General features: G+C 49.2%; 3 protein-coding genes across 10 annotated transcripts in view; 1 reads left to right on the forward strand and 2 right to left on the reverse strand.

The window, feature by feature from the left end:
* The window catches only part of LOC133357751 (rho GTPase-activating protein 26-like), a 152,012-nt gene extending 139,271 nt beyond the window's left edge, over nucleotides 1-12,741 (reverse strand). For all 5 annotated transcript variants that reach the window (XM_061575859.1, XM_061575858.1, XM_061575857.1 and 2 more), the window contains exons 1-2: nucleotides 12,399-12,741; nucleotides 12,100-12,262 (exon numbers count right to left, since the gene is read on the reverse strand). In XM_061575859.1, coding sequence (XP_061431843.1) covers nucleotides 12,100-12,253 — 154 coding nt within the window. In that variant the 5' untranslated portion in view covers nucleotides 12,254-12,262; nucleotides 12,399-12,741. The remainder of the gene's footprint in view (nucleotides 1-12,099; nucleotides 12,263-12,398) is intronic.
* Nucleotides 12,742-21,171: 8,430 nt separating this feature from the next.
* On the reverse strand, nucleotides 21,172-83,813 carry LOC133357764 (ankyrin repeat domain-containing protein 10-like). Of its 2 annotated transcripts, XR_009756992.1 has the most exons (9): nucleotides 83,490-83,813; nucleotides 48,012-48,164; nucleotides 47,272-47,363; nucleotides 46,054-46,316; nucleotides 28,449-28,902; nucleotides 26,843-27,005; nucleotides 25,982-26,038; nucleotides 25,623-25,687; nucleotides 21,172-23,233 (listed from the first exon to the last, which is right to left on the reverse strand). XR_009756992.1 is itself a non-coding variant. In XM_061575880.1 (8 exons), the coding sequence occupies exons 1-7, from the start codon at nucleotides 83,664-83,666 to the stop codon at nucleotides 26,024-26,026; spliced, it is 1,317 nt and encodes a 438-aa protein (XP_061431864.1). In that variant the 5' UTR covers nucleotides 83,667-83,813; the 3' UTR covers nucleotides 21,172-23,233; nucleotides 25,982-26,023. The 2 variants fall into 2 exon arrangements, 1 of the variants encoding a protein (XP_061431864.1); XM_061575880.1 differs by lacking the exon at nucleotides 25,623-25,687.
* Nucleotides 83,814-102,160: 18,347 nt separating this feature from the next.
* On the forward strand, nucleotides 102,161-116,996 carry LOC133357761 (sodium/bile acid cotransporter 4-like). 3 transcript variants are annotated; one of them, XM_061575877.1, is made up of 5 exons: nucleotides 102,161-102,332; nucleotides 102,797-103,149; nucleotides 105,108-105,788; nucleotides 114,352-114,562; nucleotides 116,427-116,996. In XM_061575877.1, the coding sequence occupies exons 3-5, from the start codon at nucleotides 105,127-105,129 to the stop codon at nucleotides 116,994-116,996; spliced, it is 1,443 nt and encodes a 480-aa protein (XP_061431861.1). In that variant the 5' UTR covers nucleotides 102,161-102,332; nucleotides 102,797-103,149; nucleotides 105,108-105,126. The 3 variants fall into 3 exon arrangements, with proteins under 3 accessions (XP_061431861.1, XP_061431860.1, XP_061431862.1); XM_061575878.1 differs by lacking the exons at nucleotides 102,161-102,332; nucleotides 102,797-103,149 and adding an exon at nucleotides 104,858-104,883 and having other exon boundaries at nucleotides 105,052-105,788; XM_061575876.1 differs by lacking the exons at nucleotides 102,161-102,332; nucleotides 102,797-103,149 and having other exon boundaries at nucleotides 104,787-105,788.
* The last annotated feature ends 27,183 nt before the right edge of the window (nucleotides 116,997-144,179 follow it).

A 144,179-nucleotide genomic window follows, 5' to 3' on the forward strand; every position in this document is an offset into this window, starting at 1 on the left:
ATATTACTTATTTATCTCGTGTGGTTCCTCCGTCTTGTCTGTCTGATCTGTTGTCTGTATCTATAGTCTGTGTTGTCTGTCTGATCTGTTGTCTGTATCTATAGACTGTCATCTTATATGTGTTGTCTGTGTTATCTGTTGTCTGTATCTATAGTCTGTGTTGTCTGTCTGATCTGTTGTCTGTATCTATAGTCTGTGTTGTCTGTGTTATCTGTTGTCTGTATCTATAGTCTGTGTTGTCTGTCTGATCTGTTGTCTGTATCTATAGTCTGTGTTGTCTATCTGATCTGTTGTCTGTATCTATAGTCTGTGTTGTCTGTCTGATCTGTTGTCTGTATCTATAGTCTGTGTTGTCTGTCTGATCTGTTGTCTGTATCTATAGACTGTGTTGTCTGTCTTATCTGTTGTCTGTATCTATAGTCTGTGTTGTCTGTCTGATCTGTTGTCTGTATCTATAGTCTGTGTTGTCTGTCTGATCTGTTGTCTGTATCTATAGTCTGTGTTGTCTGTCTGATCTGTTGTCTGTATCTATAGACTGTCATCTTATATGTGTTGTCTGTCTGATCTGTTGTCTGTATCTATAGACTGTCATCTTATATGTGTTGTCTGTCTGATCTGTTGTCTGTATCTATAGTTTGTGTTGTCTGTCTGATCTGTTGTCTGTATCTATAGTCTGTGTTGTCTGTTTTATCTGTTGTCTGTATCTATAGTCTGTGTTGTCTGTCTGATCTGTTGTCTGTATCTATAGTCTGTGTTGTCTGTCTGATCTGTTGTCTGTATCTATAGACTGTCATCTTATATGTGTTGTCTGTCTGATCTGTTGTCTGTATCTATAGACTGTCATCTTATATGTGTTGTCTGTCTGATCTGTTGTCTGTATCTATAGTTTGTGTTGTCTGTCTGATCTGTTGTCTGTATCTATAGTCTGTGTTGTCTGTTTTATCTGTTGTCTGTATCTATAGTCTGTGTTGTCTGTTTTAGCTGTTGTCTGTATCTATAGTCTGTGTTGTCTGTCTGATCTGTTGTCTGTATCTATAGTCTGTGTTGTCTGTCTGATCTGTTGTCTGTATCTATAGACTGTGTTGTCTGTCTTATCTGTTGTCTGTATCTATAGTTTGTGTTGTCTGTTTTATCTGTTGTCTGTATCTATAGTCTGTGTTGTCTGTCTGATCTGTTGTCTGTATCTATAGTCTGTGTTGTCTGTCGTATCTGTTGTCTGTATCTATAGTCTGTGTTGTCTGTCTGATCTGTTGTCTGTATCTATAGTCTGTGTTGTCTGTGTTATCTGTTGTCTGTATCTATAGTCTGTGTTGTCTGTCTGATCTGTTGTCTGTATCTATAGTCTGTGTTGTCTGTCTGATCTGTTGTCTGTATCTATAGTCTGTGTTGTCTGTGTTATCTGTTGTCTGTATCTATAGTCTGTGTTGTCTGTCTGATCTGTTGTCTGTATCTATAGTCTGTGTTGTCTGTCTGATCTGTTGTCTGTATCTATAGTTTGTGTTGTCTGTCGTATCTGTTGTCTGTATCTATAGTTTGTGTTGTCTGTCTGATCTGTTGTCTGTATCTATAGTCTGTGTTGTCTGTGTTATCTGTTGTCTGTATCTATAGTCTGTGTTGTCTGTCTGATCTGTTGTCTGTATCTATAGACTGTCATCTTATATGTGTTGTCTGTCTGATCTGTTGTCTGTATCTATAGTTTGTGTTGTCTGTCTGATCTGTTGTCTGTATCTATAGTCTGTGTTGTCTGTTTTATCTGTTGTCTGTATCTATAGTCTGTGTTGTCTGTTTTAGCTGTTGTCTGTATCTATAGTCTGTGTTGTCTGTCTGATCTGTTGTCTGTATCTATAGACTGTCATCTTATATGTGTTGTCTGTCTGATCTGTTGTCTGTATCTATAGTCTGTGTTGTCTGTCTGATCTGTTGTCTGTATCTATAGACTGTCATCTTATATGTGTTGTCTGTCTGATCTGTTGTCTGTATCATCATATTCGTCGTCTGTGTAGACCATCTCGTCTTGTCTGTCATTTGTTGTCTCGTCCGCATCGTCTGATTTCGATGTCTTTTCCTCGATTTTATGTTTGCACGAAGTCACACAGTCACTTCAAGATGTTTTCTTGTTCAAGTTTTTGTTTTTAAATCCTTTACATTAAGTTCGCTTGCTTGCTTGCTTAGGACCGTGCGAATCTTTCGGTCGTTTTTTACCCCACTTCCCGTGATCCAATCGAGCTGACATTTTGCACACAGACTCGTTGTGCGTGACAATTAATGTTCGTGAAATTTTTTTCCCAAAATTTTACACTGTTTAGGACAAAAATATTATATTTAATTACCAATTGCTTAATGGTGCAATGGAATCATCTGACCCATAGGTGGCAGCCATCTCAAGCCAGAGGACGAGAGGACTCTAGCCGCCACGCATATAAAGGATTTATAGTGAAAAACTTTGTTTTTACGGGTTATACTTATTTGTTTGTTGCGGTTGCACCCGATTCAAGAGCCGAATGGCTCACAGGGATATCTTCTCCATATATATAAAAAATAAAAAGGCAAAGTAGTGAATATGTGCGTCTGTTCAAAATGTTTAGCTTACTTCCCGACATGCAACAAACTGGAAATTTTCCATGTGGGTACTTTCCCGACTGTACACAGGGACGAGGTGGAGCGGCTGACAGCATACTGCAGGGGCAACAACCTGCTCCTTAACACCGCAAAGACCAAGGAGCTCATAATAGACTACAGGAGAAAGAAAACGGACACTCCACCACTAATCATCAGCGGGGACTGTGTGGAGAGGGTGGCAGACTTCTGCTTCCTGGGAGTCCACATTGGGGAGGGCCTGACCTGGAGCGCCAACAGCACTGAGCTTCTGAAAAAGGCCCAGCAGAGACTTTATTTCCTGAGAATTCTCAGGAATAATAACATCACACAGAAACTGCTGGTGTCCTTCTACCGAGCCTCCATTGAGAGCATTCTTACATACTGCATCTGTGTATGGTACACCAGCTGCACAGTGGCTCAGAGGAAAGCGCTCTAGCGGGTCATCAACACAGCCCAAAAGATCGCCGGCTGCCATCTCCCCACACTGGAAGAACTACACAGGTCACGTTGCATCAAAAAAGCACAGAACATTATAAAGGACTCTTCTCACCCTGGACACTCACTGTTTGAGCTGTTGCCATCAGGCAGACGATTCAGATCAGTCAAAACAAGGACAAACAGATTCAAACAGAGCTTTTATCCTACAGCGATCACCACACTCAATAATGCTAATTAATTATTAAGTAATAGCGTTTACAATTGACTGTGAAATAGATATGTGCAATGACAAAATGTAACCTTATGTGGGTATGTGGGTATACTTGGGCTGTTTTTATATATAGTATAAATTGATTATCTTTCATTTAATTTTATTTTTATTTTCTTGTTTTATTTAATTTAAATTTATGAATGAGGCCCTGACTGGTGAGCATTTTAAATTTCGTTGTACTGGTGACAATGACAATAAACGATCTATCTATCTATCTAATTATAAAAATACACTTTTGTGGGGGTTTTTTTTGGGGTGGGGGGGGGCTCAATAATGCATTTTTTTTTGCACGGCAAGTGAGCTGTGATGTCACATCTGTCACGTGACCCGCGCGTGTGGAAGCGTCACGCATTGTAGTGTAGCGGGTAGCGCTACGCCGCGCTACGAACCCGGCGACCCGAGTTCGATTCCCGCTCACGGCCACCACCGGTGACGATTATTTTAACTGCTCCTGGGCCTCCCCTAGGTCGACTCAGCCTCAAACGAATTACTGCTGTGGTGTGTGAACATCGCCACTGGGGAGACAAAGGCGGCCGGGCGTGGTGAATCCAAGTCCCGGGCGAAGCCGGGTAGTAAAGCTCGTAGCTAATAAATTAAACTGAAAAAACTGAAAATGTCTTCTCCACTTAGTTTGTCCATGTGGGGTGCATGGTGTGTCATGTGTCCTCTTGTCTCTATTCTGTCTCGTCTGCTGTCTTCTCTATGTCTGCCTGTCTGTGTTGTTTCCCTACGGGGAGCGGTGGCGCAGTGGTTAGCGCCACGCTTGCGCTACGAACCCGGCAACCCGAGTTCGATTCCCGCTCACGGCCACCACCGGTGACGATTAATCTGAACCTGTCATGAGCCTCCCCGAGGTCGACTCAGCCTCAAATGAGTACCTGGTGCGGTGTGTACTAAACATCGCCGCTGGGGAGACAAAGGCGGCCGGGCGTGGTGCTGGCCACCCACTCCCTCGTGTGCCACCGTGCCGGCCTTCATAGGCGCCACCCGCTAACAGCACTTGCCCCAAAAGTCTGTGCAGGCTATACGGGGAACTTTTGTCTCATTTGTCCGTCCCATTACAGGAGTTCTAATTGCGTGTGGCCGTCTTGTATATTCCCTTTAACCATTATTCGGCAAATCTCATTTACACTTCGAGTTTTGCAGTCACACACGTTGCCGCGTTTCTTTCCATGCTCCATCTCCCGTGTGACGCTCTCTTGGGGCGGATCGTTGTAAGAATACAACTTGCACAAAGTGCGCGTGCAAATCTTAGTGGCTATTTTTATCCGGGGCCCGTTCTGGGCATCCCTTAGGTCCACTCAGCCATAAATGGTCACTGGCTATATGCGAGGTGGTGGGCAATGCATTTTGCACTTCAACTCAAGAGTTGGATTTTTTTTTGCTACTTTCGGTGTAGTGCCTACAATGATTTTGAGTCTCATTCGCGAGAGCGAGTACGCGAGTGAGTGGGCGAGTGAGTGGGCGAGTGAGTGGGCGAGTGAGTGGGCGAGCGAGTGGGCGGGCGAGTGGGCGAGCGAGTGGGCGAGTGAGTGGGCGAGTGAGTGGGCGGGGGAGTGAGTGGGCGAGTGAGTGGGCGAGCGAGTACGCGAGTTAGTGGGCGAGTGAGGGGGCGAGCGAGCGGGCGAGCGAGCGGGCGAGTGAGCGGGCGAACGAACGGGCGAGCGAGCGGGTGAGCGAGCGAGCGAGTGGGCGAGCGAGCGGGCGAGTGAGTCGGCTCGTGCCGATTATTATTTTCAGACTGATCACATACCTGTCAACCCCTTATCATTGCCAACCTCATTACAGACCAACTCAGACCTTACTGGTCACCCCCCGTGCCCCTTATACATCTCAGCGTTCATCCTACAATGTCGCATCACAAACACAGAGACACAAACACAGAGACAAAAATGTTGCCCGTATTGAAACGGCTGTACGCCGTATGAACTTGCAAACTCAATTCTCCCGTACAAGAATACGGATATAAAACCGTACGGGTTGACAGGTGTGTGATCATAGCACAGTACAATTACAAATGAAGTCTAAGCAATATAAAAACCAATAAATGGGAGGGGGGGGGGGTGAATATTGCACGAATGTGAACCAGACAAAGGATCCCCCCCTGCGTGTAGCCTCAATGGACTTTTGGGGCAAGTGCTGTTGGCGAGTAGCAGCAGCAGCGGCTGCTACGATGGCCGTCACTGTGGCACGCGAGTGGGTCGTGTGGCCAGCCCCACACGCCCGGCCGCCTTTGTCTCCCCAATTAGATGGACAACGATGCGCATACGAGGGGGATGACGGGTCCCCGCTGTGAACATGCATTCACAAACCTACTTGCTGTGCGATGAGCAAATACGAAGATCTTCTTGGTTCTTTCGGTAAAGTCATCACGTAAAAGGGAAGTAATAAAATAATAAAAATAAAACATAATAAGATACAATTCTCACGACGTTTCGGCCACAACGCAAGCAGCCGTCCTCAGGTGAAGAACAGGTCTGTCGGAAAGACAGCGTCTCATTCATGTCGGGAAGTACGCTAAACATTTTGAACAGACACACATAATCACAACTTTGCCGTTTATAGATACGGAGATAACCCTGTGAGCCATGCGGCTCTTGACTCAGAGTGCAACCGCGACAAGCAAAAACATGAACAAGAAACGTCTTCAAGTGACTACACGCAACAGAAAAAAAAATCGTGGAAAAAACACCAAAATCTTCCAGAAAAAAACACCGCATTTCAACGCCGCGTGCCAAAATCCCAGTGGGATGCAAGTCAAACAATAACAAGCATTAGACAATGTTGTTGATAGTGGCCAGGTCGCAGCTCAATGGGACCTTCCTTACTTGGTCAAATTTTAAATTGTAGGTGTAGTAGTGTATTGGTCATAGCTGCGGGAACTGTGGCCAATCGTCAGGAGTGGAATGATCACATTGCATTTGTAAAGTCTGAACGGATGAAAGTTCTATTTATCATGTGACCTTTTTGCCAGTATGCAAGTATGAAAAATAGACTTTACCCTTTCTGGCAATAAAACACGAGTTATGTTAAAATGTTCAAACATCATTATCTTTCCCACAGACCTGTTCTTCACCTGAGGACGGCTGCTTGCGTTGTGGCCGAAACGTCGTGAGAATTGTATTTTATTACGTTTTATTTTTATTATTTATTACTTCCCTTCTACGTGACTTTACCGACAGAACCAAGAAGACAAGTGGTGTATCATCGTCATCACGTGTAAATGTACAGCAGCAGCCCAATACTACAAACGCACGATGTAGAATCTAGATGTGGTGGGAAAAAAAAACCAGAGGACCCGGAAAAAAATCCACACGAACGCGGGAAGAACCCGGACAGAGAGGAAGACCTAACAGAGTCTGGGTTTGACGAGAGATTGGTGTCAGAAAGATGTGTGCCCTATCTTCTTGGTTCTTTCGGTAAAGTCACGTAGAAGGGAAGTAATAAAATAATAAAAATAAAACATAATAAAATAATTCTCACGACGTTTCGGCCACAACGCAAGCAGCCGTCCTCAGGTGAAGAATGAAACACCACCAAGCTTGGAGCGTATATTTAAGCTGGGTTGGAAGGGGGGAAGGGCACCTTGACAAAATAATTTGCATACCCCCTTCCAACCCAGCAGCTTAAATATACGCTCCAAGCGTGGTGCTGTTTCATTCAGACGCTGTCTCCCCGACAGACCTGGTCTTCACCTGAGGACGGCTACTTGCATTGTGGCCGAAACGTCGTGAGAATTGTATTTTATTGTGTTTTATTTTTATTATTTTATTACTTCCCTTCTACGTGATGACTTTACCGAAAGAACCAAGAAGATGAATCCCTGCAGTCACGAAAGAAGCTTTAAATCGAAATGTGTGCACTACTTGAGCATATTGCCACTACAGTACAGAGGAAAGTGTAAACCAATGACGGAATGTGTAGTGGACACCGATGGGATATCTGCCCTTGGATCGTGATGATGATGAACTATTAAACTATTTTTAAATCCTTTATATTAAGTTCACTTGCTTGCTTGCGCGCTTACGACCGTGCAAATCTTTCGGTCGTTTTTTAACCCACTTCCCGTGATCCAATCGAGCTGACATTTTGCACACAGACTCGTTGTGCGTGACAATTAATTTTCGTGAAATTTTTTCCAAAATTTTCCACTTTTTAGGAGAAAAATAAATTTTCATATTTTATTTAAAATACCAATGTGATAAAAATGAAACTCCTACTCAAGAAAAACAGAAATGAATAATAAAATAAAACCGATGCCACGCATATAAAGGATTTATAGTGAAAAACTTTGTTTTTACGGGTTAAATTTTTATTTGACCAGGTAAGACCCATTGAGCGACCTGGCCACAAATGATAGCCCAACGATGTGGCTTATCGCGTGCAAATGTACAGCAGCCAAATACTCTTAAACGCACGTTGATTCTAAATGCGGATGGAAAAACCGGGAGACGCGGGAAAAATCCACATGACCACAGAGAGAGACACGCAAACTCCAAATATACAGCAGCAGGCGTCAGGGTCGGGATCGAACCCACGAACCTCCTGTATACCAGGCGAGGTAGTTAACATCTCCTAACCACCGTGATGATGATGAGAGAGAGACACGCAAACTCCAAATATACAGCAGGCGTCAGGGTCGGGATCGAACCCACGACCTCCTGTAGACCAGGCGAGGTAGTTAACATCTCACCACGGAGAGATAGAGACACGCAAACTCAAAATATACAGCAGGCGTCAGGGTCGGGGTCAAACCCACGACCTACTGCATACCAGGCGAGCTAATTAACATCTCACCACGGAGAGAGACACGCAAACTCCAAATATACAGCAGGCGTCAGGGTCGGGATCGAACTCACGACCTCCTGCATACCAGACGAGCTAATTAACATCTCACCACGGAGAGACGCAAACTCAACATATACAGCAGGCGTCATCAGGGTCGGGATCCAACCCACGACCTCCTGTAGACCAGGCGAGGTAGTTAACATCTCACCACTGAGAGAGACACGCAAACTCAACATATACAGCAGCAGGCGTCAGGGTCGGGATCGAACCCATGATGATGTGGAATATTGCAAACTCCTCTGTTGGGTTTAAGCACCATGTGACTTGTAAATAAACCTTTCCAAGAATATCAATGTGTTACTGTTTTTGATGACTAGTTTGTTGCTTAGGGGAAAATCTACGAGTTATTAATGTAGGTCAAAGCCTCAGGTTGCGCGCGGTTAATTCACGAATCGGATCAACCGCACGCGGATAACCGAGATTCCATTGCGTTTACATTTTCAAGTGCAGCGATAATAATACGCTTGATATTATTCAGACGCTGAAACCAATATCCCCCACTCATCTTCTTGGTTCTTTCGGTAAAGTCACGTAGAAGGGAAATAATACAAGAATAAAAATAAAACATAATAAAATAATTCTCACGACGTTTCGGCCACAACGCAAGCAGCCGTCCTCTGGTGAAGAACAGGTCTGTCGGAAAGACAGCGTCTGAATGAACCCATTTATTTAATATTTTTCATTCATTCAGACGCTGTCTTTCCGACAGACCTGTTCTTCACCTGAGGACGGCTGCTTGCGTTGTGGCCGAAACGTCGTGAGAATAATTTTATTATGTTTCATTTTTATTATTTTATTATTTCCCTTCTACGTGACTTTACCGAAAGAACCAAGAAGATGAATCCCTGCAGTCACGAAAGCTTTAAATCGAAACTGATGATGATGATTATGAAGTTATGTTTGAAGCACTATTAATTGCAAATACCATACTTGAATCTATTCAGAAGTTTAAGCCACTATGTAATTCACTCCTCACAACTGATCAAAGTAGCACTGTGTACACAGCTACCACCCAATGCACATGTGAACTCAACTCAGTGATGAAGACTGATGATGATGATTATGAAGTTGTGTTTTAAGCACCATTAATTGCAAATACCATACTTGAATCTATTCAGAAGTTTAAGCCATTGTGTAATTCACTCCTCACAACTGATCACAGTAGCACTGTGTTCACAGCTACACCCAACGCACACACTAACTCAACTCAGTGATGAAGACTGATGATGATGATTATGAAGTTATGTTTTAAGAACCTATTAATTGCAAATACCATACTTGAATCCATTCAGAAGTTTAAGCCACTGATGTATCACTTCTCCTCACGACTAATCACCCAGACCCGCAGTATTCATAGCTACAACCCCAATGCACACAAGACACTCAACTGAGTGATGAAAAATGATGAGTTATGTTTAGTAAACAATAGTCAATGCAACGTTGTAACTAAATCCATTCACAAGTGAAAGCCACTGTCATTGACTCCTCGCGACTGACCACACAGACCCACAGTATTCACAGATACAACCCCAATGCACACAGACACGAACACTTAGTGCTGACGACTGATGATGATGATTATGAAGTTATGTTTTAAACACTATTCATTGATATTTAAGCCACTGATGTATCACTCCTCACCACCACTGACCACACAGACAGCCCCACTTTATACACAGGTACAACCCAATACAACACAGACACTCAACTGACTGATGATGATGATTATGAAGTTATGTTTTAAACACTATTCATTGATATTTAAGCCACTGATGTATCACTTCTCACCACGACTGACCACACAGACAGCCCCCACTTTGTACACAGATACAACCCAATGCAACACAGACACTCAACTCAGAGATTAAACATTATAGGCAAGTTATTTGTAAGTAAACATTAGACATTGCAACGTTATACTTGAATCTATTCACGAGTTTAAGGCGCTGCTCTATAAGAATGTACAACTCACTACTGACTTACACAAGACAGGATCACGGTGTCTGACAGCTACAACCCTCAATGCACACAGACACCCAACTGAGTGATGATGATGATGATTATGAAGTTATGTTTTAAACACTATCCATTGATGTGTAAGCCACTGATGTATCACTTCTCACCACTACTGACCACACAGACAGCCCCACTTTGTACACAGGTACAACCCAATACAACACAGACACTCAACTGACTGATGATGATGATTATGAAGTTATGTTTTAAACACTATTCATTGATATTTAAGCCACTGATGTATCACTTCTCACCACGACTGACCACACAGACAGCCCCCACTTTGTACACAGATACAACCCAATGCAACACAGACACTCAACTCAGAGATTAAACATGATAAGCAAGTTATGTTTAAGTAAACAATAGACATTGCAACGTTATACTTGAATCTATTCACGAGTTTAAGGCGCTGCTCTATAAGAATGTACAACTCACTACTGACTTACACAAGACAGGATCACGGTGTCTGACAGCTACAACCCTCAATGCACACAGACACCCAACTGAGTGATGATGATGATGATTATGAAGTTATGTTTTAAACACTATTCATTGATGTGTAAGCCACTGATGTATCACTTCTCACCACTACTGACCACACAGACAGCCCCACTTTGTACACAGCAAAGACCCAATACAACACAGATACTCAACTCAGTGATGATGATTATGAAGTTATGTTTTAAACACTATTCATTCATATTTTAGCCACTGATGTATCACTTCTCACCACTACTGACCACACAGACAGCAACACTTTGTACACAGCAAAGACCCAATGCAACACAGACACTCAACTCAGTGATGATGATGATTATGAAGTTATGTTTTAAACACTATTGATTGATGTGTAAGCCACTGATGTATCACTTCTCACCACTACTGACCACACAGACAGCAACACTTTGTACACAGATACAGCCCAATACAACACAGACACCCAACTGAGTGATGATGATTATGAAGTTATGTTTTAAACACTATTCATTGATGTGTAAGCCACTGATGTATCACTTCTCACCACTACTGACCACACAGACAGTCCCACCTTGTACACAGCAAAGACCCAATACACAAGACACTCAACTCAGTGATTAAACATGATAAGCAAGTTGTTTGTAAGTAAACAATAGACATTGCAACGTTATACTTGAATCTATTCACAAGATTTAAGGCGCTGCTGTATAAGAATGTGCTACTCACTACTGACTTACACAACAACTACAAGCCTCCATGCCCCGGTCAACCTATTCAGGGGCATCGTTGTTGTTGTGTTGTTGTTGTTATTGTGTTGTTGTTTTGTTGTTGTTGTGTGGTTGTTGTTGTGTTGTTTTTGTGGTTGTGTTGTTGTTGTGGTTGTTGTTGTGTTGTTGTTTTGTTGTTGTGTGGTTGTGTTGTGTTGTTGTTTTGTTGTTGTGTTGTTGTGTGGTTGTGTTGTGTGGTTGTTGTGTTGTTGTTGTGTTGTGGTTGTTGCTGTGTTGTTGTTGTGTTGTTGTTGTGTTGTGTTTGTGTGGTTGTTGTTGTGGTTGTGTTGTTGCTGTGTTGTTGTTGTTGTGTTGTGTTTGTGTGGTTGTTGTTGTGGTTGTGTTGTTGCTGTGTTGTTGTGTTGTTGTTGTTGTTGTGTTGTGTTTGTGTGGTTGTTGTTGTGGTTGTGTTGTTGCTGTGTTGTTGTTGGGTGTTGTTGTTGCTGTGTTGTTGTTGCTGTGTTGTTGTGGTTGTTGCTGTGCTGTCGTGTTGTTGTTTTCGTGTTGTCGTGTTGTTGTGTTGTCGTGTTGCTGTGTTGCTGTTGTGTTGTTGTTGTGTTGTTGTTGTTGCTGTGTTGTTGTTGTTGTTGCTGTTGTTGTCGTGTTGTTGTGTTGTTGTCGTGTTGTTGTCGTGTTGTTGTCGTGTTGTTGTTGTTGTTGTTGACGAAGTCTCCGACTCACTTTTGAAGGCGGCTACGAGGCCCCGTCCGTCCTTGATGAGCTCCTTGATGAACTTGTTGGTTTTGTCGAGGGCCACTTCGTGCGACTTGAGACGTTCCCTGAACTGAGGGCTGTCGATGTGACAATCTACAAACTCCAGCGGCGGTAGACCCATCTTCCTCCTCTACACAACAACAACAAACAACAACAAACAACAATAAACAACTCAGTAATTTAAAAAGTTATAGAACATTTTGTGTGTGGTGATCACCAGCAACAACGCGCAGTGTGATACGGGCACACGAGGTGAGATCACTTACCTATTGTGGTTGTTTGATAACTACAGCAGCAGCAGTAATAACTATTTATAATAATTTATAATTTAAACAAAAACTCTAAAAAATAAACTTTCCACGCCGCCGAAATCAACCCGCGCGGACACACGAACCTCAAGCTGAACGCTTTCACATTTTTCAGTGTTTTGGTGATATAAATGTACGTTTAAGTTTATAAAAAACACACTAAACTACACTTGCACTAACACGGCAACGTTGACGTCGTCGTCGTCGTTGATTATAATTCCGAGATCGTTTTTAAAAGTTCACAAAGTTAAATTCACAACACCCTCCGAGCGGAGTCTGCACAGAGAGCTCAGCCACCATTTTTTTCTGGGAGGAGGGGCGGGGCTAGTGGGGGGTGAGGGGCGGGGCTAGTGGGGGGTGAGGGGGCGGGGGGTAGTGGGGGATGAGGGGCGGGGCTAGTGGGGGTGAGGGGCGGGGGTAGTGGGGGATGAGGGGCGGGGCTAATGGGGGGTGAGGGGCGGGGCTAGTGGGGGGTGAGAGGGGCGGGGCTAGTGGGGGGTGAGGGGCGGGGCTAGTGGGGGTGAGGGGCGGGGCTAGTGGGGGTGAGGGGCGGGGCTAGTGGGGGATGAGGGGCGGGGATAGTGGGGGGTGAGGGGCGGGGCTAGTGGGGGGTGAGAGGGGCGGGGGTAGCGGGGGGTGAGAGGGGCGGGGGTAGCGGGGGGTGAGGGGGGCGGGGGAGCGGGGGATGAGGGGGGCGGAGGGTGAGAAGAGCGGGGGGTGAGGGGGGCGGGGGAGCGGGGGATGTGGTGGGGGCCACGTGACCCGCTCCACCCGTGGCCATGTTGGGTAAGGGGGCCTCGGGGTGGAGGGAGGGGCTGGGGATCCTCATTCAAATATTGAAGCGACGTTTCGGGGAATGGACCTTTCGAAGCGAGGCCAGTACAGAGAGAGAGAGTTGACGATAGGAAATGTGCGCTTGTATATACACCGCTGAGAATTCGATAATAAAAAAAACAATTTTATGACATTTTTTTTTAACGGGAATACTTTAACGAATAGTTACGCGAATGGCAGCTATTGGGTAGCAGACATAAACCCCCCCCCCCCCCTTGAGTTAATCACAAAATCTCAACGAAACTGATTTGTATTCTTAGGTTTTTTCGGTAAAGTCACGTAGGTAAAACATCAAAATTAATGAAAATAAAACGTCGTTATTTTATTTTATTTTCATTAATTTTGATGTTTTACCTACGTGACTTTACCGAAAAAAACCTAAGAATATGATTCCTTGCAGTCACGAAAGCTTCAAATCTAGAAGAAACTGATTTGTATTTAAAAATAAAAGTTGCCTTCACCCCTACCCAAGATGGCGACCAACGAACTCAAACTAATTAAATAAATAATTCGGGCGGGGGGCGGGGCGAGGGAGAGCTATTGACCAATCGCACGTCGCCCTGCGTCACCACGTGACACGGACGTGACCCATTCGCATGTGTTGTGTCATATCTAAGAGGTCAGAGGTGAGGTGTTTTTAAATCCCTACTGCTGTAGCGCCACCACGCGGGTGCCACTGAGAATTGCACCGGTGAAGTGCCGAGTCCTCGCCATAGCAATGGGGAATTTCCACCAGATGTCAAACTCCACGTTTGCCACGGGCAAGTTCCACTGTTGACTTTCAGCAAATCGTTACAGGGCACTCCCCCACTTACGAACACTCGACTTGCGGAATTGCAGAGATACGAACAAACCTTCTTGGTTCTTTCGGTAAAGTCACGTAGAATGGAAAAAATAAAAAAAATAAAACATAATAAAATAAATTATTATGGAAATAATAAAATAAGAAAAATTTCTTTTTTCATTATGTTTAATTTTTTTATTTTATTATTTCCATTCTACGTGACTTTACCGAAAGAACCAAGAAAATGAATCCCTGCAGTCACGAAAGCTTTAAATCGAAAACGAACAAACCTGTCCCACCCCCGTACGTCCAGATGCCTGTTCTGAACCGAGAGACGTAAGTTCAACCGCTACGCAATATACGGCGGTGGTGGCATCTACATCTGCAGAACGTGAAGAACTGGTGGCATCTACATCTACAGAACGTGGAGAACCAGTGGCATCTACATCTGCAGAACGTGAAGAACCAGTGGCATCTACATCTGCAGAGCGTGAAGAACCAGTGGCATCTACATCTGCAGAACGTGGAGAACCAGTGGCATCTACATCTACAGAACGTGGAGAACCAGTGGCATCTACATCTGCAGAACGTGAAGAACCAGTGGCATCTACATCTGCAGAGCGTGAAGAACCAGTGGCATCTACATCTGCAGAACGTGAAGAACCAGTGGCATCTACATCTGCAGAGCGTGAAGAACCAGTGGCATCTACATCTGCAGAACGTGAAGAACCAGTGGCATCTACATCTGCAGAACGTGGAGAACCAGTGACATCTACATCTGCAGAACGTGAAGAACTGGTGGCATCTACATCTACAGAACGTGGAGAACCAGTGGCATCTACATCTGCAGAGCGTGAAGAACCAGTGGCATCTACATCTGCAGAACGTGAAGAACCAGTGGCATCTACATCTGCAGAACGTGAAGAACCAGTGGCATCTACATCTGCAGAACGTGAAGAACCAGTGGCATCTACATCTACAGAGCGTGAAGAACCAGTGGCATCTACATCTGCAGAACGTGAAGAACCAGTGGCATCTACATCTGCAGAGCGTGAAGAACCAGTGGCATCTACATCTGCAGAGCGTGAAGAACCAGTGGCATCTACATCTGCAGAACGTGAAGAACTGGTGGCATCTACATCTACAGAACGTGAAGAACCAGTGCCATCTACATCTGCAGAACGGGAAGAACCAGTGGCATCTACATCTGCAGAGCGTGAAGAACCAGTGGCATCTACATCTGCAGAACGTGAAGAACTGGTGGCATCTACATCTGCAGAACATGAAGAACCAGTGGCATCTACATCTGCAGAGCGTGAAGAACCAGTGGCATCTACATCTGCAGAGCGTGAAGAACCAGTGGCATCTACATCTGCAGAAGCATGAAGAACCAGTGGCATCTACATCTGCAGAGCGTGAAGAACCAGTGGCATCTACATCTGCAGAGCGTGAAGAACCAGTGGCATCTACATCTGCAGAGCATGAAGAACCAGTGGCATCTACATCTGCAGAGCGTGAAGAACCAGTTGGCAACTACATCTGCAGAGCGATGAAGAACCAGTGGCATCTACATCTGCAGAGCGTGAGAACCAGTGGCAACTACATCTGCAGAGCGTAAGAACCAGTGGCATCTACATCTGCAGAGCGTGAAGAACCAGTGGCATCTACATCTGCAGAACATGAAGAACCAGTGGCATCTACATCTGCAGAAGCGTGAAGACCAGTGGCATCTACATCTGCAGACGTGAAGAACCAGTGGCATCTACATCTGCAAACGTGAAGAACAGTGGCATCTAATCTGCAGAACATGAAGAACCAGTGCATCTACATCTGCAGAAGTGAAGAACCAGTGCATCTACATCTGCAGACGTGAAGAACCAGTGGCATCTACATCTGCAGAACGTGAAGAACCAGTGGCATCTACATCTGCAGAAACGTGAAGAACCAGTGGCATCTACATCTGCAGAACGTGAAGAACAGTGCATCTACATCTGCAGAACGTGAAGAACCAGTGGCATCTACATCTGCAGAACGTGAAGAACCAGTGGCATCTACATCTGCAGAACGTGAAGAACCAGTGGCATCTACATCTGCAGAACGTGAAGAATCAGTGGCATCTACAGTCTGCAGAACGTGAAGAACCAGTGGCATCTACATCTGCAGAACGTGAAGAACCAGTGGCATCTACAGTCTGCAGAACGTGAAGAACCAGTGGCATCTACATCTGCAGAGCGTGAAGAATCCAGTGGCATCTACATCTGCAGAGCTGAAGAACCAGTGGCATCTACATCTGCAGAACGTGAAGAACCAGTGGCATCTACGATCTACAGAACAGTGAAGAACCAGTGGCATCTACATCTGCAGAGCGTGAAGAACCAGTGGCAATCTACATCTGCAAGCATGAAGAACCAGTGGCTCTCATCTGCAGAACGGAAGAACCAGTGGCATCTACATCTACAGAACATGAAGAACCAGTGGCATCTACATCTGCAGAACGTGAAGAACCAGTGGCATCTACATCTGCAGAACGGGAAGAACCAGGGGCATCTACATCTGCAGAACGGGAAGAACCAGTGGCATCTACATCTACAGAACATGAAGAACCAGTGGCATCTACATCTGCAGAACGTGAGAAACCAGTGGCATCTACATCTGCAGAACGTGAAGAACCAGTGGCATCTACATCTGCAGAACGTGTAGAACCAGTGGCATCTACATCTGCAGAACCTGAAGAACCAGTGGCATCTACATCTGCAGAACGTGTAGAACCAGTGGCATCTACATCTGCAGAACGTGTAGAACCAGTGGCATCTACATCTGCAGAGCGGGAAGAACCAGTGTCATCTACATCTGCAGAGCGTGAGAACCAGTGGCATCTACATCTGCAGAACTGTGAAGAACAGTGGCATCTACATCTGCAGAAGCGTGAAGAACCAGTGGCATCTACATCTGCAGAACTGTAAAACCAGTGGCATTACATCTTGCCGGAACCAGTGGCATCTAATCTGCAGAACGGTAGAACCAGTGGCATCTACATCTACAGAACCTGAAGAACCAGTGGCATCTCCATCTGCAGGAGCGTGAAGAACCAGTGGCATCTACATCTGCAGAATGTGAAGAACACCCACCACCCCCCCCCCCCCCCGTCCGTCATCTACATCTGCAGAACGTGTAGAACCAGGGCATCTACATCTGCAGAACCTGAAGAACCAGTGGGCATCTACATCTGCAGAACTTGTAGAACCAGTGGCATCTACGATCTACAGAACCTGAGAACCAGTGGCAATCTACATTCTGCAGAACGTGTAGAACCAGTTGGCAATCTACATCTGCAAGAACATGAACCTAGTGGCTCTACATCTGCAGAGCGTGTAAGAACCAGTGGCATCTACATCTGCAGAGCGTGAAGAACCAGTGGCATCAACATCTGCAGAATGTGAAGAACCAGTGGCATCTACATCTGCAGAGCGTGAAGAACCAGTGGCATCTACATCTGCAGAACATGAAGAACCAGTGGCAACTACATCTGCAGAACATGAAGAACCAGTGGTATCTACACCTGCTGGGATCTGTCCCGTGACCTCCTATCAGCAGAGAGCCTTCGACACTTCACGTGGCCTCAAAGTGCACCTAGCCTGGCACAGGCGCCGTGGTGAAGCCACCGGCGACGTCGTGGTGCATGGCGGGTATTGCTATGATCTTGAGTTATATCTTGATTTGAAGCTTTCGTGACTGCAGGAATCTATAATTTTTGGTTCGTTCGGTAACGTCACGTAGGTTCGAACCAAAGAGTCACGGAGGTGAAAAAGAATCAATTTTAATTTTAAATAAAATTAAAAATAGAAATAAATAAATCACGACGTTTCGATTGCAACACAAGCAATCATAATCCGATGTGCAATCGAAACGTGATTTATTTATATTTTTTAATATTTTTTATTTTTTATTGCAACACAAGCAACCATCATCAGTTGTGTGATGATTGCTTGTGTTGCAATCGAAACTTCGTGATTTTTTAGTTTCAAATTTTTTATTTTCATTTTTTATTTATTATTGCAACACAAGCAATCATCATCAGGTGTGTGATGGTTGCTTGTGTTGCAATCGAAACGTTGTGATTTATTTATATAGATTTTTTAATGTAATTTGTTATTTATTTTTTATTATTTTTCACCTACGTGACTTTACAGAAAGAACCAAAGAGTATGGATCCTTGCAGTCACGAAAACTTAAAATCTAGGTAGAACCAAAGAGCTTCTATTACACTAGTAGGAACCTCCTGGTTACACCAGCCCACAAGGGATTATTGTGTCCGTCGTGCAGGGAGGGGCTGGGTGGGGAGGGTCTGGGTGGGGAGGGTGGGGAGGGGCTGGGTGGGGAGGAGGGTGGGGGAGGGTGGGGAGGAGGGTGGGGCTGGGTGGGGGGTGGGATGGGTGGGGCTGGGTGGAGAGGGGAGGGGCTGGGTGGGGAGGGGCTGGGTGGGGTGGGGAGGGTGGGGCTGGGTGGGGAGGGTGGGGGCTGGGTGGGGGGTGGGAGGGGTGGGAGGGGAGGGGCTGGGTGGGGAGGGGCTGGTCACCCCGTGGTGCCCTTATAAAACTCAACGTTTAACCTACTCACGCCGGCTTGTGCCCGCCCTCACAGTCGGGCATATTTGCGGAATACACCACGCCGCGTTGACCCTGCAGGCCATTGACCGAGCAACCCAACGTTCCTACCAGCTCCCTCCGCAGCAGGACAACGTGTTTATTTGATAAGAGCTCTGTTGCCCGTCCAAGGACGGCTGTTTATTGCAGTAAATCTGAAATTTTGAATAGAAAAATTGTTCAGCTCATGATTATTAATTAGGGTTGCCCCATGTGGAGTGACGTCACCCCCTCATGGTTATTAATGAGGGGTGGGGCATGTGGAGTGACGTCACCTGCTCATGAATATTAATGAGGGGTGGGGCATGTGGCGTGACGTCACCCCTCATGCTTATTGTTGAGGGGTGGGGCATGTGGCGTGACGTCACCTACACATGAATATTAATGAGGGGTGGGGCATGTGGCGTGACGTCACCCCTCATGCTTGTTGTTGAGGGGTGGGGCATGTGGCGTGACGTCACCTACTCATGAATATTAATGAGGGGGGGTGGGCCTCATGTGGCGTGACGTCACGCGCAGGACGGACAGACATTTCTGGGTGAATATCGTCGATAATTATGTGGGGAGCGGTCGTGGAGCGGCCAACGATTATCTGAACCGGTCATGGGCCTCCCCTAGGTCGACTCAGCCTCAAGCGAGATACTTTGTGCGGTGTGTAAACATCGCCACTGGGGAGACAAAGGCGGCCGGGCGTGGTGCTGGCCACTCACTCCCCTCGTGTGCCGTGCCGGCCTTCATAGGCGCTCGCTAACAGCACTTGCCCTTACCGCCTGTTAAGGCTACACGGCGGATCTTTGTCTTTGTATTGTGAGGCCAGTGCTGAAGATATCCAGACACTGGACATGGATTCCCACAGACTTGGAGACCCATAGACTGATATAGAGCCATAGACTCACACAGGCTTACAGAGACGAATAGACTAACACAGACACACGTACAGACCCAAACTTACAGAGACCCACAGGCTCACATCGACTAATATACTAACACACATTGAGACGCACAGACTTAAGAGACCAATAGCACACACAGCTCATACATAGCTTACACACAGCACACACACAGCTCACACATTATTACAAGCTCACACACAGCACACACAGTTCACACACAGTTGATACACAGCACACACACAGCTCATACACACAGCACACACACAGCTTACACAGTTCATACACAGCTTGCACAGCACATACAGTATTACAAGCTCACACACAGCTCACACACACAGTAGTACAAGCTCACACACAGCTCACATACCACACACACAGTAGTACAAGCTCACACACAGCTCACACACAGTATTACAAGCTCACACACAGCACACACACAGCTCACACAGCTCATACATAGCACACACACAGCTCACACAGCTCATATATAGCACACACAGCTCGCACACAGCACACAGATCATACAGCACACACAGTATACAAGCTCATACACAGCACACACAGTATTACAAGCTCACACACAGCACACACAGTATTACAAGCTCACACACAGTATACACATCATACAACAAGCTCATACACAGCACACACACAGCACACACAGTATACAAGCTCACACACAGCACACACAGTATACAAGCTCATACACAGCACACACACAGCACACACAGTATTACAAGCTCACACACAGTATACACATCATACAACAAGCTCATACACAGCTCACCGCCGGTCAAGACTCAACGAGCAGAGATAATCTGTTTATGCATTTTTGAAAATTTTATTCCAAAGTTGAGAAACGAGAGCATTTCACTTTCAGAAAACCCACCAAACATTTTGTACACTTCGGAGTAAACCATCGCACGTCCGAACCATCTTTTTATTTTTTTTACAGTATCACAAACGAATAGAAAAGAAGAAAAAAAACACAGAACACTCATCTTGTGTTTAATAAATTATTATAAAAAAAACCTTGAACATATTTTCACTCTCTTTAGTCTTTTACATCTCGACCAAGAGACTTGGCCAAAGTATCCGCGAAGAGAAACGAAACAACAACAAATCTTCTTGGTTCTTTCGGTAAAGTCACGTAGAAGGGAAATAATAAAATAAAATAAAACATAAAATAAAATAATATTTTATGTTTTATTTTTATTATATTATTATTTCCATTCTACGTGACTTTACCGAAAGAACCAAGAAGATGATAATGATTGTCGATTTAAAGCTTTCGTGACTGCAGGGATTCATCTTCTTGGTTCTTTCGGTAAAGTCACGTAGAAGGGAAATAATAAAACAATTCTCACGACGTTTCGGCCACAACGCAAGCAGCCGTCCTCAGGTGAAGACCAGGTCTGTTGGAAAGACAGCGTCTGAATGAATGAAAAATATTAAATAAATGGGTTCATTCAGAAGCTGTCTTTCCGACAGACCTGTTCTTCACCTGAGGACGGCTGCTTTCGTTGTAGCCGAAACGTCGTGAGAATTATTTTATTATGTTTTATTATTTCCCTTCTACGTGACTTTACCGAAAGAACCAAGAAGACGAATCCCTGCAGTCACCAAAGCTTTAAATCGAAACGACAAAGTTTTAACCCTTTGCCTTTTAGTTTATCCACCCCCCCCTTAGATGTGGACGGAGTGGACGGGGGTTGAGAGACTTTACCCAATCGCAGGCCCCAGTCACGTGGTCCTGCTTTCCTCTGGGGGTGCACCCGAGGCTGAATGTTCATAGGACGGAGTGCCTGCAGCAGCAGCTCGCTCATCCGAACCATACATCACCACACCGGCTCAAGTACGGCTTTGGCGATGGCTGGCGGTAGTAGTTGCGGTCATTTCTGCAAGGCGCGGAAAACCGGCGCACGGTATCACGATGCCACCGAGGTTTGAATCGCATGGGAATCAAACTCGGTGGGGACCTCCGTTGAGGCCGTGTGAGCGCGTCGTACCCCCGGCCGCCGATTTGTTTGACGCGCCACGGCGAGTCGAGACCGACGGTGGCTGTGCGAGCGTGATTCGAACTCGGGTCGCCGGGCCTCGCAGTGCAAAGCGCTAACGACTACCGCGCTCCCCACACATACGGGGACACAGGCGCACGCACACACACTCTGTACGAAGATACACAGATGCCCCCAGCACGTAGCCCTGAGACGTGCTGTTAGCGAGCACCGACAAAGGCTGGTACGGCACACGATGGGGGCGGGTGGCCAGCACCACGCCCGACCGCCTTTGTCTCCCCAGTGGCGATGTTTACACACCGTATACTGTGTATATGCACGGACACGAACACATACCCAGAGACACAAATTTCCCCCCCGTATAGTCTCTAACAGATTCTAGGGGCAAGTGCTGTTAGCGAGCACCTATGAAGGCGAGCACGGCACACGAGGTGGTGTGGGTGGCCAGCACCACGCCCGACCGCCTTTGTCTCCCCAGTGGTGATGTTTACACACCGCACCAGGTACTCATTTGAGGCTGAGTCGACCTAGGGGAGGCCGGGGACCGGTTCAGATAATCGTCACTGGTGTTGGCCGTGGGCGGGAATCGAACTCGGGTCGCTGGGTTCATAGCGCAGCGTAGCGCTAACCGCTACCATTCCGCTCCCCACATAAACACACACACACGCACACACCTACACGCAACAACAACAACCGCCATTCACCACTAAGTGGCGGTGACGTCACCACGGCGCTTGTGCCAGGCCATGTGCACCTTGAGGCCACGTGAAGTGTCGAACGCCCGCTAGCAGGAGGTCACGGGGCAGACCCAGCAAGTGCCACAGGTTGACTGACCGAGATGACCGAGATGACTGGCTGATGCACAACCTGTGCCCCCTACTGTGCCAACAGCATATATACACACGCACCGACACTCATACACACATACATATCATCTGATTATACAATGACAATCACACAGGATTACCAGTCCCTAATCTTTGGTAATCTGATTACAATACCGCTGTTTGTGTGCGTGCGTGGCGTGCCGTGTGTGACGTGGGTGCCGTGGGTGTGCGTGGAGTGCCGTGTGTGTGCCGTGTGCGTGGTTTGTGTGTGTGTGGCGTGTGTGTGCGTGGCGCGTGTGTGCGTGGCGCGTGTGGTGCGTGTCTGTATTCGTGGCGTGTGTGTGCGTGGTGTGTGTGTGCGTGGCGTGCGTGGCATGTGTGTGTGCGTGGCGTGTCTGCGCGTAGCATGTATGCGTGTAGCGTGCGTGGCGTGTGTGTATGCGGGGAGCGGTGCAGCAGCGGTAAGCGCCACGCTGCACTACAAATCTGGCGACCCGAGTTCGATTATCGCTCACGGCAAACACCAGTGGCGAATATCTAAACTCGTTCTGGGCCTCCCCTGGTGCGGTGTGTGTAGCAGCACCACGGAGGCGTGGTGCTGGCCGCCCACCCGTTCGTGTGCCGTGCCGGTCTTCATAGGCGCTCGCCAACAGCACTTGCCCCAACAGTCTTGGTGGTAGAGGCTACACGGGGGATCTTTGTCTTTGCGTGGCGCGCGAGTGGTGAACACAATCGAAGGGGTTCCCAGGGCGAGACGTTCGCCGCCCCATCCAGGTACCCACAATGCCTTGGAGCTGCGGATCACAAAATCAACCGTGGCGTTACTGACAATCGACGATTAACAATTCCGATTTAAAGCTTCTTTCGTGACTGCAGGGATTCATCTTCTTGGTTCTTTCGGTAAAGTCACGGAGAAGGGAAATAATAAAATAATAAAAATGGAACATAATAAAATACAATTCTCACGACGTTTCGGCCACAACGCAAGCAGCCGTCCCTCAGGTGAAGAACAGGTCTGTCGGGAAGACAGCGTCTGAATGAACCCATTTATTTAATATTTTTCATTTATTCAGACGCTGTCTTTCCGACAGACCTGTTATTCACCTGAGGACGGCTGCTTGCGTTGTGGCCGAAACGTCGTGAGAATTGTATTTTATTATGTTCCATTTTTATTATTTTATTATTTCCCTTCTACGTGACTTTACCGAAAGAACCAAGAAGATTAACAATTCGTCATTTAATTACGGGCTAATGATACATTTTTACAAACATTTGAAAGTCGCAATCAAATCCAGGTAGACGAAATGGAAAGTCGGCCAGAAGCAACACCGAAGGTCATCCAAGCGAATCCCGTGCTCCTTCACGGAGATGTTGAACAACTCCACGAATGAGCGTCATTATACGTGCGGCAGGAAACCCCCCCGGGGTGCCCGGAGGAAAACCAAACGCATACAAGGCGGCGGCAGGGGTCAAGACCCAATCCCCGCACGGATGGAAATTATCCTCACTTATACCCTAAGTTTTTTCGGTAAAGTCACGTAGGTACAAAATTAAATTCAAATTAATAAAAATAAAATAATAAAAATCACGACGTTTCGGAGGCAACACAAGTCTCCGTCATCAGGTGGGACCGTCACAGCCAGATTTGCTGCATCAAGTGAGGCAGGGATTCAAAGATGCAAGCTCTTAAATACAAGTTAAGGGGGAGGAGGGGTGAGGAGCTTATCAGAATGTGGTAGCCAATGAATGGAACACCATGTGATCTTTTAACCCCGCCCCTCCCTCCCAATACGTTCCATTCATTGGCTACCACATTTTGATAAGCTCCCACCCCTCTCCTCCCCCTTAACTTGTATTTAAGAACTTGCATCTTGAATCCCTGCCTCACTTGATACAGCAAATTCAACTGTGACGGTCCCACCTGATGACGGAGACTTGTGTTGCCTCCGAAACGTCGTGATTTTTATTATTTTATTTTTATTAATTTTAATTTCATTTTTTACCTACGTGACTTTACCGAAAGAACTGAGAGTATGAATCCTTGCAGTCACGAAAGCTTCAAATCTAGAATTATCCCCCGCTTGCCATCCCGCCATCATTCCCTATAGAACTAAAAAAGCTGAACAATTACAGTCATTGGTTCTTTCGGTAAAGTCACGTATGTAGAAATAAAATACAATTTTAATAAGTCACAAATTAAATAAATCACGACGTTTCCAACGCAACACAAGCCGCTCATCATCAGGTGAAAATGGGGCAAAAGACACAGCGAGGGAACACACAGGGAAGGACATCAGACACGGAGCACACACAGAACGGCAAACTGCACGGAGGCAAATACAGCAAGAAACTTAATGCGATGCAAACCAGTCGGCCAACAACACAGTTAGACACTAACCTGGTTGACCACGTATTTAAAAAGACTGCTATTTTTACCAAGTTATGCTCACTGAGCTGTTTAAGCTCGTTTGTCAGAAGCAAGCTGGACACAAATGATAGCTGGGAAATATATAGCAGCAGCAGCAGCCGAATACTCGAAACACGCGACGTTGATTCTAAATGTGGAGGGGGAAAACCGGGGGACCCGGAGAAAAATATACGCGACCACGGAGAGAGAGAGACACGCAAACTCCAAATATACAGCAGGCGTCACAGGGTCGGGATCGAACCCACGACCTCCTGTAAACCAGGCGAGGTAGTTAACATCTCATCATGGAGAGAGACACGCAAACTACAAATTTACAACAGGCGTCAGGGTCGGGGTCGGGATCGAACTCACGACCTCCTGTAAACCAGGCGAGGTAGTTAACATCTCACCACCATGGAGAGAGACACGCAAACTCCAAATATACAACAGGCGTCACAGGGTCGGGATCGAACCCACGACCTCCTGTATACCAGGCGAGGTAGTTAAAATCTCACCATGGAAAGAGAGGGACACGCAAACTCCAAATTTACAACAGGCATCAGGGTCAGGATCGAACCCACGACCTCCTATAATATACCAGGCGAGGGAGTTCACATCTTACCACCGTGGCGGCCTGATCCACCCTCTACAGTGCTGCATTACAGGCCATGTGCAGTAGTGTAGCCACGAGCGACAGGGTACAGGAACAGATGAAACACGTGGAGCGGGCTCACGTGGATTGGACTCAGGAGGGAACTCACGTGCAGCAGACTTACCTGAAGTTGACCCCAGTGGAGCGGGTGTTGGTGGTAGGGGTCTGATTGATTCTCAGTGTGATTCACTGCACCACACACACACACGTGCCACACACACACACACACACGTGCCACACACACACACACACGCGTGCCACACACACACAAACACCCCACACATACACCGCACATCTCACACTCCATACACCCCTCACACACCATGCACATCTCACACACCATGCACATCTCACACACGTGGGATGACCCCACCAACAATAAAAAAGACACCACAAGCACATACGCACCACGCCACATGCACACCGCACACACCACACCTTCACACATAAACCCACGCACACTTCCACACAGTCGACACTCACTGTGCCTTCACGTCCACGAGTCTGCATCGGGACCCAGATCAGCTACATCCTGCTATTCTGGAAGACACACAAAATGAATTTGAGCAAGAGGTTAACATCTCGCGGAGGGTGACACACTCACGCTTTGTGACTGGCATTTTTGAACTCGTTCAAAGCATTTCACCTGGAAACATCGCACGAGATGGAACATGTTCATTGAACACATCGGCTTTCGCGACCAATATCATCCGTAAGAGTTTTTTGGGGTTAGTCACCTGGTCAATCACCTGATCAGTCACCTGGTCAGTCACCTGGTCAGACACCTGGTCAGTCACCTGGTCAGACACCTGGTCAGTCACCTGGTCAGACACCTGGTCAATCACCTGGTCAGACACCTGGTCAGTCACCTGGTCAGACACCTGGTCAATCACCTGATCAATCACCTGGTCAATCACCTGGTCAATCACCTGATCAATCACCTGATCAATCACCTGGTCAATCACCTGGTCAATCACCTGGTCAATCACCTGATCAATCACCTGATCAATCACCTGGTCAATCACCTGGTCAATCACCTGGTCAATCACCTGATCAATCACCTGATCAATCATCTGGTCAATCACCTGATCAATCACCTGATCAATCACCTGGTCAATCACCTGGTCAATCACCTGATCAATCACCTGATCAATCACCTGGTCAATCACCTGGTCAGTCACCTGGTCAGTCACCTGCTCGATCACCCAGTTCAATCGCCCGGTCGACCGGTCACCCACACACCCCACACACCCCACACACCCACCGCACCCTCCGCACACGCCCCTGTCAACCATCGACGAGTCAGCCGGCCAGTCGCCCCGTCGACACAACCCGGTTGCCCACCTGGTCGTGCACCTGGCTTGGCGCGAGGCCATTCCGCGATGCGGCCGCCGCCGCCGCCGCCGCCACCGCCCTGTCGTGCGAACTCCGGCAAACGTCTTCGAAATCCTCGGCGGAATCGCCGAAGCCGTGGTAGTGGCCGAAGGCGTAGAAGTCATCGTTATCCCTGTCGGTTGGGGGGGCGATCGGGGAAAAACGAGCACGCACGCACATTCGGTGAACGAGCTGCACGGTGCGTTCGTACTTGATATGCGACGGTCAACGGCGAGTTTCGAGCCTCGCAAGCGACGGCGTCGTCACTTATTGGCGCTTGTGTTTTTAAATCCTTTATATTAAGTTCACTTGCTTGCTTGCTTAGGACCGTGCAAATCTTTCGGTCGTTTTTTAACCCACTTCCCGTGATCCAATCGAGCTGACATTTTGCACACAGACTCGTTGTGCGTGACAATGCATTTTCTTGAAAAAATGTTTACACTGTTTAGGGAAATTTTTTTTTATTAATTACCAATTGTTTAATGCTGCCAGACAATCTTCTGACGCATAGGTGGCAGCCATCTCAAGCCAGAGGACGAGAGGACTCTAGCCGCCACGCATATAAAGGATTTAGAGTGAAAAACTTTGTTTTTACGGGTTATACTTGTTTTTTATTACCACCAACACAAAGACAAAGACCCCCCCCCCACCCCCCCGTATGGCCTGTAACAGATTGTTGGGGCAAGTGCTGTTAGCGAGTAGCACCTATGAAGGCCGGCACGGCACACGACGGGGGTGGGTGACCATCACCACGCCCGGCCGCCTTTGTCTCCCCAGTGACCATGTTTACTACACACCGCACCAGGTACTCATTTGAGGCCGAGTCGACCCAGGGAAGGCCCAGGGTCGGTTAAAATAATCGTCACTGGTGTTGGCCGTGAGCGGAAATCGCCAGTTTCGTAGCGCAGCGCGCTGACTGTTATACTACCACCACCATCAACGCTGACTGGCCATCAGAAACATCACAAACACCTTCACCAGCACCACCACAATCACCATCTTCATCAACACCACTACCATCACCACTACCATCAACACCATCATGAACACCTTCACCAACACCATCATCATCAACACCACGACCATCATCAACATCAAGAACATCTTCACCTTCATCAGCACCACCACCATCATCATCATCATCATAAACACCACCACCACCACCACCTTCACCATCAACACGGGAGCTTTTCTTATAGTATCAGAGTATGAATAAAACAAGTGTTGATATGTTCAAGCACCAAAAATAAACATTTTGCCAGGAATCAAGTTACCGCATTAAGCACACACGGCACCTGTACTGAACATGCCAACAAAAACATGCACTGATAATATATAGCATTCACTTTGAAATTGATTTGTCTACACCAGAGACAGCCTTCTTTAGGACCTCATCTCACCAGCGTCAGACCAGAACGCTAAAAGGCGAACCACCACCATCATCAACATCGCCGCGATCATCATCATCGCCGCAATCATCATCATCACGAACACCACACCACCTCACCACCTCACCATCTCCCCACCGCCACCACCACCACCACGACCACCACCACCACCCAAAATCAACAATCACCTCTCTCCGTTGTCCAGCCAACCCAGTCTCTTTGGCCACAGAGGTCTCTGTTCCACCATGCTGCTGGGACTACCGTTCTGATGGAGTTGTCCAAACAGCACGGGAGGGGGGCTACGCTCGCCCTCTCGCTCACCCTCCTCGCCCGCTCGCCCACACTCCATCCCGCACTCCGCCGCCCCTCCGTTGGAGAAATCCATTACGTTGGACGGGGAATGGGAACAGGAATCCGTCCCAGGATTTGCGGCGCCCGTTTCCCCACCACCAACACCGCCGCCGCCGCCACCACTGCCACCACCAACCCCGTTGCTGGGATCCGCCTGGGGCAGTCCGCGTTCCGCGGGGCAGAAACCCGTGCCGTGTCTTTCCGCGTCGGCACACCAGGCGCGCTCCGGTCCGTGGAGAATGTAGGGCCAGGCGTTCTCCACCAACTCCTCCTCCTCCTCCACATCGTCGTCTGAATGGGAGACACGAGGAGGGGGCCGGAGAGGGGGGGGGAGGGTGGAGGGCGTGGGGGTAGTGGGGAGTCGCGACCAGCGACCAAAATAAAAAACAACACAAACGAGCGATTAGAAAGGTAAAAGAGATGCGGCGAAAGCAAGAGCGCCGATCGCGCGTGTCAGGGTTTTGGGGTTTCTATTTTAGCTGCGGAAACACCCGTGGGGGCGCCCAGTGGACGGACCGCCAGGGCGCTAAGCGATTCGCTCGCGCCCGCATCGCTCGTCGCTGAATGGAATCCGCGGCGATTCTGGAGGAGCAGGGCGGCTCAATTCCAGATGCCGCGTTGTTTTGCTGCTGCGTCCTAGCCGCGCTGGTTCAGTCACCGTCTGTAAAATGCGTGCTCTTACCTGTAACGGCCTCGGTCAGTGTGTCGTGTGTGTACGTGAGTCAGTCTCCGTCCGTACGTGAGTCAGTCTCCGTCCGTACGTACGTCCGTCCGTACCATGGGCATCACGATCGCAAAGGCTGCACCTTAGCAGGACAAATCTCGTCAAATCATCTGCGAGCTCGGTACAGACAGAACCAATCGACTGCACGTCAGCGATTAGCGTTAACAACAAGGAGCCGATTATTTTATTTTGCCATCGACTTTTTTTTTCGCGATTGACTACTCCCGGAAGGGGGGCAACCCACCGCCCGACACACCGACAAACCCCACCCCCATAACTCCCGAAGGAGGGAAACCCCCGCCCAAGCTACAACGTGACACGCGCACCACATCACCTCCCGTCCAGCGGCACAACGTCGATAAAACAGACTTTTTTTTTCATTTTTCTGCCACAAACTTATCCCTCGCTTTGCCCGATCTCGGTCGAGGAAAGCAAATGGGAACTACGGGCTCAGGCCTACTCATACACACGCGTCTACAAGTCGCAGGAGGGGTGGGGGCTCCCCCCCGCCCCCCCCAGGTGGTGGAGCACTCCCAAGTACAAAGAACCACGGATTCATCTGTAAAATCAGACAAAAGCACAACGAGAAACCAGAGTTTTAAAGACGAGAGGGGGATAAAAGGACACGCGCACGCACACACACGCACGCACGCACACACGCGCACACACACGAGCACGCACGCACACACGCGCACGCACACACACACACGCGCACACACACGCACGCACACACGCGCACGCACACACACGCGCGCACACACGCGCGCACGCACACACGCGCACGCACACACACGCACGCACACACATACACACACGCACGCACACACACACGCGCACGCACACACGAGCACGCACACACGCGCACGCACACACACACACGCACGCACACACACGCGCACGCACACACACGCACGCACATGAACGTCGGCCAATAATTGTCAAACATCAAAAACAGCAAAAGAAGTTCCAAAAGGTGCGTGCGAGTGCGTGCGTGCGGGTGTGCGAAAGGTGCGTTAGTGTGTGCAGCGTGCGTACGTGATCATGTGCGCGTGCTTGCGAATGTGTGTGCGTGAGAATGGCGTGTCAGTGCGCGCGTGATTGCGTGGGCGTGTGCGTGCGTCCGTGCGAGTGTGTGTTAGTGCGCGCGTGTGTGTGTGTATGCGAGCTTGTACGCGTGTGGGTAGTGTGCGTGCTTATGAATGTGTGCGCGAGAATGGCGTGTCAGTGCGCGCGCGAGTATGTGGGAGTGTGCGTGCGTGCGTCCGCGTGCGTGCGCTTGTGAATGAGCGTGTGTGCGTGCGCGTGCGTGAGAAAGGTGCGTTAGTGTGTGTGCGAGTACGTGCGAGTGTGTACGAGAGCGTGTGCACAAAGTGTATTATTAGCACGTACGATGAGTCTTGCTGCGTGCGTGTTGGTTGGTGCGTGCACGATTGTGTGTGCGCGCGTGTGGGTTGGTGGGTACGTACGTACGTTCAAAACAGGCGCGTATGCTTGCGTGGGTGCGAGATGTTGGCGTGCGTGCGTGAGCAGTGCCCGCATTCAATAACGCTACGACTTTTAAAACGGCTCGTATTCCTTGCAACCGCTACAGACAAACCCCCGGTTCTCATCATCGATTTCAACGTCCTTTATTATTACTTTGTGCGTGTGGTGTATCTGTGTACACGGGCGAACTTCTGGCAACTGTTGTCAATGTTTAAAAATCATCGAGCCGGACACGCAGTGGTGGGGGTAAGGGGCGGGGGGGCAGGGCCCCCCCCGATCGTAGGGACAACGCAAGCAAAGTCGGGGGGCGCGGACACGGTGGTCAGCAAAACTTCCAGGCTTTATTTCGCGATTAAAGCGCCGAATGCAGGACTCTACCCCGCGCGACGCTACCGACGTAGACCGCCGCGTCGTAACAAAAGGGGGCCGGGGCGGGGGGAGGGGAGGGGGGCGCGCGCGCGTGTGCTCAGGACATCCGTCGCGTGAAGCAAAAAAGTACAAAAAAAAATGAAAAAGGTCGTAACAGCAGTAGCGTCGGCTCACGAGCGATCTCGGTGGAGACGCTGCCGCGTCGGGTTTAATCGGCGGCGACGGCGACGTCGGCTAGGAGGAGGTGTTGCCCCGTGAACTGGCCCGACCGACACCCGTGGGGGCACAACAACGGATTTGGCGCACGACGCAAACTGCACGGAGAGTGGGTCGAGACAAACAAGCGGAGCTCGCGTCGCGCCCGTCGCTCGAACCGTCCGGTCGTGGGCGATCGGATCAACCCGTCACACCATCGTAACAGATGAAAGACGTCCGATTTTTTTTGGGGTGGGGGGGGGTTGTGTTTTTAACTTTACACTGGGGAGGGGGCGGGGGTAACAATAGAATCACAAAAGCAGAGTAAACAATCCGTTTAGAAAAAAACAACGGCGAAGATCGTACGATCGAAAAGGTCATCATCATCATCACCACCACCGCCGCCACCTTGGAACGCGAGTGCAAAATATTTTATTTCTTTTTTTCAATCCGCGGAGAACGGAATTTCAAAAATCGGGGAGTAACAAACGAAAGTTGACACGGGTCGCGGCGGTTTCGTAGCACGGCGAGCAAATCGATGCGATGCCACACACGCACCCACACGCACGCACGCACGTGACACAGCCAACTTGTGTACTAACATTTGCCACACAAGCTGGTGTGGGGTCAAGTGTCTGTGTGCGAAATCCGGGCTGGATTTGGGTCGCGGGACATTAACAGACACACGTACACACACACGCGCATACACACGACCGCCAAAGAGAAAGAGTTTAATATTTGAAAGCGATAACAGCTGCTACCACGAACACGCTCACGTGCGCACACACACACACATATTGACAATCCGGTCGGTATACCTACACACTAAAGACGTTCAAAAGGGTGGGTGGGTGGGGAAAGTTATGCGCGCTGACGCAGAGAGGGCAGCGAGCGGACTCGATGAAGTGGCCGTGTGCGAGCTCTCACTACGTGGTCCCCTTGCAGTGAAGTGCACTGAATTTATCATCATCATCATCATCACCACCACCATCGTCATCATCATCACCATCGTCATCATCATCACCATCGTCATCATCATCATCACCATCGTCGTCATCATCATCATCACCATCGTCATCATCAACATCGTCATCATCAACATCGTCATCATCACCACCATCATCATCATCGTCATCGTCATCGTCATCACCGCCATCGTCATCATCATCACCATCGTCATCATCATCACCATCGTCATCATCATCACCGCCATCGTCATCATCATCACCACCATCGTCATCATCATCACCACCATCGTCATCATCATCACCGCCATCGTCATCATCAACACCATCATCACCACCATCATCGTCATCATCACCACCATCGTCATCATCATCATCATTACCATTATCATCACCATCATCATCATCACCACCATCGTCATCATCACCACCATCGTCATCATCATCACCATCGTCATCATCACCCACTGCCATCCATTGTCATCACCATCATCTTTGTCATGATCACCACCATCGAAATCACCACCACCATCATAATGGCCATCATCAGGATTTTTGTCATTGTCATCACACCACCATCATCACCACCACCACCACCATCATCATGTTTGTCGTTCTTCCACTGCACCTCTGATGAGCAGGGTTGGCTACGTACGGTGTGAAAGAAGTTCACCGTACGTACGCACATCACCGCCACCACCACCAACAACGTCATCATCACCACCACCATCATCACCACCACCATCATCACCGCCACCACCACCAACAACGTCATCATCACCACCACCATCATCACCACCACCATCATCACCGCCACCACCACCAACAACGTCATCATCACCACCACCATCATCACCACCACCAACATCACCACCACCATCATCACCGCCACCACCACCAACAACGTCATCATCACCACCACCATCATCACCGCCACCACCACCAACAACGTCATCATCACCACCACCATCATCACCGCCACCACCACCAACAACGTCATCATCACCACCACCATCATCACCGCCACCACCACCAACAACGTCATCATCACCACCACCATCATCACCGCCACCACCACCAACAACGTCATCATCACCACCACCATCATCACCACCACCAACATCACCACCACAATCGTCAACGTCCCAAGGCTGTAATCCTCGCAGGAGATCTGTGTCGCTGCTCGCTCCACACAGAGCACCCCAAGCTCACGTTGTCCAAATGAATTCCCCCCGGTATGTGGTGACGTCAGTCGATCGATCGCTCGACCGACCAAATCAACTGCAACCGCGGACACAAAGCGGCGTGAGTTAACAATCCGTTCCAAAACTACGACAAAGACTCATCTTCTTGGTTCTTTCGGTAAAGTCACGTAGAAGGGAAATAATTTCCCTTCTACGTGACCAAGAATTTCCCTTCTACGCGACTTTACCGAAAGAACCAAGAAGATGAATCCCTGCAGTCACGAAAGCTTTAAATCTAAATTTACGACAAAGACGATGATGTCCGTGAAGGGTCGAAGGTCATCACCATCATCACATCGGGACGATCGCCTCTGTCTCTCGCTCGCTGCGATGCATGCGGAAAGGCACTGGGCAGAGGGTTCTCGGGGGACAATAAACTAGAAAGTATTTTTATTTTGCCAGGTAAGGCCTACGAAGCTAATTAGGTCTTTTTCAGAAGCGACCTGGACACAGACGATAGCTCAACGAAGTGGTCTTATCGTCATCATCATCATCATCGCGTGGAAATGTACAGCAGGAGCCAAAACACTCTTAAACGCGGAGGATAAAAACTCGGAGGACTCAGAGAAAAATCAACGCGACCACGGGGAGAGAGACACCGCAAACTCCAAATATACAGCAGGTATCAGGGTCAGGATCAGACCCATGACCTCCTGTATACCAGGTGAGGTAGTTGACATCTCGCCACCGTGGCAGAAGGGGGTTACTCGAGATTTCACCGCATTTTTTTTGTTTCTTCGCTGACTCCATGCTCCCCTGACTGGACATCGGATTTTCTCCAGGATAAATAAAATTTTCCAAACATGCGCAAGGCACTGGGGGGGGGGAGCTGGCTCTTGGGACGATAAGTCGGAGTGGGCGCGGGGGGGGGGCAGGTTACTTAAGATTTCTCCGCAAATTGTAAAAAAATTCTATTTCAAAAAGTTTCCTTATATTTGTAGATTTGTTTTAGTGTTTTGATTACCTGTCCTATACTTCTAACGTTCGGTTAAGTTGATTGGCGCTGGTGAATTTTATATCCGTGCAAGAGAATCGCACGTCAACCACACAATCACCGTCATCATTGTCGTCGTCATGACTGCAATCACCATTCGCATCATCATTATCATAATTATTATTCGTATCGCTATCATCATAATCAGCATCATCATCATCACCGTCGTCACAATCACTCAGCCACGATATCGAAAATCACTGGACGCCACGATTGTCATCATCATCATCATCGCCACCAACGTTATCATCGTCATAATCAGTCATCACCGTGCCCATCCACATCATCAGAATCAGCGGCTTGCTCATCATCGGCATCAGCTCGTGATTTTTTTTGTGAAAAGCGACAATTCCCATTCGTTACACTTTCAAGTAAAATGGGGTCGCTCCTTACACAGCTCCATTTGAGCGGACCAGACATCGCCCCCCCCCCCACGCCCTCCCCATGTGATTGGGTTAAAACGAAACAGCCCCAGCGTTTGTGAGCAAGCCTCCCCAGTGGCTGGACGTACTCCCCCACCCCCCCAACCTCCTGGCCATGGGAACGTGGAATTTCCATCACCAGCACAGGGCAGGGCCAATAGAGATGAGCGCGCCGCTCAGAGTTCGATGAGAGTTTTATTTCATTCCTCGACGCTTTAAGAGGTGCAGCCCCTGCAAGTTCTGCTGCTGGCGGAAGGAGGCTTCCCCCAACCACCTCGCTGGAAGCTCTGGGGGGTAGGGTACACGGCGGCCTAACGCGTCCAACGCCGGCCAGACGTCTTCGAAGAAGCGGTGGGAGTTCCCACACTTTACACCGCCGTTGCTACGAGAATGCGCGCCGCAATCGATTGACTCAACTGCGGCGAACCGGCTCCAGTTTTTAAATCCTTTATATTAAGTTCACTTGCTTGCTTGCTTGCGCGCTTACGACCGTGCAAATCTTTCGGTCGTTTTTTAAACCACTTCCCGTTATCCAATCGAGCTGACATTTTGCACACAGACTCGTTGTGCGTGACAATTTATTTTCGTGAAATTTTTTTTTCTATATTTTCCACTTTTTAGGAAAAAAAAAATGTCATATTTAATTTAAAATACCAATGTGATAAAAATGAAACTCTTACTCAAGAAAAACAGAAATGAATAATAAAATAAAACCGATGCCACGCATATAAAGGATTTATAGTGAAAAGCTTAGTTTTTACGGGTTAATTTTTACACCACTGGACTTAGGCGCTTCCCTTTTGGTTGGGTTTGGTTGGTGGTGGGGGGGGGAGGTAATTCAAGAATTTGCGCCGTCGTTTTAACTGCCCGCTCCGGGAGATTGGAATAGCTGTCAATCCATAACGGTTTTCCCGTATTCTTGTACATGGGAAATTGAGTTTAGGTTCATACGGCGTACAGCCCGTTTCAAAACGGGCAAAAAAACAAGTCTATTTTTTTTGTGTGTTTCTCCCATGTGATGGGACTTTGTAAGATGAACGTTGAGATTCATACGGGCACGGGGTTACCAATAAGTTTTGGATTCGTCTGTAATAAGATACGCACTGATAAGGGGTTGACAGGTATGGATTGGATATAACCGGCAACCTCCGGATTTAGAAATAAAAATATGGTTACCAAAAGATATGCACCTGTGCAGACGACTCAAGAAGAGGTTTTTTTATCCATCCAGTCATCGCTTCCTTCCCTCTGCATCTACCGCTGCTTTTGACTGACACCCGGACCTCCAAGGTGTGCAGTGTGGAATTACTGCGTGATATGATAGGGGGCAACCAAGCACATTGGGTATGTTGGAGAGCCAAGCCACAACATTTACAATCAGAGCCAAGGTGGGCTCTCCGACACACCGGTTAGTGCTGTACTAGTAACGAATTGGCACGCTCTGTTTACGTGACAAACCTTAATAATTGGCCGTGTAGGGTTGTGGCGTCTTTAACGACACATTTATATATTTAAAACGTGAAGAACCAGTGACATCTACATTTACAGGAGATTAACACAACTTTTAAAGCCTTTCCCCGTGTTTAGTGTACACGCCGTACAACGTGTTTGGAATCGACAGGAGTAAAGTTTGACTTACGAACAAATTGACTTAGTACCTCTGAAACCTAACTTGTTCGTAAATAGAGGAGTCCCTGTACAGCTCTTTTGACGGAAGCAACCTGGCCATCACGAATGATAGCAGCTACACGAAGTGACTTACCATCATCATCGTGTGGAAATTTATATCAGCAGCCAAACACTATTAAACGCGTGACGTTGATTCTAAAATGTGGAGGGGAAAAACTGGAGGACCCGTATAAAAATCCACGTGACTACGGGGCGAGAGACACACAAACTCCAGATATACAGCAGGTGCTGCCAGGATCGGGATCGAACCCAAGACCTCCTGTATACCAGGCGAGGTAATAAACATATCGGCACTGCGACGCCGACCCCTGACCCTAGGCTGACCATGAGAAACACCGCATCAGCAGCAACCAGCAGGTCGCGTTTTTAAACGGACGGAAGATTTTTTTTTTGCTGCAACAATTGTTTTCTCAGGTCTGTGCTTTTCCAATGACTCCCCCCCCCCACGCACCCCTCTCCCTCCCTAAAGCGAAAAGAAAATAAACAATAAGAACCCGATAATCGAGCCGTTTTTTTTAGAGGGGGGGGGGTTAGATTGTGTAAATATAAACGTGACGTTAAACCGTTAAACCTGCCACAACACACGGGTTTAAATAACATTTATATTTACGCGATCTAACCCGAAAAAAACCCTCTATTGCGGATGACATTGGTCGTGAAAGCCCTACAGCTGCGTGTCAAAATACACATCTCGGCAAGCACCGCTTATTCTGGTGCTTGGGCACCACGGACATAAGAATATCACTAATTTATTTTGTATCCTTGCTTTGAATACTTCCACTACCACGATGACCGACGGGATAAATATAAACGTGTGTGGAGAAAGAAGAAGCCAGTTTGAATTCAACCGTGTGTAGGTTTCACTTCCAACATTCCGTCCAGGTGAGAGGTTATGCCCCAACAATGTTAATAACATCATTATGATTACACTTTGTTTGACTTACTGAGTCTCAAGTCTGTTGTTCAGGAGGGTCCTGCCAAATTTTCGAAGTAGCGGGTGCAGGAGGAGAAATATTGCTCCTGTGTGTGTGCGTGTGCGCGAGATCCCAATTGAGAGTGATTTGCAGTGTAATATTTCAGCGTTGGGACGTGGTTTTGGCACAATACCAGTTCCACTGGGTGTATAGTTAGTGTGTGTGTGGCGGTGGTGGTTTAGCTATGGGAAGGTAACCGGGAGAACCCGGAGAAAATCCATGCAGAACGATGGGAAGGAGGTGGGGGGGAGATGACAAACTCCACACGCGGAAATGTTTGAGTCGGGAATCGAACCCAGGCCCTCGCGGCTGCGAGGCGGGAGCATGAACACTGCGCCTCTCTGCTTAGCAAGAACTTATTCCAGCGTATCCGTCGCGTCCAGTCAACGACAAACCCTGTAAACGGCGAGTCTGTGGATTTCATTTATCGCCGACCGAAATCGCACGGTCATCGTTTCACCACCAAATCGTCAACACTGTCGTTTTTCAACTGTGTGTGTGTTTTTAAATCCTTTATATTAAGTTCACTTGCTTGCTTGCTTGCGCGTATACGACCGTGCAAATCTTTCGGTCGTTTTTTAACCCACTTCCCGTGATCCAATCGAGCTGACATTTTGCACACAGACTCGTTGTGCGTGACAATTTATTTTCGTGAAAATTTTTTTCCAAAATTTTACACTTTTTAGGAATTTTTTTTTTATATTTAATTACCAATTGCTTAATGGTGGCAGGCAATCATCTGACCCATAGGTGGCAGCCATCTCAAGCCAGAGGACGAGAGGACTCTAGCCGCCACGCATATAAAGGATTTATAGTGAAAAACTTTTTTTTTACGGGTTAATTTTTTACATATATAGTTATTTACTTTGAACCAAGTCAATCGGTTGACGGTGGCACGGACGCAAAGAAATCATCGCCGCGACCACCACCGTCATCACCACCACCACCTGTCACCATCAGCGCCACTGACGAATAAAAGACGCAGAACTCGCATCACTCAGCGACATGATTAGAGGCTGCAGTGCGAGCTGATGAAGACGGTCATTGGCCCGATACGTGCCGGTCCGTAAAGTGTGAGCGAGTTCACCGATTGACTGGCATCACACTAAGCCCAGCTGACCAGACACAGGCGGAACAACTAAATGACATCCAAAGACTCGGACGGAAGAAACTCCTGTAGCTTGTCGTCGACCAGACCACGACAAAAAAAAAACGCCGACCAAAATAACTCTCCTCGCAAAAGTTACAAAATGTAAATTCGCCCAGGCGGTGACGGTCTGCCACCGTCGGACGCTGAACTTATAGGAACACGGGAGCTGGGAAACCCGACGGTGATTCCTAGCATATTTTTATTTTTACTAGGCAAGGCGTCAATGAGCTACCGTATAGCTGTCAGAAGCGATCTGGGCCCATCACAAATGATAGCTGGAACCTATCGTGATTTTGCACCGTCTGTTGATTTAACGTTCCTACCCCGTGCCCCTACGGGACATCTGTGAAAAAGAACTTTACAAGCTCATCGGATTGATCCACTATAAATCTTTTTTTTTGTCAGAAATTGGTGAACAACGATGTGTGTGTATGAGTGTGTGTGAAGTCTTTGGTAATCAGGCTGAGACCATCAACTCACTGCACAGGAGGAACTCCCCGATGTGTAATCGCTGTGGCTGGAGGACCATGGTGGCCAGAGGTCGCAAACGGGTTTTGATTCCTTACCCGTACCCAGCCGCACCAGGGTCGCAAACGGGTACCCGTACCCGGCCGGGTACGGGTAGCCGGGTATCGGGTAGGGTACGGATATCGGGTACCCGGTTGCGACCTCTGATGGTGGCCGAAACCCGGTTTTGAAAGCCGCAAACCTCGGCAGGTGTCGCCGATTCGGCGGCCACGAAGGTGTGACGCTTCAACAAATTTCTTCCCGGCACACTTAAAAATGCGGTGCCGTTCTCAGAGTCGAACCGCGACTCCGGATCGCGAGGGGTCTGTCCGTCGAATCGCGCCGAGAGCGGGTGGGGGGGGGTCTAATGATGCGCATCTACCTCGGCAAAGCGGCGGGTGAAAAGTCGCCTTAAAGTGATTTTTCTCGCCTAATTTCAAGCCGCTCCGTGAACATGGAACTATTTTTCCTACCACTATCATGATCGCTTGGGATAATATTTATTACTTGTAACAGATAAAGGTAAACCCTACAGACTTACATGGCAACTCATAGACTTGCATAGAGACCCGGACTTACGTAGACCCATAGACTTACACGGACTTACATAGACCCAGACATGCATACTGCTTTTTTGTGTTTAGTTTGTTGTCCTTTCCCCGCAACTCTTGTTTAGTACGGTTGGCTACGTACGGTGTGAAAGAAGTTCAACAAAGATAGAGGTACAGAGACTCACATACTAAGAGACTTGCCGAGACTCACAGACAGACATTGACCCATATACTTACAAACCTATATGTGTAGAGAGACCCATAGACTTACATCGACACACAGACCCGCAGACGTATAGAGACCCACAGACGTACAGAGACCCACAGACGTACAGAGACCCACAGACGTACAGAGACCCACAGACGTACAGAGACCCACAGAAGTACAGAGACCCGCAGACGTACAGAGACCCACAGACGTACAAACCCGCAGACGTAGAGACCCACAGACGTACAAACCCGCAGACGTAGAGACCCGCAGACGTACAGAGACCCACAGACGTACAAACCCGCAGACGTACAGAGACCCACAGACGTACAGAGACCCACAGATGCACTATGATCCAAAACAAAACGTGTGTCCCCGAATACGTCTGAAAATTTCGTATCAAGGCGAGATTTTCGGATTATTTTTTTTGGGATTAACCCGAAAATCGGGAGCACATCCCCCCACATTAGTGCACCAGTGGACAGCGTGCCAGAGGCACCAGCAACCACCACCAAAACCACCACCAAAACCACCACCAAAACCATCACCAAAACCACCACTGCCCACAACACGGGGGGCAGTCGGGTGGGGAAACGACTCTGCGATCAGAAGTCATACGCGTAGCCGCCCACGCAGCGGTACGACGCCTGCAACGTGGCGCTGGGAGCCACGGCCACGGCAGCGACCTCCGCGTGGTGAGCGCCGCAACCATCCGACACGGCCATGGCCTCGTCGCCGCAATCATCGCCGTTACGATGATTGCCGCCGCCGCTGCCGTTGTTGTTGTTGTTGCCGTTGCCGCCGTTGTGGTTGAGCTGCTGCTGCTGCTGGTGGTGGTGGTGGAAGAAAGTATCTTCCTGCCACAGGCACTCCCTGCCGACGCCGATGGTGGCAGGGGTCGGCGTAGGCTGAGGCAGGAAGTCTGCGCGTAGAGTGGTGGGGAGGTAGGTGGTGAGCGGTTGTGTGCGGTTGGGTGCGGAGAGGGGGACCTCTTAGAAAAGAAAAGAGTACCTAGCCTGGTACAAACCGGAGCCGTGGAGATCGGAGGCAGCGCCGTCAGACTCACACCCGTGAGCGTCTCACGTCGGCAACAACAAAAATGTTCGGACCGCGGCCCTGACTTGTACGACGTTCCTTGGTGGGCCCCTAACGGCTTCGGTATCCCGGCTGACGGTTCAAATTGCCCCCTTTCGCCAAAACTCTAAACTTTACGTCTACGAACTATGCCAAGCAACACTCGTCGCCGACTGACGCTGGCTGCAAGAACCACACACGCTGCACACCGGCTGTTACGCAGAGACCCTGCTCGATTGCCGAGGGTGGTCCCGGGCAATTTTTTTTTTAACCGCAGCGGGTGGATTAACCCGGGGGGGGGGCTAACGTTGCGTAACGGGTTCGTGGCGGACAAAAATCACATTTTAACGAGAGCTGAGAGAGAATTGGAGGAGGCTGCAGGAGGAGTTGGGAAGGCGATCGAACGGAATTTAAGCAGGAGCACAACGCAAGCAATCGGCCACACGACGGACACATCGCAAACACGACACGAACACAGACCAAGCGATACGTGCACACAACACAGACACACGTACCACGCAGTACGTATAACGCATGCACCATGTAAAAACACACACAGCAGACAACACACCCACGTACCATTTACACACGAGTCACACCACGCCGGACAACACAACACACACAGAGCGAAATACACAGAGGCAACTTGCAACACCACATACGCACAAACACACACACACACACACGTACGCCGCACACACATGACGTGCCACAACACACACGCCACACGCACACGTTCAAACACATACCATGTACACGCACATACATAAAAGACAAAACACACGGTACATCGCGCACACACACACACACCACAGACACAGCAAACACCACAGACGCAGCACACACAAACAACACACGTGCAGGGCACATGGACACACCACACAACAGGCACACAAAGGAAGAGTCAGGTGAAAAGTGAAGGATCAACAACAGGGAAAGCATTGAGATTAAAACGCACGCATGAACATCACCGTCATTGAACTTACAAACAACACACGACACTTCACAACAACAGCAACGAGTGCATTTGGTGTTCCCGCCATCCTTGTTTAAACGCATGGTAATCACGAAGGCTCCGTTGTAACTTCATACCGTGTCAACCCATACGGTTTACGCCGTATCAGGGAAATTGAGTTCTCAGGTCCATATGGCGTACAGCCGTTTCTATACGGGCAAAAAAACAATATGATTTTGTCTCTGTGTTTGTGTTTCTCCCCTTGTGATGGGACTTTGTAGGATGAACGTGGGGCTTGATAAGGGGCACGGGGTGACCGGTAAGGTCTGAATTGGTCTGTAATAAGGTAGGTACACTGGATAAGGGGTTGACAGGTACGTAACTTGCACGTTAATTTTTTATTACTTTCGGAAAAACTCGTCATCGCGACGCCGGCAACACCCGTTGAGAAATTATGTCACGGGGACCTTAAACGTCCACCGTCGAGTGAAGTGGAGGGCGTGTAGTATATGTATTTGGTTTTCATTCCAGTTTAATTAGGCACACCGCCTGCAGCATTAACCAGGGTGGCCCCCTGTATGATTCGAACCCCGAAAACCTCCAGGGCAAGCGGCGAAAAGCACCGACCGCCGGACCGCGCGAGAGATTCACCGAGATTCAACGCGGGAATCCACCGCACGTTTTACACATCGCCCGTTCCGCACTGTTACGGTCAACCCAGGCTGGTCGGTATGACCACCCAAGTCCTGGAAGCCGCACCAGGTTTTGGAAGTTACCGAGCCTAGGTGCGGTCAATGAATGCTCGCCGCGTGTTCTTGACAAACCGCATAAAGTGGACTAACGACAACCACACAGACACCCAACATGTTTGCACATGCACGCGCGCGCACACACGCACGCACATTCACAACAGATGTGCACACGCACGATCGTACACGCACAGAAACACACGCGCGCACATTGGCAACACACACAATGACACCCTCACACACACATACACGCTCGCATACGCCCAGACGTGTACTCGCGCAGACACACATTCACACACACACAGAACACCCTCGCGCGCACACGCACGAGTTAAGACACAAACGCCCGCATTTAAACACGTACACAGGTGTCTCGTCCGTCACAATGTGGGTATGTTGCCAAATCTGATTTTTTTTTACACTTTTACCGCGTTGGGACAAAGCGCTGTCTGTAATGTCAAGTGATACTTCAGCTCACGCAAACACAACAACAACAACAACCGCCCTTCGCCACTAAGTGGCGGTGACGTCACCACGGCACTTGTGCCAGGCTGTGTGCACAAACACACACAGAACGATCGATATCGTTAACGCCACACCGATCAAGCACTCCTACGGTTCTCAAGTTTGAGAGATTGACTCACAAGTCAGAGAGACGCACGGGGGTTCGAATCCCAGTCAACATCTCGGCCGACCACACACCCCGTCGTCAATTCATGAGGGATTGTCGATCACCCGTTTGCGAAATTGTCGATTCGATTACCAAATCCGCTTAACTTATTTTCTTCTTTTCGTGGCAATCAAAGCGACCGTGAGCAAAGAGCGACCCCGTTCAAACCGCACGGCGCGTCCCAGTGCGATTTTGGTCACGCGACAAGCAACGAAATATAATATTCCGTGCATTAAAGAAACAAACTTACAGCGCCTTGTCAATCCGCTGCTGGATGAATGCCTCACCACGTCATATCGGTCATGGGGCATATTTCAAAGTACTTCACCAAAGCTGGATATTTGTGGGTTCCCAGAGAGATCGGTCATCCATTTATCTTGTTGCCGATTGTAATTTTTTACGTGTACGGTTTCGCATCGCACCTAGCCCACCGTGCTAACCGGAGGTGCGTCAACAAAAAACAAAAGACGTTAACAACCCTGGTCATCATCGCGGACTGGAACCCGGGATCTTGGCGGGTGACAGCTAGCTCCGACGCATTCTCCGAGACTCCCAGCCCCAATCTGTGTAGCTGAACTCAATACACCTGGCATCAACTAACGACTAGAAACTAAAAACACGTTTGTGACAGACCCTGGCTATCACAAATTATAGCTCGACCAAGTGGCTCATCATCATCACTACGTGGAAATGTATGGCAGCCAAAAACTCTAAAACGCGTGACGTTGATTCTAAAATGTGGAGGGAAAAACAGGTGGGACCCACAGAAAAATCCACGCAACAACGGGGAGAGAGACACGCAGACTCCAAATATACAGCAGCAGGCGTCAGGGTTGGGATCGAACCCACGACCTCCTGCGTACCAGGCGAGGAAGTGAACATCTCGCCACCGCGTCACCCCTTCAGCAACAACAAGCCATCACAGACAACCCAAGCAGGAGTCTCACTTAAACCAAACAGCACCGGCTGTCAAAACAGTTGAGAACAATTCTAGAACAATACCGAATGTCTCCCATTGGGGCAGGCTAGACGAGACGCCTTCACCACCCAAACAACAACAACCCCAACACTTTGGCGAACGCCCGGTCCGTGCACCGAACCAGTGGGCCCCAAAAGTCCTGCTTAAGAGCTCGCGAGTTCGCGAGCCGCATCACAGCAACGTCACGCGTCTCTCTCCCGAGAGCTGTGCAGCGCAGTAGGAGGAGGGTGTCCCTGTCGCATCGGGACGTTCGGAGAATTAAAAAAACCCAAGGACCTGGAGAAAAAAAACTATCACGTGCTAAGAGGATATATATATATATATAAAACGTATATTTGCAAACTCCAAATGTATACCGCTGGCGTCAGGGTCATAATCGGACCCACGACCTCCTACATACCAAGCGAGGTAGTTAACATCTCACCACGGAGAGAGAGAACACGCAAACTCTAAATATACAGCAGGCATCGTCAGAGTCGGGATGTAACCCACGACCTCCTGCACACCAGGCGAGGTAGTGAACATCTCACCACAGAGACACGCAAACTCCAAATATGCAGCAGGCGTCAGGGTCGGGACCGAACCCACGACCTCCTGCACACCAGGGCGAGGTAGTGAACATCTCACCACAGAAACACGCAAACTTCAAATATGCAGCAGGCGTCAGGGTCGGGACCGAACCCACGACCTCCTGCACACCAGGCGAGGTAATTCACATCTCCTGGCTACCGTGGGATGCCCACAAACATTCCAAGAGAGCAGCCAGTTGCAACTTCCCCCGCACAGGGCAAAGGGAAAGACTCGGCAACGGCCTGAATCGGGCAATGTTGCTCTACGTGCGCGTGCAATCTTAATAATTCGTCACTTTCAATCGAGGCGACTTCAAACCGTGACGCCCGGCGGCACACACACACACAGTGGCCTGCTCTCTGTTTTCAAAATGACGTCACGGGATCTTTCACGTCCACCGGGGAAGCGGAGGGGCTTGTAATGTGTCTACGGTTAATGAGCACACCGCAGTAGTAACCAGGGCGGCCCGACGAGTTCGAACCGCGAACCTCTGTGGCAATAAGCGGTGAACGCAGCACCGCCCCCTCGTCTTTAGGGAGTGGGCAAAGCTCCCCCGTATAGCCTGAACGGACTTTTGGAGCAAGTGCTGCTAAGCGAGCAGCACCTATGAAGGCCAGCACCGCACACGAGGGGGTGGGTGGCCAGCACCAGGCCCGGCCGCCTTTGTGTCCCCAGTGGCGTTGTCTACGCACGGCACCGGGTGCTCATTTCAGACCGAGTTGACCTAGGGGAGGCCCAGGACCGGTTCGGATAACCGTCACCGGTGTTGACCACGAGCGGGACTCCAACTCGGGTCGCCGGGTTCATAGCGCAGCGCGCAAACCGCTACGCCACAGGAGAGCGCACACACACGCACAGCAAAGCAACCAACCCGGGTCTCCAGCGCCAACCCTTGCAACCGTCACTCGCAACCATCGCACGGCAACCATCGCTCGGCAACCGACGCTCGCGCCGCGCTCCAGCCGTACCTTGGCAACGCGCTTTCTTCTCGTCACCGTTGGCGTTGGCGTCGCCGTGGGAACGCTTGCGGCTGCGCCCTCCTCCGTCACCGTTGGAGACCGACGCCGCCGCCGCCGCAGCCGCCGCCGCCGCCACCGCCGCTCCTCCCACACCTCCTCCTCCGGCGTCGCCGCGGCGACGGGCAAGCTCGTTGGCGAGGAAGGCGGCGGGGCGCGAGAAGCCCTGAGAGATAGCCAACTCCAGCGGGGTGATGCCGCTGTGGTTGGGCACTCTGGGGGGAGATCGGGGCCGCGGGGAGAGGGGAAACGCGAGGGGTGGAAAGTTTAAAGCTGTTCACCTCGATGGACTAGAAGTGCACCTAGCCTGGCACCGCAACTTGGTAGCCAACGGCAGCTGTTGTCGGTATATCCGAGCGCGTGTCTGTGTGTGGCGACGTGGGGAGAGCGGTGGTGCAGCGGTTAAGCTCGCCGATCGAACAAAACCGGCGACCCACCGTTCGATTCCCTCTCACGGTGGCAAATATCTGAATCTGTCCTGAACCTTTTTGGGGAAACGTGCATGCAATATGGAGAGACATCGTGGTGTCTTTATCCATGTCTCTGTCGCTGAAGGTGGTTCATAATGGCTGTGTCAGAAACCCAGTGCTTGAACCCCTAAGTTCAAGCACTGGGTCTGGGCGTCTCTCATCATCATCATCATCAGCCAAAATCAGTCCACAGTTGGGGCCCTTACCTGGTAAAATAAAAATAATTGCTTTAGTTTTGTTCATTTAAAAAACGATTAGAAAAAATAATATTGGTAGGAACCTCCCGGTTACACCAGCCCACAGGGGATTATTGTGTCCGTCGTGCAGGGAGGGGCTGGGTGGGGAGGGGAGGGTTGGGTAGAGAGGGGAGGGTGGGGAGGGGCTGGGTGGGGAGGGAGGGGTGGGGCTGGGTGGCGAGGGGCTGGTCACCCCGTGGTGCCCTTATAAAACTCAACGTTTAACCTACTCACGCCGGCTTGTGCCCGCCCTCACAGTCGGGCACATTTGCGGAATACACCACGCCGCCGTTGACCCTGCAGGCCATTGACCGAGCAACCCAACGTTCCTACCAGCTCCCTCCGCAGAAATGTGTTAATAATACTAGATTGGAGGGGGTGGGGATCTTTGTCTGTGTGGCGATGTCCCTCTCACGCAGAGGGAGAGAGAGAGAGGAGGCAGGGGTGGTGGGGGAGACACTCACTCAACTTGCGCTCCGCACGCCACCAGCAAATGGACGCATTCCTCACTCCCGGAGCGAGCAGCCTTGTGCAGGGGAGTCTCGCCCAGGTAGTCCTGTTGAGCCGCCCGCCATCATTGTCATCATCGTCATCATGATCGTCGTCATCATCGTCGTCATCATCGTCGTCATCATCGGAGACGTCAATGTCATTGGGGGCAGCAGCAGCAACATCCTCACTGACAGCAACACCATCATCATCATAGCCATTGCCGGCAACATTATTGTCATTATCATCATCATCACCACTGTCATTGGGAGGAGCACAAAAAGAGTTATATCATCTTTGTCAGGTTCAACAGCAGCAGCTTCATCATCACAATCACTGCAAGAAACAACATTAGCAATGTCTCTCTCCCCCGCCACCTGCATGCATCTTCACCACCACCCCCATCATATCTATCACCACCGTTAACTACCAGCATCCCCATTCATTGTCACCACCACCAGCACACCACTAGCACACCGATTCATCGTCACCACGTCCATGACCACCACCGCCATCATCATCACCACGCCTTGTCTATCACCACCACCACCACCAGGATCCCCATTCATTGTCACCACCACCAGCACATCGATTCATCGTCACCACGTCCATGATCACCACCGCCATCATCATCATTACCATGCTTTGTCTATCACCACCACCACCACCACCAGCATCCCCATTCATTGTCACCACCACCACCACCACCCGGCACCTGCTGGTTGACGTTTGCCCCGACCCTCAGCAGCCACAGCAGGCAGTGCTGGTGGCCTCCAAAGGCCGCGATGTGCGCCGGCGTCTGAGCGTAGCGCGACGTCACCGTTGTGACGCTGGCGCCGGCCTGCACAAGCGTGGAGAGGCAGTCCAGCTGCGGAGAGACGAGGAGAGGGGAATTTCTCATTAAAGAACAAAAACATTCCCCTTAAAATGCCTAGGCATCTCATCCATTATAATAGTAGGTTTTTAAATCCTTTATATTAAGTTCGCTTGCTTGCTTAGGACCGTGCAAATCTTTCGGTCGTTTTTTAACCCACTTCCCGTGATCCAATCGAGCTGACATTTTGCACACAGACTCGTTGTGCGTGCCAATTAATGTTCGTGAAATTTTTTTTCCAAAATTTTACACTTTTTAGGACAAAAATATTATATTTAATTACCAATTGCTTAATGGTGCAATGCAATCATCTGACCCATAGGTGGCAGCCATCTCAAGCCAGAGGACGAGAGGACTCTAGCCGCCACGCATATAAAGGATTTATAGTGAAAAATTTTGTTTTTACTGGTTATACTTATTACCCTTTTAAACTGGTACAAAACTGACACCTTTATTCAAGGCATCATGTTTGCAATAACCACAACACAAGTAGTCAAAAAAGCAAACAAAAAGAAGCAACTCTGATCATGATAATAATATGCACTGTCCTTGAAGTTGATTGGTCCACACCCGAGACGGCTTTCTTTAGAGCCTAGTCCCGATTGGTGTTGGACCAGATGACACCAGAAGGTGTACAACTCAAACACAGTGCAATATCAGAGTATTGAGAGCTCGGGGTAAGCATTTACACTATGAGATCTCTTTTACCAGTGGCAAAATATAATAGTAGGTTTTTACCCTTTTAAACTGGTACGTACTATTATATTTTGCCACTGGTAAAAGAGATCTCATAGTGTAAATCTCACCCATTGTTACTTATTGTCATTATTGCTACACTTGACTACTTCAGAAAACCTCACAGAGTCTCAGGATTCTTTATCAGGAGGGTCGCCTGCCCAAGTTCTTGCAGTCGGGGGTGATGTTCACAATCAGAATGTTTATTTAAACTGGAGGAATCCGATGAGTTTTAAAGATTTTTTTCACAGATGTCAAGTAGGGGCACGGGGTAGGAATGTTACAACCACAAACAATACCAAAAAACACTATGGCGTTGCAAAGTATAGGAAAGCTAAAGAAATCACTTAAATCTTCTTGGTTCTTTCGGTAAAGTCACGTAGAAGGGAAGTAATAAAATAATACAAATAAAACATAATAAAACAATTCTCACAACGTTTCGGCCACAACGCAAGCAGCCGTCCTCAGGCGACAGCGTCGCCTCGACAGACCTGTTCTCCACCTGAGGACGGCTGCTTGCGTTGTGGCCGAAACGTCGTGAGAATTGTTTTATTATGTTTTATTTTTATTATTTTATTACTTCCCTTCTACGTGACTTTACCGAAAGAACCAAGAAGATGAATCCCTGCAGTCACGAAAGCTTTAAATCGAAATAAAATCACTTAAAAATATACAAATGAAACTAAACTAGTTTTCTCTTGCCAGGTAAAGCCCACTGAGGTATTCACTTATTTCTCAAAAAAAATCTGGGCCACAAATGACATCTCAACAAAGTGGCTCATCACGTGAGATTTTATAGCAGCAGAAATAACCTAAATAATATCAATGCATGTTTCTACACGTAGAGGGAAAAACCGGATGACCCGGAGAAAAATAAATGCACGCAACCACAGGGGAGAGAGACACGCAAACTCCAATGGGGTAAATTTGCAGGTTAATTATTCAGAATTGGGATGTCTTAGTAATACGAGTTACATTTTATGATTGGGTGTTATTTTGTGTGTGTGTATGTAGCTATGGGGAGTGGTAGTGTAGTGGTTAGCGCGCTGCACTATGAACCTGGCGACCTAAGTTCGATTATGGTCACGACCAATAGTCACGATTATTTAAATCTATCCTGGGCCTCCCCTAGGTCGACTCAGCCTCAAATGAGTACCTAGTGTAGTGTGTAGTAAATATCGCCACTGGGGAGACAAAGACGGTCGGGCGTGGTGCTAGCCACCCACCCCCCCCCCCCCGTGTACCGTTCCGGCCTTCACGAGTGCTCGCTAACAGCACTTGCCCCAACAGTCTGTTAAGGCTACACGGGGGATCTTTGTCAAGCTATGGGAGGAAAGAGGTGACCCACTGGAAACCCATGCAGGACATCTGTTGAAGAAGTGCTTCATAGCTGTTCTTCAACAGATGTCCAGGCGACCCCCGCCCCCAACCTCTTATCAGTGCCTAATTTATTAGAGATATGCTACATTCCTCTTGATATGCAAAATTATTTTGTCGAAGCGCCCTTTCCCTCCCTCCCAACCCAGCTTATATATATGCTCCAAGCTCGTGTGCTGTTTCATTCAGACGCTGTCTCCCCGACAGACCTGGTTTTCACCTGAGAACGGCTGCTTGCGTTGTGGCCGAAACGTCGTGAGAATTATTTTGTTTTATTTTTATTATTTTATTACTTCCCTTCTACGTGACTTTACCGAAAGAACCAAGAAGACGAATCCCTGCAGTCACGAAAGCTTTAAATCGAAAATTATTAGAGAGATTCAAACCTTATTGGTCACCCCGTGTCCCTTATAAATCTTAACGATCATCCAACAAAGTTGAATCACGAGGGAGAAACGCAAACAAATAGAAAATCACCACTACTATTCACCACTAGTACACTCACCACGACACTCATCACTACATACCTGTCAACCCCTTATGTCTCTACCTTAGTACAGAACAATTCAGACCTTATTGGGTACCCGGTCCGTTTATAAATCTCAACATTCATCCTGCAAAGTCCCATCACAAGAGCAGAAACACAAACGACTAAGACACATTATTTGTGCCCGTATTGAAACGGCTGTACGCCGCATGGACCTGAAAACTCAATTTCCCTGTACAAGAATACGGGGTAAGCCGTATAGGTTGACAACTATGCCAATCTCCCAGCGTGGCAGTTAAAACGACGGCGCAAGTTTGTCTTTTGACTTCCTCTGGTCAAACACTGTTTGAGACTAGGCTCTAAATAAAAGCTGTCTCTGGTGTGGACCAATCAGTTTCAAAGCCAATGCATCATATACGACCAAAGCATGTCTTTTTGTTTGCATGTTTACCACAAATACATGTGGTTCATGCAGACATGATTCTTTGCAAAAGGTTCCAGTTTGGTGTTTTAACATCTTAACACCTGTTTTATAGCCAGAAAAGGTAAAACCTATTCTCATAAACCATATGGGTTGACAGGTATGCTCCTTGCTTTGAGGCACAGGGCGTTTCTCCCACTTGCGCCACCCTGCCGCCCGAAAAAAAGCAAAACAGAGGAGAGAGCCGGCGTTGCGCATTTATTACCGGCAGGCAGTGAATCAAGCGAGAGCAAGACGAACACGGTGACAAGTCTAAATAAACCTTCCACATTCCCCGGTAATGTGAGAGGGGGGAGGCATTTGCAGGGTCAGTGAGTCACTGTGTCTCCGTGGCAAACGCTACTCAAGGGGTGGCTGGGTTTGCTGATAGAGATTCACAACAGCTATGTCGGGGTGCGAGAGGTTAACTACCTCGCCTGGTGTGTAGGAGGTCATCGCTTCGATCTCAACCCCGACGCCTGCTGTATATTTGGAGTTCGCGTGTCTCTCTCTCTCTGTGGTAAGATGTCGACTACCTCGCCTGGTATGCAGGAGGTCTTGGGTTCGATGCCAACCCCGACGCCTGCTGTATATTTGGAGTTGGCGTGTCTCTCTCTCTCTCTCCATGGCGAGATGTTAATTACCTCGCCTGGTATACAGGAGTTCATGGGTTCGATCCCGACCCTGACGCCTGCTATATATTTAGAGTTTGTGTGTCTCTCTCTCTGTGGTCGAGCGGATTTTTCTCCGTGTCCTCTGGTTTTTCCCCTCCACATTTTGAATCTACATCATGCGTTTCAGCGTATTCGGGCTGCTCTAAATTTCCACGTGATAAGTCACTTCGCTGAGCGATCATTTGTGGTAGCCAGCTCGCTTCTGAAAAAAAGCTACCTGGCTCAGTGGGGCCTAAACCTGGTGATCTAAAAATAGTTTCAATAGTAAGTGATCTGATGTCCTGGGTTTGAACCTGTGTTTTCATCCGCCCAACTCCAATTATACCGGGGTTCTCAAAGCATAGTCGGGTTTATCAGAATCAGAATATGTATTCGTACTGGAGAAATGCGTTGAGCTATCCAGCACTTTTTCACAGATGTTCATGGGGGTCTAAGCCAGGTCACCGATAACTTCCGCAGAGAACCGTAGACTCGCATGAAAGACCCAGATGCTCACAGAACCCCGTAGACTCAAAAAAGGAACTATAGACTGATAGACAAAAAAACCCCGCAAGACTCAAAACCTGAAGTGTGTTAAAACCCCGAGCGATACAATTCCCATATTAAAAATCTCTACTCGCTTTAATTGGGATTCTAACAGAACTCGCACGCCACCTGGTGGCGAATGGTGGTATGGCCACCAGATAGCCCATTCATTTTCTTGGTTCTTTCAGTAAAGTCACGTAGAATGGAAATAATAAAATAATAAAAATAAAACATAATAAAATAATCCTGTGAGAATAAAAATAAAACATAATAAAATAATTCTGTGAGAATTATTTTATTGTGTTTTATTTTTATTATTTTATTATTTCCATTCTACGTGACTTTACCGAAAGAACCAAGAAGATGAATCCCTGCAGTCACAAAAGCACATCATCGTCACACCTGATCTCTCGTCTTTGCAACTGGCTACAAGTCAAACATCAAGTGGACTATAAGATCCTCCTCCTGCTGCTGCTGCTGACCTACAAGGCTCTCAATGGGTTCGCCGTGCAACATTTACAGGAAGCGATTCATTTTTATACTCCCAACAATGTCCCAAAAACCTTTGGATTGCCTTCTTCCAAGGTCAAGGCTCCGTTCCTGGGGCGATCGGCCTTTAGCCAGTGCAAGCTGCCAGGCTTTGGAACGACGCTTTGTGTCTTTGCTAATCAGGCAGTCGCTAAGAGCCGTTTAAGTCCTGTCTTGTAGGCGAGTGAGTGGATGTGAGAGTGGGTGGGTGAGTGAGTGATCCGGAATTTTGACAGCACAGCTCCCAGGCTTCCGGAACAACGCTTTGTGGCAATCGGAATCGTTAGAGCTGTTTACGTCCTGTCGTGGGTGAGCGGGCGAGTTAGTGGTTGAGTGAGTGGGTAAGTGGATGAGTAAGTGGGTGAGTGATTGGGTAAGTGGATGAGTGAGTGGGTGAGTGAGTGGGTGATTGGGTGAGCGATCGGCCTTTTGGCACTGCGCCGCTCGCAGGCTATGGAACAACACTTTGTGCCTTTGCTAACAAAACAGAGTGGTTAGAGCTGTTTAAATCATGTCTGGTGGGTCAGTGGGTAGGTGTGAATGAGTGAGTGAATGGGTGGGTGGTTGAGTGAATGGGTGGGTGGTTGAGTGAATGGGTGGGTGTGAAGGTGAGTGAGTGAATGGGTGGGTGAGTGAGTGAATGGGTGGGTGAGTGGGTAGGTGAGTGGGTGAGTGGGTGGGTGAGTGGGTGAGTGAGTGGGTGAGTGAGTGGGTGAATGGGTAGGTGGGTGGGTGAGTGGGTGAATAGGTGGATGGATGAGCGAGTGAGTGGTTGAGTGGGTGGTTGGGTGGGTGATTAGGTGGGTGAGTGGGTGTATAGGTGTACATGCCTACGCAGAGGTAAAAAAAAAAAATTTCAGCGGGGGGTGGGTTGACAATTTTCGGAATTTTTTAGATCAACTATTTACCCCCCACACTTTCTTAAACTTTTTGGACTTCTGCAAGCCTCTTATAACTTTGTTGACGGACAAATGGACAGACAAACGGCACGCCGGGATGTATATGTTCTTTTTTTAAGATAAGTTTTTAAGTATATTTTTCCGCACATCAGGAGACCTCGCACTAAAGGCCACCAGGGGCCGCCAGAGGCCCATGCGAGTCTTGGCAATGAAGAACACTGGTACTGATAGGAACCTCCTGGTTACACCAGCCCATAGGGGATTATTGTGTCCGTCGTGCAGGGAGGAGCTGGGTGGGGAGGGTGACGAGGGGCTGGGTGGGGAGGGTGACGAGGGGCTGGGTGGGGAGGGTGACGAGGGGCTGGGTGGGGAGGGGCTGGGTGCTCTGGGTGGGGAGGGTGGGCTGGGTGGGGAGGGGCTGGGTGGGGGAGGGTGGGCTGGGTGGGGAGGGTGGGCTGGGTGGGGAGGGTGGGCTGGGTGGGGAGGGTGGGCTGGGTGGGAGGGTGGGCTGGGTGGGAGGGGGCTGGGTGGGGAGGGTGGGGCTGAGTGGGGAGAGTGGGGCTGGCTGGGAGGGGTGGGGCTGGGTGGGGAGGGGAGGGGCTGGTCACCCCGTGGTGCCCTTATAAAACTCAATGTTTAACCTACTCACGCCGGCTTGTGCCCGCCCTCACAGTCGGGCTTATTTGCGGAATACACCACGCCGCCGGTGACCCTGCAGGCCATTGACCGAGCAACCCAACGTTCCTACCAGCTCTCTCCGCAGGAATGTGTTATATTTCTGCTGTCCACACACGGGCGCATTTGGATCTGCGGATGATGCGAGCATTGCAAATGTGAATTACTTATTGTTCCTGTTAATATTATCTCAGCCACAGCGGCTCAATGCTCTGACCTCTGGGTCACCCAGCCACCTGGAAAGGCAAACTTACGTAAGAGGCCCTGGGTCCAGGAAACACAAACCGTATCTATGAGATAACAATTGTTTGCTTTTCTGGGAGTTGTTATCTTTTATTTATTAAAATAGAACAAGACCATACAAATATCACAATGACACATTCTGCAATGGTCTCATCGTACATATAGTTTTAACGTATTTCTTAATATTTCATATACACATATTTATTAGATTTTCACTGTACACAAGAACAAAGGCCCGCTGCGGTAAGTTGAGCGACGCAAATATACAACCGCACACGAATATCCGCCAGGCCCCATGTTCTGATACGTGCTGGTTGATGGGGGGGGGGAGAGTTTCTAATCTATAAGAACAGCTGTTCCCCTTTTGACGTTCTCTGGTCTAACACAGGTTGACGCTGGGCCCTAAATAAAACCGTCTCCGCTGCTGTAGACCAATCAGTTTAAAAGACAATGCCAAAGATAACCAGGGCATGTTTTTGTTTGCATGTTCACCACAAGTGCCTACCGTGTGTGGTGAATGCAGTGACATGATTCCTTGCAAAAGGTTTCTGTTTGTTGTTTGAACATCTCAACACCCCACTCTTTTACACTATGAGGCCCTCCTTTACCAGTGGCAAAATATAGTAGTAGGTTTTTACCCTTTCAACTGGTACATAACTGACACCTTTATACAAGGCATCGTGTTTGCAATAACCACAACACAAGCAGTCAAAATGCAAACAAAAATAAACAACTCTGATGATGATATGCACTGTCCTTGACGTTGATTGGTCCACACCCGAGACAGCTTTTCTTAGAGCCTAGTCTCCATTGGTGTTGGACCAATCAACTTCAAGGACATATCATTATCAGAGTTGTTTCTTTTTGTTTGCATTTTGACTGCTTGTGTTGTGGTTATTGCAAACACGATGCCTTGTATAAAGGTGTCAGTTTTTGTACCAGTTGAAAGGGTAAAAACCTACTACCCCCTGTTTTATTGCCAGATAGAGTAAAACCTAAGTTTTTACTTTCATACTGGCAAGAAAGGTCGCATGTGGTTTCTAATCTATTTCTAGAAGGTTAAGAGTGTCCATCATCAGCCATGATCGACCCACTGTTGGATGAAGGCCTCCTCAACAAGCCACCTCCAACAACCTTTTCAGTTTCGATTTAAAGCATTCGTGACTGCAGGGATTCATCTTCTTGGTTCTTTCGGTAAAGTCACGTAGAAGGGAAATAATAAAATAATAAAAATAAAACATTATAAAATAATTCTCACGACGTTTCGGCCACAACGCAGGGTCCATTCAGACGCTGTCTTTCCGACAGACCTGTTCTTCACCTGAGGACGGCTGCTTGCGTTGTGGCCGAAACGTCGTGAGAACTATTTTATTCAGTTTTATTTTATTATTTTGATTGTTTCCATTCTACGTGACTTTACCGAAAGAACCAAGAAGATTAACCTTTTCAGTGTAATAATCCAGCGGGCACTTACAACATGAACCGATTTGATCGCTCCATCTCCCCTCAGTGGACGTGATTCTGAATGCATTCCATTCATTGGATGCCCACTCCGTAGCAATGCTCGGCTATCATTCCTAACAAAATGTATTCAATTTTTTTTTCGTGACTGCAGGGATTCACATACGTGACTTTACCGAAAGAACCAAGAAGAAAAATGTATTCACATTACTTAAACTAAACTCATTTACAGTCGAGAAGTATACAATCTTTAAAAAAGTTGTATTATTTAAATACAAGAAGCATCATTTTCAAGCCGCCAATAAAAAGCATTCGATTCAAAAAAAATTCTTTAAACCAACAGCAACCGCCTCATTTCAAAACGGGCGAACGTTAAAAAAAATTTAAGAATAAAAAAAATGATTTGCTAACCGTCTGAAAACCACGGCATCTGCCAAACTCTGAACCCGTTTGAAAAGTGCGCTGGTCTGGACCCGTTGGCAGTAAGACTTTTTTTGACAGTGCCGTGGCCCAGTGCTGGCAAGCCAAGAGGATAATCGTCGTCGCCAACAACGATTCGTGGTTAATTTCTGGCAGGCTTGCCCTGGACACTACTCCAGTTTGTATTAACTGTACAAGTATAGGAGCGTGTGTGTGTGCCGTAAGCTTCCCGAGTGAACGTTAAGGATACCCACAACGTTGTTGGTCGCGGTACCTTTAAGCGTGTCGTAAGCTTCCCGAGTGAACGTTAAAGATACCGCGCCGTCGTTCGTCACGGTATCTTTAAGGGACATCACTGCGTGCCTGCGTCATGGTCCATATTTGAAAAATTACACCGCTAGTTTACTCAACTGGGATTACACGGAGCAACGTCGCTGTCTAAATGCGTGCGTGATAACCCCGCGCCGTAAGAACGACGAGAATGCTAAATGTACAAAATAATTGTCCGTTAATGATGACCAAAAATGGCTAATTGAGAACACAGCGTAATAAATGTTTCGTATTGGTTGTTGCTGTTAGTCGTATACCAAGTCAGTTTATCCGAGTTCGTAAGTTTATTGTTAGGGTGTTTGTTCTAGATTTGAAGTTTTCGTGACTGCAAGGGTCAATACTGTTTGGTTTTTTCGGTAAAGTCACGTAGGTAAAAAAAAAGGAAAATAAATTAAATCACGACGTTTCGGGAGCTTCCGTCTTCAGGTGGAACCGTCACAGCAAAATTGCTGTATCTAGATACTTTAACTGAAAAAAACAAAGAGTAGGGTGTTTGTGTTTTAGCAATTCTCCCACCTCAACAAAAGCCGGACGATATTATATCCATCTGAAAGACAGAAATCAGAATTGCTTAACCTACACTACGCCGAACCATTATACTGGCGGTTATAGCCACATCTTTCGAGTGTCTGAAACTGGATTGTGCCAAGCTGACACCGCTGAGATCCCTGGGTTCAAATCCAGACGTAGTGGTCCTCAGGCAGATCACCCACACAACTGCACAAAAAACACAATAAAAATGTGGTATCTGTGCTTGATCTGGTTATAAAAAAAAATATCCCAGACGTGCATCCGAAACGTTGGAACTGCCCAGATGTAAAAATGAGCGCAGAGTTGGCGCCTGTTTAAACATCTCCCCAAGTATGTGCCCCTGCTGGACATCTGCGAAAAAGGAATTCGTGGCTCATCGGATTTTGTTGTAGTACAGAGTTAGACTGATGACCTTAATCTAAGTTGTCTTGTAGTTGTTGTTGTTTGACTTGCATCCCACTGGGATTTTTGCACACAGTGGTTGTGTACGGTGCTTTTTCTGCAATATTTTGCTGTCTTTTCTTGGATTCTCTGTTTATACATATTCACTTTAAGATGTTTTCTTGTTCATGTTTTTTGTTTGTTGCGGTTGCACCCGATTCAAGAGCCGAATGGCTCACAGGGCTATACCTAATAATTGAAACTTGAAACTTCCTCGAGTATAAATAAATATTCTGACACTTTAATTCTCAGAGCTGCAACTTAGCCGAATTGTTGTGCAGCAACGAATTCAATGCTACTGATTGTTGTTGTTGTTGCTGCTGCTCCGTCATTTGAGAACCATATTCTGATTCCGAAACGCTTCTGGAAAGTGAGGGGGCGCCATGCCTAGATAAACGCGCAAATCTGCCGTCTAGTGGTCGAAAGACAGAACGTCAAACGTAAGATCAGCGAATGATGCAGCTCTACCCTCGTACATATAGATGTCTCTCAGCACTAAAAATAAAAAGCAATTTTTTTTGACGCAACTCACCTCACCCCCACGGCCTTCTGACGGTGCGTAATTTCAGCAGCAAATCGTTTCGGCACAAGCAAAACCCTGGACCGGTTTCGACTTACAACGTCTCATCATCAGTCAGTATCGCCTCAATTAATCCTGCCGGTAACTGTCGGGTATTATTATAAGCAAGAACCATAGCTCTTGAAGATACGGGTTCTAATTGAGCCTGGAAAGTGCATGGTTGGGTGACCACCATGCATAGCAGGCATTACAGTGGTAAAATCAACTGTTGTATTGTTTTTCTATGCCTCCACATCAATGACCCCCCCCCCTTCCCTTAACCAACCCGCCCTGAACAGCGTGGTGAAGTATGGTTGAACAAACTAACATATTACTAACTACAAAACGTTTTATTTTACCAAATCAGGCTCACTGAGCTATAGAGCTCTTGTTCAGAAGAGTCGGGATCGAACCTACGACCTCCTGCATACCAGGCGAGGTGGTTAACATCTCGCCACGGCCCACACCGCATACGGAAGGTCTCTCATTCAGCAGTGGACTAACAAACGCGGGCTCTGCACGCATGCACACGCATTTAATCACTCACTTACTCTATAACTGCCCACAGTCAACCACCACACCATACAATAAAACTCACACAGGCTGACACTTTGCCCACGCAGGCAATGATCCCCCCCCCCTTCACCCCACGTAGACCAATACTGGCTGCATCTATGAAGGCCAGCAGTACACCTGACCACCGTTGTATTCCCCAGTGCTTTCATTTTATCTACACGCTTTTATTTAACTCACTCGGTCTTGTCGTTGTCGTATCCTCAAATCTTGCAACTCAATTTTAACCCACTTCCCAATGTGGTATGGACTGCAAACTTGGTATACTTGTTTCTTACCGATGACAATACTATATTCTATCATTAAAAATTTTAAATCTATTTTTAAACAATCTTTTTACACGCTTTCTATTAACTCACTCTGTCGTTGTATTCTCAAATCTTGGAACTCAATTTTAACCCACTTCCCAATGTGGTATCGACTGCAAACTTGGTATACTTGTTTCTTACTGATGACAATACTATATTCTATCATAAAAAAAATGTAACAATCTTTTTACACGCTTTCTATTAACTCATTCTGTCTGTTGTTGTTGTATCCTCAAATCTTGTAGCTAAATTTTAACCCACTTCCCAATGTGGTATCGACTGCAAACTTGGTATACTTGTGTCATACTGATGACAATACTATACAGTACTAGCAGAAGTACCCGGCGTTGCCCGGGTGAAAAATATATTTCTTAATAACCTTACATATATACACAGATGGGCTGCTACCCCTGCCCCCCCAGCCACGATCTCCTCGGCCGCTGTGCAGTAATATGTACGGCCTATAGTGTGGTGGGGTGTCGAGACCTAGTAGCGTGCAGAGCCTCCGGCCTCGCCTAAATTGCCCACCCGGCTGAGGCTGGGCACTGGGGCCATTACCCCCCCCCCCGCGCTACAATAATACTGTCTAATCGCTATAATTTTATAATCTACCGACCCTATAATAGTAATTGCACACATTGTGGTGGGGGGGGAGTGAAGAGGACGTGAAACTTTGATGAATTTACCTCAGAGTCACGTGTTAATGCGTGCGCATATTTTTAACGGAAATTAAAAATGGCGTCCACCCCGCGGCGAATGCGTCGCTACCCGTTGCCAGGGGCAACCGCCGGACCAATCGTGTCTCGCAAATCCCTGACATTTCGTCCAATGAAACTGCGTATGGTCCGATACACAGACACACACACAGACAGGTAGACAGACAGATTTGCGATTTTATATATATATAGAAGATTCTATCATAAAAAAATATATATTTTGAAACATTCTTTTTTATACGTTATGGCAAGTCTTGGGGCCACTTCCTGGAGTCGTGGAGTTCTTCCATTACTCGTACGGTACATTTCATTAAAGCGTGTTTAAAAAAAAAATATTTTTCCATATTACTTATTTATTTAGCATTTTAACTCAGAGTCAAGTTTTGGGGGAGGGCCCAGAGGGTGAACGGTTCATATTTCACTCACCGCGGCCAGGAATCAGGCCAAGGGAGCTTTCACAAACACACACACACAAAGCGTAACTTTAAACTAAAGTAATAAAAACTAATTGTTCTTTTACCAGGTAAGGCCCACTGAGCAATGTAGCTCTTTTTCAGAAGCGACCTGGCCACAAATGATAGCTCAACAAAGTGGCTTGTTTGGAAATTTATAGGAGCCAAATATTCTCAGCGCATGTTGATTCTAAATGTGGAGGGGAAAAACCAGAGGACCCGGACAAAAATCCATGCCACCATAGGGAGTGAGAGAGACATGCAAACTCCAAATGTACACGCGTCAGGGTTGGGATCGAACCCACGACCTCCTGCATACCAGGTGAGGCATCTCGCCACCGTGGCCTAACTTTACGCAGCCGATGAAAATAACACATTGTCCTGCGAAGGGAGCTGGTAGGAACGTTGGGTTGCTTGGTCAATGGCCTGCAGGGTCAACAGCGGCGTGGTGTATTCCGCAAATATGGCCGACTGTGAGGGCGGGCACAAGCCGGCGTGAGTAGGTTACACATTGAGTTTTATAAGGGCACCACGGGGTGACCAGCCCCTCCCCACCCAGCCCCTCCCCACCCAGCCCCACCCCTCCCACCCCCCACCCAGCCCCACCCTTCCCCCACCCAGCCCCAACCTTTCCCCACCCAGCCCCACCCTCCCCACCCAGCCCCTCCCTCCCCACCCAGCCCCTCCCTGCACGACAGACGGACACAATAATCCCCTGTGGGCTGGTGTAACCAGGAGGTTCCTACCAGTATAATAGCGGTTGACGGGACTCTCGAATGTGACCTCCGCTTGCCAAACCGGCGCCGGTCATATGAGCGCACAGCCAAAGTATGGGGAAACTCCTCCACTCTCTCTCCGCAAATGTCCCATTGCTCATGGAGGAGTCGAAGAGTGTGGAGGGTTTCGATGAAATAAAATACCCAGACAGATACGAATAACAAAACACTCGCTCGCATTCGTCAATAGCATCCGTGGCCTTGTAAGGAAAAAAAAAATATCGGCACACAATGTTTCCAGATGAATTAAAATTGAAATGTGAAAATATTGCTAAACAAATTATTTAAAAAATTTAATCGTTGAATGCAAAAACTATTTTTATTAAAAGTTAAATGGCCAAAATATGCTGACACATTGCAACCTGGCAAATGCTTTGTTTTGACGGGGCTAACGGTAAGGCCCCACCGCTGAGTGGCATGCTCCAGGTTTAGCACGTACATTCATACACTCAACAACAACACCCGCCACTCTCCACTAAGTGGCGGTGACGTCACCACGGTGCCTGTGCCAGGCCAGGTGCACTCCAAGTCACGTGAAGTTGTCTGAGGCTCACTGACAGGAGAGGTCACGGGACAGACCCAGGGTGCCATGGGATGACTTACTGAGATGACTGGCAGATGCACACAACCACACTTAACACTCGCACGCAGACTCGCACGCACGCTCACACACACACATACTTACGCGCGCATGCAAGCTGTCGTCTTACTGTATGCCGCTGCACCCGTAAAGACCCGACTAGATAAATTTAGCCGAATGTCAGAGAGCGATTAAATGAATCAGATTTCTGCTTGCAGATGCCGAGATATTTATATTTTAAGTTCAGCTGCCCTGGGGCTGGTTGGAGGTAGCGGCGATGTTGTTTGATGATTACGCATCTGGTGAGCAATAATAAAAACACATTAAACTAACAATAATAATCATGGTGATTCACAGCACTGTGAGGAATTATATCATAACCAGTTCTGGCTACAAGCTCTGCCTCCCAGCCCCACCCCCCCAACATCATTTGCGTTCACAAGCGTGGTGAAGTATAGTCAAGCAACGCCCACGACCAAACGGGGGTGTGGAAAGGGCTTCATCCGGTGGGTGGATTGGGAAAGTTGAATGTGAATTAATTATCCAGGGAGAGCACCACTGCTGACAACAACCATTCACCTCAGCCCATAACCATCTAAGTAATTTCCAGGGCTCAACCCTGCTTAGCTTCCAAGATCGGATGAGATCGGGCGCATCCTGGGTGATTTGTTCGTTCGAAAGAGAGGAAAAATTAACCCGTAAAAACTAAGTTTTTCACTATAAATCCTTTATATGCGTGGCGGCTAGAGTCCTCTCGTCCTCTGGCTTGAGATGGCTGCCACCTATGGGTCAGATGATTGCCTGCCACCATTAAGCAATTGGTAATTAAATATTTTTAAAAAATTCCTAAAAAGTGTAAAGCTATGGAAAAAAATTTTCACGAAAATTAATTGTCACGCACAACGAGTCTTGTGTGTAAAATGTCAGCTCGATTGGATCACGGGAAGTGGGTTAAAAAACTACCGAAAGATTTGCACGGTCGTAAGCGCGCAAGCAAGCAAGCGAACTTAATATAAAGGATTTAAAAATATCGAGCGAGATCCAGACTCAAATGAGCACAGACAAATCGCTCACCTCCCCCCGTTGTTACATCCCCGCAGAGCCAGTGGTGGAAATTCCACATTCCCATGGCGGGGAGGGGGGGGGGACGAGCATATCCACTGGACAATCCCCGCTCTTGACTTCCCCGCTAAGTAGTCCTACCACCCCCCATTGTTTCAGTAACTCCAGCGGCACGATGGGCTGTGAGTCAATCCCTAATGAGGACTTGAACTCATAACAACTTCCTTCAGATTGCGAGGCACGCTCAGCCAACTGACCACGTTTTTTGTATCGACCAAATGATCGAAAAGGTTTTCTTTGGTTCTAGATTTGAAGCTTTCGTGACTGCAAGGATCCGTACTCTTAGTTCTTTTGGTAAAGTCACGTAGGTAAAAAATGAAATTAAAATTAATAAAAACAATAAAATCACGATGTTTCGGAGGCAACACAAGCTTCTGTCTTCAGATTTTTTGCTGTGACAGTTTCACCTGAAGACGGAAGCTTGTGTTGCCTCCGAAACGTCGTGATTTTATGTTTTATTAATTTTAATTAAATTTTTTACCTACGTGACTTTACCGAAAGAACTAAGAGTATAAGGTTTTCTTTGGGTTAGATTCACGTAAATATAAATGAGTCCTTAAACCCCCCGCCGCCACCACCACCCTACCCAGGCAATTAGTAAGGTTTGTCACGTAAACAACACGTGCTGATTTAGTTACCAATTCAGTACTCACCCCGTTGTGTGTTGGAGAGTGAACCCACAACACATTTACAATTCACAATGATTTATTGTTGTAAGTTTCTGACCCCCATGCCTCTACCAGCCATCTGTGAAAAAAAGCTTCATAGCTCATCGGATTCCTCCAGTATAAATATTTTGACGTGCAAAATAAAATATTTATAAGCACTTTTTTATTCATATGGGCCAATCCATCACCCCCCACCCCTTGTATTTTTTAAATCCTTTATATTAAGTTCACTTGCTTGCTTGCTTGCGCGCTTACGACCGTGCAAATCTTTCTGTCGTTTTTTAACCCACTTCCCGTGATCCAATCGAGCTGACATTTTGGACACAGACTCGTTGTGCGTAACATTTTATTTTCGTGAAAAAATGTCCAAAATTTTACACTTTTTAGGAAATTTTTTTTTATATTTAATTACCAATTGCTTAATGGTGGCAGGCAATCATCTGATCCATAGGTGGCAGCCATCTCAAGCCAGAGGACGAGAGGACTCCAGCCGCCCGTTTCAAAGACCAATGTGGGCTGGGTTGTGGCCCATTGAACACGTACTGTAATTTATTTGCCACGCATATAAAGGATTTATAGTGAAAAACTTTGTTTTTACGGGTTAATTTTTTTATGAACAGGAACAGCAAATAATTTATTATCGGACTGTACCTTCATTAGATTTAATTGGCTTACGGCTGCATCTGTAATCCCAACCCTACGACCGACCATGCCCAACACGCGCCCAACGACACGAGGCACAATGTCACTTTTCCGTCCGCCCTCGTCAACGAAGGCACCTCCCGCACCCGGCGCAACGCCTGGTTTTAGTTTCTCGGTCTCTTTTTTTTAAAACTCACGTATGCTCCCAAATCTCACTTTCTTTCACGCGACAGCGACGCACGCAGTCTCGATTAGGCGCATCGGCAAGGTAAGGTAAACGTGTAAAACAACGAGCCTTCCTTTACCCTACCACAATACAATCACTCTACCCTACCTTTAACCCTTTAGCTGGTAAGGTAAAATGTAATAAGTATAACCCGTAAAAACAAAGTTTTTCACTATAAATCCTTTATATGCGTGGCGGCTAGAGTCCTCTCGTCCTCTGGCTTGAGATGGCTGCCACCTATGGGTCAGATGATTGCATGCCACCATTAAGCAATTGGCAAATTAAATATAATATTTTTGTCCTAAAAAGTGTAAAATTTTGGAAAAAAAATTTCACGAACATTAATTGTCACGCACAACGAGTCTGTGTGCAAAATGTCAGCTCGATTGGATCACGGGAAGTGGGTTAAAAAACGACCGAAAGGTTTGCACGGTCGTAAGCAAGCAAGCGAACTTAATATAAAGGATTTAAAAAATTAACCCGTAAAAACAAAGTTTTTCACTCTAAATCCTTTATATGCGTGGCGGCTAGAGTCCTCTCGTCCTCTGGCTTGAGATGGCTGCCACCTATGGGTCAGATGATTGTCTGCCAGCATTAAGCAATTGGTAATTAAAAAAAAAAAATTCCTAAACAGTGTAAAATTTTGGAAAAAAATTTTCACGAACATTAATTGTCACGCACAACGAGTCTGTGTGCAAAATGTCAGCTCGATTGGATCACGGGAAGTGGGTTAAAAAACGACCGAAAGGTTTGCACGGTCGTAAGCAAGCAAGCGAACTTAATATAAAGGATTTAAAAAATTAACCCGTAAAAACAAAGTTTTTCACTCTAAATCCTTTATATGCGTGGCGGCTAGAGTCCTCTCGTCCTCTGGCTTGAGATGGCTGCCACCTATGGGTCAGATGATTGTCTGCCAGCATTAAGCAATTGGTAATTAAAAAAAAAAAATTCCTAAACAGTGTAAAATTTTGGAAAAAAATTTTCACGAAAATTAATTGTCACGCACAACGAGTCTGTGTGGAAAATGTCAGCTCGATTGGATCACGGGAAGTGGGTTAAAAAACGACCGAAAGATTTGCACGGTCGTAAGCAAGCAAGCAAGCACGCAAGCACGCAAGCAAGCAAGCAAACTTAATATAAAGGATTTAAAAATGGTAAATTACATTACCTTGCCGAGGCCTAGTCTCGATGTCGCGTACGCTCACTCGCTCCCTTCTAAATCACAGGGAAGCATTCCCCCCGCCCCCCACCCCCCCTTTAGATTTAGCTTTGTCCAGTCACCTACTTGCTCATGGTGCATCTGTCGTTCCCTCGAGGTGTTCACGTATCCACCCGCTACGTCACCCCGCGGCAAGTCGGATAAGCGATGTTGTACGCTAAATCTTACCTTATATAGATTGATATAGCGCCTTACTGCAAGGCGCTTTGCAACGATTATAAAATTTCCCCCACACTACAGCTACGACCAGGCCTACCGCAACCCCTATCACGACCCCAACCTCTATCACGACCACATCCACCCATCACTACCCTACCCCCCATCACTACCCCAACTCCTATCACTACTGCCTCATACCAAACCCCCATCACTACCACTATCACTACTACCTCGTACCTCAATCCCTACTCATATCACTACCCCAACCCCTATCACTACTACCACATACCCAACCCCGATCACTACCACTACCCCTATCACTACTACTTCGTACCTCAATCCCTACTCCTAGCACAATCCCTATCACTACTACCTCATACCTAACCCCTATCACTACTACCACATACCCAACTCCTATCACTACTACCTCATACCCAACCCCTATCACGACCACTATCCCTATCACTACTACCTCGTACCAAAATCCCTTCTCCTAGCACTACCACTACTACCGAATTCTTCCAGGATTAATATCGGTTCTGATTCCCTCTTGAAACGACGAGCATTGGGGGACAAAAAAAACGTTAGCTACAGAATCTATGCACACGCAAGGTTTTTCTTCCTCAACGCGATTGCAACTTACACAATCGATCTCTCGCGCAAGCAGGAGAGGGGTCCTATTTCTGCTCGGCAGTACGTAGAGACAAAAACGTACTCATGATGCAATCCTGCGAGTATTTCTGCATGTGTTTTTTATTACGCATTTGAACAAAAAAAATTATGGAGGGGGGGTTCAGCCACTGTCTATCCATTGCTGGATGGACGGCCTCCCTCTTCGAAGCCTGTCGCAATTTATTTAAAAACACTAAATCATTCTTTTTATTTTACCAGGTAAGGCCTCACTGAACTATGCCGCTCTTTTGTCAGAAGCGACCTGGATAGTTCTTCTTGGTTCTTTCGGTAAAGTCACGTAGAAGGGAAGTAATAAAATAATAAAAATAAAACATAATAAAATAAAATATTAATTAAAATTATAAAATAATATTGCATATTTTTATTTTTTTATTATGTTTTATTTTTTCTTATTTTATTATTTCCCTTCTACGTGACTTTACCGAAAGAACCAAGAAGATGAATCCCTGCAGTCACGAAAGCTTTAAATCGACAATCATTATCATCACCACCGGCTCAAGAATAAATAAATTCGGCAGCAGCACCGCCGCCACTTTGCATCGAAACCAATAGCGGCAGTCCTACGGATGCCCTGGCCCTCGCCATGGGAACGCAGAATTTCCAGTGCCGGCTGAGGGACACCAGCGGATGCCCAACGCTCGTTGGTGGAGCTGCCAAGAAGGGCAGTTTGACTTTTGGATTTTAATTTGCGTACAACAACAAGAAACTCTTTCATCAAACTGCAGCAAAGGCCAGCAGTTTTATTTTGATGCCAATAATGTTTTTTCAAGCTTGTGATGATCCAAGCGACCAAGTGAAAACTAGTGATGTTAAAACCGAAAGAGAGAAAAAAAAGGTTATAAGCCGGTTACCGGTTTTCCGCGCACACAGTTACAGAAACGCCTCAAGCGATAAACACAATGTTAGATCTATTCTTGGTTCTTTCGGTAAAGTCACGTAGAAGGGAAATAATAAAATAATTAAAAAATCTATATAGAAAACAATAAAATTCTCACGACGTTTCGACTGCAACACAAGCAATCATCATCAGGTGTGAAATCCACGGTAAGTACATTTTCTTACTGTGGATTTAAGAACATTTTCAGAAAATTTACTTACTGTGGATTTCACGCCTGATGATGATTGCTTGTGTTGCAGTCGAAACGTCATGAGAATTGTATTGTTTTATATTTTTATTATTTTATTATTTCCCTTCTACATGACTTTACCGAAAGAACCAAGAATATGAATCCCTGCAGTCACGAAAGCTTTAAATCAAAATACAATGTTAGCCTGTTCAACTGAAAGACAACAGGGGAGGTGCAAATTTCGATTTAAAGCTTTCGTGACTGCAGGGATTCATCTTCTTGGTTCTTTCGGTAAAGTCACGTAGAAGGGAAGTTATAAAATAATAAAAATAAAACATAATAAAACAATTCTCCTCCATCCCCTCCCTTTGATGCTACTAATCCTGCATAATGCACGGGCATAATGACTTTGAAACCCCCCCGCCCACCTCCTACGCATTTCCCATAAATATGCTAAATTCCTCTTGATATGCAAATTATTTTGTCAAGGCGCTCTTCTTCCCCCCTCCAACCCAGCTTAAATATACACTCCAAGCTTGGTGGTGTTTCATTATTCACCTGAGGACGGCTGCTTGCGTTGTGGCCGAAACGTCATGAGAATTATTTTATTATGTTTTATTTTTATTATTTTATTACTTCCCTTCTACGTGACTTTACCGAAAGAACCAAGAAGGGGAGGTGCAAATGGTTATCACACGGGACTTGCAATCCAGAGTTCGCCAATTCCATTCCATCTCCCGGCCGGCGCTGTTGCGGAGAGCTCACGACTTAAAACTACGCCGGAATCGCTTACTGGTTCTTGACTTGCAGAAGCGTTCACGGATTCTGGAAACTGTTACCAATTCATATTCTTAGGTTTTTTCGGTAAAGTCACGTAGGTGACTTCGGTAAAAAACCTAAGAATATGAATCATTGCAGTCACGAAAGCTTCAAATCTAGAACTGTTACCAGTTGCTGTTATATATTTTTTTTTGCAATGGCTGTTACGAAGCTAAGTGGTTGGGGCATTTTAGCCGACTTCGATCGGTGTTTAATCTACCGACGGGGCAGTAATAACAGAACAAGCAAATAGAAGGAGACCTACGTGACTTTACCGAAAAAACCTAAGAATATGAATTGGTAACAGTTTCCAGAATCCGTGAACGCTTCTGCAAGTCAAGAACCAGTAAGCGTCCGTTTTTGTTCAAAAGCCCACTTTGGGTTTTCAAGACCAATTTTAATCGGGCAGCAGCATATGTTTAAGTAAGCCACAACTCTGGATGGGTTTTCAACTTTCCGGGTCAGACTGCTCGATAACCAGATGCTATTGGTAAAAAATGTACCCGTAAAAACAAAGTTTTTCACTATAAATCCTTTATATGCGTGGCGGCTAGAGTCCTCTCGTCCTCTGGCTTGAGATGGCTGCCACCTATGGGTCAGATGATTGCCTGCCACCATTAAGCAATTGGTAATTAAATATAAAAAAAAATTCCTAAAAAGTGTAACATTTTGGAAAAAAATTTCACGAAAATTTATTGTCACGCACAACAAGTCTGTGTGCAAAATGTCAGCTCGATTGGATCACGGGAAGTGGGTTAAAAAACGACCGAAAAATTTGCACGGTCGTAAGCGCGCAAGCAAGCAAGTGAACTTAATATAAAGGATTTCAAAATAGCATCTGGTTACAATAGCATCTGGAAACAGCACTCCGTCTAAAATACATGAAGTCGCATTAGCACAAATATGATGCTCAAAACAGCAGCATCAAATGAGTTTGCGAGTAATAAAATAGGAACGGTAACCCACAGCTGCGTCCAACTTCGCAACTTGTTCCTCCGAGTCTTGTAACACAATGCTGCCATGAGCTCTCATGAATACATGACTCCCGGTGGCTAAGACTTCCCTAAAATAGGCCTTGCCTTATTGGCTACCGTTGTTACTCATTAAACTATTTTGTTTCGATTTAAAGCTTTCGTGACTGCAGGGATTCATCTTCTTGGTTCTTTCGGTAAAGTCACGTAGAAGGGAAGTAATAAAATAATAAAAATAAAACATAATAAAACAATTCTCACGACGTTTCGGCCACAACGCAAGCAGCCGTCCTCAGGTGAAAACCAGGTCCGTCGAGGCGACAGAGTCTGAATGAAACAGCACACGGGCTTGGAGCATATATATAAGCTGGGCGCATTGACAAAGGAATTTGCATATCAACAGGAATTTAGCATATTTATGGGAAATGCAGGAATGTAATTAGTACTGCTATTTTGTATTTTAACAAGTAAGGGCCCACTGAGCTATGTAGCTCTCTTTCAAAAGCGACCTGGCTTTCACAAATGATAGCTCAACGAAGTGGCTTGTCATCACTTGGAAATTTATATCAGTAGCCAAATACAGTACTCTAAACACATGTTTTTAAATGTGGAGGGAAATACCTGAGGACCTGGTAAAAAAAATCCACGCGACCACGGGGAGAACAGGAAAACTCCAAATATACAACAGGCGTCAGCGTCTGGATCAAACCCACGATCTCCTGCCTACCAGGCGAGGTGGTTGACATCTCACCACCGTGGCGCCTTTGCTAACTTCCGCAGCCATAAGCGACGAAAACACGCACGAAACTCAACAAAAAAAACCGCAGAAAACCAGTGGGCACGATACTCCCCACTCTGCTCCACCTAAATCCCTCCCCACCCACGGCGATTCCAAGAATTTCAACAAATTTCCCCGGGTGGTGGGGGTCGGTCATGTTTTGACGCGTCGATTTTATTTTTGGCTTGTTTGCAACGGGCATTCTCATCTGTCTCGTACCGCCCCGTCTCTCGTTCGCTCCCCGTCTCCAAAGTAAGAGCGACCGCCCCTCCGCCCCACATCACATATAAAAGCCGTCTGGTTTGTAGAGATATATATATGTATAGATTCTAGATTTGAAGCTCTCGTGACTGCAAGGATTCATACTCTTAGTTCTTTCGGTAAAGTCACGTAGGTAAAAAAAAGAACTAAGAGTATATGTATAGATATCCCACTAGTATACACGAGAGGGGGGGGGGGGTGGCGGACATTATGGAGACAGCAAGACTTTATTTGATTGAAAAACAACTCCAGGTTACCCACCAATCTCGATATACTTCTTAAGTACGTGTCATGATGACTTGAAACACTTCTCTCTTGAGATGGCACTTTAATGAAGACACGTTCACTTGACATCAGGCGGAGATCTCAGTGCAACAGCCCCGAGTCTCCCGCGCATCTCCCTTATATACTGACCGAGGCCAGAACCTGCTCGATGGTTCTAGACCGCTCACTCCACTGGCAGACTCCACCGTCCTCTTCAGTCACCTGACCACGCTTCCTTCGATCATTCCCGTAGCCACCAGTCCCTTGGCACTCACAACTGATACCCGTCATTACCTCCCAGGGCCACCAGTCCCTTCCCACTCACAAATGATACCCCTGTCATTACCTCCCAGGGCCACCAGTCCCTTCGCACTCACAACTGATACCCCTGTCATTACCTCCCGTGGCCACCAGTCCCTTCACACTCACAACTGATACCCGTCATTACCTCCCAGGCCCACCAGTCCATTCGCACTCACAACTGATACCCCTGTCATTACCTCACGTGGCCACCAGTCCATTCGCACTCACAGCTGATACCCGTCATTACCTCCCGTGGCCACCAGTCCCTTCGCACTCACAACTGATACCCGTCATTACCTCCCAGGCCCACCAGTCCATTCGCACTCACAACTGATACCCCTGTCATTACCTCCCAGGCCCACCAGTCCATTCGCACTCACAACTGATACCCCTGTCATTACCTCACGTGGCCACCAGTCTCTTCACACTCACAACTGATACCCCTGTCATTACCTCCCAGGGCTACCAGTCCCTTCCCACTCACAACTGATACCCCTGTCATTTCCTCCCGTGGCCACCAGTCCCTTCCCACTCACAAATGATACCCCTGTCATTACCTCCCGTGGCCACCAGTCCCTTCGCACTCACAAATGATACCCCTGTCATTACCTCCCGTGGCCACCAGTCCCTTCCCACTCACAACTGATACCCCTGTCATTACCTCCCGTGGCCACCAGTCCCTTCCCACTCACAAATGATACCCCTGTCATTACCTCCCGTGGCCACCAGTCCCTTCGCACTCACAACTGATACCCCTGTCATTACCTCCCAGGGCCACCAGTCCATTCACACTCACAAATGATACCCGTCATTACCTCCCGTGGCCACCAGTCCATTCGCACTCACAAATGATACCCCTGTCATTACCTCCCAGGGCTACCAGTCCCTTCGCACTCACAACTGATACCCCTGTCATTACCTCCCAGGGCCACCAGTCCATTCACACTCACAAATGATACCCGTCATTACCTCCCGTGGCCACCAGTCCATTCGCACTCACAAATGATACCCCTGTCATTACCTCCCAGGGCCACCAGTCCCTTCGCACTCACAACTGATACCCCTGTCATTACCTCCCATGGCCACCAGTCCCTTCACACTCACAACTGATACCCCTGTCATTACCTCCCGTGGCCACCAGTCCCTTCACACTCACAACTGACTCCCCTGTCATTACCTCCCAGGGCCACCAGTCTCTCACACTCACAACTGATACCCCTGTCATTACCTCCCGTGGCCACTAGTCGACTCACACCGCATATAGACTCGACTGTCATTATAGAAATGTCGAACTTGAAATACGTTTTAGTCCATCAGCCCATTTGGTTTTCCAGTCCCAACATTATGAACCTCAATATTTCAAGAGCTGCAATGCAATCTCGGTGGTCCTTAATAAATAACATCACGATGTAGTCCTTGAAGAGCCGCATGTTTCCAACCCCCTTGCTTTAGAGTTGTAAAGAACCGAATAAAGTTAAAGTTTATAAATAAATAAAAACGGCTGCCCGCAAGATGGCAGCCAAAAAGCCGCATGGGGGCAGCCAAAAAGCCGCATGGGGGCAGCCAAAAAACCACATGGGGGCAGCCCAAAAGCCCAATGGGGGCCACTCCGTAGCCGCAGAATGCCGACCTCCCTGGTCGTCATCATCATCATCATCATTATCCCCACTGCTGCTGCTGCAACTTCACAGGAGCAACAGCAGCAGCGGCGTTGTCAAACCTACGCCGACTTCTAAGAGAAACTTAATAGGCGCCACACCTCTTCTCACCTGGCTTTGGAGTTGACACCGAACTTGGCTCCGCGCCCGAGCCGCGGTCATTTAAGTCCGCGAAATATTGCGCGCAATATTGTTTAGTAAGCAAATACCGGACCAGTTTGGAGCGTGCCGGTTCTCAGAATCAGAATCTTTCATTTGGACTGCAAGGAGGAATCCGATGAGGTATAAAAGCTCTTTTTTCACAGATGCCCAGTATGGACACTGGGTCCGCAAAGTTACAACAGCAAATAAAAATACAAACAAAAACACGATAAGAGTGCAAAATAGAGAAATTTGTAAGCAAGTCACTAAAATCTAAATAAATAATCGGTAATCCCCGGTTTTGCCAACTTTGGGCAAGGCAGCAAAGACAATATCGGTCCCGGACCACACCACCAAGACAACACCACAAGGCAGTCCCTCAATAAAATGACACATTAACATTAAACTATTGATGCTACACAGGTAAGCATAACACACACACACTATAGCCGCTGCAGTCGGCTTTATTGGCAGTTCCAGTGTCACAGGCACTGCCAAGACTCGACCATTCACTTTCGCAAGAGCCAAGTACAATGCGCCCCCCGTTTACGGACAGGTTTAAAGCGGTTTTGAAGACAAGCGTCTTATAATAATCGTGAGTTTCTTGCAGACTTCTTAGGAGAGTCGTCACTGCAAACTATGGTGGTTAAAAATCGGTTTTCTTTGTTACCGGAAACTAAATGAGCACAAAAACCGGTTCAAACCCCAGTTACAGGTTTGCCGCACTTGTAGAAATATCTCGAGAAAGTATATTTTTAAATCCTTTATATTAAGTTCGCTTGCTTGCTTACGACCGTGCAAATCTTTCGGTCGTTTTTTAACCCACTTCCCGTGATCCAATCGAGCTGACATTTTTCACACAGACTCGTTGTGCGAGACAATTAATGTTCGTGAAAAAAATTTCCCCAAATTTTACACTTTTTAGGACAAAAATATTATATTTAATTACCAATTGCTTAATGCTGCCATGTAATCATCTGACCCATAGGTGGCAGCCATCTCAAGCCAGAGGACGAGAGGACTCTAGCCGCCACGCATATAAAGGATTTATAGTGAAAAACTTTGTTTTTACGGGTTATACTTGTTTATCTTTGACTCGGAACTGAATGGATCTCGCACCTCCGTTTAGCTACGTATGGTGAGAAAAAAGTGAAATATACACACAGAGACCCACAGATTAGCACGGTTGAATACGTATGGTGCAAAAGAAGTTCAACATACGCAGAGACTCGCAGAGGAGCACGTTTAGCTACGTAAGGTAAAAAAGAAGATCTACACACATCCGTAGAGACCCACAGATTAGCACGGTTGAATACGTATGGTGCAAAAGAAGTTCAACATACGCAGAGACTCGCAGAGGAGCACGTTTAGCTACGTAAGGTGCAAAAGAAGATCTACACACATCCGTAGAGACCCACAGATTAACACGGTTGAATACGTACAGTGCAAAAGAAGTTAAACATACATATATACAACTGCCACAGTGGTATAATGCTGAGCACACACGGCCACTGGTTCGACTCCACCTCATGATACAGGAAGTCAAAACAATGGGGCTAATACACTATGAGACCTCCTTTACCAGTGGCAAAATATAGTAGTAGGTTTTTACCCTTTCAACTGGTACAAAAACTGACACCTTTATACAAGGCATCATGTTTGCAATAACCACAACGCAAGCAGTCAAAATGCAAACAAAAAGAAACAACTCTGATGATGAAAAGGACAGTGCATATCATTATCATCATCAGAGTTGTTTCTTTTTGTTTGCATTTTGACTGCTTGTGTTGTGGTTATTGCAAACATGATGCCTTGTATAAAGGTGTCAGTTTTTGTACCAGTTGAAAGGGTAAAAACCTATTACTATTACAACGGGGCGAATATCTTAAATCCCCCGGGCACCTCTGCCCAGCCCACCGTCTCTGTCCACCACCCAACAGAGACAATGGTTTGGACCCTCAGTTTGCATGCGGTGGGGTAAAGTGTGGGTAACTGCCCTCCTCTTCCAAGACGCATTGTCTTGTTACCGTGGAAGAGTAGGCCTAAAGATGCCCACCCTAAGTGAGTGTGGGTGGATGGATGAGTGGGTGAGTGAGTGAAAGGAGTGGTTTCAGTGAGTTGATTGAAGCTCTCTGCACATTAAGCAAAACCATTGGAACCTCAATTGCCAGTAAAAATATGATAATTGGTTTTTTACCCTTCTATCGGGCAACAAAACTGACACCTTTTTGGTGTAAATGCTTACCCCGAGCTCTCATACTCTGATGGTGCATTGTCTTTGAGTTGGGCGCCTATTGGCGTCATCTGGTCCAACCAATGTGAGACTAGGCTCGAAGGAAAGCTGTCTCGGGTGTGGACCAATCAACTTCAAGGGCAGTGCACATTATCAGAGTTGTGTTTTTTGTTTGCATTATGACTGCAGGTATTGTGGTCTATGCAAACATGACTCCTTGTAAAAAGATGTCAGTTTTTTTGTCAGATAGAAGGGTAAAAAAACAATTATCATTAAGCAAAACGTCGGGCATCACGCCGTGGTGGGGAGATGTTATCTCCCTTGCCTGGTATACAGAAAGTCCTGGGTTCGATCCCGACCCGACATCTGCTGTATATTTGGAGTTTGCGTGTCTCTCTATCTCCGTGGGGAGATGTTAACTACCTCGCCTGGTATACAGGAGGTCGTGGGTTCGATCCCGACCCGACACCTGTTGTATAAATGGAGTTTGCGTGTCTCTCTTTATCTCCGTGGTGAGATGTTAACTACCTCGCCTGGTATACAGGAGGTCGTGGGTTCGATCCCGACCCGACACCTGTTGTATAAATGGAGTTTGCATGTCTCTCTTTATCTCCGTGGTGAGATGTTAACTACCTCGCCTGGTATACAGGAGGTCGTGGGTTCGATCCCGACCCGACACCTGTTGTATAAATGGAGTTTGCGTGTCTCTCTTTATCTCCGTGGTGAGATGTTAACTACCTCGCCTGGTATACAGGAAGTCCAGGGTTCGATCCCGACCCGACACCTGTTGTATAAATGGAGTTTGTGTGTCTCTCTCTCTCCCCGCGATCGCGTGGATTTTTTCTCTGGGTCCCCGGTTTTTCCCCTCCACATTTAGAACCAACGTCACCACACGTTTAAGAGCAGGGGTCGGCAAAACTGCGGCTCTTTAAGGGCAGCTTAGTGACGTTATTTATTAAGGACCACCCTCTCGTATTCACCGCAATGCATTGCGGCTCGTGAAATGTTTATTTTTTTTACCAAATTCGAAAAAAATGCCTCTTCTTGAGATGTTGATTCCCCGACCCCTGGTTTAGAGTAATCTGGCTGATAGAGCTCAGTGCGCGCTTTACCTGGTAAAATAAAAATTGTAAAACAGAAATTGTTATACGGCACAACCGCAAACACCTGCGCGGCAGCGAGACATATTTTACGATCCAGCTCCCGGCTATTTTAAAACGCGCAAACAGATCCTCGCGTACGACTGCACAGGTGAACACAGGTGTCGCGATGTGGACACACCCAACTTGAACCACACCCAGCAACACCCACCCACACCTACCACCACCCCCCCATAGCCATCGCTGGCTCACTCACCACCGCTCAACAACACTGAGCACCACACCCATCAACCTCCCACACCTACCATCCCCACGCCACCGCTTTTAGCGGCTTTTGGCTCGGCCATCGAACAAAGGCGGTGGTCACAAAATCGTCGCGCAGCGCTTTCCGGTGATGCCTCTGCGGCCGTCTTGAACGCTCTTCCGTCCGATATTAGGAAGCCAACAGGGCTGTGCACTTTTAAATCACCTAGAATGACAAACTCATTACTTTAGAACTGCTTTTTGTGTTTAGGTTGTTGTCCTTTCCCCGCACCTCCGACTAGCATGGCTGACTATGCACGGTGCGAAATAAGTTCAACATGCATAGCCATTTAGATTGAAAGCTTTCGTGACTGCAGGGATTCATAATAAAATAATACAAATAAAACATAATATTTTTATTATTTTATTACTTCCCTTCTACGTGACTTTACCGAAAGAACCAAGAAGATGCATAGCCATCATTGTCCATTCATTACTGCCCACTCACCACCACCCAACAACACTCACCACCGCCCACACTCGCCACCAAAGTCCACACCCATCCACACCCACACCTACCACTCCCATAGCCGTCACTGCCCACTCGCCACCACCCAACAACACTCACCACCGCCCATTCACCACCAAAGTCACCACCCATCCACACCCACACCTACCACTCCCCCAGAGCCATCACTGCCCACTCACCACCACCCAACAACACTCACCACCGCCCACACTCGCCACCAAAGTCCACACCCATCCACACCTACCACTCCCATAGCCATCACTGCCCACTCACCACCACCCAACAACACTCACCACCGCCCACTCACCACCAAAGTCACCACCCATCCACACCCACACCTACCACTCCCCCATAGCCATCACTGCCCACTCACCACCACCCAACAACACTCACCACCGCCCATTCACCACCAAAGTCACCACCCATCCACACCAACACCTACCACTCCCCCATAGCCATCACTGCCCACTCACCAGCACCCAACAACACTCACCACCGCCCACACTCGCCACCAAAGTCCACACCCATCCACACCCACACCTACCACTCCCATAGCCATCGCTGCCCACTCACCACCACCCAACAACACTCACCACCGCCCACTCACCACCAAAGTCACCACCCATCCACACCCACACCTACCACTCCCACATACCACCACCCAACAACACTCACCACTGCCCATTCACCACCAAAGTCACCACCCATCCACACCCACACCTACCACTCCCATAGCCATCACTGCCCACTCACCACCACCCAACAACACTCACCACCGCCCACTCACCACCAAAGTCACCACCCATCCACACCCACACCTACCACTCCCACATACCACCACCCAACAACACTCACCACTGCCCATTCACCACCAAAGTCACCACCCATCCACACCCACACCTACCACTCCCATAGCCATCACTGCCCACTCACCACCACCCAACAACACTCACCACCGCCCACTCACCACCAAAGTCACCACCCATCCACACCCACACCTACCACTCCCACATACCACCACCCAACAACACTCACCACCGCCCATTCACCACCAAAGTCACCACCCATCCACACCCACACCTACCACTCCCATAGCCATCACTGCCCACTCACCACCGCTCAAAACTCATCTCCGATGCACCCCCCCCCCGCACCACCACCGCTCACAGAGAGGAACTGTGCTATGCAAAGCATGTGGGAGTGTGGTGGTGGTGGTCATGGAGCATGTCTCCATGAGACAGGGTTCATCTCATTAAATTTTTAAATCGTTTAGCTTCGCTTTAACATATATCTTTTTAAAAATAATGTATATTTCTATAAGTTTTTCAGCTGCATTCTGGTGGTACTATCAGGGGTGGGAAAACCTCATGGGCCACACACAAGACAAAGACTTAATTTCATTCACGAGGCTTTCACGTTAACACACGGAAGCGGATAGCACACGACTACTTCTGGAGGTCTCTTTAAGTTCATTTATTAGGTATAGCCCTGTGAGCCATTCGGTTCTTGAATCGGGTGCAACCGCAACAAACAACAAAAACATGAACAAAAAACATCTTAAAAGTTAATATGTGACTGAGTGCAAACAGAAAATCCAAGAAAAGACAGCAAAATATTGCAGAAAACACTGTGTGCAAACACTGTAAAACTCCCAGTGGGATGCAAGTCAAACAACAACAACAACCACAAGACAACTTAGATTAAGGCCATCAGTCTAACTCTGGACGGTGTTTTTTCTGCAATATTTTGCTGTCTTTTTTGGATTTTCTGTTTGCACTTAGTCACATATTTACTTTAAGATGTTTTTTGTTCATGTTTTTGTTTTTTGTTTGTTGCGGTTGCACCCGATTCAAGAGCCGAATGGCTCACAGGGCTATACCTAATACATGAACTTGAAATGAACTTGAACTGTAAGTGACATCTGTTCCACGCGGCAGTAGCAGAACTTTCTTTCCCACCCACCCTGCAATATGAGAATAATGTTTGTCGTATGCCCGTCAAAACGAATGCAAAATAACCCTCCCGTTGTACGCCTGTGGTCATCCAGATTCACGAACACAAAGCAGGAGGGAGAGCAACGATGAGCTCTGCTACTCCTGACGCAATAATAAGGGACTGAACTAGCTCCTCAATGTAAAACATTTAGTCAAAACTGACGTGCTTAATCTTCTTGGTTCTTTCGGTAAAGTCACGTAGAAGGGAAATAATACATAAAAAAAAATAAAACATAATAAAATACAATTCTCACGACGTTTCGGCCACAACGCAAGCAGCCGTCTACGTGACTTTACCGAAAGAACCAAGAAGATGAATCCCTGCAGTCACGAAAGCTTTAAATCGAGACGTGCTTAAGTTATCAGAGTTGCAATGCAACCAAATGCAGTGCAGTACATTGCCGACCGGGCTGAAACCATCAACTCGCTACACTTGAGAACCCAGTTTAATCACTGTGGACGAGAGGCTAAACCCCCATATTTGAACACAAGATATCAAAAGTGCCGGCTAGGTATGTATGTACGTATGTTGAACTTCTTTCGCACCGTACCTAGCCAACCGTGCAAATCGGAGGTACGGTGGGAAGGACAGCAAAGCAATCACTCACTCACCTACTCACCCAACTATTCACCCAACTATTCACCGACTCACCCACTCACCCAGTGCATGTACGTTGAACTTCTTTCGCACAGCACGTAGCCAACCGTGCAAATCGGAGGTGCGGGAGGAAGGACAGAAAAGCAATCACTCACTCACCTCCTCACTCACCCATTCACCCAACTATTGACCAACTCACCCACTGTATGTACGTTGAACTTCTTTCGCACCGTACGTAGCCAACCGTGTTAATCGGAGGTGCGGGAGGAAGAACAGCAAAGCAATCACTCACCCACCTACTCACTCACCCAACTATTGACCGACTCACCCACTCACCCAGTGTATTATGTACGTTGAACTTCTTTCGCACCGTACGTATCCAACCGTACTAATCGGAGGTGCTATGTCATATTGACATAGCCACTTTGAACTCCCCCCTCCACCTCCCCTGAAGCACCTGGCCACCTCAAATTGCAGACGGCACCACTTTCAGCCGCTATCAGAAATCGTATCTCACATTTATCTGTTAAGAGTCATCGATGACTATATCATCATCATGATACAGTACTCCTTACCGCTAGCACCAGCATCCGCTCCATGACCACAAATCCAAACATTAATTACGAGTAAGGCCATCGATTACTTCCACAGCTCTCACCATCGCTTCCTTCCATCTGCCAGATCAAAACCCAACCTTCAAAGTACGCTCTTCCGTCGTATCATCATCACCACCTACATCAGAATCATCACCACCCCGCTATCAGGATCATCATTACTCGTACCATTATCATAATCACCTTTCACCATCATTATCAACGACAAAGATCCCCCATGTAGCGTTTAACAGACTGCTGGGGAAAGTGCTGTTAGTGAGCACCTACGAAGGCCGGCATGGCACACGATGGGATGGGTGGCCAGCACCATGCCCGGCCGCATTTGCATCCCTATTTCCGATGTTTTCCCACATCGCACCAGGTACTCATTTGAGGCTGAGCGGACCTATGGGACGGCCAGGACAGACACCGGTTCAGATAATCGTCACAGGTGTTGGCCCGTGAGCCGAAATCGACCTCGGGTCGCCGGATTAATAGAACAGCGCGCTAACCGCTGCACCACCGCTCCCCCACCATTATCATTGTGGTGGTGGCAATAATTATAATTACCATAATCGCCACCACCACCATCATCTTAGCTTCACAGATTCCACTTGTTGCAAAATCGACGCGTCTTTGACGAACTTCAAAGTGTGCGTCCGATAATTCGCTCCAGTTCGGTCACGCGCAATTCACGAACCGAATGAATCGGTGCTTGTGCGCGTGTGTTAATGTCCAGCCGCCGCATGCCTAAGCAGCTTCTGTTTGGCCACATAGAAGGGAGCTAAACGGGCACGGCACGGGCTGGAGAAGAGATGGAGTGATGCGGTACGGGGGAGGATGTGGAGCTGAGTGGACTTGCCGAAGAGCGGTACCAGCGGTGTCAAGTTCAGGCTCTGTGGAGGAGGCTCGTGAAGGACGCTGCTACTGGGCAGCTGGAGGCAATCGCCCTCCAACAAAAACGGAGGGCAGAGGAGCGACGCTCACAACAACGAGCGGAGGCGCCGTGCCGCTAAAATGCAGAAAGTTTGCACAGTAGGGGGCACAAGCTGGTGCATCTACCAGTCATCTCAGCCAGCCAACCCATGGCACGTGCTGGTCTGTCCCGTGACCTCCTGTCAGCAAGCATTCGACACTTCACATGGCCTCAACGTGCACTTAGCCTGGCACAAGCACAGTGGTGACGTCACCGACACATTGTGGCGGTTGTTGTGTTAATGCTACCAGGAGGCGGGGTAAAATTTGGAAAAGTCATGTGGAACAAACCCGAAAAAGCATTGCCTCACAATAATAAGTATAAAAACTATAAAAGTGTAAAACAAGATAGTGAGCCAATAGTTTGTAGTGAATCAGAATCTTTCTTTAGACTTTTCACATTCCCAGTTTGCAAATATCCAGGCTGAGAGTGGCTTAGTGAGATAAATGACTGAATGAAAGCGTTGAGAGTGAGTGAGTTATTTAGTGGGTCGGTGTGTGTGTGACGATCATCTGAACCAGTTCTGGGGCTACCCTAGGTAGACTCTGCCTTAAACGAGTACCTGGTGCGGTGTGTAGTAAACATCGCCACTGGGGGAGACAAAGGCGGCCGGGCGTGGTGTTGGCCACCCACCCCCTTGTGTGCCCTGCCGGCCTTCGTAGCACTTGCCCCTACAGTCTGTTGTTGGCTATCAGGGGGATCTTTGTCTTTGTTGGTGAGCGGGTGGGTGGATGAGAGGGTGGGCGAGTAGTTGTATTAATTAGTGGGCGATTGAATGAATGAGAAGTAACTGGGTGGGTGAATTAAAGGGTGGCTGGTGGGTGGGGGTGAGTGGGTGAATGACAATTGGATGGGCGAATGAATGAGTGGGTGGGTGAATGAGAAAATGAATGAGTGAATAAATGATTGCATTAATTAGTGGGCGATTGAATGAATGAGAAGTACCTGGGAGGGTGAATTAAATGGTGGCTGAGTGGGTGAATGACAATTGGATGAGCGAATGAATGAGTGGGTGAGTGAATGAATGGGTGAGTGAATGAATGAGTGGGTGAGTGAATGAATTAGTGGGTTAGTGAATGAATGAGTGGGTGAGTGAATGAATGAGTGGGTGAATGAGAGAATGAGTGGGTGAGTGAATGAATGAGTGGGTGAATGAGAGAATGAATGAGTGAATAAATTATTTCATTAATTAGTGGGCGATTGAATGAATGAGAAGTAATTGGGAGGGTGAATTAAAGGGTGGCTCAGTGGGTGAATGACAATTGGATGAGCGAATTAATGAGTGGGTGAGTGAATGAGTGAGTGAGTGAATGAGTGGGTGAATGAGAGAATGAGTGGGTGAGTGAATTAATGAGTGGGTGAATAAGAGAATGAATGAGTGAATAAATGATTGCATTAATTAGTGGGTGAATGAATGAGAAGTAACTGGGTGGGTGAATTAAAGGGTGGCTGAATGGGTGAATGACAATTGGATGAGCGAATGAGTGTGTGAGTGAATGAATGAGTGAATGGGTGAGTGAATGAATGAGTGTGTGAGTGAATGAATGAGTGAATGGGTGAGTGAATGAATGAGTGGGTGAGTGAATGAGTGGGTGAGTGAATGAATGAGTGAGTGGGTGAATGAATGAGTGGGTGAGTGAATGAGAGAATGAATGAGTGAATGAAACAAACTTACGCTATTAATGACCCTTGCTCACACCGTGTTCATGTGGACTATCCACCAATCGGCTCGGTGTTTGTGAAACATTCTACTTTTTTGACTGAGAGGGAAACTCAAAGTATTTTTTAGAAACTCTGTGGGTGGCTATCACTTGTTCACGATACCACGGGATCGATTCAGTGGAGAAAAAAAACTATTCCTGGCACGCATTAGCCCCACACAAATGATCGATTCCGTGTATCCAGGATGGGATATCAATTATCGAACAATTCGATTCGATCAGCGTGAAGTTAAAATCCGCGAGGTAAATTTTTTCACCGTCGAATTTCGCCCGATAACATTTTGAAACGCCGCTATCGATTTCCAGTATCGATTCTCGTTATGTTTATTTGATTATAAACCGAATTCGTCCACCGCCGTTCGCACGCAAATCAACGACAAGAGTCCAAAGCGATCGATGGACGTAATTCGAACATACCTATCGATACGAACAATCGATCTTAGCTTTCATTTCCCCTTTTCAATCCATTCAAAAAGGTCCGACTCCAAACAAACCACCGACGATTCTCAACACCGGTCGCCTCAGAAGCGGCAAAAAAACCACAACATTTTTTGTTTTTGGCGGGCAAAAAAGATAAACACGCAGCTTTACCTTGCCAAAGTATGCGGCCCAGTGAAGAGGAGCCCAGCCGTAGAGTCTGTCTTCGGCGAGGGGATCGTATCTTGCCGAACGTAGCAACTGCGCCAGGCGGACCGCGTCTCCGTCTCTGCACGCTCCGTGCAGCGCTTCCTCGCAGCCTGACCAGCCCCAGCATTCGTCTTGCGACATGATGATGATGTGGTCGTGTGCGTAGCGTCGTTCAAACTTGTGTTGCCAAAATGACGGATATAATTTAAATTGTTTTTGTTGTTCGCTGCGTTCTGTGAGGGGGGAGGAAAAAAACGCGCGCGATCTCCTCAGTCGCCTCGCACGCTAAGCCCCGCCCCCCCTTGGTTAGCCACGCCCCCTTGGTTAGCCCCGCCCCTCCTTGGTTAGCCACGCCCCCCCTTAGTTAGCCACGCCCCCCTTGGGTAGCCACGCCCCCCTTTTGTAGCCACGCCCCCCCTTGTGTAGCCCCGCCCCCCCTTGTGTAGCCACGCTCCCCCCTTGTGTAGCCCCGCCCCCCTTGTGTAGCCACGCCCCCCCTGGTTAGCCACGCCCCCCCTTGTGTAGCCACGCCCCCCCTTGTGTAGCCCCGCCCCCCCTTGTGTAGCCCGCGCCCCCCCTTGTGTAGCCACGCTCCCCCCTTGTGTAGCCCCGCCCCCCCTTGTGTAGCCACGCCCCCCTTGTGTAGCCCCGCCCCTTTGTTTAGCCACGCCCCTTGTGTAGCCACGCCCCCTTTATTTAGCCCCGCCCCTTATTTAGCCCCGCCCCTTATTTAGCCCCCTCTATTTAGCCCCATCCCCTTATTTAGCCCCGCCCCCTTTTTAGCCCTTCTCTATTTAGCCCCGCCCCCTTATTTAGCCCCGCCCCCTTATTTAGCCCCGCCCACCTTTTTAGCCCCCCCCCTCTACACCCATCCACCCTACACCGAGCTAAACTCCCGCCCCCACCAACCGCCAAACGCGATGACGTCACGTCACATCGACTTGCCGCGCGCGCGTGCCAACTTGACGTGGTGACGTCACCGCGTTCGTAGCCATCGGCCAACGAACGCGATGACGTTCGATTACGTCATTACGTTCAAATAGATGCACGCTCGAGAACCATCGTGCGTGATGACGTCACGAGCCCTCCGCCTTTCTTCCCCACTCGGGTGTTAAGCCTTTGGCGTGCGCGGTGACGTCATCACGCTCGAGCGAAGCGACCATCCTGACCCCAAAGGTGCGCGGTGACGTCATCACGCTCGAGCGAAGCGACCATCCTGACCCAAAGCGTGCGCGGTGACGTCATCACGCTCGAGCGAAGCGACTCTCCTGACCAAAAGCGTGCGCGGTGACGTCATCACGCTAGAGCCAAGCGACCATCCTGACGAAAAGCGTGCGCGGTGACGTCATCACGCTAGAGCGAAGCGACCATCCTGACGAAAAGCGTGCGTGGTGACGTCATCACGCTAGAGCGAAGCGACCATCCTGACCCAAAGCGTGCGTGGTGACGTCATCACGCTCGAGCGAAGCGACTCTCCTGACCCAAAGCGTGCGCGGTGACGTCATCACGCTCGAGCGAAGCGACCACCTGACCAAAAGCGTGCGCGGTGACGTCATCACGCTAGAGCAAAGCGACCACCTGACCCAAAGCGTGCGCGGTGACGTCATCACGTTCGAGCGAAGCGACTCTCCTGACCAAAAGCGTGCGCGGTGACGTCATCACGCTAGAGCGAAGCGACTCTCCTGACCCAAAGCGTGCGCGGTGACGTCATCACGCTAGAGAAGCAACCATCCTGACCCAAAGCGTGCGCGGTGACGTCATCACGCTCGAGCGAAGCGACTCTCCTGACCCAAATGCGTGCGCGGTGACGTCATCACGCTAGAGCCAAGCGACCACTCTGGTTAAAAACGTGCGTGGTGACGTCATCACGCTCGAGATAAGCGACGGAGTGCCCTGACCAAATGCGTGCGTAGTGACGTCATCACGTTCGAGCTAAGCTTCTCCAGACCCAAAGCGTGCGCGGTGACGTCATCGCGTAAGCAGTTCCCCGCCCCCATCTGGCGTATGATTGGTGCGTGAGAATCAGAACTGACCAATAGCAACGAAGGAATTGAAAATAGGCTCCACCCACATTACCAGCATCCCCCCCACCCACCCCCCACACACCCCTCCCCACCCCCCACCCCTCCCCCACCCCCCACATACCCCTCCCCCACCCCCCACACACCCCCGCCCCTCGCCCCTGGCAACTGAGGAATGCGAGCGCGCGAGACGGAAAACGCGGAGTGGATTTCCTCCCCACTGACGCCGGCTCGCGGAATGGATCTTGCAAAGGGAAACCAGGACCGGATCATCTCACGCAAATATATGTCAGCGGACAAACAACGCCTCCACAACATAAATATATACACAAAACCAATGTAATCCCATCAGTTACTCGGCCTTCTGGGAGTACACCTTACAATGCAAGCAAACGCCGGGACACTGGTTTGGACTTTCAGTGTAGCATCAGCAGAGCCAAGCTTTGCGTGAGCCAATAGCGATTATAAACTAACTACACCAGATGCTCAAAGACAGGGGCGAAGAGCGGGGGGGGGGGCTCCTATGGAGTCAAACCAGTTTCTCCATCTGTTTCATGGGATGCAAAATGAATCAATTTTAACCCGGAGTGGAGTTTCATATTTGCATGCCAAACGTTCGGATTGGGATCGGGTTATGACTGTATGTCTTACGCAGTGGTGTTACCATTCGGAAATTGAATTTTCCGGGGTGGATTCACTCTTCATATACTCATCTTCTTGGTTCTTTCGGTAAAATTATCACGTAGAAGGGAAGTAATAAAATAATAAAAATAAAACACAATAAAATAATTCTCACGACGTTTCGGCTACAACGCAAGCAGCCGTCTTCAGGTGAAGAATGAGACACTGCCAAGCTAGGAGTTGAGTTGGAGGTGTATATATATAAGCTCCTAGCTTGGCAGTGTCTCAGTTCTTCACCTGAAGACGGCTGCTTGCGTTGTAGCCGAAACGTCGTGAGAATTATTTTATTTTATTATGTTTTATTTTTATTATTTTATTACTTCCCTTCTACGTGACTTTACCGAAAGAACCAAGAAGATGATTCCCTGCAGTCACGAAAGAAGCTTTAAATCGAAATTGTATTATGTTTTATTTTTATTATTTTATTACTTCCCTTCTACGTGACTTTACCGAAAGAACCAAGAAGATGAATCCCTGCAGTCACGAAAGAAGCTTTAAATCGAAATTTTATTATGTTTTATTATTTTATTATTTCCCTTCTACGTGACTTTACCGAAAGAACCATGAAGATGAATCCCTGCAGTCACGAAAGAAGCTTTAAATCTCCATATACTATTTGGATCGGGATCGAACCCGGAGTGGATTTTTTTGTTCTTCGCCCCTCGTGGATTGTGGATTCCGATGTAAATTCCACTTGTAGGCGTACGCGTGTTTCGCCCGAGTTAAGAGTGGATAGTTTCATTGTCCCACAACACTGGCACGGCTACTAATTGGATACTAATGAATAATTAACGCCCACCCCACACACCCACCCACCTCCCATGATGCAATATATACAGTGGCATTTATAAGAAAAACATGGTCAACTGGACTTCCGTGGCCAGCGAGTTGGCAAACCAAAAACACATTCTAGATTTGAAGCTTTCGTGACTGCAAGGATTCATATTATTAGGTTTTTTTTGCAGCAGTCAGGCTGTGACGGTTCCACCTGAAGACGGAAGCTTGTGTTGCCTCCGACACGTCGTGATTTTTATTTTATTTAACTTTTATAAATTTTAATTTTTTTACCTACGTGACTTTACCGAAAAAACCTAAGAATACAAAAACACATTCCTGCGGAGGGAGCTGGTAGGAACGTCGGGTTGCTCGGTCAATGGCCTGCAGGGTCAACGCGGCGTGGTGTATTCCGCAAATATGCCCGACTGTGAGGGTGGGCACAAGCCAGCGTGAGTAGGTTAAACGTTGAGTTTTATAAGGGCACCACTGGGTGACCAGCCCCTCCCCTCCCACCCCCCACCCAGCCCCTCCCACCCCCACGCAGCCCCTCCCACCCCCACCCAGCCCCTCCCCACCCAGCCCCTCTCCACCCAGCCCCTCCCTCCCCACCCAGCCCCTCCCCACCCTCCCCTCTCCACCCAGCCCCACCCTCCCCACCCACCCCTCCCCACCCGCCCCTCCACCCAGCCCCACCCTCCCCACCCAGCCCCTCCCCACCCTCCCCTCTCCACCCAGCCCCACCCTCCCCACCCAGCCCCTCCCACCCTCCCCTCTCCACCCAGCCCCACCCTCCCCACCCAGCCCCTCCCCACCCTCCCCTCTCCACCCAGCCCCACCCTCCCCACCACCAGCCCCTCCCCACCCTCCCCTCTCCACCCAGCCCCACCCTCCCCCCCAGCCCCTCCCCACCCTCCCCTCTCCACCCAGCCCCACCCTCCCCCACCCAGCCCTCCCCACCCTCCCCTCTCCACCCAGCCCCACCCCCCCACCCACCCCTCCCCACCCTCCCCTCTCCACCCAGCCCCACCTCCCCCACCCAGCCCTCCTCCCCACCCTCCCCTCTGCATCCAGCCCCTCCCTCTCCACCCCCAAGCTACTCCACTCCCTCTACCACCCAAGCACCACCTCCCCACCCAGCCCCGCCCCCCTCCCTCCCCACCCAGCCCCCACCCTCCCCAACCCAGCCCCTCCCCACCCTCCCCTCTCCACCCAGCCCCTCCCTCCCTCCCCACCCAGCTCCTCCCTGCACGACCGCCGGACGGACACAATAATCTCCTGTGGGCTGGTGGAACCAGTGGGTTCCTACCAGTTAAAGTCTATTTTATTAAGTAGAACGTTTTATCTATATTTATTTAAAGTTGCGCATTTTGATGTGACGTCACACATCGTCACAAATGTCTGACCCCCCCCCCCCTAGGTGCGTGACGTCATTTATGGACGGCTCCCAAGCACACTGGGTAGGATATTTTGAAACTTTACAAACATAGTAACGTCGAGAACACTACACGAGGCCGTAGCCATGGAGTCAACATTGCGGGGGGGGGGGCAAATCTTACAGGGGGTCTGGGCCCCCCCAGAAAAAAAAATCTCAATTTGAAAACTCATTTCCTGTCTAAAATATTTAAAAAATCACTAACGCTTAGGATGGACTTTTTATTTATTTTTAACAATAATGTCTAATAGTGTATTGTATTACATTGCTCTGTTTTTTTTATTTTTTTAAATCCTTTATATTAAGTTCGCTTGCTTGCTTGCTTGCGCGCTTACGACCGTGCAAATCTTTCGGTCGTTTTTTAACCCACTTCCCGTGATCCAATCGAGCTGATATTTTGCACACAGACTCGTTGTGCGTGACAATTAATGTTCGTGAAATTTTTTTTCCAAAATTATACATTGTTTAGGGAAAACAAATTAAATATTTAATTACCAATTGCTTAATACTGGCAGACAATCATCTGGCTTGAGATGGCAGCCATCTCAAGCCAGAGGACGAGAGGACTCTAGCCGCCACGCATATAAAGGATTTATAGTGAAAAACTTTGTTTTTACGGGTTATACTTATTTTTTACCTTTTCTTGTTTCATTGTCTGTAATGGCAGAGATTAGGGATCAATAAAGTACAACCATAATCACAATCATATGAAACAGAAATGTGTTTAATAGCAGTATATTGGGGGGGGCATGTTGAGCATATTTGAATATTGGGGACACATGACTGCTGGAGTCAACATTGGGGGGGGGGGCAAATCTTACAGGGGGTCTGGGCCCCCCCCAAAAAAAATCTCAATTTGAAAACTCATTTCCTGCCTAAATATTTAAAAAAATGCACTAACACTTAGGATGGACTTTTTATGAATTTTTTACAATAATATCTAATAGTGTATTGTATTACATTGCTGTTTTTTTCTTCTTTTTTACCTTTTCTTGTTTAATTGTATGTAATGGCAGAGATTAGGGATCAATAAAGTACAACCATAACCACAATCATATAAACAGAAATGTATTTAATAGCAGTATATTGGGGGGGGGGGGGGCATTTTGAGCATATTTAAATATTGGGGGGGTGGGGTGTGTGTCCCCCCAATAAAAATAATAATTACGGCCTTGAAACTACACATTTATTTTGTATTTACTTTTAAACAAAATACTTGCTCACTGACGCTACGAGAAGCAGGGATAAAAGCCAGTCTTTATTTTAATAAACAAATAAATATTTAATAATTCATAGACTGAGTTACATGGAATTACAGTGCCACTGTCTGGCGGACACGATTGAAAAGGTTGCACGCAAAACGCGGGGCTTGGATTATCGAAAAACGTGGGTCCTGGATTCCCCACAAAACCCGGGGCTTGGATTCTCGACAAACGTGGGTCCTGGATTCCCGCAAAACCCGGGGCTTGGATTTCCCGCAAAACGCGGGGCCTGGATTGCCGCAAAACGCGGTCTGGATTCCCGCAAAACCCGGGGTTTGGATTCCCCGCAAAACGCGGGACCTGGATTGCCGCAAAACGCTTCCTGCATTCCCGCAAAACCCGGGGCTTGGATTCCCCACAAAACGCGGGGTCTGGATTGCCACAAAACGCTTCCTGGATTCCCGAAAAACCCGGTGCTTGGATTCCCCACAAAACCCGGGGCCTGGATTCCCCGCAAAACCTGGATTCCCCGCAAAACTCGGGGCCTGGATTCACGCAAAACGCGGATCTGGATTGCGTGTTCAGCTCCATCACAAACTCACGACATACTCCTGGGATGAGGTTTTGTAGCTAAGGGGCCGTCCATAAATGACGTCACGCGATTTTGGACAATTTTTGACCCCCCCCCCCTCGTCACACGGCGTCACAAAAAGTCAGACCCCCCTCAATATGACGTCACAAAGCTCTGCCCCCCCCAAAAAAATAAAACAAGCTTCAAATCGCTGTAAACTATTGTCATTGTAGTGCGTATTTAATGTGGCGCTGCACTCTGATGTCGTAGGAGAAAACATTTATTACAAAGTCTATTTAATTAAGTAGAACGTGTTGTCTATATATATTTAAAGTTGCGCATTTTGTTGTGACGTCACATTTCTCACCCCCCCCTCCCCCCCTCGTCACACATCGTCACAAATGTCTGACCCCCCCCCCCCCCCAGCTGCGTGACGTCATTTATGGACTCTCTATCCGAACAGGCAACTGGACATACGGACAGGTGTGTTCGTATCTTTGGAAGTTCGTAAGGCGAGCGTTCGTAAGTAGAGGAGTACCTGTACACTCTTCTTGGTTCTTTCGGTAAAGTCACGTAGAAGGGAAGTAATAAAATAATAAAAATAAAACATAATAAAACAATTCTCACGACGTTTCGGCCACAACGCAAGCAGCCGTCCTCAGGTGTGGCCGAAACGTCGTGAGAATTGTTTTATTATGTTTTTTTTATTATTGTATTTCTTCCCTTCTACGTGATGACTTTACCGAAATAACCAAGAAGATGAATCCCTGAAGTCACGAAAGCTTTAAATCGAAAGATACCTGCACACTGTGTAAGACCGTCAAATGCTGCCACCTGATGGCCAAGAACGTTATACGTTCACAAAATTAACCAGCGCGCGTGTGTGTGTGTGCTCGATGTTTGTGGAGGAGGCTCGTGAAGGATGCTGCTGCTGCTACTGGACAATTGGAGGCGGTCGCCCTCCAACAACAACGGAGGGCAGAGGAGCGACGCTCACAACAACGAGCAGAACGCCGGGTGGCTAAAACGCAGCGAGTTGGCACAGTAGGGGGCACGGGTGCCAGTAGCCATCTCAGTCAGTCAACCCACGGCACCTGCTGGGTCTGTCCCGTGACCTCCTGCACCTAGCCTGGCACAGTAGAGGGCACAGGTGGTGCATCTGCCAGTAGCCATCTCAGTCAGTCGACCCGTGGCACCTGCTGGGTCTGTCCTGTGACCTCCTGCACCTAGCCTGGCACAGTAGGGGGCACAGGTGGTGCATCTGCCAGTAGTCATTTCAGCCAGTCGACCCGTGGCACCTACTGGGTCTGCCCCGTGACCTCATGCACCTAGCCTGGCACAGTAGGGGGCACAGGTGGTGCATCTGCCAGTAATCATCTCAGTCAGTCGACCCGTGGCACCTGCTGGGTCTGCCCCGTGACCTCCTGCCGGCGGGCGTTCGACACTTCACGTGGCCTCAACGTGCACCTAGCCTGGCACAACAAGCGCCGTGGTGACGTCACCGCCACTTGGTGTCGAGTGTGGGTTTTCGATGTTTGACAATTTTAATTGACCTAATCAACGCCGCATTAATGATCAACGACCTATGAACTCATGCCAAATATCGAACATTAAAAATATTATAATATTGTTTTTAATTCTAGATTTGAAGCTTTCGTGACTGCAAGGTTTTTACGGTAAAGTCACGTGGGTAAAACAACTAATAAAATAAAATAAATTAAAATAAACGAAAACAACTAAGTTAAATCACGACGTTTCGGAGGCAACAAAAGCCTCCCTCGTCAGGTGTAAAAAGGCACAGCAAACCAACTTGTTTTACTTTGCAACAAATATCGTGTCGCGAACTATGATGTGAAACATCTGCGATTTAAACACGGCTTAGCCTCTAGATGGCATCACAGCCACGGTATTGTAACAGAGCGCGCTGGCGGGATTGTTATTCATCTTCTTGGTTCTTTCGGTAAAGTAACGTAGAAGGGAAATAATAAAATAATAAAAATAAAACATAATAAAATAATTCTCACGACGTTTCGGCCACAACGCAAGCAGCCGTCCTCAGGTGAAGAACATGTCTGTCGGGAAGACAGAGTCTTTTTTTTTAGACTGTCTTATCGACAGACATGTTCTTCACCTGAGGACGGCTGCTTGCGTTGTGGCCGAAACGTCGTGAGAATTATTTTTATAATTTTATTACTTCCCTTCTACGTGACTTTACCGAAAGAACCAAGAAGATGAATCCCTGCAGTCACGAAAGAAGCTTTAAATCGGGATTGTTATTATTTAAACTTTAGAATTCTCGGGATGATGATGATGATGATAAGATGTTACTCTGGAAAGTAAAGACGCACCCACCCCCTCCACCCTCCCCTCCACTCGTCTTACAAGCTCGCCCCGTGTGTGTAGCAGTGTAGTGTATAGTGTAGTGTATAGTGTAGTGTATAGTGTAGTGTATAGTAGTGTAGTGTATAGTAGTGTATAGTGTAGTGTATAGTGTAGTGTATAGTAGTGTATAGTGTAGTGTGTAGTAGTGTATAGTGTAGTGTATAGTGTAGTGTAGTGTATAGTGTAGTGTATAGTGTAGTGTATAGTGTGTAGTGTATAGTGTAGTGTATAGTGTAGTGTATAGTGTGTAGTGTATAGCGTAGTGTATAGTGTAGTAGTGTAGTGTATAGTGTAGTGTATAGTGTGTAGTGTATAGTAGTTTATAGTAGTGTAGTGTATAGTGTAGTGTATAGTAGTGTAGTGTATAGTGTAGTAGTGTATAGTGTAGTGTATAGTAGTGTATAGTAGTGTAGTGTGTAGTGTATAGTAGTGTAGTGTATAGTGTCGTGTGTAGTGTATAGTGTAGTGTATAGTAGTGTAGTGTATAGTGTAGTGTATAGTAGTGTAGTGTATAGTAGTGTAGTGTATAGTGTAGTGTATAGTGTCTAGTAGTTTATAGTAGTGTAGTGTCTAGTAGTGTAGTGTATAGTGTAGTGTATAGTGTATAGTAGTGTAGTGTATAGTAGTGTAGGGTATAGTGCAGTGTATAGTGTATTGTATAGTAGTGTATAGTGTAGTGTATAGTAGTGTATGGTATAGTGTAGTGTATAGTGTATAGTAGTGTAGTGTATAGTAGTGTAGTGTATGGTTTAGTGTAGTGTATAGTGTATAGTAGTCTAGTGTATAGTGTAGTGTATAGTAGTGTATAGTAGTGTAGTGTATAGTAGTGTAGTGTATAGTGTAGTGTATAGTAGTGTATAGTAGCGTAGTGTATAGTAGTGTAGTGTATGGTATAGTGTAGTGTATAGTGTATAGTAGTCTAGTGTATAGTGTAGTGTATAGTAGTGTATAGTAGTGTAGTGTATAGTAGTGTAGTGTGTAGTGTATAGTGTAGTGTATAGTGTAGTGTATAGTAGTGTATGGTATAGTGTAGTGTATAGTGTATAGTAGTGTAGTGTATAGTAGTGTAGTGTATGGTATAGTGTAGTGTATAGTGTATAGTAGTCTAGTGTATAGTGTAGTGTATAGTAGTGTATAGTAGTGTAGTGTATAGTAGTGTAGTGTATAGTAGTGTAGTGTAGTGTATAGTGTAGTGTATAGTGTAGTGTATAGTGTAGTGTATAGTAGTGTAGTGTATAGTAGTGTAGTGTATAGTGTAGTGTATAGTGTAGTGTATAGTGTAGTGCAGGGGTCCTCAAACTTTTCAAACAGGGGGCCAGTTCACTGTCCCTCAGACCGTTGGAGGGCCGGACTATAGTTAAAAAAAACTATGAACAAATTCCTATGCACACTGCATATATCTTATTTTGAAGTGAAGAAACAAAACGGGAACAAATACAATATTTAAAATGAAGAACAAGTAAAGTTAAATCAACAAACTTGCCAGTATTTCAATGGGAACTATGGGCCTGCTTTTGGCTAATGAGATGGTCAATGTCCAGTTCCATATTTGTCACTGCTAGTCGTAACAAGTGATGCAAGTGTGCATCCATTAGTCTAGATCTGGTTGGAGATTTCAAATGTTTCATTCTGGAAAAAGTCTGTTCACAGACATAAGTGCTGCCAAAGATGGTTGCCATTTTGAGTGCATGGTTCCTGAGATGAGGATATGTCTCAGAGGGGAGAGATGCATGTCAAGAGGAATTTAGCATATTTATGGGAAATGCAGGAATGTTATTAGTACTACATATGCAGCACGGGCATATGTAGTACTAATCACATTCCTGCTTTTCCCATAAATATGCTAAATTCCTCTTGATATGCAAATTATTTTGTCAAGGCGCTCTTTCCCCCGCTTCCAACCCAGCTTATATATGCTCCAAGCTCGTGTGCTGTTTCATTCAGACGCTGTCTCCCCAACAGACCTGGTTTTCACCTGAGGACGGCTGCTTGCGTTGTGGCCGAAACGTCGTGAGAATTATTTTATTACTTCCCTTCTATGTGACTTTACCGAAAGAACCAAGAAGATGAATCCCTGCAGTCACGAAAGCTTTAAATCGAAAGATATCCTCTCCTGTAGTTGTTCCTTTGATGCTTTGCAGTGCAGCAAGCTCTTCTGTGACTTCGAAATAGTCATTCGTCCCACGAATAAAAATTTGAAGTTGTGCAGAATCACGAACATCATTGCTTTCGTCGAGTGCCAAGGAAAAATAGGAAAGTTTTTTTGTGGAGTTTTGCAAATGCTGATGCAAATTGTCTCCCATTTCTTCAATCCTCCGTGTAATTGTAGGTCCTAAAAGACTCACTGTACTAAATAAATCGGCCTTCTCTGGACACATCTCTTTGGCAACAGAAAGAAGGCATTCTTTAACAAATTCTCCCTCCACGAATGGTCTGCCAGTGCACGCTATTAGCTTGGCAACTTGAAAACTTGCTCGCAGTGATGAAATATGTAGCTGCTTCTGCTTCACAAAAGTATTTTGCTGAGTTGTTAATGTATTTTTCAGTTTTAATATTTTATCTTTTCTCACTTCTCCGACCAAACAAGCATATTTATCTTTATGTTGAGTTTCATAGTGTCGACGTAAATTGTATTCTTTGAACACAGACACTATATTCTGGCATATCAGACAGATCTCTTTCCTTGTACTGCATGAAAAAGTAATCATAAGTCCACTGTTCTTTGAATATCCTACACTCCGAGTCAATTTTTCTCTTTCTTGACATCATTGTTTCTTAGGGAGTCAAAATTGCTATTAGTAAAATACCAATATATATGTAATGCGGTTGTAAACGGCCCTTCTGAGGTGCCGTCAGGGGGGGAGGAGTTAGGTCACGTGGGGGGGAGAGGGGTTGAGTATAGAAGGAGGGGAACCGGAAGAGCAGGGGGAGTGACGGGGAACCAGGAACAGAGGAAGGCCACGAAGGGCGAAGCGGGGTGTGGCGAGATCGCCACGAACACGGGGGGAGCGAGGATCGGCACCGTTGGCCAGCGGTGACCGACCCGAAGCAGCGAGGAGGCTGCAGTCAGCAGCGGGGCTGCACAGAGAGGGTGGGCAGCGGGTCTGCATACAGTGACAGCCAGAGGGTCTGCACATAGGGGTAGCAGCAAGTCTGCAGGGAGGAGGTTACAGTAGATGAAGCAGAGAGTCAGAGGGGTGAGGAAGCTATAATAGCAGTGAATAGCCGGGGGCTACAAATACAGGAGTTATAACAGAGTGCCGTGTGGGTAAAGACGTGAACCTGAATAAAGACACGAAGACAGAAAGAAGTGTTCGAGTCCTCTTATTACATATATACAGCGCTACAAAAACAATATACCAGCAATTACTTTGCCCACACAGAGACATACAGACTGCACTGCCCATCAATGCAGTCTGATTGGGGGGAACTCCGCCCCCTCTCACTCTTCCACCAATGACCGTCCTTCTCATGCAGAAAAAAAGTAACAGACAGGCAGCGGCGGCAAAAACACCCGGCGGGCCGGATAAATGTCCTCGGCGGGCCGCATGTGGCCCGCGGGCCGTAGTTTGAGGACCCCTGGTGTAGTGTATAGTGTAGTGTATAGTGTAGGGTATAGTGTAGGGTATAGTGTGTAGTGTATAGTGTAGTGTATAGTAGTGTAGTGTATAGTGTAGTGTATAGTGTAGTGTACTGTAGTGTAGTGTATAGTGTAGTGTAGTGTATAGTGTAGTGTATAGTGTAGTGTATAGTAGTGTAGTGTATAGTAGTGTATAGTAGTGTAGTGTGTAGTGTATAGTAGTGTAGTGTATAGTGTCGTGTGTAGTGTATAGTGTAGTGTATAGTGTAGTGCATAGTAGTGTAGTGTATAGTGTAGTGTATAGTGTATAGTAGTGTAGTGTATAGTGTAGTGTATAGTGTAGTGTATGGTAGTGTAGTGTGTAGTGTCTAGTAGTGTATAGTAGTGTAGTGTATAGTAGTGTAGTAGTAGTGTAGTGTATAGTGTATACATAGCTGTCAACCCCTTATCATTGCCAACCTCATCACAGACCAACTCAGACCTTACTGGTCACCCCGTGCCCCTTATGAATCTCAGCGTTCATTCCTACAATGTCCCATCACAACACAAACACAGAGACACAAAGTTGTGTAGTTGTGTTGCCCGCATTCAAACGGCTGTGCGTCGTATGGACCTGCAAACTCAATTTCCCTGTTTTAGTTTCTGCAGCTACATACTAGTAACATTCCTTCCCTTTATTAATGCTACCCCTATCCCCTCCCTTTGATGCTGCTAATCCTGCATAATGCACGGGCATAAGTAGTACTAATCCCATATCTGCATTTCCCATAAAGATGCTAAATTCCTCTTGATATGCATATTATTTTGTCAAGGCGCCCTTCCCCCTCCAACCCAGCTTAAATATACGCTCCAAGCTCGTGTGCTGTTTCATTCAGACGCTGTCTTCCCGACAGACCTGGTCTTCACCTGAGGACGGCTGCTTGCGTTGTGGCCGAAACGTCGTGAGAATTATTTTATAATGTTTTATTTTATTATTTTATTATTTCCCTTCTACGTGACTTTACCGAAAGAACCGAGAAGATCAATTTCCATGCACAAGAATACGGGGCGATGTGATTACAAGACGCACTCAATAAAGTTGTACAAATCTGGTCACACACACCAGTACCGGATTATAAGACGCACTCAATAAAGTTATACACATCTGGTCACACACCAGTACCGGATTATAAGACGCACTCAATAAAGTTATACAAATATGGTCACACACAAGTACCGGATTATAAGACGCACTCAATAAAGTTATACAAATCTGGTCACCAGTACCGGATTATAAGACGCACTCAATAAAGTTGTACAAATCTGGTCACACACACAAGTACCGGATTATAAGACGCACTCAATAAAGTTGTACAAATCTGGTCACCAGTACCGGATTATAAGACGCACTCAATAAAGTTGTACAAATCTGGTCACACACACACAAGTACCGGATTATAAGACGCACTCAATAAAGTTGTACAAATCTGGTCACACACACACAAGTACCGGATTATAAGACGCACTCAATAAAGTTGTACAAATCTGGTCACAAGTGGCGACAAAGACAAAGGTCCCCCGTGTAGCCTTCAGCAGACTGTAGGGGCAAGTTTACTGCGCACCGCAACGGGTACTCGTTTTGAGGCTGAGTCGACCTAGGGGGAGACACAGGACCGGTTCGGTGGCCGTGAGCGGGAATCGAACTCGGCTCACAGCCGGTGTTCGTAGCGCTAACCGCTGCACCACCGCTCCCCCCCACAATGCACAGAGAGAGGGGGGAGGGGGGTCATTCAGCAGTGGAGTGACGCGCAATGCATCACTGTTAATTACGCAGAGAGCCTCGCGTTGTCAACATAACGCCGTGTTGTGTGTGGGGGGTGGGGGGGGTGGGGTGTGTGTGGGGGGGTGGGGGTGGGGTGTGGGGGGGGTGGGGGGTGTGTGTGGGGGGTGGGTGTGTGGGAGGTGTGCGTGGGGGGTGTGGGGGGTGTGGGGTGTGTGTGTGGGGTTTATGTGTGGGAGGGGTGGGTGGGTGTGTGGGGGTGTGGGTGGGTGGGTGGGTGTGTGGGGGTGTGTATGTGGGGGGAGTGGGTGGGGTGGGTGGGTGTGTGGGGGTGTGTATGTGGGGGGAGTGGGTGGGGTGGGTGGGTGTGTGGGGGTGTGTATGTGGTGTGTGTGGGAGTGTGGATGGGAGTGGGTGGGTGTGTGTGAAGGGGTGTGGGGTGTGTGTGGGGGTGGGTGTGTGGGAGGTGTGCGTGGGTGTGGGTGTGGGTGGGTGGGTGTGATGGGGTGTGTGGGGTGTGTGGGGTGTGTGTGTGGGGTTTATGTGTGGGAGGTGTGGGTGGGGGTGTGTATGTGGGGGGTGTGGGTGTCTGTGGGTCGGTGTGGGTGGGTGTGTGTGGGTGGCTGTGGGTCGGTGTAGGGGGGGTGTGAGTGGGGGGGTGTGGGTGGGTGGGGGGGTGGGTGTGGGTGGGTCTGGGGTGGTGTGTGGGGGGGGAGTGGGTGGGGTGGGTGGTTGTGTGTGTGTGGGAGTGTGTGATTGGGTGTTGGTGGGTGGGTGTGTGGGGATTGGGTGGATGGATGTGGCGGGGTGAGGGTGGGTGGGTGTGTGTGTGGGGGCGTGTGGGGGGTGTGGGTGGATGTGGGTAGGTGGGTGTGGGTGGGTGTGGGTGGGTGTGGGTGGATGGGTGTGGGGGGTGTGAGTGTGGGTGGGTCGGTGTGGGTGGGTGGCTGTGGGTGTGTGTGTGTGTGGGTGTCTGTGGGTCGGTGTGGGTGGGTGTGGGTGGGTGTAGGGGGCGGTGTGAGTGGGGGGGTGTGGGTGGGTGTGTGGGGTGTGGATGGGGTGTAGGTGTTGGTGTGGAGGAGTGTGTGTGTGGGGGGTGTGGGGGGATGTGGATGGGTGTGTGGGGTGTGTGTGAGTGGGTGTGGGGGGTGTGGGTGTGGGGGTGTGGGTGTGGGGGTGTGGGTGGGTGGCTGTGGGTGGGAGTGTGGGTGGGTGTGGGGGGTGTGTGTGGGTGGGTGTGTGGGGTGTGGGTGGGTGTGGGGGGTGTGGGGGGTGTGGGTGTGGGGGTGTGGGTGTGGGGGTGTGGGTGGGTGGCTGTGGGTGGGTGTGTGGGTGGGTGTGGGGGGTGTGTGTGGGTGGGTGTGTGGGGTGTGGGGGGTGTGGGTGTGGGTGGGTGGCTGTGGGTGGGGGTGTGGGTGGGTGTGGGGGGTGTGGAGGGGTGGGTGGGGGGAGTGGGGGGTGCGCGCACGGCATCGCTTTCACGCTAATTTGATGGCACGGTGTTTAAAAAAAAGACCCACAAAGACAAAAGGTCCCCCTTGTGTCGAGGTAGCCTCTCGCAGGCTGTCGGGGCAAGTGCAGTGAGATGTTAACTACCTCGCCTGGTCTACAGAAGGTCGTGGGTTCGATCCCGACCCTGACGATGCCTGCTGCTGTATATTTGGAGTTTGCGTGATGATCATCCGCCAACGTTGTTGAGGAGCTATCATTTGTGCTAGCCCAAGGTGTTAACTTCTGTGCCAGGCTAGGTGCAGGTGGAGGTCACGTGGACAGATCCAGGTGTAACCTGTTAACTGCTGTGCCAGGCTAGGTGCAGGTGGAGGTCACGTGACAGGCCCAGCAGGTGCCATGGGTTGAGTGCCGAGATGACTACTGACATACACACACAGCACACACACACACAGCATACACACACAGCACGCACACACAGCACACACACAGCACACCCACAGCACATACACACAGCATACACACACAGCATGCAGGCACACACACAGCACACACATAGCACACACACACAGCACACACAGCATACACACACAGCACACACACACACAGCACACACACACAGCACACACACAGCATACAGCACACACACATCACACACACACACCATACACACACAGCACACACACACACCATACACAGCACACACACACACCATACACACAGCGCACACACACACAGCATACAGCACACACATCATACACACACAGCACACACACACACAAAACACACACAGCATACACACAGCACACACAACACACACACAACACACAGCACACACTCCATACACACACAGCACACACACACAGCACACACACACAGCATACACACAGCATGCAAGCACAGACAGCTGTCCAGCGAGCGTTCCGCGTTGCGAGCGAGAGGAGATTTGCGTTGTTGGCTGGGCACGATCCCGTTTGGGGCGAGAAAGCGAATCAATGTAACACGCACATTTGTTTTGGGTTAATTACACAATCCCTGAATTGATCTCACACGCACACACGCACGCACGTGTCATTAATCACAATGCTGCATTAACCAGGCTGGGTTTATTCATTATCATCATCAACATTACGGAGTTGATGATGATGATGCGTTTGTAACAAAGGTGGCATGGATGCGTTTGTGTAGCCTGTAACAGACTGTAGGGGCAAGTGCTGTTAGCGAGCACCTATGAAGGCCGGCACGGCACACGAGGGGGTGGGTGGCCAGCACCACACCCGACCGCCTTTGTCTCCCTAGTGGTGATGTTTAAACACCGCACCAGGTACTCATTTGAGGCTGATTCGACCTAGGGGAGGCCCAGGACCGGTTCAGATAATCATCACTGGTGTTGGCCGTGAGCGGGAATTGAACTCGGGTCGCCAGGTTCGTAGCGCAGCGTAGCGCTAACCACTGCGCCACCGCTCCCCACAGACACACACACACACAGACAGACACACACACAGACAGACACACACAGACACACACGAACAACAACAACAACAGCCATTCGCCACTAAGTAGCGGTGACGTCACCACGACGCTTGTGCCAGGCCATGTGCACCTTGAGGCCACGTGAAGTGTCGAACGCCCGCTGGCAGGAGGTCACGGGGCAGACCCAGCAGGTGCCACAGGTCGACTGACTAAGATGACCGAGATGACTGGCTGATGCACCACCTGTGCCCCCTACTGTGCCAACTTGCTGTGCTTTAGCCACCCGGCGCTCCGCTCATTGTTGTGAGCGTCGCTCCTCCGCCCTCCGTTGTTGTTGGAGGGCGACTGCCTCCAACTGCCCAGCAGCGTCCTTCACGAGCCTCCTCCACAGAGGCTGATCTTGACACCGCTGGTACCAGTCATCGGCAAGTCAACTCAGCTCCACGTCCTCCTGTACCGCATCACTCCATCTCTTCTCTAGCCCGTGCCGCGCCCGTTTAGCCCCCTCGATCCGGCCGAACAAAAGCTGTTTAGGCATGCGGTGGCTGGGCATGCGGGCTACATGACCCAGCCAACGCAACCTTGCCTGCCGGAGGAGCTCACTGATGGGACTTTGCCCAGATCTTTCAAGGATTTGTGAGCTCCTCACACAATCCAGCCTGGTTAAACCCAGGATGGATCGTAGACAGGCCAGCCTAAATGTTTCTAACCGGCGAAGATGCTCCATTAGGGGGGGTCCACGTTTCACAAGCGTAGAGAAGGGAGGGAATGACCGTGGCCGAGAAGACCCGAAGCTTCGTGCGGAGCGACAGACCAGGTAGCTTCCACACAGCGTTACGCAACCGATTAAAAGATAATGCCGCTCGACTGATTCGGAGTGAGACCTCTGCTTTTAAACTGGAGCCGCTCATGAGCACACTGCCCAGGTATGGGAAACTCTCCACTCTCTCCAAAACTGCCCCATCACACACACACAGACACACGGACACACACACAGACACACACACGCACAGACACACACGCACACACACAGACATACACGCACAGCATAGACACACAGATACATACAGACATACACGCACAGACACATACAAACACACGCACAGACACGGACACACAGACACACGCACAGACACACACGCAGACATACACACAGACACACACACAGAAACACACGCACACACACACACACACGGACACGCACAGACTTTTTCGGACACAGACAAAGATCCCCCGTATAGCCTTAACAGACTGTTGGGGCAAGTGCTGTTAGCGAGCACATATGAAGGCCGGCACGGCATGCGAGGGGGTGGGTGGCCAGCACCACGCCCGACCGCCTTTGTCTCCCTAGTGGCGATGTTTACTACACACCGCACCAGGTAATCATTTGAGGCTGAGTCGACCGAGGGGAGGCCCAGGACCGGTTCAGATAATCGTTACCGGTGTTGGCCATGAGCGGGAATCGAACCCAGGTCACCAGGTTCGTAGCGCAGCGCATACAGAGACACACGCACGCACAGACACACACACATGCACGCAGACACACAGACACACGCACGCACACACACAGACAAACACACACAGATAAACCACAGATACATGCACGCACACACACACACAGACACACACAGACACACGCACACACAGACACACGCACGCAAACACACAGACACACGCACGCACACACATAGACACGCACGCACACAGACGCACAGACAGACACACACACGCACACATGCACAGACACACACACGCACACATGCACAGACACACACACGCACGCACAACCGCTCAGAGTGAATGTGTTGCGTGTGTCTGTGTGTGTGTGTGTGTTACTGTGCGTGTGTGTCTGTGTGTGTGTGCGTGCGTGTGTCTGTGTGTCTGTGTGTGTCTGTGTGTGTGTGCGTGTCGCACGCCCATCCGCCCACCCATTCACTCAGTCAGAGCGGCCCAGCCTGGCAACCCGCGTGCCACAGACAAAGCCGCCGGCTCCAGCGGAGCGAGGCGGACAAGATTCACGCAGCGGCACAGAACAGCTGGTCCCGGCTGAACAAGAACAACAGCCGAACAAACAACAGCCGACGAAATGAAACAGCCGAAAGGCTGAACCGAACCCACGGCTGACCAACCAAACGGACGTACGGATCGACATCCAAACAGCTGAACAGCCGAGAAACTGAACAGGTGAACGGCTGAACAGCTGAACAGGTGAACAGCCGAGCAACTGAACAGGTGAACGGCCGAACAGGTGAACGGACCGAACGACTGAACAGCTGAGAAACTAGACGGGTGAATAGGTGAGTCATCAAACACACGCACATCACACAAATACACCACACACCACACAAACACATACATCACACCACACACCACACAAACACACCACGCAATCACACACCACACAAACACACACAATCACACGCACACCACACAAACACACCACGCAATCACACACCACAAACACACACCACACAAACACACAACACACAAACAATCACACGCACACCACACAAACACAATCGCACGCACACAAACACATACCATCACATGCGCACCACACACACAACACAATCACACAACACATACACACACCACACAATCACACCACACATACACACCACACACACCACACACCAAACACCACACAGCACACACCACACACACCACACACACCACACACACACCACACACCACACACACAACACACCAAACACCACACAGCACACACACCACACACACCACACACCACACATACACACCACACACACACCACACACCACACACACCACACACACACCACACACCACACACACCACACACCAAACACCACACAGCACACACCACACACACCACACACCACACACACACCACACACACACCACACACCACACACACCACACAGCACACACACCACACATTCACACCACAATCACACCACACACACCACACAGCACACAAACACACCACACACACACACACACACACACCACACACACCACACAATCACACAAGTTGGGTGGGTCTGTGGAGGTCTTCCAGCCCCTGCTGCTGCTGCTGCTGTTGTTGCTGCTGCTGCTGCTGTTGTTGTTGTTGCATTTGTCAGGGCGGTTTTCGTCGTCTCAAGCTCCACGCCGAGCTGGGCTGGTGGACGGTCAGTCGGGCGGTCAGCCGGACAGACGGTCAGTCAGAAGGACAGTCAGACGGGCAGTCAGTCGGAAAGGTCAGCCAGACAGTCGGACGGACAGTCAGTCGGGCGGTCAGCCGGACGGGCGGTCGGTCAGAAGGACAGTCGGACGGACAGTCAGTCGGGCGGTCAGCCGGACGGGCGGTCGGTCAGAAGGACAGTCGGACGGACAGTCAGTCGGGCGGTCAGCCGGACGGGCGGTCGGTCAGAAGGACAGTCGGACGGACAGTCAGTCGGGCGGTCAGCCGGACGGGCGGTCGGTCAGAAGGACAGTCGGACGGACAGTCAGTCGGGCGGTCAGCCGGACAGACGGTCAGTCAGAAGGACAGTCGGACGGACAGTCAGTCGGGCGGTCAGCCGGACGGGCGGTCGGTCAGAAGGACAGTCGGAGGGTCAGTCAGAAGATCAGTCAGTAGGTCCATCAGGTCAGTCAAAAGGTCAGTCAGAAGATTAGTCAGTAGGTCGGTCAGGTGAGTCAGAAGATCAGTCAGAAGATCAGTCAGAAGGTCGGTTAGGTGAGTCAGAAGATCAGTCAGAAGGTCGTCAGGTCAGTCAGAAGATCAGTCAGAAGATCAGTCAGTAGGTCGGTCAGGTCAGTCAGAAGGATCAGTCAGAAGATCAGTCAGAAGGTCGGTTAGGTGAGTCAGAAGATCAGTCAGAAGGTCGTCAGTAGGTCGGTCAGGTGAGTCAGAAGATCAGTCAGAAGGTCGTCAGGTCAGTCAGAAGATCAGTCAGAAGATCAGTCAGAAGGTCGTCAGGTCAGTCAGAAGATCAGTCAGAAGATCAGTCAGTAGGTTGGTCAGGTCGGTCAGAAGATCAGTCAGAAGATCAGTCAGAAGGTCGTCAGGTCAGTCAGAAGATCAGTCAGAAGATCAGTCAGAAGGTCGGTTAGGTGAGTCAGAAGATCAGTCAGAAGATCAGTCAGTAGGTTGGTCAGGTCGGTCAGAAGATCAGTCAGAAGATCAGTCAGAAGGTCGGTTAGGTGAGTCAGAAGATCAGTCAGAAGGTCGGTTAGGTGAGTCAGAAGATCAGTCAGAAGGTCGGTCAGCTGAGTCCGACGGTCGGTCGTAGGGTCGAGCTCGCGGGCGCCATGGACAACTTCACGGTGGAGCTGTCCGGGGAGGACTTCACCAACGTCACCTTCTTCAGCAGCGCCGTGCTGGACGACTCCACCACCAACAACACCAACAACAACACCACCACCAACAACAACACCACCAACAACACCACCACCACCAACAACAACACCATCGACTTCCTCAACTCCTCGTCGTCATGGCTGTGGGACTCCGTCCTGGAGAACATCACGGACGGAGGTTTGGAGCTGGGGGTCACGCCCCCCACCGCGTCACCCCCGTGCGGTAGCAGCGACGGCAACGGCGGAGAAGGTGGACTACTCTCCACCATCGCCACCGCCACCGCCACCACGGGCCCCACCGTGTCGCCCATCTGGGACTCGCCGCTCAACCCCATCATCAGCGTGTACGTGGCCGTGGTGCTGGCCTTCACCATGCTGGGCATGGGCTGCACGGTGGAGCTCGGCCAGTTGAGCCACCACCTCCGGAGGCCCGCAGGGGTCCTCATCGCCGCCCTGGCGCAGTTTGCGGTGATGCCTTTCGTGGCGTTCGCCATGGCCAACGCGTTCGCGCTGGGCGAGGCGGCCGCGGTGGCGGTGCTGGTGTGCGGATGCTGCCCCGGCGGGACGCTGTCCAACATCATGTCGCTGTTCATCGACGGAGATATGAACCTCAGGTGAGGTGGCGGTGGTAATGGTGGTGATGGTGGTGATGGGGTGGATGGGATGATGGTTGTAGGATGATGATTGAGGATGATGATGAGATGATGATATGAATGATGGTGGCGATGGGGTGGATGGGATGATGATTGTAAGGATGATGATTTGGGATGACGATGATGAGATGGTGAGATGGCATGATGATGGTGAGATGGATGAGATGAATGAGATGGTGGTGATGGTGGCGATGGGGTGAATGGGATGATGGTTGTAAGATGATGATTGAGGATGATGATGGTGAGATGATGAGATGAATGAGATCGTGGTGGTGATGATGGAATGGTGGTGGCGAGATGGGGTGGGATGATGATCCTGCAGACATGAACCTCAAGTGGGCTGGTGGTGATGATGGTGGCGATGGTGGTGATGGTGGCGATGGTGGTGATGGGGTGGATGGGATGATGGTTGTAAGGATGATGATTGAGGATGATGATGAGATGGTGAGGTGTCATGATGATGGTGATATGGATGATATGGATGAGCACGCACCTCAAAGAAAAACCTGACGTTGGCTGTAATTGGCCCACGGCCCCTTACGTTGTGGCAAACTTCGGGGCCACTTCCTGGAGTCGTGGAGTTCTTCCATTACTAGTACATTTCATAGAAGCGTGTTTTTAAAAAAAGTGTTTTATTTAAAAATGACTTATTCTGAAGTGTACTTCATACTGAAGTGTCTCAAAAGCGGCGAGCGTAAAATTCAAACTCCACTCATCGATTTCAATCTGAGCGAAATGGAAAGATGGTAAGAATATGAACTGCTCTCGAAATTCCAATACAATTACGTTGCGAGAGGAGCGATGTTGACTACGCACCGCACCAGGTACTCATTTGAGGCTGAGTCAACCTAGGGGAGGCCCAGGACCGGTTCAGGTGTTGGTGGTGGCCGTGAGCGGGAATCGAACTCGGGTCGCCGGGTTCGTAGCGCGGCGTAGCGCTAACCGCAGCACCACCACTCCCCACGACTGGACGGATAACGTAGCAGCAGCATCATCATCAGCAGCAACATCATCAGCATCATTATGATCATCATCAGCAGCAGCATCATCAGCATCATTATCATCATCATCAGCAGCAGCAGCATCGTCATCATCGTCATCATCATCATCAACATCATCAACCTCATCATCGTCATCGGCATCATCATCATCAACATCATCATCGTTATCAACATCGTCATCAACATCGTCATCAACATCATCATCATCAACATCATCAACATCAACATCATCAACATCGTCATCAACATCATCATCGTCATCAACATCATCATCAGCAACATCGTCATCATCATCAATATCATCGTCATCAACATCATCATCATCGTCATCAACATCATCATCATCAACATCATCATCAGCATCATCGTTATCAACATCATCAGCATCATCAACATCATCATCATCGTCATCAACATCATCATCAGCATCGTCATCAACATCATCATTATCATTGTCCTCAACATCATCATCATCGTCATCAGCATCATCATCAACATCATCATCAGCATCATCGTCATCATCAACATCATCATCATCAACATCATCAGCATCATCAACATCATCGTCATCAACATCATCATCAACATCATCAGCATCATCAACATCATCATCGTCATCAACATCATCATCATCAACATCATCGTCATCAACATCATCAACATCATCATCATCAACATCATCGTCATCAACATCATCATCAGCATCATCATCAACATCATCAGCATCATCAACATCATCATCAACATCATCGTCATCATCAACATCATCATCAGCATCATCATCAACATCATCAGCATCATCAACATCATCATCAACATCATCGTCATCATCAACATCATCATCATCATCGTCGTGATCTCCGCCAGGACGGCATCGTCTGAAGACCTGCTTCTCGTGCCGATATTCTGAGAACCGCGATGGAAATTCTGTCACGGAAGTCGCCACGATTCATCTAAGCGACCAAGAGGAGCGTGGCACGCGTAGACACGGAGCCAGGGGGTCTCCATCAGGGTGATGGGGGTGATGGGGGGGAGAGAGAGACAAAGACGGACGGGCGTGGGTGCTGGCCACCCACCCACCCCCTCGTGTGCCGTGCCGGCCTTTATAGGTGCTGCCACTCGCTAACAGCACTTGCCCCAACAGTCTGCGCAGACTACCCGGGGGATCTTTGTCTTGTTGTGTATAGGGGGGGAGACAAAGACGGCCGGGCGTGGTGCTGGCCACCCACCCCCTCGTGTGCCGTACCGGCCTTCATAGGTGCTCGCTAACAGCACTTGCCCCTACAGTCTGTTAAGGCTACACGGGGGATCTTTGTCTCTGTCTCGGCGAGGGGGGAGCGGTGGCGCAGCGGTTAGTGCTACGCTGCGTCACGAGCCTGGAGACCCGAGTTCGATTCCCGCTCACGGCCAACACCGGTGACGATTATCTGAACCGGTCCCGGGCCTCCCCTAGATCGACTCAGCCTCAATTGAGTAGCCATGGTACGGTGTGTAGTAAACATCGTCACTGGGGAGACAAAGGCGGCCGGGCGTGGTGCTGGCCACCCACCCACCCCCTCGTGTGCCGTGCCGGCCTTCATAGGTGTTCGCTAACAGCACTTGCCCCAACAGTCTGTTACAGGCTACACGGGGGATCTTTATATTTGTATCGCTACCCAGCCTCCGTATGTGTCTCCTGTTACTCGGGCACAGGATAGTTGAAGCAAGCGTTACATTCTAGATGTGAAGCTTTCGTGACTGCAAGGATTCATATTCTTAGTTTTTTTCGGTAAAGTCACGTAGGTAAAAAATTAAAATGAATAAAAGTAAAATAAAAATAAAATAAAAATCACGACGTTTCGGAGGCAACACAAGCTTCCGTCTTCAGGTGGAACCGTCACAGCACGATAGCTGTATCAAGTGATTTTAATTTTATTTTAATTTTACTAATTTTTATTTTTTACCTACGTGACTTTACCGAAAAAAACCTAAGAATATCAATCTTCACGTTTCTTTTCCTCCAGATTAAAAACAATATCTATCATGGCACGATCATAGGCTAGGACTACTTTGGAAACGGTGGCGAGGAGATGTTGACTACCTCGCCTGGTCTACAGGAGGTCGTGGGTTCGATCCCGACCCTGACGACGCCTGCTGCTGTATTTTTGGAGTTTGCGTGTCTCTCTCTCATCATCACCACGGTGGCTAGGAGATGTTAACTACCTCGCCTGGTGTACAGGAGGTCGTGGGTTCGATCCCAACCCTGACGCCTGCTGCTGTATATTTGGAGTTTGTGTGTCTCTCTCTCCCCGTGGTGAGATGTTAACTACCTCGCCTGGTCTACAGGAGGTCGTGGGTTCGATCCCGACCCTGACGACGTCTGCTGCTGTATATTTGGAGTTTGCGTGTCTCTCTCTCTCCGTGGTGAGATGTTGACTACCTCGCCTGGTCTACAGGAGGTCGTGGGTTCGATCTCGACCCTGACGACGCCTGCTGCTGTATATTTGGAGTTTGCGTGTCTCTCTCTCATCATCATCATCACGGTGGCTAGGAGATGTTAACTACCTCGCCTGGTGTACAGGAGGTCGTGGGTTCGATCCCGACCCTGACGACGCCTGCTGCTGTATTTTTGGAGTTTGCGTGTCTCTCTCTCTCTCCGTAGCCGCGTGGATTTTTCTCCGGGTCCCCACCGGTTTTTCTCCCGTCCGTGTTTCGAATCAACGTCAGTGAGATATCAATTGTTGGCCAGGTCGTTTCTGAAACAACAATTTCGAGTTAATAAATACAGTCAGCACAGTGGCCCTTACGTGGTGGAAATAAATGAACGTTTTGAGGCTGAGTCGACCTAGGGGAGGCTCGGGACCCGGTTCAGATAATCGTCCCTGCGGTCCATCCCAGAGAGGCACAGAGACCCACAGAGACCCACAGAGACACAGACTCATAGAGACCCACAGAGACTCACAGAGACTCAGACCCATAGAGACTCACAGAGACCCACATAGACTCACAGAGACCCACAGAGACTCACAGAGACTCAGACCCACAGAGACCCACAGAGACACAGACCCATAGAGACCCACAGAGACTCAGACCCACAGAGACCCACAGAGACTCAGACCCATAGAGACCCACAGAGACTCAGACCCACAGAGACCCACAGAGACTCAGACCCATAGAGACCCACAGAGACTCAGACCCACAGAGACCCACATAGACACAGACCCATAGAGACCCACAGAGACTCAGACCCACAGAGACCCACAGAGACTCAGACCCATAGAGACCCACAGAGACTCAGACCCACAGAGACCCACAGAGACTCAGACCCATAGAGACCCACAGAGACTCAGACCCACAGAGACCCACAGAGACCCACCGAGACCCACAGAGACCCACAGAGACTCAGACCCACAGAGACCCACAGAGACTCAGACCCACAGAGACCCACAGAGACCCACTGAGACTCACAGATTAGCACGGTTGGCTACGTACGGTGCGAAAGAAGTTCAACACACGCACACACGCGCGTGCGTACACGTGTGTGTGCGTGCGTACACGTGTGTGTGCGTGCGTACACGTGTGTGTGCGTGTGCGTACACGCGTGTGTGCGTGTGCGTACACGCGTGTGTGCGTGTGCATACACGTGTGTGTGCGTGCGTACACGTGTGTGTGCGTGTGTACACGTACACGTGTGTGTGCGTGCGTACACGTGTGTGTGCGTGTGTACACGTACACGTGTGTGTGCGTGCGTACACGTGTGTGTGCGTGTGTACACGTACACGTGTGTGTGCGTGTGCGTACACGTGTGTGTGCGTGCGTACACGTGTGTGTGCGTGAGTACACGTGTGTGTGTACACGTGTGTGTACACGTACACGTGTGTGTGTGTGCGTACACGTGTGTGTGTACACGTGTGTGTGTGTGCGTACACATGTGTGTACACGTGTGTGTACACGTGTGTGTGCGTGCGTACACGTGTGTGTGTGTGCGTACACGTGTGTGTGTACACGCGTGTGTGTGTGCGTACACGTGTGTGTACACGTGTGTGTGTGTACACGTGTGTGTGTGTGTACACGTGTGTGTGTGTACACGTGTGCGTGCGTGCGTACACGTGTGTGTACACGTGTGTGTATGTGTACACGTGTGTGTGTGTACACGTGTGTGTGTACACGTGTGTGTGTGCGTGTGTACACGTGTATGTGTGTGTGTACACGTGTGTGTGTGTGTATGTGTGTGTGTGTACACGTGTGTATGTGTGCGTGTGTACACGTGTGTGTGTGTGTACACGTGTGTGTGTGTACACGTGTGTGTGTGTGTGTGTTCAAACCCACAGAGCTTGTCCGTCAACAAGAAGCTTTATTATCTCCTCGTCGCTGTTGCCGTTGTCTCTGTGCTTGCTCCGTGCTAAACACAACACGCGCATCACAGAGACCCCCCCCCGTCTCTCTCTCTCACTCATCCCGGTTACTTCGTCTAAGCAGGGACCAGTGTGTGATGATGGTGATGATGATGATGTGTGTGGTGTGTGTGGTGATGGTGATGATGATGGTGATGTGATGATGATGTGATGATGGTGATGATGATGTGATGATGGTGATGATGGTGATGATGTGATGATGTGTGTGATGATGATGTGATGATGGTGATGTGATGATGTGTGTGATGATGGTGGTGATGTGTGTGATGATGATGGTGATGTGTGTGGTGATGGTGATGATGATGGTGATGTGTGTGGTGATGGTGGTGATGATGATGGTGGTGATGATGTTGATGGTGATGTGTGTGATGATGGTGATGTGTGTGATGATGGTGATGATGGTGATGTGTGTGGTGATGGTGAGTGTGATGATGTGTGTGATGATGATGGTGGTGGTGATGATGTGATGTGATGATGATGATGGTGATGATGATGGTGATGATGGTGATGTGATAATGATGATGATGGTGGTGATGATGGTGCTGTGATGATGGTGATGATGTTGGTGAAGATGATGATGGTGGTGATGATGGTGATGTGATGATGGTGATGATGGTGATGATGATGATGATGGTGGTGATGGTGGTGATGATGGTGATGTGGTGATGGTGGTGATGATGGTGATGTGATGATGGTGATGGTGAAGATGATGATGGTGGTGATGATGGTGATGTGATGATGGTGATGGTGGTGATGATGGTGATGTGGTGATGGTGGTGATGATGGTGATGTGATGATGGTGATGATGATGATGGTGGTGATGATGGTGATGTGGTGATGTGATGGTGGTGATGATGATGGTGGTGATGGTGGTGATGATGGTGATGTGGTGATGGTGGTGATGATGGTGATGTGATGATGGTGATGATGGTGGTGATGATGGTGATGTGATGATGGTGATGGTGGTGATGATGGTGATGTGGTGATGGTGGTGATGATGGTGATGTGATGATGGTGATGATGTGTATCTCCATGGGTCTCTATGTATCTCTATGAGTCTCTGTGTGTATGTGTATCTCTCTATGAGTCTCTGTGTATCTCTACGAGTCTCTGTGTATCTCTACGAGTCTCTGTGTATCTCTATGAGTCTCTGTGTATCTCTATGAGTCTCTGTGTATCTCTACGAGTCTCTGTGTATCTCTTCTGTGTGTCTCTATGAGTCTCTGTGTGTCTCTATGAGTCTCTGTGTATCTCTATGAGTCTCTGTGTATCTCTACGAGTCTCTGTGTATCTCTCTGAGTCTCTGTGTTTCTCTACAAGTCTTTGTGTATCTCCCCGAGTCTGTGTATCTCCCCGAGTCTCTGTGTATCTCTATGCGTCTCTGTGTGTCTCTATGAGTCTCTGTGTATCTCTATGAGTCTCTGTGTATCTCTGAGTCTGTGTATCTCTATGAGTCTCTGTGTATCTCTGTGTATCTCTATGAGTCTCTGTGTATCTCTATGAGTCTCTGTGTGTCTCTATGAGTCTCTGTGTGTCTCTATGAGTCTTTGTGTGTCTCTATAAGTGGCGGTGTATATCTCTGTATCTCTATGAGTCTCTGTGTATCGCTATGAGTCTCTGTGTATCTCTATGAGTCTCTGTGTATCTCTACGAGTCTCTGTGTGTCTCTGAGTCTCTGTGTATCTCTATGAGTCTCTATGTGTCTCTATGAGTCTCTGTGTATCTCCCTGAGTCTCTATGTATCTCTATGAGTCTCTGTGTGTCTCTGAGTCTCTGTGTATCTCTATGAGTCTCTGTGTGTCTCTATGAGTCTCTGGATCTCTGTGTATCTCAACGAGTATCTGTGTATCTCTATGTATCTCTATGAGTCTCTGTGTATCTCTATGAGTCTCTGGGTCTTTGTGTATCTCCCTGAGTCTCTGTGTGTCTCTACGAGTCTCTGTGTATCTCTTCTATGTATCTCTGAGTCTATCTCTATGCGTCTCTATGTATCTCTGAGTCTCTGTGTGTCTCTGAGTCTCTGTGTATCTCCATGGGTCTCTGTGTGTCTCTATGAGTCTCTATGTATCTCTACGAGTCTCTGTGTATCTCTACGAGTCTCTGTGTATCTCCATGGGTCTCTGTATCTCTATGAGTCTCTGGATCTCTGTGTGTCTCTTTGAGTCTCTGTGTATCTCTATGAGTCTCTGTGTATCTCTATGAGTCTCTGTGTATCTCTATGTATCTCTATGAGTCTCTGTGTATCTCTATGAGTCTGTGTATCTCCATGGGTCTCTGTGCATATCTATGAGTCTCTGTGTATCTCTGAGTCTCTGTGTATCTCTATGAGTCTCTGTGTATCTCTGAGTCTCTGTGTATCTCTATGAGTCTCTGTGTGTCTCTATGAGTCTCTGTGTATCTCTATGAGTCTCTGTGTATCTCTATGAGTCTCTATGAGTCTCTGGATCTCTGTGTATCTCTATGAGTCTCTGTGTATCTCTCCGAGTCTCTGTGTATCTCTATGAGTCTCTGTGTGTCTCTATGAGTCTCTGTGTGTCTCTATGAGTCTCTGTGTATCTCTGAGTCTGTGTATCTCTATGAGTCTCCGTGTATCTCTATAAGTCTCTGTGTGTCTATGTGTATCTCTATGAGTCTATGTGTATCTCTATGAGTCTCTGTGTGTCTCTATGAGTCTCTGTGTATCTCTGAGTCTGTGTATCTCTATGAGTCTCTGTGTATCTCTATGAGTCTCTGTGTGTCTCTATGAGTCTTTGTGTGTCTCTATAAGTGGCTGTGTATCTCTATGTATCTCTATGCGTCTCTGTGTATCTCTATGAGTCTCTGTGTGTCTCTACGAGTCTCTGTGTATCTCCCTGAGTCTCTGTGTATCTCTATGAGTCTCTGTATATCTCTATGAGTCTCTATGTGTCTTTATGAGTCTCTGTGTATCTCTATGAGTCTCTGTGTGTCTCTATGGGTCTATGAATATCTCTATGAGTCTTTGTGTATCTCTGTGTATCTCTATGAGTATCCGTGTGTCTCCATGAGTCTCTGGATCTCTGTGTATCTCAATGAGTCTCTCTGTATCTCTATGAGTCTCTGTGTATCTCCCTGAGTTTCTCCCCCCCCAACCCCCCACCCCCCACTCAGCATCATCATGACGGCCTCGTCGGCTCTGCTGGCGCTGCCGCTGATGCCGCTGTGCCTCTGGGTCTACAGCCGCCACTGGCTCGACACGCCCGTCGTGCAGATGCTGCCCTTCGGCGCCATCGCGCTCACGCTCTGCGGCACGCTGGTGCCGCTCGCCGCCGGCGCTGTGCTGCGACATCGCGCACCGGGCGCCGCAGACGTCATCCTCAAGGTGGACAGCACAGGCCGGACCAGGCCGGACAGGGCTGACAAGGCCTGACCAGGCTGACCAGGCCTGACTAGGCCTGACTCGACCTGCATAGGCCTGACCAGGCTGGAGAGGCCTGACCAGGCTGGACAGGCCTGACTAGACCTGACCAGGCCTGTCCAGGCAGGAGAGGCCTGTCCAGGCAGGAGAGGCCTGACCAGCCTGGACAAGCCTGTCCAGGCTGGACAGGCCTGACCAGGCCTGACAGGCCGACAGAGAGAGAAGGGCGGGGGAGGGGGGTGCAATGGAGAGAGAGTACAACGCCTTACTAACAACACGTGATGCCTTGCCAACACGCAACGCCTAACTAACACGCAACGCCTTACCGACATACACCTTCCTAACATACAACGCCTTACTAACACACAACACCTTACTAACTTAATACCAATACTAAGTGACGGTGACGTCACCACGGCGGCTGGGCCAGGCCAGGTGCACTTTGAGGCCACGTGAAGTTGTCGAAAGCTCGCTGCTGAGAGGAGATCACGGGACAGACCCAGCAGGTGCCATGGGTTGGCTGACTTGAGATGACCGGTAGATGCACCACCAGCTGTGCCCCCTACTGTGCCAACTCGCTGTGTTTTAGCCGCCCGGCGCTCCGCTCGTTATTGTGAGCGTCACTCCTCCGCCCTCCGTTGTTGCTGGAGGGCGACTGCCTCCAACTGCCCAGTAGCAGCGTCCTTCACGAGCCTCCTCCACAGAGGCCGATCTTGACACCGCTGGTACCAGTCGTTGGCAAGTCCACTCAGCTCCACATCCTCCTGTACCACATCACTCCATCACTTCTCCAACCCATGGCGTGGCGGGCATACGGGCTACGTGACACAGCCAACGCAGCCTTGCCTGCCGGAGGAGCTTACCGAGATCTTTCATGGATTTATGAGCTCCTCACACAATCTAGCCTTGGTTAAACCCAGAATGGATCGTAAGCATGCCAGCCTGAATGTTTATAATCGGCGCAGATTAGAGGGGTCGACTTTCACAAGCGTAGAGAAGGGAGGGAATGACTGTGGCCGAGAAGACCCGAAGCTTCGTGCGGAGCGACAGACCAGGTAGCTTCCACACAGCATTGTGCAGCCGATGAAAAAACATTGCTGCCCGACTGAATTGGAGTGACACTTCTGCTGTCAAACCAGAGCTGGTCATAAGCATTCTGCCCAGGTATGGGAAACTCTCCACTCCATAACTGCTCCATCACCAATGGGGAGTTGAGGGGGTGGAGTGTACTATGGTACAAAATACTCAGGCAGGTGCTTAGTTTTGGTGGGGCTGATGGTAAGGCCTCACCTCTTAGTGGCAAGCTCCAGGTTCAGCAGCAGCACCTCCGACTCCTCCTCTGAGTGAGCAGCAATCACCAGATCATCGGCATACATAACGTGGTTGACCAATAGGGAGCCATCCTTTGACCGCATCCGGGTATCGATAAGCCTCCCATTGTATCTGTACCAGATGGAAATTCCTCCGGTACAGCTATTGAAGGCTTCACGAACTACGTGGTCAAAATGATGTTAAATAATGTAAGACATCCCTGTCGCACCCCCAAGGTGAACAGGGAATTGCTCAGACTCTCGGCCACGTAGCATTACTCGGGCCCGCTCACCATCATGAAGGACCTTAATGATGATCGTGAGCAGAGAGGTCAGGGACTCCGAAAGCACGAAGAACAACCCAGAGCCCAGGCCTACTGATGGTATCATAGTCCCTTAACCAGGTCAATAAAGCAGAGACGTAGGTCAACAACAACAACAACCACGATGACCAATCATCATCGTCGTCATTGTCGTTATCATCTTGACGACGACGTGAACCCCACCCTCCCCCCCAGGTGTCCGTGTGGCTGCTACTGCCCATTCTCGGCGTCCTCTTCATCCTCACCGGCTCCCTGCTGGGCCCCGACCTCATGGGCCAGCTGCCCGCCACCGTCTACCTCGTCGCGGTCCTCATGCCCCTCGTCGGCTACGGCATCGGCTTCGGCCTCGCCAGGCTCTGCCGCCTGCCCCCCTCGCTGTGTCGCACCATCTCGATGGAGACGGGATGCCAGAACGTCCAGCTGTGCACCGCCATCCTCAAGCTGACCTTCCACCCGGAGGCCATCGGCGCCATCTTCCTCTTCCCGCTCCTCTACGCCCTCTTCCAGGCGGCCGAGGCCGGCCTCTTCATCGTCGCCTACCGCGTGCGGAGGGCCAGGCAGCGGGCCGCGGGAGGCCGGGTCGCGGGCGACGGCGGCGACGATGACGACGACGAGGGGGGTTCGGACATCACGTACCGGAAGCTCAAGGAGGACGACGGGGGGCTGCCCAGGGAGGCCACCTACGGATCGGTGGATGCCAAGGAGAGGCACGCGGGTCCCGTGGGCGACGCGGGCGACGATGCTGTGAGGTCCACGTACGTGTGAGTGGGTGGGCGAGTGGGTGGGCGAGCGGGCGGATGGGCGGGTGGGTGGGCGAGCGAGCGAGCGGGTGGGCGAGCGGGTGGGCGAGCGGGTGGGCGAGCGGGTGGGCGGGCGGGTGGGCGGGCGAGCGGGTGGGCGAGCGGGCAGGTGGGCAAGTGGGTGGGCGAGCGGGTGAGCGGTAAGCGGTTAGCACTACGTAACCCCTGGGGGTGTCCCGAATTCGATTCCCACCCACGGCCACCACCACCACTGGTGACCATTATCTGAACCAGTCCTGGGCCTCTCCCCTCTAGGTCGACTCGGCCACAAAATGAGTACACCTGGTGCGGTGTGTAGCAAACATCGCTGCTGGGGAGACAGGCGGGCCGGGTGTGCTGGCTAACAGCACTTGCCCCAACAGTCTGTTTAGGCTATACAGTCGGGGGGGGGGGATCTTTGTCTTTGTGAGTGAGCAGAGTAGGTGGGTGACGAGGCCTTGGCTGGACCTACTAGGCCTAGGCTGGGCCTACTAGGCCTAGGCTGGGCCCACGAGAGCCTTGGCTGGGCCTACTAGGCCTAGGCTGGGCACACGAGACAAGGCCCGAGGCTCCAGGCCGGGCGATGTCGCCAGCCGCCGTCTGCGCATGCGCAAGGCGATCGCGCGCGAGATACGAAACCCCCGGGGGGTGGAGGGTGGAGGGCGGGGTGTGGGGGGTGTCTCGCGCTCCACTGGAAATGATGCGGCTGTGAGAGACCGAGGGGAGGGGCTGTGGGGAGGGGCGGGTAATTTATCAAGGGGGGTCGGGAGAGGCTGTGGTGGGGGGGGGTATTGTAGCGGCAGGGGCTGTGGGGGACTGAGGGGAGGGGCTGTGGGGGGGGGGTGGTATACGGGGGCTCCTCTAGTTACGAACATTCGACTTACGGACTTTTAGAGATACGAACGAAGCTGTTCCGTATTGGCCAGTTGCCTGCTGGGACCGAGAGTCATAAGTACAACCGCCGCGCGATTGATGGCGGTGGTGGCATCTGCAGAACGTGAAGAACCACTGGCATCTACATCTGCAGAACCAGTGGCATCTACATCTGCAGAACCAGTGGCATCTACATCTGCAGAACCAGTGGCATCTACATCTGCAGAACCAGTGGCATCTACATCTGCAGAACCAGTGGCATCTACATCTGCAGAACCAGTGACATCTACATCTGCAGAACCAGTGGCATCTACATCTGCAGAACGTGAAGAACCAGTGGCATCTACATCTACAGAACGTGAAGAAGCAGTGACATCTACATCTGCAGAACGTGAAGAACCAGTGACATCTACATCTGCAGAACGTGAAGAAGCAGTGGCATCTACATCTGCAGAACGTGAAGAACCAGTGGCATCTACATCTACAGAACGTGAAGAACCAGTGGCATCTACATCTGCAGAACATGAAGAACCAGTGACATGTACATCTACGGAACGTGAAGAACCAGTGACATCTACAGAACGTGAAGAACCAGTGATATCTACAGGAGATTAGACAACTTTTAAAGCAATTCCCCGTGTTTAGTGTACACACCATACAACATGTTTGGAATCGACGGGTAGTAAATTTGGACTTACAACTCGACTTACGAACAGTACCTCTGGATTCATATTATTTGGTTCTTTCGGTAAAGTCACGGAGATAGAAAAATAATAATAAAGTTAATTTTAAAAAATTACGTTTTGATCGCAACACAAGCGATCGTCATCAGGAAACGGGGGGTTATAGCAAACTGTTTATAGAGGTTTAAAATGGGCGTAGCCCAGAGGTCGCAAACGGGTTTTGATTCCTTACCCGGCTACCCGTACCCGGCCGGGTACGGGTACCCGTTCCCTACCCGTACCCTACCCGAAATGAGTGACAAACGGTTACTCACCAGTGACTCACGGCCTACCCGTACCCGTACCCAGCTGCACCAGGGTCGCAAACGGCTACCTGTACCCATACCCGGCCGGGTACGAGTAGCCGGGTATCGGGTAGGGTACGGGTATCGGGGACCCGGTTGCGACCTCTGGCGTAGCCCAAGTGTCAGCAGCATGGGCGGGGCAGCTGATGTTAACGTAAGTGATGGTAGTAGATGGTAACGACAGCACAGGTGGTGGGTTTCCACCAATTAAAGGGCTGCCAGGTAATCATTGCACCTCGCTTTACACACCCACACTGTTGATGGTGGAGATTGCTGCTAGTGGTGATGGTAGTCGTGGGTAATGATGGTCGCGGTGGTGAGCTTCCACCAATTAAAGGGCTGCCAGGTTTAAAATGGAAACATTACAGCCAGTTATGACTTAAACTGGTTGATAACGTCCTTCCAGCGATTGCTGAGTTTGTACCCATCTTCTCGGTTTAAATTGTGTCTGTCTGTATATGTGGATGACTTCAAGTACGAATCTTTGTTGATGGCCAGTGGGTTTGCAAAGTACTTTCGTCTTAGAGAAATCAATTTCGCGTGAAATCGCTGCAAATATCAAAAGCGTTAAATTACCAGTCAGTATAATCAGTAAGGGTGAGCGTACCTTCGTTTGGCTACAACCGGAGATACGGGAGAACCCATTGGGGTGCCTTCAGTTTGTTTGTAGAATGTTCCATTCCAGGTGAAGTAAGTGTTGGTGAGGCAGTGTCTCACCAGGAGCCGGTACATCAGCATTCAATCCATGTTGGACCAAATCTTCAATGATTGCAATGGTGTCGGGAACAGGAACTTTGGTGGACAAATAAACTACTTCGAAACTAACGAGCAAATCACCTGGGGACAGTGAGATGTCCTTAATTGATGATACCAGGTGAGCTGAGTTAAGTACAGAAGAGGTGGTCTTACCAGTGAATGGTTGCAAGGTCGCAGACAGATATCGGGCCAGTTTGTAGGTGGGTGAGTCAATGGTGGAGACGATGGGATGAAGGGGTGTACCCTCTTTATGGATTTTTGGTAAGCCATATAATCTGGGTGGTCTCGCAACAGAAGGTTTTAAGGAAAACCGTTTGGTCTGTTCAATTAATGAAGCTGAATCAGTGATGATACTATTCGTTTTTGTAACGAAGTTGTTGGTGGGATGGATCTCTTTCATTTTTTGTGTAGCTACCGTCATTAAGTAGGTCCTGAATTTTGTTGTTGTACACGGTTTTGTCCATGATGACCGTGGCATTGCCCTTGTCGGCTGAGAGGATGACGATATCATCCCTCTTTTTCAATTGATATAACTCAAAACGCTCATCCTTACTGATGTTGCTGACTGGTATCTTAGCGCTTTTGATATTTGCAGCGATTTCAGATCTTGTCACGTCTGCTGCGATGTGTCCCAAACCCTTAAGGGCTACATTAATGCAGCTGGCTCACACGAAATTGATTTCTCTAAGACGAATGTACTTTGCAAACCCACTGGCCATCAACAAAGATTCATTTATGAATCCATCCATGTATAGACATAGACACAATGTCAACCGAGAAGATGGGTACAAACTCACCACTAGCAGTAGCCCTTTACTGTACCATCATTACCCACGACTACCATCACCTCTAGCAGCAACCTCCACCGTCAACAGTGTGGGTGTGTAAAGCGAGGTGCAATGATTACCTGGCAGCCCTTTCATTGGTGGAAACCCACCACCTGTGCTGCCGGTACCATCTACTACCATCACTTACATTAATGTAATGGGTTCCGGAGACACTTGTAGAGGTAACTTCTTTATTACAATTCAACACACCAACAGTCCTGATACTCTGTTACAGCTCCCAGGTACACAGCCTAGGTACACAGCCTAGATACACTACTCTGGCTACGCTCTGGGGTCCTCTGGCTACAATTACCCTAGGGGACGCTACCTGACCCGACCCAGTCAAGGTGCGGGACTGGACTCTGGCTTCCTCGGAACTCGCCCTTACAAGGACGTAGAGCCGGGAGTCCCAGAGTCCCACCACTGGCCCTCACAGCGTCCCGGCCCTTACAAGGACAAGCGGGACGAGGGGGTCCAGGGTCCTAAGCTGGTTGGTCTTGGGTCTTGGGTCTTGAGCTGCGACTGGCCTCGATCGGCCAGGGAGCTGCCCTTTTATGCCTCGTCCCCAACGAGGGGTGGGGTTGTGTGCGCCCCCAGATATCCCACAGAGCACACACAGCCCCCCCCCCCCCCCGTTGGTGGCGCCAAGGGGCTTAAGCGTCTGGGTTGCCTGGGATCCTAGCGCCTGGCGCCAAGGGGCTTATCTGTCTAGGGTCCCAGAGCCCCCAGCAGCCCCTCCCCTCTTATGACACTACATTAACATTAGCTGCCCCGCTGATGCTGCTACAACTGAGCTAAGCCCATGTTAAACCTTTACCTGGCAGCCCTTTAATTGGTGGAAACCCACCACCAATGCCGCCGTTTCCCATCGCTTACTTAAACATCAGCTGCCCCGCCCATGCTGCTGATACTTGGGCTACGCGCATTTTAAACCTCTATAAACAGTTTGCCTTTAGAGGCTATAACCCCGTTTTCCTGATGACGACAGCTTGTGTTGCGATGGAAACGTCGTAGTTTCTATTTATTTTTTTATTATTTTTATGCATTTTATTATTATTTTTCTTCTTCTATTTCCGTGACTTTACCACAGAGGTCACAACCGGGTACCCGATACCCGTACCCTACCCGATACTCGGCTACCTGTACCCGGCCGGGTACGGGTAGCCGTTTGCGACCCTGGTGCGGCCGGGTACGGGTACGGGTAGGCCGTGAGTCACCGGTGAGTAACTGTTTGTCACTCATTTCCCGAAGTCTTGTCTCTTCTCACAATTCAAGTTCCTAGAATCAACCCACCCGCGCCTGCAACATGGCTTCATCCCAGAGGTCGCAATCAAGTACCCGATACCCGTACCCTACCTGTACCCGGTCGGGTACGGGTATGGCCGGGTACGGGTACCCGTTTGCGACCCTGGTGTGGCCGGGTACGGGTACGGGTAAGGAATCAAAACCTGTTTGCGACCTCTGCTTTACCGAAAGAACCAAAGAATATGAATTCCTGCAGTCGCGAAAGTTTGAAGTCAAAATTGAGTACCTCTGGCACCTAACTAGTTCGTAAGTAGAGGAGTTTCTGTACAGTATTAAGAGGGGAGGGGCTGTGGGGGGTGGTATATGGAGGGGAGGGGCTGTGTACTGTATATACGAGCACGGGGGGGGGGGGGATGCTGAAGATGTCAAATTTATTTTGCTGGCGAAATTTTGGCCTGAGTTTTTATTATTCTCGCATTATGGCCGCAGGTATTGTGGTCTTTGCAAACATGACACCTCGCAAAAAAGGTGTCAGTTTTGTTGCCAGATAAAAGGGTAAAAAAAACCAATTATCATATTTATTTTTACTGGCAAATGAGGTGTAAGCGATGGCCATGTTTGCGAGTTGTACAATGCTTGCGTTGGCTTTGTCGTGTTGATGCATCCGCTCGTGTTGTTTACGGAAGAAGAGAAAAAAAACAATGTTTACGTTCTATTTATGATGTCATGTATTTAAACTAAAACAATAATATATGTAACGTGTAATAAGCTCGTGCCGCACATCGATTCGAATCGTTCCCTGCGATTGACACATGCTAGAACTTGGGGGGGGGGGGGGGGGGGGGGACGCTGAGGTTTCACAGACGCGGTCTAGCCTATGGGCACCCCCAGTAGCAGCTTCCCCTGTGCGTTAGGCACGCACAGAGTCCTGTAGCGTACGTACGCTAGCGACGATCTCCCAGCGCGCTGGATAGCTGGCGATGACCTCGCAGGATCATCAGAATCGTCAGGACACACATCGTGTTTATTCTGCAGGAGGAATCCGATGAGCTATGAAGCTCTTTGTGACAGATGTAGCCCGCTAAAGGGGTCACGGGGGTCAGAACGTTGCGACGAGGATGACGATGACGACGATATCGACCGAGCAGCACACCATCTACATGGCAGAGGCTCGGTCTCATTTGCAGCTTTTGTTATGGAGGCTAGGCGTTAGTCACAAATCGCACCTCTCCATAACAAAGGCTCAGTCTTTTGTTATGCAGTCTATTCTTAGTCTTAAGCCTCACCTTACCATATTAATAAAAAGTGTGCCGTTCCTGGCCCTTCCCCCCTCAACCATTATATATACGGAGTGGTAGCTCTTGTAATCTCTCGTTTACTTGATACAGCTGTCGTGGCTGTGACGGTTCCACCTGAAGACGGAAGCTTGTGTTGCCTCCGAAACGTCGTGATTTTAATTTTATTTTAATTTTACTTTTATTATTTTTAAATTTTTTACCTACGTGACTTTACCGAAAAAACCTAAGAATACGGAAGCTTGTGTTGCCTCTGAAACGTCGTGATTTTTATTTTATTTTTATTTTACTTTTATTAATTTTATTTTTTTACCTACGTGACTTTACCGAAAAAAACCTAAGAATATGAATCCTTGCAGTCACGAAAGCTTCAAATCTAGAATTTACAACAACAACAATAACAACAACAATAACAACAACAACGCTACGATTTGAGTCGTGAGTTGGGCCCCATCTCATTGAGTACAAATCTGTGAAAACTTGACCCCTTCCCTGTAGACACGCGAACCTTTTACACCCCCCTCCCTCCCTGTGCCCCCCACTTGTGTACGTTCGCTTGACGCACCCCCCCCCCCTCTCACGAATCCGAAAGAACGGCCGATATTTAATCCGCGCAGAAACGAGCAAGGATTGCGTAACCTTTGGTTGTTTCGGGGAAGTCACGTGGGTAGAAAAATAAAATAATAAAATACAAAATAAAACAAAATAAAATACAAAATCACGATGTTTCGATCCGCTTGTGTTGCGTTCGAAACGTCGTGATTTTTTATTTTTTATTTTTATTTATTTTTATACCCAACGTGACTTTACCGAAAGAATCAAAGAGTATGGATTGATGCAGTCACGAAAGCTTCAAATCAGGATTGATCAAGGATTAATAATATTCACGTGTTTAGGTATGGGGCCGTCCATAAATGACGTCACGCACGTAGGGGGTGGGTCAGACATTTGTGACGATGTGTGACGATGAGGGAGGGGGGGGGGTTAGAAATGTGACGTCACATCAAAATGCGCAACTTTAAATAAATACTAGCTGTACTACCCGGCTTCGCCCGGGACTTATATCCACCACGGCCGGCCGCCTTTGTCTCCCCAGTGGCGATGTCAATACGCCACAGCAGTTACTCGTTTGAGGCAGAGTCGACCTAGGGGAGGTTCAAATAATGGTCACCGGTGGTGGCCGTGAGCGGGAATGGAACTGGGTTCGCCGGGTTAGTAGCGCAGCGTAGCGTTAAGCACTACACCCACCGCTCCTCACACACGACACACGCACAGACACACACACAGACACACACGCAGACACACGCAGACACACACAGACAGAGACACACACACACACAGACAGCACGCTAACCACTACACTACCGCTCCCCACACACCACACACGCACACACACAGACACACACACACGCACACACACAGACACACACACACAGACACACACACACAGACACAGGCAGCACGCTAAGCACTACACGACCGTTCCCCCTACACAACACACGCGCGCGCGTCCATAGGTACACATACACGCGCTTGCTGCAGACACACACGACTTTCAGGGTGCGTACGGCAGTAAACGACTGAAATAATAAAGCGGCAATGCTGCGCGAGGAACGCCTTAGACCTGCAAAACATTTGTGTAATGCGAGCGTAAACACACAAACACATGCAAACACATACACAATACACACACACATACATGCAGACACACAGACAGACACATAACACACATACATATACACACATACATACACAGAATGACATACACACACATACATAGACACACACATACATACACACAAGCACATGCACACACGTACATACACACATACATACAGACACGCAGACATACACATAAAGACATAGAAAAAAACCCACATACATACACACACATACATACACACATACATAGAGACACACAGACATACACATAAACACATACACACATACACATGACCCGGCTTCGCCCGGGACTTGGATCCACGATGCCCGGCCGCCTTTGTCTCCCCAGTGACGATGTTCACACACGACAGCAGTTACGCATTTGAGGCTGAGTGGACGTAGGGGAGGGCCAGGTCCGTTTCAAATAATCGTCAGCGGTGGTGGGCGTGAGTTGGAATCGAACTGGGGTCGCTCAACCAGCTTAATGACTATTTGTACAAAGAACATCGATTATAATAAGCAGGCTACAGTCCACATTATAGACTGCCAGTACACCCACTCAGCTTCATAAGCAGGCTAGAGTGTACATGATAGAGTGGCAGTACGCTCACCGAGCTTAATAAGCAGGCTACAGTCTACATGATAGACTGGCAGTACGCTGACCCAGCTTAATGACTATTTGTACAGTGAACATTTAAGTAATCGATTTTTGGCGCGTTGGGTTTAAAAGTAATATAAATTGCACACATTGTGGTGGGGGTGGAGTGAAGAGTAGGAAAAACTTTGATGAATTTACCTCAGAGTGGCGTGGTGGGTGTCGAGGCCTAGTAGCGTGCAGAGCCTGCGGCCTCGCCAAAATTGTCCAGCCGGCAGAGGCAGGGTACGGGTGGCGTGCCTTCCCCCCCCCCTCAGCGCTCCAACAATGCTGTGTAATGGCTATTATTTAATTATTTACGGAGCCTATGAAAGTGGCGAAGGCGTGGCTAGCCGTTGGCAGGGGCAACCGCCGTCCAATGAAACTGCGTATGGTCCGAAATCCACACACACACAGACGGACAGACAGACATGCACGATTTTATATATATAGATAGACAATACGTTCTACTTAATTAAATAGACTTTTAATAAATGTTTTCTCCTACGACATCAGAGTTGCAGCGCCACATTAAATACGCACTACAATGACAATAAATTTCGACTTTTTTAAGCTTTCGTGACTGCAGGGATTCATCTTCTTGGTTCTTTCGGTAAAGTCACGTAGAAGGGAAATAATAAAATAATAAAAATAACATAATAAAATAATTCTCACGACGTTTCGACCACAATGCAAGCAGCCGTCCTCAGGTGAGAATTATTTTATTATGTTTAAATTTTATTATTTTATTATTTCCCTTCTACGTGACTTTACCGAAAGAACCAAGAAGATACAATGACAATAGTTTAAAGCGATTTGAAGCACGTTTAACACCGCTGACGTATCGGCCCGTGTCATTGTTGTTGTTGTTATGCTGTTAGTAAGCCATTCCTTTCACACTGCGTATCAGTGGATTGTATATTAGTAAGGTGTGTAATGGTAGTAAAGTGTTTTATCTTAGTATGGTGTTTTATTTCGATATAAAGCTTTCGTGACTGCAGGGATTCATCTTCTTGGTTCTTTCGGTAAAGTCACGTAGAAGGGAAATAATAAAATAATAAAAATAAAACTGAAAATAACGATCTATTTATTTTATTATTTACATTCTACGTAGAATGGAAATAATAAAATAAAAAAAGGTTTTCCTTATTTTATTATTTCCATTCTACGTGACTTTATCGAAATAACCAAGAAGATGGTGTTTTATGTTAGTGGAATATCCATCTGGTACAGATACGATGTGAGGCTGATCGATGCCCGGGTGCGGTCAAAGGATGGCTACCTATTGGTCAACCACGTTCTGTATGCCGACGATCTGGTGATTGCTGCTCATTCAGAGGAGGAGTTGGATACGCTGCTGCTGAACCTGGAGATTGCCACTAAGAGGTGGGGCCTTACCATCAGCCCCACCAAAACCAAGCACCTGCCTGGGTATTTTGTACCATAGGACACTCCACCCCCACAACTCCCAATCGGTGATGGGGCGGTTGTAGAGAGAGTGGAGAGTTTCCCATACCTGGGCAGTGTGCTCATGACCGGTTCCAGTTTGACAGCGGAGGTCTCACTCCGAATCAGTCGAGCGGCAATATCTTTTCATCGGTTGTGTAACGCTGTGTGGAAGCTACCTGGTTTGTCGCTCCGCACGAAGCTTCAGGTCTTCTCGGCCACGGTCATTCCCTCCCTTCTCTACGCTTGCGAAACGTGGACCCCCCGAATGGAGCATCTTCGCCGGTTAGAAACATTTAACCAGGCTGGATTGTGTGAGGCGCTCACAAATCGTTGAAAGATCTGGACAAAGTCCCATTGGTGAGCTCCTCCGGCAGGCAAAGCTGCGTTGGCTGGGTCATGTAGCCCGCATGCCCAGCCACCGCATGCCGGATCGAGGGGGTTAAACGGGCGCGGCACGGGCTAGAGAAGAGATGGAGTGATTTGGTACAGAAGGACGTGGAGCTGAGTGGACTTGCCGATGACTGGTACCAGCGGTGTCAAGATCGGCCTCTGTGGAGGAGGCTCGTGAAGGACGCTACTGGGCAGTTGGAGGCAGTCGCCCTCCAGCAACAACGGAGGGCGGAGGAGCGACGCTCACAACAATGAGCGGAACGCCAGGCGGATAAAATAGATCAAATTGACACAGCAGGGGGTACAGTTGGTGGTGCATCTGCAGGTCATCTCAGTCAGCCAACCCGTGGCACCTGCTGGGTCTGTCCCGTGACCTCCCGTTAGCAGCGAGCCTTCGACAACTTCACGTGGCCTCAAAGTGCACCTAGCCTGGCACAGGCGCCGTGGTGACGTCAACGGCACTTAGTGGCGAATGGCGGATATTGCTATAAAGTTAGTAAGGTGCTGTGTGTTAGTAAGGCGCTGTGTGTGAGTAAGGAATAACGCGTTAGTAAGTTCTTGCGTTTTAGTAAGACATGCGTTAGTAAGGTGTCGTGTTATAATAATAGGGTTTTTCCCCTTTTTTCTGGCAACAAAACTGGAACCTTTTTACAAGGAATCGCGTAATTGCATAATATCTGTGGCATTGTCCTTGAAACTGATTGGTCCACACCAGAGACAGCTTTCTTTTGAGCCTTGTCTCGAAACGGTGTTAGAACCAGAGGACGCTTTTTGGCACGCGTCAAGGTCGGGATCGAACTGTTGGCTGTCCTTTGGTCTAACAGGAGGTGTGTTCCACCATTGGAACCTCATTTGCCAGTAAAAATATGATAATTGGTTTTTTAACCATTCTATCTGGCAACAAAACTGACACCTTTTTACAAGGAGTCATGTTTGCATAGACCACAATACCTGTAGTCATAATGCAAACAAAAAACATAACTCTGATAATGTATGCATTGTCCTTGAAGTTGATTGGTCCACACCAGAGACAGCTTTCTTTTGAGCCTCGTCTCAATTGGTGCTGGACCAGAGGACGCCAAAAGGCGTTCACAGCTCAAAGACAACGCACCATCAAAGTAATGAGAGCTCGGGGTAAGCACCTACACATATCATGATAAACCCTATTACTATAATTTGGTACTGGCAAAGGTCTAATGAAGGCGCGGTGTGTTAGTAGGGCATGCCCCCCCCCACTCTCTCCCCACCACCCCCCGTGCCCCCCCCACTCTCCCCCCATCCCCCCTCCCCTGCCCCCCCCCACTCCCCACCCCCCCGTGCCCCCCACTCTCTCCCACCACCCCCCGTGCCCCCCCCACACTCTCTCCCCCCCCGTGCCCCCCACACTCTCTCCCCCCCGTGCCCCCCACTCTCCCCCCCCCTCTCCCCACCACCCCCTGTGCCACCCCACACTCTCTCCCCCCCCGTGCCCCCCACTCTCTCCCCACCACCCCCCGTGCCCCCCCACACTCTCTCCCCCCCCGTGCCCCCCACTCTCCCCACCACCCCCTGTGCCACCCCACACTCTCTCCCCCCCCCGTGCCCCCACTCTCTCCCCACCACCCCCCGTGCCCCCCCACACTCTCTCCCCCCCCGTGCCCCCCACTCTCCCCACCACCCCCTGTGCCACCCACACTCTCTCCCCCCCCGTGCCCCCCACTCTCCCCCCCCCTCTCCCCCACCACCCCCCGTGCCCCCCACACTCTCTCCCCCCCGGTGCCCCCCACTCTCCCCCCCCCTCTCCCCACCACCCCCTGTGCCACCCCACACTCTCTCCCCCCCCCGTGCCCCCCACTCTCATCCCCACCACCCCCCGTGCCCCCCCACACTCTCCCCCCCCGTGCCCCCCACTCTCCCCACCACCCCCTGTGCCACCCCACACTCTCTCCCCCCCCCGTGCCCCCCACTCTCTCCCCACCACCCCCCGTGCCCCCCCACACTCTCTCCCCCCCCCCCGTGCCCCCCACTCTTCCCCACCACCCCCCTGTGCCACCCCACACTCTCTCCCCCCCCGTGCCCCCACTCTCCCCCCACTCTCTCCCCACCACCCCCCGTGCCCCCCACACTCTCTCCCCCCCGGTGCCCCCCACTCTCCTCCCCCCCCCTCTCCCCACCACCCCCTGTGCCACCCCACACTCTCCCCCCCCGTGCCCCCCACTCTCTCCCCACCACCCCCCGTGCCCCCCCACACTCTCCTCCCCCCCCGTGCCCCCCACTCTCCCCACCACCCCCTGTGCCACCCCACACTCTCTCCCCCCCCCCGTGCCCCCCACTCTCTCCCCACCACCCCCCGTGCCCCCCCACCTCTCTCCCCCCCCGTGCCCCCCACTCTCCCCACCACCCCCCTGTGCCACCCCACACTCTCTCCCCCCCCGTGCCCCCCACTCTCCCCCCCCCCTCTCCCCACCACCCCCCGTGCCCCCCACACTCTCTCCCCCCCGGTGCCCCACACTCTCCCCCCCCCCCTCTCCCCACCACCCCCCGTGCCCCCCACACCTCTCCCCCCCGGTGCCCCCCACTCTCCCCCCCCCTCTCCCCACCACCCCCTGTGCCACCCCACACTCTCTCCCCCCCCGTGGCCCCCCACTCTCTCCCCACCCACCCCCCGTGCCCCCCCACACTCTCCCCCCCCGTGCCCCCCCACTCTCCCCACCACCCCCTGTGCCACCCCACACTCTCTCCCCCCCCCGTGCCCCCCACTCTCATCCCCACCACCCACCCCCCCGTGCCCCCCCCACACTCTCATCCCCCCCCCGTGCCCCCCACTCTCCCCCACCCACCCCTGTGCCACCCCACACTCCTCTCCCACCCGCCGTGCCCCCCACTCTCCCCCCCACTCTCTCATCCCCACCACCCCCCGTGCCCCCACACTCTCCTCCCCCCCCGGTGCCCCCACTCTCCTCCCCCCCTCTCCCCCACCACCCCCTGTGCACCCCACACTCTCTCTCCCCCCCCCGTGCCCCCCACTCTCTCCCCACCACCCCCCCGTGCCCCCCCACACTCTCTCCCCCCCCGTGCCCCCCACTCTCCCCACCACCCCTGTGCCACCCCCACACTCTCTCCCCCCCCCGTGCCCCCCACTCTCTCCCCACCACCCCCGTGCCCCCCCCACACTCTCTCCCCCCCCGTGCCCCCCACTCTCCCCACCACCCCCTGTGCCACCCCACACTCTCTCCCCCCCGTGCCCCCCCACTCTCCCCCCCCCCTCTCCCCCACCACCCCCCCGTGCCCCCCACACTCTCTCCCCCCCGGTGCCCCCCACTCTCCCCCCCCTCTCCCCACCACCCCCCTGTGCCACCCCACACTCTCTCCCCACCCCCGTCCCCCCGGGATGGTTTCAGTGAGTCGACCGGTCGCCTCCTGTAGCCCCGCGTGGCGGTGACCCGCTCGCTCGCGTCCTCCTATCACCGCAGGGACCCGCATCAACAAACCACCCCCCAACCTTGTTGCTGTTACTACCCATTGATGGTGTTTGCTGATGATGCTGCTTGTTGTTGTTGCTGCTGTTGTTGTTGTTCCTGTGCATGCGAACCGCGTGAATCAATAAATGTTCTTGAGCCAACGGGATGACCCGAGGAATGAACAGCACACGATCGCGTGCTGTTGGGTGTTGTGCTGTGTGTGTGTGGTGGTGTGTGTGCTGTGTGTGTGTACTGTGTGTGTATGTGCTGTGTGTGTGTGTGTACTGTGTGTGTATGTGCTGTGTGTGTGTGTGCTGTGTGTGTATGTGCTGTGTGTGTGTGTGGCTGTGTGGTGTGCTCTGTGTGTGCGCTCTGTTGTGTGCTGTGTGTGTGTGCTGTGTGGCTGTGTGTGCTGTGTGTATGCTGTGTGATGCTGTTGTGTGTATGCTGTGTTGTGTGTATGCTGTGTGTGTGTGTATGCTGTGTGTGTGTGTATGCTGTGTGTGTATGCTGTGTGTGTATGCTGTGTGTGTGTGTGTATGCTGGGGTGTGTGTGTATGCTGTGTGTGTATGCTGTGTGTGTGTGCTGTGTGTGGTGTGCTGTGTACTGTGTGTGCTGTGTACTGTGTGTGCTGTGTGTGTGTGCTGTGTGTGTGCTGTGTACTGTGTGTGCTGTGTGGTGCTGTGTGTGTGTGCTGTGTGTGTGTTGCTGTGTACTGTGTGTGCTGTGTGTGTGTGTTATGCTGTGTGTGTATGCTGTGTGTATGCTGTGTGTGTGTGTATGCTGTGTGTGTATGCTGTGTGTGTGTGTATGCTGGGTGTGTGTTTATGCTGTGTGTGTATGCTGTGTGTGTATGCTGTGTGTGTGTGCTGTGTGTGTGTGCTGTGTACTGTGTGTGCTGTGTGTGTGTGCGTGTATGTGCTGTGTGTATGTGCGTGTGTGCTGTGTGATGTGATGATTCCTCTCGCCGCTTGGCGCCCGACTCGCTTGTATCGCGCGGCAGCTGTTCCGAGTTCTTCTTTTTGTTATATTAAAAAAAAAAATCTATTAACTATTCTTATTTATGTTACCAGGTAAGGTCACCACTGAGCTCTACAGCATTAACCGCAGTCGCCTATTCGATTTTCAGCGCCAATGACAGGGGGAGGGGCGAGGGGGGAGATTGCTGCAGATAATTCAAAATCGCGGATAGTCCAAAAATATAACCACGATACACGGAATCTCTTTGCCAAACACTACTGATGTAAGTACAAATCATGGTTGAGAAGATTGAGTTTGTTAACGAACGGCTTCGTAAATTAAAACTCGCAAACACGCAAACTCCAAATATACAGCAGCAGGCATCGTCAGGGTCGGGACCGAACCCACGACCTCCTGCATACCAGGCGAGGTAGTTAACATCTCACCACGTAGAGAGAGAGACACGCAAACTCCAAATATACAGGTATCAGGGTCGGAATAGAACCCACGACCTCCTGCATACCAGGCAATGTAGTTAACATCTCACCACGAAAAGAAAGACACGCAAACTCCAAATATACAGCAGGCATCGTCAGGGTCGGGATAGAACCCACGACCTCCTGTAGACCAGGCAATGTAGTTAACATCTCACCATGTGATCACGGAGAGAGAGAGACACGCAAACTCCAAATATACAGCAGGCATCGTCAGGGTCGGAATCGAACCCACGACCTCCTGTATACCAGGCGAGGTAGTTAACATCTCACCACGGAGAGAGAGAGACACGCAAACTCCAAATATACAGCGGCTGTCAGGTTCGGGATTGAACCCACGACCTCCTGTGTACCACGCGAGGTAGTCAACATCTCACCACCGTGCACACACACACACACACACGCCGCACATGATAATAAACCAGAAAGGGCACGTGAGTTCGAACATGGTGGTTTAATACCAGCCACAGGGAGACTACATACTACTGCTGCTGCTGGCGGCGTCATCTTGACAGCGGAGTGGGCAGGAGAGGTGGCGTGCACGCGGAACGAGGTCCCTTCACAAGCAGAGTCGGCGGAGTTTATTTTACAAATCACAATAAATTACTACGCCTAGCTCAGCGCTGAAAGGTGAAAAAAAAATTAACCCGCCAGGAATTAAAAAAAATAAAATCCGTCGGTGGCGAGAGAGAGGAATGGTTAAACAGAGCAGACGGGGAAAAACGTTAATAATTTCGATTCAAAGCTTTCGTGACTGCAAGGATTCATCTTCTTGGTTCTTTCGGTAAAGTCACGTAGAAGGGAAGTAATACAATAATAAAGCATAATAAAATAATATAATAAAGTAATATAATAAAATAATTGTATTACGTTTTATTATTTCCCTTCTACGTGACTTTACCGAAAGAACCAAGAAAAACATTAATAATATTAACATTGCAACAATAATATTATTAAGACAATGATATTAATAATATAATAACAGTAACATAATAGCAATACTATGAATGATATAATATTAATAAAATATGAATTTCAATTATTTTATTACAATATTATTAAGAACAATATTAATAATACAAAAATATTATTCACAATACAACGATAATATTATGAACCATATAACAATCATATTATCAACAATATTATTAATAATACAATATTAATAGAACAATATTAATAATATAACCAATATTGTTAAAAATATAACAACAATAACGACCTCCTTTAAGCTGCGCGAATTCTGAGTTGACTCTGCACATGGCGGTCCACGTGGCCGGTGAGGAGGGGGGGGGGGGTGATCCCCCCGTCCCCGGTTTACGACGGAGGGGTTTCGCATTCACGTCACACGATGGCACATCGATTTACGACGGTGGCGACCCGCTTTACGACGCGACCAAACCGATTCTCGGTTTGCGACAGTGACTCGGGGGGGGGGGGGGGGGTGATGGTGGAGGAGGTGATGGTGGTGGTAATGATGGTGGTGGAAATGATGATGGTGGAGGAGTGGTGGTGGAGGTGATGATGGTGGTGGAGGTGATGATCGTGGTGACGGTGGTGAAGGTGATGGAGGAGGTGATGATGGTGGTAGTGGTGGTGGAGGTGATGGTGGTGGTGATAATGATGGTGGTGGTGGTGATGGTGGAGGTGATGGTGATAATGATGGTGGTGGTGATGGTGGTGGAGGTGATGGTGGTGGTGGAGGTGATGGTGGTGGTGATAATGATGGTGGTGGTGGAGGTGATGGTGGTGATGGTGGTGGTGATGATGGTGGTGATGATGGTGGTGGTGATGGTGGTGGAGGTGATGGTGGTGGTGATGATGATGGTGGTGGTGATGATGGTGGAGGTGATGGTGGTGGAGGAGGTGATGATGGTGGTGGTGATGGTGGAGGAGGTGATGGTGGTGGTGGAGGAGGTGATGATGGTGGTGGAGGTGATGGTGGTGGTGATGATGGTGGAGGAGGTGATGATGGTGGTGATGATGGGTGGTGGTGGAGGTGATGGTGGTGGTGATGATGGTGGTGATGATGGTGGTGGTGGTGGTGATGGTGGTGGTGATGATGGTGGTGGAGGTGATGATGGTGGTGGAGGTGATGGTGGTGGTGGTGGAGGAGATGGTGGTGGTGGTGATGATGGTGGTGGTGGAGGTGATTATGATGATGGTGGTGGAGGTAATGGTGGTGGAGGAGGTAGTGATGATGGTGGTGGAGGAGGTGGTGATGATGGTGGTGGAGGAGATGATGGTGGTTGAGGAGATGATGATGATGGTGGAAGAGGTGATGATGGTGGTGGTGGGTGGCGTGGTTGATTAGGACGATCTTCTCGGCCGTAAATATTCTTACGACAGGCGGGGGCATCGCTAATCACGTCACCAGCACAACACGTGCAGTGTCCTGGTGAGGGGGTCTCCCTCTTGTGATTTCAAACTTTCGTGACTGCAGGAATCCATACGCGTTGGTTCTTTCGGTAAAGTCACGTAGAGTAGAAACATTAAATAAAACAAAATAAATGTTTCATTTTATGTTTAAATCCTTTATATTAAGTTCACTTGCGTGCTTGCTTGCTTAGGGACCGTGCAAATCTTTCGGTCGTTTTTTAACCCACTTCCCGTGATCCAATCGAGCTGACATTTTCCACACAGACTCGTTGTGCGTGACAATTAATGTTCGTGACAAATTTTTTTCCAAAATTTGACACTTTTTAGCACAAAAAATTATATTTAATTACCAATTGCTTAATGGTGCAATGCAATCATCTGACCCATAGGTGGCAGCCATCTCAAGCCAGAGGACGAGAGGACTTTAGCCGCCACGCATATAAAGGATTTATAGTGAAAAACTTTGTTTTTACGGGTTAAACTTATTCAACCTACGGGAGGGGCACGAGCAGCTTTGTGTCACAGGGCTGAACGATTAATCGATTTCAAATCGATATCGCAATTTGTAACAATGCGTTTAGCAAATCGTAAAGGGTGCGATTTTTAGCGATTTGAAAAGTCCTGTTACTCCCTTATTGGAATTGTTTTTATGATTTTATTATTATAACTTTATTTAACTTAACAATTGTTCTATGTTTGATAGTTCTATTTCAATTAAACCATTTTTATAAAACCATGTTGGAAGCAATTCATATCTTTTGAGTTATCATCCTTGCATTGCAATCTATAGAGCAGTTCATATTTTGATGGTATCTCTGTGGTAATGCTCCATCACATTTTTCGATTTAAAGCTTCTTTCGTGACTGCAGGGATTCATCTTCTTGGTTCTTTCGGTAAAGTCACGTAGAAGGGAAATAATAAAATAATAAAAATAAAACAATACAATTCTCACGACGTTTCGGCCACAACGCAAGCAGCCGTCCTCAGGTGAAGAACCTTCACCTGTTTTAAATCTATTACACAGTGAATAAGGGAACTGACGCTTTACTTAAAAACATTTTATCGCATATTTTCATGGTATCGTGTAGTAAATGCTGCATCACATGTTTCAAATCTATTACACAGTGAATATGAGAAACTGAAGCTTTACTTAAAAAACATTTCATCGCAAATCAAACCGCAATATCTGTGAGAAAAATCTAAATTAGATATTTTTTTCTCAAATCGCTCAGCCCTACTTTGTGACAATGACGATACATGTATTTTTAAACACAATTATAACACAAACATCAACGTGTAAAGTGTACTTCCGCTCAAACGCACGTTGGGCTGTCAGTAACAGCAACAACAACAAAACCCCAAGGACTTTCCACATTCATATGGCAGGGAAACCAGCCTCGCCAATTGGATGCCCTCCCCCCCCTCTCCCCACAAAGCGGTCACAAAACTCTCGCTTTATCCAACCTGCCGGGGGGTGGAGTGATGATGGGTTAGAGGAGTGGTGATGGTGGTGGAGTGATGATGATGGGGGTGGTGGAGTGATGATGGTGGTGGAGTGGTGATGATGGTGGAGTGATGATGGGGGTGGAGGAGTGATGATGGGGGTAGTGGAGTGATGATGGGGGTGGTGGAGTGGTGATGGGGGTGGTGGAGTGGTGATGGGGGGTGGTGGAGTGATGATGGGGGTGGTGGAGTGATGATGATGAATGGGGGTGGAGTGGTGATGGGGGTGGTGGAGTGATGATGATGGTGGTGGAGTGATGATGGGGGTGGTGGAGTGATGATGATGGTGGTCGAGTGATGATGGGGGTGGTGGAGTGGTGATGGGGGTGGTGGAGTGATGATGGGGGTGGTGGAGTGATGATGATGATGGTGGTGGAGTGGTGATGATGGTGGTGGAGTGGTGATGATGGTGGTGGAGTGATGATGGTGGTGGTGGAGTGTGATGATGGTGGTGGAGTGATGATGATGGTGGTGGAGTGATGATGATGGTGGTGGAGTGGTGATGATGGTGGTGGAGTGATGATGATGGGGGTGGTGGAGTGATGATGGGGGTGGTGGAGTGGTGATGGGGGTGGTGGAGTGATGATGATGGTGGTGAAGTGGTGATGATGGTGGAGTGATGATGGGGGTGGCGGAGTGGTGATGGGGGTGGTGGAGTGATGATGATGGTGGTGGAGTGGTGATGATGGTGGAGTGATGATGATGGTGGTGGAGTGGTGATGGGGGTGGTGGAGTGATGATGATGGGGGTGGTGGAGTGATGATGGGGGTGGTGGAAGTGATGATGATGGGGGTGGAGTGGTGATGATGGTGGTGGAGTGGTGATGGGGGTGGTGGAGTGATGATGGGGGTGGTGGAGTGGTGATGGGGGTGGTGGGAGTGATGATGATGGGGGTGGTGGAGTGATGATGGTGGTGGTGGAGTGGTGATGATGGTGGTGGTGGAGTGGTGATGGGGGTGGTGGAGTGGTGATGGGGGTGGTGGAGTGATGATGGGGGTGGTGGAGTGATGATGGACATGGTGGTGGAGTGATGATGGTGGTGGAGTGATGATGGACATGGTGGTGGAGTGATGATGGGGGTGGTGGAGTGATGATGATGGTGGTCGAGTGATGATGGGGGTGGTGGAGTGGTGATGGGGGTGGTGGAGTGGTGATGGGGGTGGTGGAGTGATGATGGACATGAGGGTGGAGTGATGATGATGGGGGTGGTGGAGTGGTGATGATGGTGGAGTGATGATGGAAGGGTGGAGTGATGATGGGGGTGGTGGAGTGGTGATGGGGGTGGTGGAGTGATGATGGGGGTGGTGGAGTGGTGATGGGGGTGGTGGAGTGATGATGGGGGTGGTGGAGTGATGATGGGGGGTGGTGGAGTGGTGATGATGGTGGAGTGATGATGGAGTGACCGATTGGACCGGGCACTGAAACTCGCGAATATCTGACCGGGGCAGGGGGGCAAGGGGGGGGGGGGCAGGGGGGGGGGCATTGGGGGGGGGGGGGGCAGTGGGGGGGCAGGGGGGGGCGGTACGGGGGGTCAAGGCCTCTGGCCACCGATCCGGCTGTAACGAACCGGGTTACCAAGGACTCGCGCAACTGAGTTGCACGCAACCGAATTGCACGCAACCAAATTGCACGCAACCAAATTGCACGCAACTGAGTTTCACGCAACCGAGTTGCCGGCAACTGAGTTGAACGCAACCGAGTTGCACGCAACCAAATTGCACGCAACTGAATTGCACGCAACTGAATTGCATGCAACCAAAGTGCCTGCAACTGAGTTGCACGCAACCGAGTTGCCGGCAACTGAGTTGCACGCAACCAAATTGCACGCAACCGAGTTGCACGCAACCAAAGTGCACGCAACCGAGTTGCACGCAACCAAATTGCCGCCAACCGAGTTGCACTCAACTGAGTCGCATGCTGCCGATCGGATTTGGGGGGCGCACGCAAACACACAAACCCATCCCCTTCGCGCTGTTTGCGAGCTCCTATTGAGGCCGGCACGGCCGCGTTTGTCTCCCCAATGCCGATTAAGGCCGAGTCGACCTAGAGGAAGGAGGGGGGGGGCATAGCTCAGGGGGACCCGCACGTAACACTCACACGGCAGCGGCTTGCGAATTGGCCACAATTCTCAAATACAAATACTGTCGTCGAACTTTGAAATACAAAAAATAACGGTAAAGAAACTAAAAATAAAATAAAAACTAACTTGGCGCGAATTCAATAGGCGACATCCGACGGTGGGCAAAGGTTTCTCCTAAAAAACCTGGGTCGGTGTAGAGGGGTCAGTGGAGAGGGGGTCGGTGCAGAGGGACTGAATCTTTCTCAAGAATCGTACAGAGACGTCGCTAAACGCACGTAGAGAGAGGAATGTGTCAGTGGAATGGCGAAGTTGCAGGGTAGGGGAAGTGACACTGCGAAGCTTTTGGTGGAATAAAAAAACTGGAGCTGTACACGTACACGCCTCGCTCTGTCTGTATGTCTGTCTGCCTGTCTGTCTGTATATCTGTATGTCTGTCTGTATGTATGCCTGTCTGTATGTCTCTCTGTATGTCTGTCTGCATGTCTGTCTGCCTGTCTGTCTATCTGCCTGTCTGTCTGCCTATCTGTCTGTCTGTCTGCCTGTCAGTCTGTCTGTCTGCCTGCCTGTCTGCCTGTCTGTAGGTCTGTCTGTCTGCCTGCCTGTCTGCCTGCCTGTATGCCTTGCCTGTCTGTATGCCTGCCTGTATGCTTGCCTGTATGTATGTTGTGTCAATTCCAGCGGAGTTTGCATCTTGTGCTTTCTCAAACACTCAGACAGAGCGTGCTCTCACAAAGTCACTATCACCTCCTGTCTGATGATGTGCGGCGATGATGATGATGACGACGACGATGCTACTGTGTGTGGTGTCTACCTACGTAACGTGCACGTTGAACTCCTCTCGCAATGCACGTATCGTCAACCACGATAGTCGGCGGTGCGGAGTAAGAACAGCAAAACTAAAACACAAAACAGAAGTTCCAAAGAGATGAGTGTGAGTCAATCTAGAAGATTGTACACTGTGTAACAGTTGTTTTTAGTTCATGGGTAGTAAGTGTTATTTCGTAATTGCTTATGCCTCAAAAGTAGAGAAGATGGCTATTACTATTCTCCACCAACTTTGCTTTTGTGACCAGGACAGTGATATTTAGAAATTTACCTATTTTCCAGAACATTCCGGATAGATTCAGTGCCGAGTAAACTTGGGAGTAACTTCGAGAACATTCTAGAACTTTCCACTAATATAAATAGGAGCATAAATACAGGGGCATTAAGCCCACCAGTTCAGTTTAGTTCCAGCTGCTTAAGTGGATACATATCTGCATTTTTCTGAGATGGCATCAAGAGGCTGCAAGCATCCGGCAGACGCATGTAGCTATGTCTGTGGCCAATTTATCAAGCCAAGAGCGAAAAAGTACTCTGTGGAAGCATCTGCTAAGATGTGTGAGGCCTACAAGGCATATTTCGGCATGCCTGTTGGTGATCAAGACAAACTCTGGGCATGGCATTTCACCTGCGAGCAATGCAAAAAAAAATTGTCTTCGTCGGACCACAGATAAAGAAGATCCTGAAGTGAAATTAATTTCCCAAGAAGCTCACTAGTAAGGAAAAAGCAGCTTGGGACAGCTTTGTCGCAGTGGTTCGTGGCTTCCTGGGCAATCACAAGGTCGAAAACTGTGTGGAGCTGTCTTCTTGGTTCTTTCGGTAAAGTCACGTAGAAGGGAAGTAATAAAATAATAAAAATAAAACGTAATAAAATCATTCTCACGACGTTTCGGCTACAGAGTCTGACTCTGTCTCCCCGACAGACCTGTTCTTCACCTGAGGACGGCTGCTTGCGTTGTGGCCGAAACGTCGTGAGAATCATTTTATTATGTTTTATTTTTATTATTTTATTACTTCCCTTCTACGTCGTGACTTTACCGAAAGAACCAAGAAGATGAATTCCTGCAGTCACGAAAGAAACTTTAAATCGAAATATGTGGGGCTAGTTGAGACTGGTGAAGAACTATGGCATAATGGGCTGTGGGATGTCCCTCAAACTCCATATCCTTGATGGTCATCTTGATAAATTCAAGGAGAACATGGGGAGCGTACTCGGAGGAGCAAGGCAAGCGCTTCCACCAGGATATGCTGGACTTTGAACGCCGCTACCAAGGACAGTATAACGAGACCATGATGGGAGATGACATTTGGGGTCTGATTTGTGAAAGTGAAAAACTACTCACTTATAATATTTTTGTAGTCATGTTTGTATTACTTTAGTATAAATACATGTCAATTTTGATTGATAGGTTGTTTTTTTCTGACTTTGTGTGAACGAAAAGACTCAAATTCGGCCGTTTCCCTCATTGAAAACAGATACATTTCAAAATATCACCGTCCTGGTCACAAAAACAAGTTTGTGGCGAATAATAGCCATTTCCTAGACTCTTTAGCCATAAGCAATTACGAAATAACACTTACTACCCGGTAACAAAAATTGCGTTACAGTGTTATCAAAGTGCCTAGCTCCCCCCACTGACTTCCCAACATCGAAAAGGAAGTAAGAGAGCGTTCCAGACGGCCAAGCCGCGTGGCTGCGAGGATGATGAGCGGAGTTCGTGTGATGGCGGTGGCTTCTAGCTCGCTGACAAGAAGCCTTCTGCAACATTTCACCAAGACCCCGTCGCCCCAGCCACCGCCTCGCGTGTAAAGTCTTTTATCAGGCGAGTGAACGGGACACCCGATATGGCCGTGTCAACCGGACAGCTGTTGCTGCTGCTGATGATGCAGTAGCAGCCACTTAATGTACAATCAGCTGCTGCTTGCTGCTAATCCTGCCACAGCTTGAGGTTGTGATGCAAGAAGCTGCTGATGATGATGCAGTAGCAACAACTTAATGTACAATCAGCTGCTGCTGCTTGCTGCTAATCCTGCTACAGCTATGGTTTGATGCAAGATGCTGCTGCTGCTACTGCTGCTACAACTTGTGGCTGTGATGCAAGACGCTGCTGCTAATCCTGCTACAGCTTGTGGCTGTGATGCAAGACACTGCTGCTGCTACTGCTGCTACAGCTGTGGATGTGATGCAAGACGCTGCTGCTACTGCTGTAGCTGTGATGCAAGACGCTGCTGCTACTGCTGCTACAGCTGTAGCTGTGATGCAAGACGCTGCTGCTAATCCTGCTACAGCTTGAGGTTGTGATGCAAGACTGCTGCTGCTAATGCTGCTACAGCTTGAGGTTGTGATGCAAGATGCTGCTGCTACTGCTGCTGCTACTGCTGCTACAGCTGTGGCTGTGATGCAAGACACTGGCTACAGCTTGTGGCTGTGATGCAAGACACGGCTGCTGCTAATGCTGATACAGCTTGTGGCTGTGATGCAAGACACTGCTGCTGCTACTGTTGCTACAGCTTGTGGCTGTGATGCAAGACACTGCTGCTGCTACTGCTGCTACAGCTGTGGCTGTGATGCAAGATGCTACTGCTGCTACAGCTTGTGGCTGTGATGCAAGACACTGCTGCTGCTACTGCTGCTACAGCTTGTGGCTGTGATGCAAGACACTGCTGCTACAGCTTGTGGCTGTGATGCAAGACACTGCTGCTGCTACTGCTGCTACAGCTTCAGGTTGTGATGCAAGACGCTGCTACTGCTGCTACTGCTGCTACAACTTGAGGTTGTGATGCAAGACGCTGCTGCTGCTACTGCTGCTACAGCTTGTGATGCAAGACGCTGTTGCTGCTGCTGCTGCTAATGCTGCCCCAGCTTGAGGTTGTGATGCAAGACACTGCTGCTGCTAATCCTGCTACAGCTTGTGGTTCTGATGCAAGACGCTGCTGCTGCTACTGCTGCTACAACTTGAGGTTGTGATGCAAGACACTGCTGCTGCTAATCCTGCCCCAGCTTGAGGTTGTGATGCAAGACGCTGTTGCTGCTAATGCTGCTACAGCTTGTGATGCGACACGCTGCTAATGCTGCTGCTGCTGCTGTGACTACAGGGCCCCACTGACTCTCCGAGCCCTCGGCTAAGCGGTCGGTCCGCGGCAGAGGCGGTCGGCCAGTGTCACGCCGCTTTTGGCCGCTCGCCGGCGAAAATATCCTTAAAACCCGGGACACGACGGATTGAGAAACTCAAATCCCTGCGTGGAATGGATTGACACGAAGACAAAGATCCCCCGCCGTGTAGCACTGAAACAGACTGTTGGGGCAAGTGCTGTTAGCGAGCACCTATGAGGGATGGCGCTGCTCAAGAGGGGGTGGGTGGCCAACACCACGCCCGGCCGCCTTTGTCTCCCCAGTGGTGATGTTTAACACACACCGGGTACTCATTTGAGGCCGAGTCGACCTAGGGGAGGGTCAGGACCGATTGAGATAATTGTCGGCCGGTGTTGGCCGTGAACGGGCATCAAACTCTAGTCGCCGGGTTCGTAGCGCAGCATAGCGCTAACCGCTGCACCACCGCTCCCCACTGGATTGACAGATACACCCACACACCCACCGCACCCACACACCCACCCACACACACCGCAGACACCCACCGCACCCACACACCCACCGCACCCACACACCCACCGCACCCACACACCCACCGCACCCACACACCCACCCACCCACCCAAACAACCCACCCACATACACACCCACCCACACACCCACCGCACCCACACACCCACCGCACCCACACACACCCACTGCACCCACTGCACCCACACACCCACACACCCACACAGCCACACACCCACCCACTGCACCCACACACCCACCGCACCCACACACCCACACACCCACCCACTGCACCCACACACCCACCATCCCCACCCACGCACACACCCACCCACCCACACACCCACCCACACACCCACCCACACACCCACCGCATCCACACACCCAACTCACCACACCCACCGCACCGCAGACCCCCCCCCCGCAACTAAAATGACGCGTTTGCGTAAATCTCGTGAGCAAGGTAACGGCAAAAAAAAAACAATTACGTTACAATAACACGACATCGTCATTAACTTCTCTGTTTCAGAGACCACAAAAAAAAAGACGTCAGAACGCCGCCGGAAGAAACTATTGGGGCGCGAAGCCCCCACTCTCCTCCTCTGGCGCTCTCAGCGAGAGAATTACGCGCGAGAGCGTCACACCTCACGGGGCGAGAACAGGAGGAGGAGGCCCTTGGCCTGATGCAAGTGCTCTTCGTTTTGTACCGCCGGCGGTGGCCAGAGGCTCGTCCGAGCGCGGTGACGCGGCGAGCGTTTTCAAAACACCGAGAATCGCCCCCCCCCCCCCACTCTCCCACCGCCCCCCAAAAAATATAAATCGTCATTACGAACGTTCCCAACTTTCCCATCGACCGATCGATCGGAGCGGGAAGCCCGTCAACTTGCGTCAGCTCGTCAATGCAGGGAGTTTTCCCAAAGGGTTTTGGTCCGAGTGTCTCTCTCTCGCTCGCTCCGCTCTCAGCTCGCAATCTCGCTCCTCCTTGCGATCATCTCTCTTCGGCGAGCTCCCAAGTTTTCGTCGCGCGTCCGCTAATCCTCCGCTCCTTGCGTTTCAATCCCGTCGCGACAGCTGACGATGGGCGATAAGCGTTCTGCGGCAGCGTCATCATCGGCGGCATCATCGGCATCATCGGCATCGGCGGCATCAGCGACGGTGGCCGTGTTGCACCGTGGCTCCTAACACAGCGAGTTCCACGTTTTTCGTCGCGCCTCCGTTAATCCTCCGCTCCTTGCGTTTCAATCTCCTGGCGACGGCTGACGATGGGCGATAAGCGTTCTGCGGCAGCGTCGTCATTGGCAGCATCATCATCGATATCATCGTCATTATCATTGGCAGCATCATCATCGGCAGCATCGTCATCAGCATCGGCAGCATCATCGGCAGCATCGCTATCGCAATCATCATCATCGGCAGCATCATCATCAGCATCAGCATCATCAGCAGCATCGCCATCGGTATCATCATCACCATCATCGGTGGCAGCATCTTCATCAGCGTCATCAGCATCACCATCATCGGCAGCATCGTCATCGGCATCATCAGCATCATCTGCAGCATCGTCATCAGCGTCATCAGCATCATCGTCATCAGCGTCATCGGCATCATCATCAGCGACGGTGGCTGTGCCGCACTTTGCCTCCCAACTCTGCACCGTGGAGGCAGTGAGGAGGGGGGGGTGGTGGTGGTGGATCACGCACACGTCAAACCATCTCCCCGCCCCCCCCACCCC

The sequence above is a fragment of the Lethenteron reissneri genome, chromosome 59 (assembly GCF_015708825.2).
Source record: "Lethenteron reissneri isolate LAM-NWPU_2019-01 chromosome 59, ASM1570882v1, whole genome shotgun sequence".
NCBI classification, from domain to species: Eukaryota; Metazoa; Chordata; class Hyperoartia; order Petromyzontiformes; family Petromyzontidae; genus Lethenteron; species Lethenteron reissneri.

Bases quoted from the DNA above. Each gene is read 5' to 3' on its own strand.
- LOC133357764 (XM_061575880.1), bottom strand. From the start codon at position 83,666: ATGTCGCAAGACGAATGCTGGGGCTGGTCAGGCTGCGAGGAAGCGCTG. The intron at 46,317-47,271 runs GTGAGTGTCTCC...ATCTCCCCCCAG, and splicing joins GCGTGCGGAGCGCAAGTTGA to AGTGCCCAACCACAGCGGCA. The intron at 27,006-28,448 runs GTGATTGTTGAT...CCCAACCGACAG, and splicing joins TGGCTGGACAACGGAGAGAG to GGATAACGATGACTTCTACG.
- LOC133357761 (XM_061575877.1), top strand. From the start codon at position 105,127: ATGGACAACTTCACGGTGGAGCTGTCCGGGGAGGACTTCACCAACGTC. The intron at 105,789-114,351 runs GTGAGGTGGCGG...CCCCCCACTCAG, and splicing joins GACGGAGATATGAACCTCAG to CATCATCATGACGGCCTCGT. The intron at 114,563-116,426 runs GTGGACAGCACA...CCTCCCCCCCAG, and splicing joins CCGCAGACGTCATCCTCAAG to GTGTCCGTGTGGCTGCTACT.